The following is a 144179-nucleotide window of genomic DNA, read 5'->3' as shown; positions in this document are numbered from 1 at the left end:
GTGTATCAGGGTTCAGTGTATCAGGGGCCGGTGTATCAGGGGTCAGTGTATCAGGGGGAGTGTATCAGGGGTCAGTGTATTAGTGTTCGGTGTATCAGGGGTCGGTGTATCAGGGGTAGTATATCAGGGGTCGGTGTATCAGGGGTAGTGTATCAGCGGTCAGTGTATCAGGGGTCGGTGTATCAGGGGTCGCTGTAACAGGGGTCAGTGTATCAGGTTTAGTGTATCAGCGGTCATTGTATCAGCGGTCAGTGCATCAGGGGTCGGTGTATCAGGGGTCGGTGTATCAGGGGTCGGTGTATCAGGTGTCGGTGTATCAGGGGTCAGTGTATCAGGGGTCAGTGTATCAGGGTTGCTGTATCAGGGTTCAGTGTATCAGGGGTCGGTGTATCACGGGTCAGTGTATCAAGGGTCAGTGTATCAGGGGTCAGTGTATCAGGGCTAGTGTATCAGCGGTCAGTGTGTCAGCGGTCAGTGTATCAGGGGTAGTGTATCAGGGGTCGGTGTATCAGGGGTAGTGTATCAGCGGTCAGTGTATCAGGGGTCGGTGTATCAGGGGTCGGTGTATCAGGGGTAGTGTATCAGCGGTCAGTGTATCAGGGGTCAGTGTATCAGGGATAGTGTATCAGCGGTCAGTGTATCAGGGGTCAGTGTATCAGGAGTAGTGTATCAGCGGTCAGTGTATCAGCGGTCAGTGTATCAGGGGTAGTGTATCAGGGGTCGGTGTATCAGGGGTAGTGTATCAGCGGTCGGTGTATCAGGGGTCGGTGTATCAGGGGTCGGTGTATCGGGGGTAGTGTATCAGCGGTCAGTGTATCAGGTGTAGTGTATCAGGGGTCAGTGTATCAGGGGTCGGTGTATCAACGGTCGGTGTATCAGGGGTCGGTGAGTTAAGGGTCGGTCTAACAGGGGTCAATGTATCAGGGGTCAGTGTATCAAGGGTCAGTGTATCAGGGGTGGTGTATCAGGGTTCAGTGTATTAGCGTTCGGTGTATCAGGGGTCGGTGTATTAGTTGTCCGTGTATCAGGGGTCGGTGTATCAGGGGTCGGTGTATCAGCGGTCAGTGTATCAGCGATCAGTATATCAGGGGTCAGTGTATCGGGGTCAGCATATCAGGGGTTAATGTATCAGGGGTCAGTGTATCAGGGGTCAGTGTATCAGGGGTCAGTGTATCAGGGGTAGTGTATCAGCGGTCAGTGTATCAGGGGTCAGTGTATCAGGGGTAGTGTATCAGCGGTCAGTGTATCAGCGGTCAGTGTATCAGGGGTAGTGTATCAGGGGTAGTGTATCAGGGGTCGCTGTATCAGGGGTCGTGTATCAGCGGTCAGTGTATCAGGGGTCGGTGTATCAGGGGTCGGTGAATTAAGGGTCAGTCTAACAGGCTCAATGTATCTGGGGTCAGTGTATCAAGGGTCAGTGTATCAGGGTTCAGTGTATCAGGGGCCGGTGTATCAGGGTTCGGTGTATCAGGGGTCGGTGTATCAGGGGTAGTGTATCAGCGGTCAGTGTAACAGGGGTAGTGTATCAGGGGTCAGTGTATCAGGGGTCGGTGTATCAGGGGTCAGTGTATCAGGGGTCAGTGTATCAGGGGTCGGTGTATCAGGGGTCAGTGTATCAGGGGTCAGTGTATCAGGGGTGCTGTATCAGGGTTCAGTGCATCAGGGGTCGGTGTATCAGGGGTCAGTGTGTCAGGGGTCAGTGTATCAGGGGTCAGTGTATCAGGGGAAGTGTATTAGGGGTCAGTGTATCAGGGGTCAGTGTATCAGGGGTAGTGTATCAGGGGTCGGTGTATCAGGGGTAGTGTATCAGGGGGAGTGTATCAGGCGGAGTGTATCAGGGGCAGTGTATCAGGGGCAGTGTATCAGCGGTCAATGTATCAGCGGTCAGTGTATCAGGGGTAGTGTATCAGCGGTCAGTGTATCGGGGTCAGTGTATCAGGGGTCAGTGTATCAGGGGTAGTGTATCAGCGGTCAGTGTGTCAGCGGTCAGTGTATCAGGGGTAGTGTATCAGGGGTCGGTGTATCGGGGTAGTGTATCAGCGGTCAGTGTATTAGGGGTCGGTGTATCAGGGGTCGGTGTATCAGGGGTCGGTGTATCAGGGGTAGTGTATCAGGGGTAGTGTATCAGCGGTCAGTGTATCAGGGGTCGGTGTATCAGGGGTCGCTGTAACAGGGGTCAGTGTATCAGGGTTAGTGTATCAGCGTTCATTGTATCAGCGGTCAGTGCATCAGGGGTCGGTGTATCAGGGGTCGGTGTATCAGGGGTCGGTGTATCAGGTGTCGGTGTATCAGGGGTCAGTGTATCAGGGGTCAGTGTATCAGGGGTGCTGTATCAGGGTTCAGTGTATCAGGGGTCAGTGTATCAGGGGTCAGTGTATCAGGGGTCAGTGTATCAGGGGTAGTGTATCAGCGGTCAGTGTGTCAGCGGTCAGTGTATCAGGGGTAGTGTATCAGGGGTCGGTGTATCAGGGGTAGTGTATCAGCCGTCAGTGTATCAGGGGTCGGTGTATCAGGGGTCGGTGTATCAGGGGTCGGTGTATCAGGGGTAGTGTATCAGCGGTCAGTGTATCAGGGGTCAGTGTATCAGGGATAGTGTATCAGCGGTCAGTGTATCAGGGGTCAGTGTATCAGGGGTAGTGTATCAGCGGTCAATGTATCAGGGGTCGGTGTATCAGGGGTCGGTGTATCAGGGGTCGGTGTATCAGGGGTAGTGTATCAGGGGTAGTGTATCAGCGGTCAGTGTATCAGGGGTCGGTGTATCAGGGGTCGCTGTAACAGGGGTCAGTGTATCAGGGTTAGTGTATCAGCGTTCATTGTATCAGCGGTCAGTGCATCAGGGGTCGGTGTATCAGGGGTCGGTGTATCAGGGGTCGGTGTATCAGGTGTCGGTGTATCAGGGGTCAGTGTATCAGGGGTCAGTGTATCAGGGGTGCTGTATCAGGGTTCAGTGTATCAGGGGTCAGTGTATCAGGGGTCAGTGTATCAGGGGTCAGTGTATCAGGGGTAGTGTATCAGCGGTCAGTGTGTCAGCGGTCAGTGTATCAGGGGTAGTGTATCAGGGGTCGGTGTATCAGGGGTAGTGTATCAGCCGTCAGTTTATCAGGGGTCGGTGTATCAGGGGTCGGTGTATCAGGGGTCGGTGTATCAGGGGTAGTGTATCAGCGGTCAGTGTATCAGGGGTCAGTGTATCAGGGATAGTGTATCAGCGGTCAGTGTATCAGGGGTCAGTGTATCAGGGGTAGTGTATCAGCGGTCAGTGTATCAGCGGTCAGTGTATCAGGGGTAGTGTATCAGGGGTCGGTGTATCAGGGGTAGTGTATCAGCGGTTGGTGTATCAGGGGTCGGTGTATCAGGGGTCGGTGTATCAGGGGTAGTGTATCAGCGGTCAGTGTATCAGGTGTAGTGTATCAGGGGTCAGTGTATCAGGGGTCAGTGTATCAGGGGTCGGTGTATCAACGGTCGGTGTATCAGGGGTCGGTGAGTTAAGGGTCGGTCTAACAGGGGTCAATGTATCAGGGGTCAGTGTATCAAGGGTCAGTGTATCAGGGGTGGTGTATCAGGGTTCAGTGTATTAGCGTTCGGTGTATCAGGGGTCGGTGTATTAGTTGTCCGTGTATCAGGGGTCGGTGTATCAGGGGTCGGTGTATCAGCGGTCAGTGTATCAGCGATCAGTATATCAGGGGTCAGTGTATCGGGGCAGCATATCAGGGGTCAATGTATCAGGGGTCAGTGTATCAGGGGTCAGTGTAACAGGGGTCAGTGTATCAGGGGTAGTGTATCAGGGGTAGTGTATCAGGGGGAGTGTATCAGGGGGAGTGTATCAGCAGTCAGTATATCAGGGGTCAGTGTATCAGGGGTAGTGTATCAGCGGTCAGTGTATCAGCGGTCAGTGTATCAGGGGTAGTGTATCAGGGGTAGTGTATCAGGGGTCGCTGTATCAGGGGTCGTGTATCAGCGGTCAGTGTATCAGGGGTCGGTGTATCAGGGGTCGGTGTATCAGAGGTCGGTGAATTAAGGGTCAGTCTAACAGGCTCAATGTATCAGGGGTCAGTGTATCAGGGGATGTGTATTAGCGGTCAGTGTATGAGGGGTCAGTGTATCAGGGGTCAGTGTATCAGGGGTAGTGTATCAGGAGGAGTGTATCAGGGTGAGTGTATCAGGGGCAGTGTATCAGGGGCAGTGTATCGGCGGTCAATGTATCAGCGGTCAGTGTATCAGGGGTAGTGTATCAGCGGTCAGTGTATCAGGGGTCGGTGTATCAGGGGTTGGTGTATCAGGGGTCGGTGTATCAGGTGTCGGTGTATCAGGGGTAGTGTATCAGCGGTCAGTGTAACAGGGGTAGTGTATCAGGGGTCAGTGTATCAGGGGTCGGTGTATCAGGGGTCAGTGTATCAGGGGTCAGTGTATCAGGGGTCAGTGTATCAGGGGTCGGTGTATCAGGGGTCAGTGTATCAGGGGTCAGTGTATCAGGGGTCAGTGTATCAGGGGTGCTGTATCAGGGTTCAGTGTATCAGGGGTCGGTATATCAGGGGTAGTGTATCAGGGGTCAGTGTATCAGGTGTCGGTGTATCAGGGGTAGTGTATCAGGGGTAGTGTATCAGCGGTCAGTGTATCAGAGGTCGGTGTATCAGGGGTCGGTGCATCAGGGGTAGTGTATTAGGGGTAGTGTATCAGGGGTAGTGTATAAGGGGTCAGTGTGTCAGGGGTAGTGTATCAGGGGTAGTGTATCAGCGGTCAGTGTATCAGAGGTCGGTGTATCAGGGGTAGTGTATCAGGGGTAGTGTATCAGGGGTCAGTGGATCAGGGGTCGGTATATCAGGGGTAGTGTATCAGGGGTCAGTGTATCAGTGGTAGTGTATCAGCGGTCAGTGTATCAGCGGTCAGCGTATCAGGGGTCAGTGTATCAGGGGTAGTGTATCAGCGGTCGGTGTATCAGGGGTCGGTGTATCAGGGGTCGGTGTATCAGGGGTAGTGTATCAGGGGTAGTGTATCAGGGGTCAGTGTATCAGGGGTAGTGTATCAGTGGTCAGTGTATCAGGGTCAGTGTATCAGGGGTAGTGTATCAGCGGTCAGTTTATCAGGGGTCACTGTATCAGGGGTAGTGCATCAGCGGTCAGTGTATCAGGGGTCAGTGCATCAGGGGTAATATATCAGGGGTCGGTGTTTCACGGGTAGTGTGTCAGCGGTCAGTGTATCAGGGGTCGGTTTATCAGGAGTCAGTGTATCAGGGGTCAGTGTATCAGGGGTCGGTGTATCAGCGGTCGGTGTATCAGGGGTCGGTGAATTAAGGGTTGGTCAAACTGGGGTCAATGTATCAGGGGTCAGTGTATCAAGGGTCAGTGTATCAGGGGTGGTGTATCAGGGTTCAGTGTATTAGTGTTCGGTGTATCAGAGGTCGGTGTATTAGTTGTCCGTGTATCAGGGGTCGGTGTATCAGGGTCGCTGTATGAGGGGTCAGTGTATCAGGGGTCAGTGTATCGGGGTCAGTGTATCAGGGGTAGTGTATCAGGGGTAGTGTATCAAGGGAATGTATCAGGGGTAGTGTATCAGCGGTCAGTGTATCAGGGGTCAGTGTATCAGGGGTAGTGTATCAGCGGTCAGTGTATCAGCGGTCAGTGTATCAGGGGTAGTGTATCAGGGGTCGGTGTATCAGGGGTAGTGTATCAGCGGTCAGTGTATCAGGGGTCGGTGTATCAGGGGTCGGTGTATCAGGGGTCGGTGTATCAGGGGTAGTGTATCAGCGGTAATTGTATCAGGGGTCGGTGTATCAGGGGTTGGTGTATCAGGGGTCGATGTATCAGGGGTCGGAGTATCAGGGGTCGGTGTATCAGGGGTCGGTGTATCAGGGGTCAGTGTATCAGGGGTAGTGTATCAGGGGTCACTGTATCAGGGTTCGGTGTATCAGGGTTCGGTGTATCAGGGGTCGGTGTATCAGGGGTAGTGTATCAGCGGTCAGTGTATCAGGGGTAGTGTATCAGGGGTCAGTGTATCAGGGGTCAGTGTATCAGCGGTCAGTGTATCAGGGGTCGGTGAATTAAGGGTCGGTCTAACAGGGGTCAATGTATCAGGGGTCAATGTATCAAGGGTCAGTGTATCAGGGGTGGTGTATCAGGGTTCAGTGTATCAGGGGTCGGTGTATCAGGGGTCGGTGTATCAGGAGTCAGTGTATCAGTGGTAGTGTATCAGCGGTCAGTGTATCAGCGGTCAGTGTATCAGGGGTCAGTGCATCAGGGGTAGTGTATCAGCGGTCAGTGTATCAGGGGTCGGTGTATCAGGGGTCGGTGTATCAGGGGTCGGTGTATCAGCAGTAGTGTATCAGGGGTAGTGTATCAGGGGTCAGTGTATCAGGTGTCGGTGTATCAGGTGTCGGTGTATCAGGGGTCGGTGTATCAGGGGTCGGTGTATCAAGGGTCGGTGTATCAGGGGTAGTGTATCAGCGGTCAGTGTATCAGGGGTAGTGTATCAGGGGTCAGTGTATCAGGGGTCAGTGTATCAGGGGTCGGTGTATCAGCGGTCGGTTTATCAGGGGTCGGTGAATTAAGGGTCAGTCTAACAGGGGTCAATGTATCTGGGGTCAGTGTATCAGGGTTCAGTGTATCAGGGGCCGGTGTATCAGGGGTCAGTGTATCAGGGGGAGTGTATCAGGGGTCAGTGTATTAGTGTTCGGTGTATCAGGGGTCGGTGTATTAGTTGTTCGTGTATCAGGGGTCGGTGTATCAGGGGTCGGTGTATCAGGGGTAGTGTATCAGCGGTCAGTGTATCAGGGGTCGGTGTATCAGGGGTCGGTCGTATCAGGGGTCGGTGTATCAGGGGTCAGTGTATCAGGGTTCAGTTTATCAGGGGCCGGTGTATCAGGGGTAGTGTATCAGGGGTCGGTGTATCAGGGGTAGTGTATCAGCGGTCAGTGTATCAGGGGTCGGTGTATCAGGGGTCGGTCGTATCAGGGGTCGGTGTATCAGGGGTCAGTGTATCAGCGGTAGTGTATCAGCAGTCAGTGTATCAGGGGTCAGTGCATCAGGGGTCGGTGTATCAGGGGTCGGTGTATCAGGGGTCGGTGTATCAGGTGTCGGTGTATCAGGGGTAGTGTATCAGCGGTCAGTGTAACAGGGGTAGTGTATCAGGGGTCAGTGTATCAGGGGTCGGTGTATCAGGGGTCAGTGTATCAGGGGTCAGTGTATCAGGGGTCAGTGTATCAGGGGTCGGTGTATCAGGGGTCAGTGTATCAGGGGTCAGTGTATCAGGGGTCAGTGTATCAGGGGTGGTGTATCAGGGTTCAGTGTATTAGCGTTCGGTGTATCAGGGGTCGGTGTATTAGTTGTCCGTGTATCAGGGGTCGGTGTATCAGGGGTCGGTGTATCAGCAGTCAGTGTATCAGCGATCAGTATATCAGGGGTCAGTGTATCGGGGCAGCATATCAGGGGTCAATGTATCAGGGGTCAGTGTATCAGGGGTCAGTGTAACAGGGGTCAGTGTATCAGGGGTAGTGTATCAGGGGTAGTGTATCAGGGGGAGTGTATCAGGGGGAGTGTATCAGCAGTCAGTATATCAGGGGTCAGTGTATCAGGGGTAGTGTATCAGCGGTCAGTGTATCAGGGGTCAGTGTATCAGGGGTAGTGTATCAGCGGTCAGTGTATCAGCGGTCAGTGTATCAGGGGTAGTGTATCAGGGGTAGTGTATCAGGGGTCGCTGTATCAGGGGTCGTGTATCAGCGGTCAGTGTATCAGGGGTCGGTGTATCAGGGGTCGGTGTATCAGAGGTCGGTGAATTAAGGGTCAGTCTAACAGGCTCAATGTAACTGGGGTCAGTGTATCAAGGGTCAGTGTATCAGGGTTCAGTGTATCAGGGGTCGGTGTATCAGGGGTAGTGTATCAGCGGTCAGTGTAACAGGGGTAGTGTATCAGGGGTCAGTGTATCAGGGGTCGGTGTATCAGGGGTCAGTGTATCAGGGGTCAGTGTATCAGGGGTCGGTGTATCAGGGGTCAGTGTATCAGGGGTCAGTGTATCAGGGGTGCTGTATCAGCGTTCAGTGCATCAGGGGTCGGTGTATCAGGGGTAGTGTATCAGGGGTAGTGTATCAGGGGTCAGTGGATCAGGGGTCGGTATATCAGGGGTAGTGTATCAGGGGTCAGTGTATCAGTGGTAGTGTATCAGCGGTCAGTGTATCAGCGGTCAGCGTATCAGGGGTCAGTGTATCAGGGGTAGTGTATCAGCGGTCGGTGTATCAGGGGTCGGTGTATCAGGGGTCGGTGTATCAGGGGTAGTGTATCAGGGGTAGTGTATCAGGGGTCAGTGTATCAGGGGTAGTGTATCAGTGGTCAGTGTATCAGGGTCAGTGTATCAGGGGTAGTGTATCAGCGGTCAGTTTATCAGGGGTCACTGTATCAGGGGTAGTGCATCAGCGGTCAGTGTATCAGGGGTCAGTGCATCAGGGGTAATATATCAGGGGTCGGTGTTTCACGGGTAGTGTGTCAGCGGTCAGTGTATCAGGGGTCGGTTTATCAGGAGTCAGTGTATCAGGGGTCAGTGTATCAGGGGTCGGTGTATCAGCGGTCGGTGTATCAGGGGTCGGTGAATTAAGGGTTGGTCAAACTGGGGTCAATGTATCAGGGGTCAGTGTATCAAGGGTCAGTGTATCAGGGGTGGTGTATCAGGGTTCAGTGTATTAGTGTTCGGTGTATCAGAGGTCGGTGTATTAGTTGTCCGTGTATCAGGGGTCGGTGTATCAGGGTCGCTGTATGAGGGGTCAGTGTATCAGGGGTCAGTGTATCGGGGTCAGTGTATCAGGGGTAGTGTATCAGGGGTAGTGTATCAAGGGAATGTATCAGGGGTAGTGTATCAGCGGTCAGTGTATCAGGGGTCAGTGTATCAGGGGTAGTGTATCAGCGGTCAGTGTATCAGCGGTCAGTGTATCAGGGGTAGTGTATCAGGGGTCGGTGTATCAGGGGTAGTGTATCAGCGGTCAGTGTATCAGGGGTCGGTGTATCAGGGGTCGGTGTATCAGGGGTCGGTGTATCAGGGGTAGTGTATCAGCGGTCATTGTATCAGGGGTCGGTGTATCAGGGGTTGGTGTATCAGGGGTCGATGTATCAGGGGTCGGAGTATCAGGGGTCGGTGTATCAGGGGTCGGTGTATCAGGGGTCAGTGTATCAGGGGTAGTGTATCAGGGGTCACTGTATCAGGGTTCGGTGTATCAGGGTTCGGTGTATCAGGGGTCGGTGTATCAGGGGTAGTGTATCAGCGGTCAGTGTATCAGGGGTAGTGTATCAGGGGTCAGTGTATCAGGGGTCAGTGTATCAGCGGTCAGTGTATCAGGGGTCGGTGAATTAAGGGTCGGTCTAACAGGGGTCAATGTATCAGGGGTCAATGTATCAAGGGTCAGTGTATCAGGGGTGGTGTATCAGGGTTCAGTGTATCAGGGGTCGGTGTATCAGGGGTCGGTGTATCAGGAGTCAGTGTATCAGTGGTAGTGTATCAGCGGTCAGTGTATCAGCGGTCAGTGTATCAGGGGTCAGTGCATCAGGGGTAGTGTATCAGCGGTCAGTGTATCAGGGGTCGGTGTATCAGGGGTCGGTGTATCAGGGGTCGGTGTATCAGCAGTAGTGTATCAGGGGTAGTGTATCAGGGGTCAGTGTATCAGGTGTCGGTGTATCAGGTGTCGGTGTATCAGGGGTCGGTGTATCAGGGGTCGGTGTATCAAGGGTCGGTGTATCAGGGGTAGTGTATCAGCGGTCAGTGTATCAGGGGTAGTGTATCAGGGGTCAGTGTATCAGGGGTCAGTGTATCAGGGGTCGGTGTATCAGCGGTCGGTTTATCAGGGGTCGGTGAATTAAGGGTCAGTCTAACAGGGGTCAATGTATCTGGGGTCAGTGTATCAGGGTTCAGTGTATCAGGGGCCGGTGTATCAGGGGTCAGTGTATCAGGGGGAGTGTATCAGGGGTCAGTGTATTAGTGTTCGGTGTATCAGGGGTCGGTGTATTAGTTGTTCGTGTATCAGGGGTCGGTGTATCAGGGGTCGGTGTATCAGGGGTAGTGTATCAGCGGTCAGTGTATCAGGGGTCGGTGTATCAGGGGTCGGTCGTATCAGGGGTCGGTGTATCAGGGGTCAGTGTATCAGGGTTCAGTTTATCAGGGGCCGGTGTATCAGGGGTAGTGTATCAGGGGTCGGTGTATCAGGGGTAGTGTATCAGCGGTCAGTGTATCAGGGGTCGGTGTATCAGGGGTCGGTCGTATCAGGGGTCGGTGTATCAGGGGTCAGTGTATCAGCGGTAGTGTATCAGCAGTCAGTGTATCAGGGGTCAGTGCATCAGGGGTCGGTGTATCAGGGGTCGGTGTATCAGGGGTCGGTGTATCAGGTGTCGGTGTATCAGGGGTAGTGTATCAGCGGTCAGTGTAACAGGGGTAGTGTATCAGGGGTCAGTGTATCAGGGGTCGGTGTATCAGGGGTCAGTGTATCAGGGGGCAGTGTATCAGGGGTCAGTGTATCAGGGGTCGGTGTATCAGGGGTCAGTGTATCAGGGGTCAGTGTATCAGGGGTCAGTGTATCAGGGGTCAGTGTATCAGGGGTGGTGTATCAGGGTTCAGTGTATTAGCGTTCGGTGTATCAGGGGTCGGTGTATTAGTTGTCCGTGTATCAGGGGTCGGTGTATCAGGGGTCGGTGTATCAGCAGTCAGTGTATCAGCGATCAGTATATCAGGGGTCAGTGTATCGGGGCAGCATATCAGGGGTCAATGTATCAGGGGTCAGTGTATCAGGGGTCAGTGTAACAGGGGTCAGTGTATCAGGGGTAGTGTATCAGGGGTAGTGTATCAGGGGGAGTGTATCAGGGGGAGTGTATCAGCAGTCAGTATATCAGGGGTCAGTGTATCAGGGGTAGTGTATCAGCGGTCAGTGTATCAGGGGTCAGTGTATCAGGGGTAGTGTATCAGCGGTCAGTGTATCAGCGGTCAGTGTATCAGGGGTAGTGTATCAGGGGTAGTGTATCAGGGGTCGCTGTATCAGGGGTCGTGTATCAGCGGTCAGTGTATCAGGGGTCGGTGTATCAGGGGTCGGTGTATCAGAGGTCGGTGAATTAAGGGTCAGTCTAACAGGCTCAATGTAACTGGGGTCAGTGTATCAAGGGTCAGTGTATCAGGGTTCAGTGTATCAGGGGTCGGTGTATCAGGGGTAGTGTATCAGCGGTCAGTGTAACAGGGGTAGTGTATCAGGGGTCAGTGTATCAGGGGTCGGTGTATCAGGGGTCAGTGTATCAGGGGTCAGTGTATCAGGGGTCGGTGTATCAGGGGTCAGTGTATCAGGGGTCAGTGTATCAGGGGTGCTGTATCAGCGTTCAGTGCATCAGGGGTCGGTGTATCAGGGGTCAGTGTATCAGGGGTCAGTGTATCAGGGGTCAGTGTATCAGGGGAAGTGTATTAGGGGTCAGTGTATCAGGGGTCAGTGTATCAGGGGTAGTGTATCAGGGGTCGGTGTATCAGGGGTAGTGTATCAGGGGGAGTGTATCAGGCGGAGTGTATCAGGGGCAGTGTATCAGGGGCAGTGTATCAGCGGTCAATGTATCAGCGGTCAGTGTATCAGCGGTCAGTGTATCAGGGGTCAGTATATCAGGGGTCAGTGTATCAGGGGTAGTGTATCAGCGGTCAGTGTGTCAGCGGTCAGTGTATCAGGGGTAGTGTATCAGGGGTCGGTGTATCGGGGTAGTGTATCAGCGGTCAGTGTATCAGGGGTCGGTGTATCAGGGGTCGGTGTATCAGAGGTCGGTGTATCAGGGGTAGTGTATCAGGGGTAGTGTATCAGCGGTCAGTGTATCAGGGGTCGGTGTATCAGGGGTCGGTGTATCAGGGGTAGTGTATCAGGGGTAGTGTATCAGCGGTCAGTGTATCAGGGGTCAGTGTATCAGGGGTAGTGTATCAGCGGTCAATGTATCAGGGGTCAGTGTATCAGGGGTAGTGTATCAGCGGTCAGTGTATCAGCGGTCAGTGTATCAGGGGTAGTGTATCAGGGGTCGGTGTATCAGGGGTAGTGTATCAGCGGTCGGTGTATCAGGGGTCGGTGTATCAGGGGTCGGTGTATCAGGGGTCGGTGTATCAGGCGTCGGTGTATCACGGGTAGTGTATCAGCTGTCAGTGTATCAAGGGTCGGTGTATCAGGTGTCGGTGTATCAGGGGTCGGTGTATCAGGGGTAGTGTATCAGCGGTCAGTGTATCAGGTGTAGTGTATCAGGGGTCGGTGTATCAGCGGTCGGTGTATCAGGAGTCGGTGAGTTAAGGGTCGGTCTAACAGGGGTCAATGTATCAGGGGTCAGTGTATCAAGGGTCAGTGTATCAGGGGTGGTGTATCAGGTTTCAGTGTATTAGTGTTCGGTGTATCAGGGGTCCGGTGTATTAGTTGTCAGTGTATCTGTGGTCGGTGTATCAGGGGTCGGTGTATCAGCGGTCAGTGTATCAGCGATCAGTATATCAGGGGTCAGTGTATCAGGGGTCAGTATATCAGGGGTCAATGTATCAGGGGTCAGTGTATCAGGGGTCAGTGTAACAGGGGTCAGTGTATCAGGGGTAGTGTATCAGGGGTAGTGTATCAGGGGGAGTGTATCAGGGGTAGTGTATCAGCAGTCAGTATATCAGGGGTCAGTGTATCAGGGGTAGTGTATCAGCGGTCAGTGCATCAGGGGTCAGTGTATCAGGGGTAGTGTATCAGCGGTCAGTGTATCAGCGGTCAGTGTACCGGGGGTAGTGTATCAGGGGTCGGTGTATCAGGGGTCGTGTATCAGCGGTCAGTGTATCAGGGGTCGTTGTATCAGGGGTCGGTGTATCAGAGGTCGGTGTATCAGGGGTCGGTGTATCTGGAGTCAGTGTATCAGGGGTCAGTGTATCAGGGGTTATGTATCAGGGGTCAGTGTATCAGGGGTACTGTATCAGGGGTAGTGTATCAGGGGTCAGCGTATCAGGGGTCAGTGTATCAGGGGTCGGTGTATCAGGGGTCGGTGTATCGGGATCGGTGTATCAGGGGTCGGTGTATCGGGATCGGTGTATCAGGGGTCGGTGTATCAGGGGTAGTGTATCAGCGGTCAGTGTATCAGGGGTAGTGTATCAGGGGTCAGTGTATCAGTGGTCAGTGTATCAGGGGTCGGTGTATCAGCGGTCGGTGTATCAGGGGTCGGTGAATTAAGGGTCGGTCTAACAGGGGTCAATGTATCAGGGGTCAATGTATCAAGGGTCAGTGTATCAGGGGTGGTGTATCAGGGTTCAGTGTATCAGGGGTCGGTGTATCAGGGGTCGGTGTATCAGCGGTCAGTGTATCAAGGGTAGTGTATCAGCGGTCAGTGTATCAGCGGTCAGTGTATCAGGGGTCAGTGTATCAGGGGTAGTGTATCAGCGGTCAGTGTATCAGCGGTCAGTGTGTCAGGGGTCAGTGTATCAGGGGTCAGTGTATCAGGGGTCAGTAAATCAGGGGTAGTGTATCAGGGGTAGTGTATCAGGGGTCAGTGTATCAGGGGTAGTGTATCAGGGCTAGTGTATCAGGGGTCAGTGCATCAGGGGTCGGTGTATCAGCGGTCGGTGTATCAGGGGTCGGTGAATTAAGGGTTGGTCAAACTAGGGTCAATGTATCAGGGGTCAGTGTATCAAGGGTCAGTGTATCAGGGGTGGTGTATCAGGGTTCAGTGTATTAGTGTTCGGTGTATCAGAGGTCGGTGTATTAGTTGTCCGTGTATCAGGGGTCGGTGTATCAGGGTCGCTGTATGAGGGGTCAGTGTATCAGGGGTCAGTGTATCAGGGGTCAGTGTATCATGGGTAGTGTATCAGGGGTAGTGTATCAAGGGGAGTGTATCAGGGGTAGTGTATCAGCGGTCAGTGTATCAGGGGTCAGTGTATCAGGGGTAGTGTATCAGCGGTCAGTGTATCAGCGGTCAGTGTATCAGGGGTAGTGTATCAGGGGTCGGTGTATCAGGGGTAGTGTATCAGCGGTCAGTGTATCAGGGGTCGGTGTATCAGGGGTCGGTGTATCAGGGGTCGGTGTATCAGGGGACGGTGTATCAGGGGTCGGTGTATCAGGGGTCAGTGTATCAGGGGTTATGTATCAGGGGTAGTGTATCAGGGGTCAGTGTATCAAGGGTCAGTGTACCAGGGGTCAGTGTATCAGGTGTCGGTGTATCAGGGGTCGGTGAATTAAGGGTCGGTCTAACAGGGGTCAATGTATCAGGGGTCAATGTATCAGGGGTCAGTGTATCAGGGGTCAGTGTAACAGGGGTCAGTGTATCAGGGGTAGTGTATCAGGGGTAGTGTATCAGGGGGAGTGTATCAGGGGGAGTGTATCAGCAGTCAGTATATCAGGGGTCAGTGTATCAGGGGTAGTGTATCAGCGGTCAGTGTATCAGGAGTAGTGTATCAGGGCTAGTGTATCAGCGGTAAGTGTGTTAGATATCAGTGTATCAGCGGTCAGTGTGTCAGCGGTAGTGTATCAGGGGTCGGTGTATCAGGGGTCGGTGTATCAGGGGTAGTGTATCAGCGGTCATTGTATCAGGGGTTGGTGTATCAGGGGTTGGTGTATCAGGGGTCGATGTATCAGGGGTCGGAGTATCAGGGGTCGGTGTATCAGGGGTAGTGTATCAGGGGTCACTGTATCAGGGTTCGGTGTATCAGGGTTCGGTGTATCAGGGGTCGGTGTATCAGGGGTAGTGTATCAGCGGTCAGTGGATCAGGGGTAGTGGATCAGGGGTCAGTGTATCAGAGGTCAGTGTATCAGCGGTCGGTGTATCAGGGGTCGGTGAATTAAGGGTCGGTCTAACAGGGGTCAATGTATCAGGGGTCAATGTATCAAGGGTCAGTGTATCAGGGGTGGTGTATCAGGGTTCAGTGTATCAGGGGTCGGTGTATCAGGGGTCGGTGTATCAGGAGTCAGTGTATCAGTGGTAGTGTATCAGCGGTCAGTGTATCAGCGGTCAGTCTATCAGGGGTCAGTGTATCAGGTGTCGGTGTATCAGGTGTCTGTGTATCAGGGGTCGGTGTATCAAGGGTCGGTGTATCAGGGGTCAATGTATCTGGGGTCAGTGTATCAAGGGTCAGTGTATCAGGGTTCAGTTTATCAGGGGCCGGTGTATCAGGGGTAGTGTATCAGGGGTCGGTGTATCAGGGGTCGGTCGTATCAGGGGTCGGTGTATCAGGGGTCAGTGTATCAGCGGTAGTGTACCAGCAGTCAGTGTATCAGCGTTCAGTGCATCAGGGGTCGGTGTATCAGGGGTTGGTGTATCAGGGGTCGGTGTATCAGGTGTCGGTGTATCAGGGGTAGTGTATCAGCGGTCAGTGTAACAGGGGTAGTGTATCAGGGGTCAGTGTATCAGGGGTCGGTGTATCAGGGGTCAGTGTATCAGGGGTCAGTGTATCAGGGGTCAGTGTATCAGGGGTCGGTGTATCAGGGGTCAGTGTATCAGGGGTCAGTGTATCAGGGGTCAGTGTATCAGGGGTCAGTGTATCAGGGGTCGGTGTATCAGGGGTCAGTGTATCAGGGGTCAGTGTATCAGGGGTCAGTGTATCAGGGGTGCTGTATCAGGGTTCAGTGTATCAGGGGTCGGTATATCAGGGGTCAGTGTATCAGGGGTCAGTGTATCAGGGGTCAGTGTATCAGGGGATGTGTATTAGCGGTCAGTGTATGAGGGGTCAGTGTATCAGGGGTCAGTGTATCAGGGGTAGTGTATCAGGAGGAGTGTATCAGGGTGAGTGTATCAGGGGCAGTGTATCAGGGGCAGTGTATCGGCGGTCAATGTATCAGCGGTCAGTGTATCAGGGGTAGTGTATCAGCGGTCAGTGTATCAGGGGTAGTGTATCAGGGGTAGTGTATCAGGGGTCAGTGTATCAGGTGTCGGTGTATCAGGGGTAGTGTATCAGGGGTAGTGTATCAGCGGTCAGTGTATCAGAGGTCGGTGTATCAGGGGTCGGTGCATCAGGGGTAGTGTATTAGGGGTAGTGTATCAGGGGTAGTGTATAAGGGGTCAGTGTGTCAGGGGTAGTGTATCAGGGGTAGTGTATCAGCGGTCAGTGTATCAGAGGTCGGTGTATCAGGGGTAGTGTATCAGGGGTAGTGTATCAGGGGTCAGTGGATCAGGGGTCGGTATATCAGGGGTAGTGTATCAGGGGTCAGTGTATCAGTGGTAGTGTATCAGCGGTCAGTGTATCAGCGGTCAGTGTATCAGGGGTCAGTGTATCAGGGGTAGTGTATCAGCGGTCGGTGTATCAGGGGTCGGTGTATCAGGGGTCGGTGTATCAGGGGTAGTGTATCAGGGGTAGTGTATCAGGGGTCAGTGTATCAGGGGTAGTGTATCAGTGGTCAGTGTATCAGGGTCAGTGTATCAGGGGTAGTGTATCAGCGGTCAGTTTATCAGGGGTCACTGTATCAGGGGTAGTGCATCAGCGGTCAGTGTATCAGGGGTCAGTGCATCAGGGGTAATATATCAGGGGTCGGTGTTTCACGGGTAGTGTGTCAGCGGTCAGTGTATCAGGGGTCGGTTTATCAGGAGTCAGTGTATCAGGGGTCAGTGTATCAGGGGTCGGTGTATCAGCGGTCGGTGTATCAGGGGTCGGTGAATTAAGGGTTGGTCAAACTGGGGTCAATGTATCAGGGGTCAGTGTATCAAGGGTCAGTGTATCAGGGGTGGTGTATCAGGGTTCAGTGTATTAGTGTTCGGTGTATCAGAGGTCGGTGTATTAGTTGTCCGTGTATCAGGGGTCGGTGTATCAGGGTCGCTGTATGAGGGGTCAGTGTATCAGGGGTCAGTGTATCAGGGGTCAGTGTATCAGGGGTAGTGTATCAGGGGTAGTGTATCAAGGGAATGTATCAGGGGTAGTGTATCAGCGGTCAGTGTATCAGGGGTCAGTGTATCAGGGGTAGTGTATCAGCGGTCAGTGTATCAGCGGTCAGTGTATCAGGGGTAGTGTATCAGGGGTCGGTGTATCAGGGGTAGTGTATCAGCGGTCAGTGTATCAGGGGTCGGTGTATCAGGGGTCGGTGTATCAGGGGTCGGTGTATCAGGGGTAGTGTATCAGCGGTCATTGTATCAGGGGTCGGTGTATCAGGGGTTGGTGTATCAGGGGTCGATGTATCAGGGGTCGGAGTATCAGGGGTCGGTGTATCAGGGGTCGGTGTATCAGGGGTCAGTGTATCAGGGGTAGTGTATCAGGGGTCACTGTATCAGGGTTCGGTGTATCAGGGTTCGGTGTATCAGGGGTCGGTGTATCAGGGGTAGTGTATCAGCGGTCAGTGTATCAGGGGTAGTGTATCAGGGGTCAGTGTATCAGGGGTCAGTGTATCAGCGGTCAGTGTATCAGGGGTCGGTGAATTAAGGGTCGGTCTAACAGGGGTCAATGTATCAGGGGTCAATGTATCAAGGGTCAGTGTATCAGGGGTGGTGTATCAGGGTTCAGTGTATCAGGGGTCGGTGTATCAGGGGTCGGTGTATCAGGAGTCAGTGTATCAGTGGTAGTGTATCAGCGGTCAGTGTATCAGCGGTCAGTGTATCAGGGGTCAGTGCATCAGGGGTAGTGTATCAGCGGTCAGTGTATCAGGGGTCGGTGTATCAGGGGTCGGTGTATCAGGGGTCGGTGTATCAGCAGTAGTGTATCAGGGGTAGTGTATCAGGGGTCAGTGTATCAGGTGTCGGTGTATCAGGTGTCGGTGTATCAGGGGTCGGTGTATCAGGGGTCGGTGTATCAAGGGTCGGTGTATCAGGGGTAGTGTATCAGCGGTCAGTGTATCAGGGGTAGTGTATCAGGGGTCAGTGTATCAGGGGTCAGTGTATCAGGGGTCGGTGTATCAGCGGTCGGTTTATCAGGGGTCGGTGAATTAAGGGTCAGTCTAACAGGGGTCAATGTATCTGGGGTCAGTGTATCAGGGTTCAGTGTATCAGGGGCCGGTGTATCAGGGGTCAGTGTATCAGGGGGAGTGTATCAGGGGTCAGTGTATTAGTGTTCGGTGTATCAGGGGTCGGTGTATTAGTTGTTCGTGTATCAGGGGTCGGTGTATCAGGGGTCGGTGTATCAGGGGTAGTGTATCAGGGGTCAGTGTATCAGGGGTCAGTGTATCAGCGGTCAGTGTATCAGGGGTCGGTGAATTAAGGGTCGGTCTAACAGGGGTCAATGTATCAGGGGTCAATGTATCAAGGGTCAGTGTATCAGGGGTGGTGTATCAGGGTTCAGTGTATCAGGGGTCGGTGTATCAGGGGTCGGTGTATCAGGAGTCAGTGTATCAGTGGTAGTGTATCAGCGGTCAGTGTATCAGCGGTCAGTGTATCAGGGGTCAGTGCATCAGGGGTAGTGTATCAGCGGTCAGTGTATCAGGGGTCGGTGTATCAGGGGTCGGTGTATCAGGGGTCGGTGTATCAGCAGTAGTATATCAGGGGTAGTGTATCAGGGGTCAGTGTATCAGGTGTCGGTGTATCAGGTGTCGGTGTATCAGGGGTCGGTGTATCAGGGGTCGGTGTATCAAGGGTCGGTGTATCAGGGGTAGTGTATCAGCGGTCAGTGTATCAGGGGTAGTGTATCAGGGGTCAGTGTATCAGGGGTCAGTGTATCAGGGGTCGGTGTATCAGCGGTCGGTTTATCAGGGGTCGGTGAATTAAGGGTCAGTCTAACAGGGGTCAATGTATCTGGGGTCAGTGTATCAGGGTTCAGTGTATCAGGGGCCGGTGTATCAGGGGTCAGTGTATCAGGGGGAGTGTATCAGGGGTCAGTGTATTAGTGTTCGGTGTATCAGGGGTCGGTGTATTAGTTGTTCGTGTATCAGGGGTCGGTGTATCAGGGGTCGGTGTATCAGGGGTAGTGTATCAGCGGTCAGTGTATCAGGGGTCGGTGTATCAGGGGTCGGTCGTATCAGGGGTCGGTGTATCAGGGGTCAGTGTATCAGGGTTCAGTTTATCAGGGGCCGGTGTATCAGGGGTAGTGTATCAGGGGTCGGTGTATCAGGGGTAGTGTATCAGCGGTCAGTGTATCAGGGGTCGGTGTATCAGGGGTCGGTCGTATCAGGGGTCGGTGTATCAGGGGTCAGTGTATCAGCGGTAGTTTATCAGCAGTCAGTGTATCAGGGGTCAGTGCATCAGGGGTCGGTGTATCAGGGGTCGGTGTATCAGGGGTCGGTGTATCAGGTGTCGGTGTATCAGGGGTAGTGTATCAGCGGTCAGTGTAACAGGGGTAGTGTATCAGGGGTCAGTGTATCAGGGGTCGGTGTATCAGGGGTCAGTGTATCAGGGGTCAGTGTATCAGGGGTCAGTGTATCAGGCGTCGGTGTATCAGGGGTCAGTGTATCAGGGGTCAGTGTATCAGGGGTCAGTGTATCAGGGGTGCTGTATCAGGGTTCAGTGTATCAGGGGTCGGTATATCAGGGGTCAGTGTATCAGGGGTCAGTGTATCAGGGGTCAGTGTATCAGGGGATGTGTATTAGCGGTCAGTGTATGAGGGGTCAGTGTATCAGGGGTCAGTGTATCAGGGGTAGTGTATCAGGGGGAGTGTATCAGGGTGAGTGTATCAGGGGCAGTGTATCAGGGGCAGTGTATCAGCGGTCAATGTATCAGCGGTCAGTGTATCAGGGGTAGTGTATCAGGGGTCAGTGTATCAGGTGTCGGTGTATCAGGTGTCGGTGTATCAGGGGTCGGTGTATCAGGGGTCGGTGTATCAAGGGTCGGTGTATCAGGGGTAGTGTATCAGCGGTCAGTGTATCAGGGGTAGTGTATCAGGGGTCAGTGTATCAGGGGTCAGTGTATCAGGGGTCGGTGTATCAGCGGTCGGTTTATCAGGGGTCGGTGAATTAAGGGTCAGTCTAACAGGGGTCAATGTATCTGGGGTCAGTGTATCAGGGTTCAGTGTATCAGGGGCCGGTGTATCAGGGGTCAGTGTATCAGGGGGAGTGTATCAGGGGTCAGTGTATTAGTGTTCGGTGTATCAGGGGTCGGTGTATTAGTTGTTCGTGTATCAGGGGTCGGTGTATCAGGGGTCGGTGTATCAGGGGTAGTGTATCAGCGGTCAGTGTATCAGGGGTCAGTGTATCAGGGGTCGGTCGTATCAGGGGTCGGTGTATCAGGGGTCAGTGTATCAGGGTTCAGTTTATCAGGGGCCGGTGTATCAGGGGTAGTGTATCAGGGGTCGGTGTATCAGGGGTAGTGTATCAGCGGTCAGTGTATCAGGGGTCGGTGTATCAGGGGTCGGTCGTATCAGGGGTCGGTGTATCAGGGGTCAGTGTATCAGCGGTAGTGTATCAGCAGTCAGTGTATCAGGGGTCAGTGCATCAGGAATCGGTGTATCAGGGGTCGGTGTATCAGGGGTCGGTGTATCAGGTGTCGGTGTATCAGGGGTAGTGTATCAGCGGTCAGTGTAACAGGGGTAGTGTATCAGGGGTCAGTGTATCAGGGGTCGGTGTATCAGGGGTCAGTGTATCAGGGGTCAGTGTATCAGGGGTCGGTGTATCAGGGGTCAGTGTATCAGGGGTCAGTGTATCAGGGGTCAGTGTATCAGGGGTGCTGTATCAGGGTTCAGTGTATCAGGGGTCGGTATATCAGGGGTCAGTGTATCAGGGGTCAGTGTATCAGGGGTCAGTGTATCAGGGGATGTGTATTAGCGGTCAGTGTATGAGGGGTCAGTGTATCAGGGGTCAGTGTATCAGGGGTAGTGTATCAGGGGGAGTGTATCAGGGTGAGTGTATCAGGGGCAGTGTATCAGGGGCAGTGTATCAGCGGTCAATGTATCAGCGGTCAGTGTATCAGGGGTAGTGTATCAGGGGTCAGTGTATCAGGTGTCGGTGTATCAGGTGTCGGTGTATCAGGGGTCGGTGTATCAGGGGTCGGTGTATCAAGGGTCGGTGTATCAGGGGTAGTGTATCAGCGGTCAGTGTATCAGGGGTAGTGTATCAGGGGTCAGTGTATCAGGGGTCAGTGTATCAGGGGTCGGTGTATCAGCGGTCGGTTTATCAGGGGTCGGTGAATTAAGGGTCAGTCTAACAGGGGTCAATGTATCTGGGGTCAGTGTATCAAGGGTCAGTGTATCAGGGTTCAGTTTATCAGGGGCCGGTGTATCAGGGGTAGTGTATCAGGGGTCGGTGTATCAGGGGTAGTGTATCAGCGGTCAGTGTATCAGGGGTCGGTGTATCAGGGGTCGGTCGTATCAGGGGTCGGTGTATCAGGGGTCAGTGTATCAGCAGTCAGTGTATCAGCGGTCAGTGCATCAGGGGTCGGTGTATCAGGGGTCGGTGTATCAGGGGTAGTGTATCAGGGGTCAGTGTATCAGGGGTCAGTGTATCAGGGGTAGTGTATCAGGGGTAGTGTATCAGGGGTCAGTGTATCAGTGGTAGTGTATCAGGGGTAGTGTATCAGGGGTAGTGTATCAGCGGTCAGTGTATCTGAGGTCGGTGTATCAGGGGTCGGTGCATCAGGGGTAGTGTATCAGGGGTAGTGTATCAGGGGTAGTGTATAAGGGGTCAGTGTGTCAGGGGTAGTGTATCAGGGGTAGTGTATCAGGGGTCAGTGGATCAGGGGTCGGTATATCAGGGGTAGTGTATCAGGGGTCAGTGTATCAGTGGTAGTGTATCAGCGGTCAGTGTATCAGCGGTCAGTGTATCAGGGGTCAGTGTATCAGGGGTAGTGTATCAGCGGTCGGTGTATCAGGGGTCGGTGTATCAGGGGTCGGTGTATCAGGGGTCGGTGTATCAGGGGTCAGTGTATCAAGGGTAGTGTATCAGGGGTAGTGTATCAGGGGTCAGTGTATCAGGTGTCGGTGTATCAGGTGTCGGTGTATCAGGGGTCGGTGTATCAGGGGTCGGTGTATCAGGGTTAGTGTATCAGCGGTCAGTGTATCAGGGGTAGTGTATCAGGGATCAGTGTATCAGGGGTCAGTGTATCAGGGGCGGTGTATCAGCGGTCGGTGTATCAGGGGTCGATGAATTAAGGGTCAGTCTAACAGGGGTCAATGTATCTGGGGTCGGTGTATCAAGGGTCAGTGTATCAGGGTTCAGTGTATCAGGGGCCGGTGTATCAGGGGTCGGTGTATCAGGGGTCAGTGTATTAGTGTTCGGTGTATCAGGGGTCGGTGTATCAGCGGTCAGTGTATCAGGGGTAGTGTATCAGTGGTCGGTGTATCAGGGGTAGTGTATCAGCGGTCAGTGTATCAGGGGTCGGTGTATCAGGGGTCGGTGTATCAGGGGTCGGTGTATCAGGGATCAGTGTGTCAGGGGTTGTGTATCAGCGGTCAGTGTCTCAGCGGTCAGTGTATCAGGGGTCAGTGTATCAGGGGTCGGTGTTTCAGGGGTCGGTGTATCAGGTGTCGGTGTATCAGGGGTAGTGTATCAGCGGTCAGAGTAACAGGGGTAGTGTATCAGGGGTCAATGTATCAGGGGTCGGTGTATCAGGGGTCAGTGTATCAGGGGTCAGTGTATCAGGGGTCGGTGTATCAGCGGTCAGTGTATCAGGGGTGCTGTATCAGGGTTCATTGTATCAGGGGTCAGTGTATCAGGGGTCATTGTATCAGGGGTCAGTGTATCAGGGAAAGTGTATTAGGGGTCAGTGTATCAGGGGTCAGTGTATCAGGGGTAGTGTATCAGGGGTAGTGTATCAAGGGGAGTGTAACAGGGGCAGTGTATCAGGGGCAGTGTATCAGCGGTCAATGTATCAGCGGTCAGTGTATCAGGGGTCGGTGTATCTGGGGTCAGTGTATCAGGGGTCAGTGTATCAGCGGTCGGTGTATCAGGGGTCAGTTTATCAGTGGTCGGTGTATCAGGTGTCAGTGTATCAGGGGTCAGTGTATCAGAGGTCGGTTTATCAGGAGTCGGTGAATCAGTGGAAGGTGTAAGGGGTCAGTGTATCAGGGGTCGGTGTATCAGGGGTCAGTGTATCAGCTGTCAGTATATCAGGGGACGGTGTATCAGGGGTCAGTGCATCAAGGGGTCAGTGTATCAGCGGTTGGTGTATCAGCGGTCGGTGTATCAGAAGTCGGTGTATCAGAGGTCGGTGTATCAGCGGTCAGTGTATCAGGGGTCAGTGTATTAGCGGTCAGTGTATCAGGGGCCACTGTATCAGGGGTCGGTGTATCAGGGGTCGGTGTATCAGGGGTTGGTGTATCAGGGGTCAGTGTATCAGCGGTCAGTGTATCAGCGGTCAGTGTATCAGTTGTCAGCGTATCAGAGGTCGGTATATCAGGGGTCAGTGTATCAGGGGTCGGTGTATCAGGGGTCAGTGTATCAGGTGTCAGTGTATCAGCGGTCAGTGTATCAGGGGTCAGTGTATTAGCGGTCGGTGTATCAGGGGTCGGTGTATCAGGGGTCGGTGTATCAGGGGTCGGTGTATCAGGGGTCAGTGTATCAGTTGTCAGCGTATCAGATGTCGGTATATCAGGGGTCAGTGTATCAGGGGTCAGTGTTTCAGGGGTCAGTGTATCAGCGGTCGATGTATCAGAGGTCGATGTATCAGGGGTCAGTGTATCAGGGATCGGTGTCTCAGGGGTCAGTGTATCAGCTGTCAGCGTATCAGAGGTCGGTGTATCAGGGGTCAGTGCATCAGGGGTCAGTGTATCAACGGTCAGTGTATCAGGAGTCTGTGTATGAGGGGTCAGTTTATCAGGGGTCAGTGTATCAGGGGTCACTGTATCAGGTGTCAGTGTATCAGGGGTCGGTGTATTAGTGGTCGGTGTATCAGGGGTCGGTGTATCAGGGGTCAGTGTATCAGCGGTCGGTGTATCAGGGGTCGGTTTATCAGCGGGTCAGTGTTTCAGGGGTCAGTTTATCAGAGGTCAATGTATCAGCTGTCAGTGTGTCAGGGGTCGGTGTATAATGGGTGGGTGTATCAGTGGTCGGTGTATCAGGGGTTGGTGTATCAGGGGTCAGTGAACCAGCGGTCGGTGTATCAGGTGTCAGTGTATCAGGGGTCGGTGTATCAGGGGTCGGTGTATCGGGGTCGATGTCTCAAGGGTCGGTTTATCAGTGGGTCAGTGACTCAGGGGTCAGTGTATCAGGGATCAGTGTATCAGCAGTCGGTTTATCAGGGTTCGGTTTATCAGCGGGTCAGTGTTTCAGGGGTCAGCTTATCAGGGATCAGTGTATCAGCGGTCGGTGTATCAGGGCTCGGTGTATCAGGGGTCAGTGTATCAGGGGTCAGTGTATCAGGGGTCGGTGTATCAGGGATCGGTGTATCAGGGGTGGTGTATCAGGGGTCGGTGTATCAGGTGTCAGTGTATCAGGGGTCAGTGTATCAGGGGTCAGTGTATCAGGGGTAGTGTATCAGGGGTAGTGTATCAGGGGTCAGTGTATCAGGGGTAGTGTATCAGGGGTAGTGTATCAGGGGTAGTGTATCAGCGGTCAGTGTATCAGAGGTCGGTGTATCAGGGGTCGGTGCATCAGGGGTAGTGTATCAGGGGTAGTGTATCAGGGGTAGTGTATAAGGGGTCAGTGTGTCAGGGGTAGTGTATCAGGGGTAGTGTATCAGGGGTCAGTGGATCAGGGGTCGGTATATCAGGGGTAGTGTATCAGGGGTCAGTGTATCAGTGGTAGTGTATCAGCGGTCAGTGTATCAGCGGTCAGTGTATCAGGGGTCAGTGTATCAGGGGTAGTGTATCAGCGGTCGGTGTATCAGGGGTCGGTATATCAGGGGTCGGTGTATCAGGGGTCGGTGTATCAGGGGTCAGTGTATCAGGGGTAGTGTATCAGGGGTAGTGTATCAGGGGTCAGTGTATCAGGTGTCGGTGTATCAGGTGTCGGTGTATCAGGGGTCGGTGTATCAGGGGTCAGTGTATTAGTGTTCGGTGTATCAGGGGTCGGTGTATCAGCGGTCAGTGTATCAGGGGTAGTGTATCAGGGGTCGGTGTATCAGGGGTAGTGTATCAGCGGTCAGTGTATCAGGGGTCGGTGTATCAGGGGTCAGTGTATCAGGGGTCGGTGTATCAGGGATCAGTGTGTCAGGGGTTGTGTATCAGCGGTCAGTGTCTCAGCGGTCAGTGTATCAGGGGTCAGTGTATCAGGGGTCGGTGTTTCAGGGGTCGGTGTATCAGGTGTCGGTGTATCAGGGGTAGTGTATCAGCGGTCAGAGTAACAGGGGTAGTGTATCAGGGGTCAATGTATCAGGGGTCGGTGTATCAGGGGTCAGTGTATCAGGGGTCAGTGTATCAGGGGTCGGTGTATCAGCGGTCAGTGTATCAGGGGTGCTGTATCAGGGTTCATTGTATCAGGGGTCAGTGTATCAGGGGTCATTGTATCTGGGGTCAGTGTATCAGGGAAAGTGTATTAGGGGTCAGTGTATCAGGGGTCAGTGTATCAGGGGTAGTGTATCAGGGGTAGTGTATCAAGGGGAGTGTAACAGGGGCAGTGTATCAGGGGCAGTGTATCAGCGGTCAATGTATCAGCGGTCAGTGTATCAGGGGTCGGTGTATCTGGGGTCAGTGTATCAGGGGTCAGTGTATCAGCGGTCGGTGTATCAGGGGTCAGTATATCAGGGGTCAGTGTATCAGAGGTCGGTGTATCAGGAGTCGGTGAATCAGTGGAAGGTGTAAGGGGTCAGTGTATCAGGGGTCGGTGTATCAGGGGTCAGTGTATCAGCTGTCAGTGTATCAGGGGTCGGTGTATCAGGGGTCAGTGCATCAGGGGTCAGTGTATCAGCGGTTGGTGTATCAGCGGTCGGTGTATCAGAAGTCGGTGTATCAGAGGTCGGTGTATCAGCGGTCAGTGTATCAGGGGTCAGTGTATTAGCGGTCAGTGTATCAGGGGCCAGTGTATCAGGGGTCGGTGTATCAGGGGTCGGTGTATCAGGGGTTGGTGTATCAGGGGTCAGTGTATCAGCGGTCAGTGTATCAGCGGTCAGTGTATCAGTTGTCAGCGTATCAGAGGTCGGTATATCAGGGGTCAGTGTATCAGGGGTCGGTGTATCAGGGGTCAGTGTATCAGGTGTCAGTGTATCAGCGGTCAGTGTATCAGGGGTCAGTGTATTAGCGGTCGGTGTATCAGGGGTTGGTGTATCAGGGTTCGGTGTATCAGGGGTCGGTGTATCAGGGGTCAGTGTATCAGTTGTCAGCGTATCAGATGTCGGTATATCAGGGGTCAGTGTATCAGGGGTCAGTGTATCAGGGGTCAGTGTATCAGCGGTCGATGTATCAGAGGTCGATGTATCAGGGGTCAGTGTATCAGGGGTCGGTGTCTCAGGGGTCAGTGTATCAGCTGTCAGCGTATCAGAGGTCGGTGTATCAGGGGTCAGTGCATCAGGGGTCAGTGTATCAACGGTCAGTGTATCAGGAGTCTGTGTATGAGGGGTCAGTTTATCAGGGGTCAGTGTATCAGGGGTCACTGTATCAGGTGTCAGTGTATCATGGGTCGGTGTATTAGTGGTCGGTGTATCAGGGGTCGGTGTATCAGGGGTCAGTGTATCAGCGGTCGGTGTATCAGGGGTCGGTTTATCAGCGGGTCAGTGTTTCAGGGGTCAGTTTATCAGGTGTCAGTGTATCAGCGGTCAGTGTATCAGGGGTCAGTGTATCAGTGGTCGGTGTATCAGGGGTTGGTGTATCAGGGGTCAGTGAACCAGCGGTCGGTGTATCAGGTGTCAGTGTATCAGGGGTCGGTGTATCAGGGGTCGGTGTATCGGGGTCGATGTCTCAAGGGTCGGTTTATCAGTGGGTCAGTGACTCAGGGGTCAGTGTATCAGGGATCAGTGTATCAGCAGTCGGTGTATCAGGGCTCGGTGTATCAGGGGTCAGTGTTTCAGGGGTCAGCTTATCAGGGATCAGTGTATCAGCGGTCGGTGTATCAGGGCTCGGTGTATCAGGGGTCAGTGTATCAGGGGTCAGTGTATCAGGGGTCAGTGTATCAGGGGTCAGTGTATCAGGGGTCAGTGTATCAGGGCTCGGTGTATCAGGGGTCAGTGTATCAGCGGTCAGTGAATCAGCGGTCGGTGTATCAGGGGTCAGTGTATCAGGGGTCAGTGTATCAGGGGTCAGTGTATCAGGGGTCAGTGTATCAGGGGTAGTGTATCAGGGGTAGTGTATCAGGGGTCAGTGTATCAGGGGTAGTGTATCAGGGGTAGTGTATCAGGGGTAGTGTATCAGCGGTCAGTGTATCAGAGGTCGGTGTATCAGGGGTCGGTGCATCAGGGGTAGTGTATCAGGGGTAGTGTATCAGGGGTAGTGTATAAGGGGTCAGTGTGTCAGGGGTAGTGTATCAGGGGTAGTGTATCAGGGGTCAGTGGATCAGGGGTCGGTATATCAGGGGTAGTGTATCAGGGGTCAGTGTATCAGTGGTAGTGTATCAGCGGTCAGTGTATCAGCGGTCAGTGTATCAGGGGTCAGTGTATCAGGGGTAGTGTATCAGCGGTCGGTGTATCAGGGGTCGGTGTATCAGGGGTCGGTGTATCAGGGGTCGGTGTATCAGGGGTCAGTGTATCAGGGGTAGTGTATCAGGGGTAGTGTATCAGGGGTCAGTGTATCAGGTGTCGGTGTATCAGGTGTCGGTGTATCAGGGGTCGGTGTATCAGGGGTCAGTGTATTAGTGTTCGGTGTATCAGGGGTCGGTGTATCAGCGGTCAGTGTATCAGGGGTAGTGTATCAGGGGTCGGTGTATCAGGGGTAGTGTATCAGCGGTCAGTGTATCAGGGGTCGGTGTATCAGGGGTCAGTGTATCAGGGGTCGGTGTATCAGTGATCAGTGTGTCAGGGGTTGTGTATCAGCGGTCAGTGTCTCAGCGGTCAGTGTATCAGGGGTCAGTGTATCAGGGGTCGGTGTTTCAGGGGTCGGTGTATCAGGTGTCGGTGTATCAGGGGTAGTGTATCAGCGGTCAGAGTAACAGGGGTAGTGTATCAGGGGTCAATGTATCAGGGGTCGGTGTATCAGGGGTCAGTGTATCAGGGGTCAGTGTATCAGGGGTCGGTGTATCAGCGGTCAGTGTATCAGGGGTGCTGTATCAGGGTTCATTGTATCAGGGGTCAGTGTATCAGGGGTCATTGTATCTGGGGTCAGTGTATCAGGGAAAGTGTATTAGGGGTCAGTGTATCAGGGGTCAGTGTATCAGGGGTAGTGTATCAGGGGTAGTGTATCAAGGGGAGTGTAACAGGGGCAGTGTATCAGGGGCAGTGTATCAGCGGTCAATGTATCAGCGGTCAGTGTATCAGGGGTCGGTGTATCTGGGGTCAGTGTATCAGGGGTCAGTGTATCAGCGGTCGGTGTATCAGGGGTCAGTATATCAGGGGTCAGTGTATCAGAGGTCGGTGTATCAGGAGTCGGTGAATCAGTGGAAGGTGTAAGGGGTCAGTGTATCAGGGGTCGGTGTATCAGGGGTCAGTGTATCAGCTGTCAGTGTATCAGGGGTCGGTGTATCAGGGGTCAGTGCATCAGGGGTCAGTGTATCAGCGGTTGGTGTATCAGCGGTCGGTGTATCAGAAGTCGGTGTATCAGAGGTCGGTGTATCAGCGGTCAGTGTATCAGGGGTCAGTGTATTAGCGGTCAGTGTATCAGGGGCCAGTGTATCAGGGGTCGGTGTATCAGGGGTCGGTGTATCAGGGGTTGGTGTATCAGGGGTCAGTGTATCAGCGGTCAGTGTATCAGCGGTCAGTGTATCAGTTGTCAGCGTATCAGAGGTCGGTATATCAGGGGTCAGTGTATCAGGGGTCGGTGTATCAGGGGTCAGTGTATCAGGTGTCAGTGTATCAGCGGTCAGTGTATCAGGGGTCAGTGTATTAGCGGTCGGTGTATCAGGGGTTGGTGTATCAGGGTTCGGTGTATCAGGGGTCGGTGTATCAGGGGTCAGTGTATCAGTTGTCAGCGTATCAGATGTCGGTATATCAGGGGTCAGTGTATCAGGGGTCAGTGTATCAGGGGTCAGTGTATCAGCGGTCGATGTATCAGAGGTCGATGTATCAGGGGTCAGTGTATCAGGGGTCGGTGTCTCAGGGGTCAGTGTATCAGCTGTCAGCGTATCAGAGGTCGGTGTATCAGGGGTCAGTGCATCAGGGGTCAGTGTATCAACGGTCAGTGTATCAGGAGTCTGTGTATGAGGGGTCAGTTTATCAGGGGTCAGTGTATCAGGGGTCACTGTATCAGGTGTCAGTGTATCATGGGTCGGTGTATTAGTGGTCGGTGTATCAGGGGTCGGTGTATCAGGGGTCAGTGTATCAGCGGTCGGTGTATCAGGGGTCGGTTTATCAGCGGGTCAGTGTTTCAGGGGTCAGTTTATCAGGTGTCAGTGTATCAGCGGTCAGTGTATCAGGGGTCAGTGTATCAGTGGTCGGTGTATCAGGGGTTGGTGTATCAGGGGTCAGTGAACCAGCGGTCGGTGTATCAGGTGTCAGTGTATCAGGGGTCGGTGTATCAGGGGTCGGTGTATCGGGGTCGATGTCTCAAGGGTCGGTTTATCAGTGGGTCAGTGACTCAGGGGTCAGTGTATCAGGGATCAGTGTATCAGCAGTCGGTGTATCAGGGCTCGGTGTATCAGGGGTCAGTGTTTCAGGGGTCAGCTTATCAGGGATCAGTGTATCAGCGGTCGGTGTATCAGGGCTCGGTGTATCAGGGGTCAGTGTATCAGGGGTCAGTGTATCAGGGGTCAGTGTATCAGGGGTCAGTGTATCAGGGGTCAGTGTATCAGGGCTCGGTGTATCAGGGGTCAGTGTATCAGCGGTCAGTGAATCAGCGGTCGGTGTATCAGGGGTCAGTGTATCAGGGGTCAGTGTATCAGGGGTCAGTGTATCAGGGGTCAGTGTATCAGAGGTCGGTGTATCAGGGGTCAGTGAACCAGCGGTCGGTGTATCAGGTGTCAGTGTATCAGGGGTCAGTGTATTAGCGGTCGGTGTATCGGGGTCGGTGTATCAGGGGTCAGTGTATCAGGGGTCGGTGTATCAGCGGTCAGTGTATCAGGGGTCGGTCTATCAGGGGTCGTTGTATCAGGGGTCAGTGTATCAGGGGTCAGTGTATCAGGGGTCAGTGTATCAGGGGTCAGTGTATCAGCTGTCAGCGTATCAGAGGTCGGTGTATCAGGCGTCAGTGAACCAGCGGTCGCTGTATCAGGTGTCAGTGTATCAGGGGTCGCTGTATCAGGGGTCAGTGTATCAGCGGTCGGTGTATCAGGGGTCGGTTTATCAGCGGGTCAGTGTTTCAGGGGTCAGTTTATCATGGGTCAATGTATCAGCAGTCAGTGTGTCAGGGGTCGGTCTATCAGGGGTCGTTGTATCAGGGGTCAGTGTATCAGGGGTCAGTGTATCAGGGGTCAGTGTATCAGGGGTCAGTGTATCAGCTGTCAGCGTATCAGAGGTCGGTGTATCAGGCGTCAGTGAACCAGCGGTCGCTGTATCAGGTGTCAGTGTATCAGGGGTCGCTGTATCAGGGGTCAGTGTATCAGCGGTCGGTGTATCAGGGGTCGGTTTATCAGCGGGTCAGTGTTTCAGGGGTCAGTTTATCATGGGTCAATGTATCAGCAGTCAGTGTGTCAGGGGTCGGTGTATAATGGGTCGGTGTATCAGGGGTCAGTGTATCAAGGGTCGGTGTATCAGGGGCCAGTGAACCAGCGGTCGGTGTATCAGGTGTCAGTGTATCAGCCGTCGGTGTATCAGGGGTCAGTTTATCAGGGGTCAGTGTATCAGGGGTCAGCGTAGCAGTGGTCAGTGTATCAGGGGTCAGTGGATCAGGGGTCGGTGTATCAGGGGTCAGTCTCTCAGGGGTCAGTGTATCAGCTGTCAGCGTATCAGAGGTCGGTGTATCAGAGGTCAGTGTATCAGGGGTCAGTGGATCAGGGGTCGGTGTATCAGGGGTCAGTCTATCAGGGGTCAGTGCATAGCTGTCAGCGTATCAGAGGTCGGTGTAACAGGGGTCAGTGTATCAGTGGTCAGTGTATCAGGGTTCAGTGTATCAGCGGTCAGTGTATCAGGGGTCGGTGCATCAGGGGTCAGTTTATCAGCGGTCAGTGTATCAGGGGTCAGCGTATCAGTGGTCAGTGTATCAGGGGTCAGTGGATCAGGGGTCGGTGTATCAGGGGTCAGTCTATCAGGGGTCAGTGTATCAGCTGTCAGCGTATCAGAGGTCGGTGTATCAGGGGTCAGTGTATCAGTGGTCTGTGTATCAGGGTTCAGTGTATCAGCAGTCAGTTTATCAGGGGTCAGTGTATCAGGGGTCAGCGTATCAGTGGTCAGTGTATCAGGGGTCAGTGAACCAGCGGTCGTTGTATCAGGTGTCAGTGTATCAAGGATCAGTGTATTCGCGGTCGGTGTATCAGGGGTCGGTGTATCAGGGGTCGGTGTATCAGGGGTCAGTGTATCCGCGGTCGGTGTATCTGGGGTCGGTTTATCAGCGGGTCAATGTTTCAGGGGTCAGTTTATCAGGGGTCAATGTATCAACGGTCAGTGTGTCAGCGGTCGGTGTATCAGTGGTCGGTGTATCAGGGGTCAGTGAACCAGCGGTCGGTGTATCAGGTGTCAGTGTATCAGGGGTCAGTGTATCAGGGGTCGGTGTATCGGGGTCGGTGTCTCAGGGGTCGGTTTATCAGCCGGTCAGTGAATCAGGATCAGTGTATCAGGGATCAGTGTATCAGCGGTTAGTGTATCAGGGGTCGGTGTATCAGTGGTCAGTGTATCAGGGGTCAGTATATCAGGGGTCGGTGTATCAGGAGTCGGTGTATCAGGGGTCAGTGTATCAGAGGTCGGTGTATCAGGGGTCAGTGTATCAGGGGTCAGTGGATCAGGGGTCGGTGTATCAGGGGTCGGTCTATCAGGGGCCAGTGTATCAGCTGTCAGCGTATCAGAGGTCGGTGTATCAGGGTTCAGTGTATCAGCGGTCAGTGTATCAGGGGTCGGTTTATCAGGGGTCAGTTTATCAGCGGTCAGTGTATCAGGGGTCAGCGTATCAGTGGTCAGTGTATCAGGGGCCAGTGGATCAGGGGTCGGAGTATCAGGGGCAGTCTATCAGGGGTCAGTGTATCAGCTGTCAGCGTATCAGAGGTCGGTGTATCAGGGGTCAGTGTATCAGTGGTCAGTGTATCAGGGTTCAGTGTATCAACGGTCGGTTTATCAGGGGTCGGTGTATCAGGGGTCAGTTTATCAGGGGTCAGTGTATCAGGGGTCAGCGTATCAGTGGTCAGTGTATCAGGGTTCAGTGTATCAGGGGTCGGTGTATCAGGGGTCGGTGTATCAGGGGTCGGTGTATCAGGGGTCAGTGTATCAGCGGTCGGTATATCAGGGGTCGGTTTATCAGCGGGTCAGTGTTTCAGGGGTCAGTTTATCAGGGGTCAATGTATCAACGGTCAGTGTGTCAGCGTTCGGTGTATCAGAGGTCGGTGTATCAGGGGTCAGTGAACCAGCGGTCGGTGTATCAGGTGTCAGTGTATCAGGGGTCAGTGTATCAGGGGTCGGTGTATCGGGGTCGGTGTCTCAGCGGTCAGTGTATCAGGGGTCAGTATATCAGGGGTCGGTGTATCAGGAGTCGGTGTATCAGGGATGAGTGTATCAGGGGTCAGTGTATCAGGGGTCAGTGTATCAGCGGTCTGTGTATCAGGGGTCGGTGTATCAGGCATGAGTGTATCAGCGTCGGTATATCAGTGGTCGGTGTATCAGGGGTCGGTGTATCAGGGGTCAGTGTATCAGAGGTCTGTGTATCAGGGGCTGTGTATCAGGGGTCGGTGTATCAGGGGCAGTGTATCAGGGGTCTGTGTATCAGCGGTCGGTGTATCAGGGGTCAGTATATCAGGGGTCGGTGTATCAGGGGCCGGTGTATCAGGGGTCAGTCTATCAGGGGTCAGTGTATCAGCGGTCGATGTATCAGGGGTCAGTGTATCAGGGGTCGGTGTATCAGGGGTCGGTGTATCAGGGGTCAGTCTATCAGGGGTCAGTGGATCAGGGGTCAGTGGATCAGGGGTCGGTGTATCAGGGGTCAGTCTATCAGGGGTCAGTGTATCAGGGGTCAGTGGATCAGAGGTCGGTGTATCAGGGGTCAGTGTATCAGTGGTCAGTGTATCAGGGGTCAGTGTATCAGCGGTCGGTGTATCAGGGGTCGGTGTATCAGGGGTCAGTTTATCAGGGGTCAGTGTATCAGGGGTCAGCGTATCAGTGGTCAGTGTATCGGGGTCAGTGAACCAGCGGTCGCTGTATCAGGTGTCAGTGTATCAGGGGTCAGTGTATTAGCGGTTGGTGTATCAGGGGTCGGTGTATCAGGGGTCGGTGTATCAGGGGTCGGTGTATCAGGGGTCAGTGTATCAGCGGTCGGTGTATCAGGGGTCGGTTTATCAGCAGGTTAGTGTATCAGGATTCAGTGTATCAGGGCTCAGTTTGGCAGGGGTCGGTGTATCAGGGGTCGGTGTATCAGGGGTCAGTGTATCAGGGGTCAGTGTATCAGCTGTCAGCATATCAGAGGTCGGTGTATCAGGGGTCAGTGTATCAGGGGTCAGTGTATCAGCGGTCAGTGTATCAGGAGTCGGTGTATGAGGGGTCAGTTTATCAGGGGTCAGTGTATCAGGTGTCAGTGTATCAAGGGTCAGTGTATTCGCGGTTGGTGTATCAGGGGTCGGTGTATCAGGGGTCGGTGTATCAGGGGTCAGTGAACCAGCGGTCGCTGTATCAGGTGTCAGTGTATCAGGGGTCAGTGTATCAGGGGTCGGTGTATCAGGGGTCGGTGTATCAGGGGTCGGTGTATCAGGGGTCAGTGTATCAGCGGTCGGTGTATCAGGAGTCGGTTTATCAGCGGGTCAGTGTATCAGGGTTCAATGTATCAGGGCTCAGTGTAGCAGGGGTCGGTGTATCAGGGGTCGGTGTATCAGGGGTCAGTGTATCAGGGGTCGGTGTATCAGGGGTCAGTATATCAGCTGTCAGCGTATCAGAGGTCGGTGTATCAGGGGTCAGTGTATCAGTGGTCAGTGTATCAGGGTTCAGTGTATCAGCGGTCGGTGTATCAGGGGTCGGTGTATCAGGGGTCAGTTTATCAGGGGTCAGTGTATCAGGGGTCAGCGTATCAGTGGTCAGTGTATCAGGGGTCAGTGGATTAGGGGTCGGTGTATCAGGGGTCAGTCTATCAGGGGTCTGTGTATCAGCTGTCAGCGTATCAGAGGTCGGTGTATCAGAGGTCAGTGTATCAGGGGTCAGTGGATCAGGGGTCGGTGTATCAGGGGTCAGTCTATCAGGGGTCAGTGTATCAGCTGTCAGCGTATCAGAGGTCGGTGTAACAGGGGTCAGTGTATCAGTGGTCAGTGGATCAGGGTTCAGTGTATCAGCGGTCAGTGTATCAGGGGTCGGTGGATCAGGGGTCGGTGTATCAGGGGTCAGTGTATCAGCGGTCGGTATATCAGGGGTTGGTTTATCAGCGGGTCAGTGTTTCAGGGGTCAGTTTATCAGGGGTCAATGTATCAACGGTGAGTGTGTCAGCGGTCGGTGTATCAGAGGTCGGTGTATCAGGGGTCAGTGAACCAGCGGTCGGTGTAACAGGTGTCAGTGTATCAGCGGTCAGTGTATCAGGGATCGGTGTATCGGGGTCGTTGTCTCAGGGGTCGGTTTATCAGCCGGTCAGTGAATCAGGATCAGTGTATCAGGGATCAGTGTATCAGCGGTCAGTGTATCAGGGGTCGGTGTATCAGTGGTCAGTGTATCAGGGGTCAATGTATCAGCGGTCAGTGTTTCAGTGGACGGTGTATAATGGGTCGGTGTATCAGTGGTCAGTGTATCAGGGGTCAGTGTATCAAGGGTCAGTGTATTCGCGGTTGGTGTATCAGGGGTCGGTGTATCAGGGGTCGGTGTATCAGGGGTCAGTGAACCAGCGGTCGCTGTATCAGGTGTCAGTGTATCAGGGGTCAGTGTATCAGCGTCGGCATATCAGTGGTCGGTGTATCAGGGGTCGGTGTATCAGGGGTCAGTGTATCAGGGGTCTGTGTATCAGGGGCAGTGTATCAGGGGTCGGTGTATCAGGGCCAGTGTATCAGGGGTCTGTGTATCAGCGGTCGGTGTATCAGGGGTCAGTGTATCAGGGGTCGGTGTATCAGGGGTCGGTGTATCAGGGGTCAGTCTATCAGGGGTCAGTGTATCAGCGGTCGATGTATCAGGGGTCAGTGTATCATGGGTCGATGTATCAGGGGTCGGTGTATCAGGGGTCAGTCTATCAGGGGTCAGTGTATCAGGGTCAGTGGATCAGGGGTCGGTGTATCAGCGGTCAGTGTATCAGGAGTCGGTGTATGAGGGGTCAGTTTATCAGGGTTCAGTGTATCAGGGGTCAACGTATCAGTGGTCAGTGTATCAGGAATCAGTGAACCAGCGGTCGCTGTATCAGGTGTCAGTGTATCAAGGGTCAGTGTATTCGCGGTTGGTGTATCAGGGGTCGGTGTATCAGGGGTCGGTGTATCAGGGGTCAGTGAACCAGCGGTTGCTGTATCAGGTGTCAGTGTATCAGGGGTCAGTGTATCAGGGGTCGGTGTATCAGGGGTCGGTGTATCAGGGGTCGGTGTATCAGGGGTCGGTGTATCAGAGGTCAGTGTATCAGCGGTCGGTGTATCAGGAGTCGGTTTATCAGCGGGTCAGTGTATCAGGGTTCAGTGTATCAGGGCTCAGTGTAGCAGGGGTTGGTGTATCAGGGGTCGGTGTATCAGCTGTCAGCGTATCAGAGGTCGGTGTATCAGGGGTCAGTGTATCAGTGGTCAGTGTATCAGGGTTCAGTGTATCAGCGGTCGGTGTATCAGGGGTCGGTGTATCAGGGGTCAGTTTATCAGGGGTCAGTGTATCAGGGGTCAGCGTATCAGTGGTCATTGTATCAGGGGTCAGTGGATCAGGGGTTGGTGTATCAGGGGTCAGTCTATCAGGGGTCAATGTATCAGCTGTCAGCGTATCAGAGGTCGGTGTATCAGAGGTCAGTGTATCAGGGGTCAGTGGATCAGGGGTCGGTGTATCAGGGGTCAGTCTATCAGGGGTCGGTGTATCAGCTGTCAGCGTATCAGAGGTCGGTGTATCAGGGGTCAGTGTATCAGTGGTCAGTGTATCAGGGTTCAGTGTATCAGCGGTCGGTGTATCAGGGGTCGGTGTATCAGGGGTCAGTTTATCAGGGGTCAGTGTATCAGGGGTCAGCGTATCAGTGGTCATTGTATCAGGGGTCAGAGGATCAGGGGTTGGTGTATCAGGGGTCAGTCTAACAGGGGTCAATGTATCAGCTGTCAGCGTATCAGAGGTCGGTGTATCAGAGGTCAGTGTATCAGGGGTCAGTGGATCAGGGGTCGGTGTATCAGGGGTCAGTCTATCAGGGGTCAGTGTATCAGCTGTCAGCGTATCAGAGGTCGGTGTAACAGGGGTCAGTGTATCAGTGGTCAGTGTATCAGGGTTCAATGTATCAGCGGTCAGTGTATCAGAGGTCGGCGTATCAGGGGTCAGTTTATCAGCGGTTAGTGTATCAGGGGTCAGCGTATCAGTGGTCAGTGTATCAGGGGTCAGTGGATCAGGGCTCGGTGTATCAGGGGTCAGTCTATCAGGGGTCAGTGTATCAGCTGTCAGCATATCAGAGGTCGGTGTATCAGGGGTCAGTGTATCAGTGGTCTGTGTATCAGGGTTCAGTGTATCAGGGGTCGGTGTATCGGGGTCGGTGTCTCAGGGGTCGGTTTATCAGCCGGTCAGTGAATCAGGATCAGTGTATCAGGGATCAGTGTATCAGCGGTCAGTGTATAAGGGGTCGGTGTATCAGTGGTCAGTTTATCAGGGGTCAGTGTATCAGGGGTCGGTGTATCAGGGGTCAGTTTATCAGGGGTCAGTGTATCAGGGGTCGGTGTATCAGGGGTCAGTGTATCCGTGGTCGGTGTATCAGGGGTCGGTTTATCAGCGGGTCAATGTTTCAGGGGTCAGTTTATCAGGGGTCAATGTATCAACGGTCAGTGTGTCAGCGGTCGGTGTATCAGTGGTCGGTGTATCAGGGGTCAGTGAACCAGCGGTCGGTGTATCAGGTGTCAGTGTATCAGGGGTCAGTGTATCAGGGGTCGGTGTATCGGGGTCGGTGTCTCAGGGGTCGGTTTATCAGCCGGTCAGTGAATCAGGATCAGTGTATCAGGGATCAGTGTATCAGCGGTCAGTGTATAAGGGCTCGGTGTATCAGTGGTCAGTGTTTCAGTGGACGGTGTATAATGGGTCGGTGTATCAGCGGTCAGTGTATCAGGGGTCAGTATATCAGGGGTCGGTGTATCAGGAGTCGGTGTATCAGGAGTCGGTGTATCAGGGGTCAGTGTATCAGAGGTCGGTGTATCAGGGGTCAGTGTATCAGGGGTCAGTGGATCAGGGGTCGGTGTATCAGGGGTCGGTCTATCAGGGGCCAGTGTATCAGCTGTCAGCGTATCAGAGGTCGGTGTATCAGGGTTCAGTGTATCAGCGGTCAGTGTATCAGGGGTCGGTTTATCAGGGGTCAGTTTATCAGCGGTCAGTGTATCAGGGGTCAGCGTATCAGTGGTCAGTGTATCAGGGGCCAGTGGATCAGGGGTCAGAGTATCAGGGGCAGTCTATCAGGGGTCAGTGTATCAGCTGTCAGCGTATCAGAGGTCGGTGTATCAGGGGTCAGTGTATCAGTGGTCAGTGTATCAGGGTTCAGTGTATCAGCGGTCGGTTTATCAGGGGTCGGTGTATCAGGGGTCAGTTTATCAGGGGTCAGTGTATCAGGAGTCAGCGTATCAGTGGTCAGTGTATCAGGGATCAGTGAACCAGCGGTCGCTGTATCAGGTGTCAGTGTATCAGGGGTCAGTGTATCAGCGTCGGCATATCAGTGGTCGGTGTATCAGGGGTCGGTGTATCAGGGGCAGTGTATCAGGGGTCGGTGGATCAGGGGTCGGTGTATCAGGGGTCAGTGTATCAGCGGTCGGTATATCAGGGGTTGGTTTATCAGCGGGTCAGTGTTTCAGGGGTCAGTTTATCAGGGGTCAATGTATCAACGGTGAGTGTGTCAGCGGTCGGTGTATCAGAGGTCGGTGTATCAGGGGTCAGTGAACCAGCGGTCGGTGTATCAGGTGTCAGTGTATCAGCGGTCAGTGTATCAGGGATCGGTGTATCGGGGTCGTTGTCTCAGGGGTCGGTTTATCAGCCGGTCAGTGAATCAGGATCAGTGTATCAGGGATCAGTGTATCAGCGGTCAGTGTATCAGGGGTCGGTGTATCAGTGGTCAGTGTATCAGGGGTTAATGTATCAGCGGTCAGTGTTTCAGTGGACGGTGTATAATGGGTCGGTGTATCAGTGGTCAGTGTATCAGGGGTCAGTGTATCAAGGGTCAGTGTATTCGCGGTTGGTGTATCAGGGGTCGGTGTATCAGGGGTCGGTGTATCAGGGGTCAGTGAACCAGCGGTCGCTGTATCAGGTGTCAGTGTATCAGGGGTCAGTGTATCAGCGTCGGCATATCAGTGGTCGGTGTATCAGGGGTCGGTGTATCAGGGGTCAGTGTATCAGGGGTCTGTGTATCAGGGGCAGTGTATCAGGGGTCGGTGTATCAGGGGCAGTGTATCAGGGGTCTGTGTATCAGCGGTCGGTGTATCAGGGGTCAGTGTATCAGGGGTCGGTGTATCAGGGGTCGGTGTATCAGGGGTCAGTCTATCAGGGGTCAGTGTATCAGCGGTCGATGTATCAGGGGTCAGTGTATCATGGGTCGATGTATCAGGGGTCGGTGTATCAGGGGTCAGTGTATCAGGGGTCAGCGTATCAGTGGTCAGTGTATCAGGGTTCAGTGTATCAGGGGTCGGTGTATCAGGGGTCGGTGTATCAGGGGTCGGTGTATCAGGGGTCAGTGTATCAGCGGTCGGTATATCAGGGGTCGGTTTATCAGCGGGTCAGTGTTTCAGGGGTCAGTTTATCAGGGGTCAATGTATCAACGGTCAGTGTGTCAGCGTTCGGTGTATCAGAGGTCGGTGTATCAGGGGTCAGTGAACCAGCGGTCGGTGTATCAGGTGTCAGTGTATCAGGGGTCAGTGTATCAGGGGTCGGTGTATCGGGGTCGGTGTCTCAGCGGTCAGTGTATCAGGGGTCAGTATATCAGGGGTCGGTGTATCAGGAGTCGGTGTATCAGGGATGAGTGTATCAGGGGTCAGTGTATCAGGGGTCAGTGTATCAGCGGTCTGTGTATCAGGGGTCGGTGTATCAGGCATGAGTGTATCAGCGTCGGTATATCAGTGGTCGGTGTATCAGGGGTCGGTGTATCAGGGGTCAGTGTATCAGAGGTCTGTGTATCAGGGGCTGTGTATCAGGGGTCGGTGTATCAGGGGCAGTGTATCAGGGGTCTGTGTATCAGCGGTCGGTGTATCAGGGGTCAGTATATCAGGGGTCGGTGTATCAGGGGCCGGTGTATCAGGGGTCAGTCTATCAGGGGTCAGTGTATCAGCGGTCGATGTATCAGGGGTCAGTGTATCAGGGGTCGGTGTATCAGGGGTCGGTGTATCAGGGGTCAGTCTATCAGGGGTCAGTGGATCAGGGGTCAGTGGATCAGGGGTCGGTGTATCAGGGGTCAGTCTATCAGGGGTCAGTGTATCAGGGGTCAGTGGATCAGAGGTCGGTGTATCAGGGGTCAGTGTATCAGTGGTCAGTGTATCAGGGGTCAGTGTATCAGCGGTCGGTGTATCAGGGGTCGGTGTATCAGGGGTCAGTTTATCAGGGGTCAGTGTATCAGGGGTCAGCGTATCAGTGGTCAGTGTATCGGGGTCAGTGAACCAGCGGTCGCTGTATCAGGTGTCAGTGTATCAGGGGTCAGTGTATTAGCGGTTGGTGTATCAGGGGTCGGTGTATCAGGGGTCGGTGTATCAGGGGTCGGTGTATCAGGGGTCAGTGTATCAGCGGTCGGTGTATCAGGGGTCGGTTTATCAGCAGGTTAGTGTATCAGGATTCAGTGTATCAGGGCTCAGTTTGGCAGGGGTCGGTGTATCAGGGGTCGGTGTATCAGGGGTCAGTGTATCAGGGGTCAGTGTATCAGCTGTCAGCATATCAGAGGTCGGTGTATCAGGGGTCAGTGTATCAGGGGTCAGTGTATCAGCGGTCAGTGTATCAGGAGTCGGTGTATGAGGGGTCAGTTTATCAGGGGTCAGTGTATCAGGTGTCAGTGTATCAAGGGTCAGTGTATTCGCGGTTGGTGTATCAGGGGTCGGTGTATCAGGGGTCGGTGTATCAGGGGTCAGTGAACCAGCGGTCGCTGTATCAGGTGTCAGTGTATCAGGGGTCAGTGTATCAGGGGTCGGTGTATCAGGGGTCGGTGTATCAGGGGTCGGTGTATCAGGGGTCAGTGTATCAGCGGTCGGTGTATCAGGAGTCGGTTTATCAGCGGGTCAGTGTATCAGGGTTCAATGTATCAGGGCTCAGTGTAGCAGGGGTCGGTGTATCAGGGGTCGGTGTATCAGGGGTCAGTGTATCAGGGGTCGGTGTATCAGGGGTCAGTATATCAGCTGTCAGCGTATCAGAGGTCGGTGTATCAGGGGTCAGTGTATCAGTGGTCAGTGTATCAGGGTTCAGTGTATCAGCGGTCGGTGTATCAGGGGTCGGTGTATCAGGGGTCAGTTTATCAGGGGTCAGTGTATCAGGGGTCAGCGTATCAGTGGTCAGTGTATCAGGGGTCAGTGGATTAGGGGTCGGTGTATCAGGGGTCAGTCTATCAGGGGTCTGTGTATCAGCTGTCAGCGTATCAGAGGTCGGTGTATCAGAGGTCAGTGTATCAGGGGTCAGTGGATCAGGGGTCGGTGTATCAGGGGTCAGTCTATCAGGGGTCAGTGTATCAGCTGTCAGCGTATCAGAGGTCGGTGTAACAGGGGTCAGTGTATCAGTGGTCAGTGGATCAGGGTTCAGTGTATCAGCGGTCAGTGTATCAGGGGTCGGTGGATCAGGGGTCGGTGTATCAGGGGTCAGTGTATCAGCGGTCGGTATATCAGGGGTTGGTTTATCAGCGGGTCAGTGTTTCAGGGGTCAGTTTATCAGGGGTCAATGTATCAACGGTGAGTGTGTCAGCGGTCGGTGTATCAGAGGTCGGTGTATCAGGGGTCAGTGAACCAGCGGTCGGTGTATCAGGTGTCAGTGTATCAGCGGTCAGTGTATCAGGGATCGGTGTATCGGGGTCGTTGTCTCAGGGGTCGGTTTATCAGCCGGTCAGTGAATCAGGATCAGTGTATCAGGGATCAGTGTATCAGCGGTCAGTGTATCAGGGGTCGGTGTATCAGTGGTCAGTGTATCAGGGGTCAATGTATCAGCGGTCAGTGTTTCAGTGGACGGTGTATAATGGGTCGGTATATCAGTGGTCAGTGTATCAGGGGTCAGTGTATCAAGGGTCAGTGTATTCGCGGTTGGTGTATCAGGGGTCGGTGTATCAGGGGTCGGTGTATCAGGGGTCAGTGAACCAGCGGTCGCTGTATCAGGTGTCAGTGTATCAGGGGTCAGTGTATCAGCGTCGGCATATCAGTGGTCGGTGTATCAGGGGTCGGTGTATCAGGGGTCAGTGTATCAGGGGTCTGTGTATCAGGGGCAGTGTATCAGGGGTCGGTGTATCAGGGCCAGTGTATCAGGGGTCTGTGTATCAGCGGTCGGTGTATCAGGGGTCAGTGTATCAGGGGTCGGTGTATCAGGGGTCGGTGTATCAGGGGTCAGTCTATCAGGGGTCAGTGTATCAGCGGTCGATGTATCAGGGGTCAGTGTATCATGGGTCGATGTATCAGGGGTCGGTGTATCAGGGGTCAGTCTATCAGGGGTCAGTGTATCAGGGTCAGTGGATCAGGGGTCGGTGTATCAGCGGTCAGTGTATCAGGAGTCGGTGTATGAGGGGTCAGTTTATCAGGGTTCAGTGTATCAGGGGTCAACGTATCAGTGGTCAGTGTATCAGGAATCAGTGAACCAGCGGTCGCTGTATCAGGTGTCAGTGTATCAAGGGTCAGTGTATTCGCGGTTGGTGTATCAGGGGTCGGTGTATCAGGGGTCGGTGTATCAGGGGTCAGTGAACCAGCGGTTGCTGTATCAGGTGTCAGTGTATCAGGGGTCAGTGTATCAGGGGTCGGTGTATCAGGGGTCGGTGTATCAGGGGTCGGTGTATCAGGGGTCGGTGTATCAGAGGTCAGTGTATCAGCGGTCGGTGTATCAGGAGTCGGTTTATCAGCGGGTCAGTGTATCAGGGTTCAGTGTATCAGGGCTCAGTGTAGCAGGGGTTGGTGTATCAGGGGTCGGTGTATCAGCTGTCAGCGTATCAGAGGTCGGTGTATCAGGGGTCAGTGTATCAGTGGTCAGTGTATCAGGGTTCAGTGTATCAGCGGTCGGTGTATCAGGGGTCGGTGTATCAGGGGTCAGTTTATCAGGGGTCAGTGTATCAGGGGTCAGCGTATCAGTGGTCATTGTATCAGGGGTCAGTGGATCAGGGGTTGGTGTATCAGGGGTCAGTCTATCAGGGGTCAATGTATCAGCTGTCAGCGTATCAGAGGTCGGTGTATCAGAGGTCAGTGTATCAGGGGTCAGTGGATCAGGGGTCGGTGTATCAGGGGTCAGTCTATCAGGGGTCGGTGTATCAGCTGTCAGCGTATCAGAGGTCGGTGTATCAGGGGTCAGTGTATCAGTGGTCAGTGTATCAGGGTTCAGTGTATCAGCGGTCGGTGTATCAGGGGTCGGTGTATCAGGGGTCAGTTTATCAGGGGTCAGTGTATCAGGGGTCAGCGTATCAGTGGTCATTGTATCAGGGGTCAGTGGATCAGGGGTTGGTGTATCAGGGGTCAGTCTAACAGGGGTCAATGTATCAGCTGTCAGCGTATCAGAGGTCGGTGTATCAGAGGTCAGTGTATCAGGGGTCAGTGGATCAGGGGTCGGTGTATCAGGGGTCAGTCTATCAGGGGTCAGTGTATCAGCTGTCAGCGTATCAGAGGTCGGTGTAACAGGGGTCAGTGTATCAGTGGTCAGTGTATCAGGGTTCAATGTATCAGCGGTCAGTGTATCAGAGGTCGGCGTATCAGGGGTCAGTTTATCAGCGGTTAGTGTATCAGGGGTCAGCGTATCAGTGGTCAGTGTATCAGGGGTCAGTGGATCAGGGCTCGGTGTATCAGGGGTCAGTCTATCAGGGGTCAGTGTATCAGCTGTCAGCATATCAGAGGTCGGTGTATCAGGGGTCAGTGTATCAGTGGTCTGTGTATCAGGGTTCAGTGTATCAGGGGTCGGTGTATCGGGGTCGGTGTCTCAGGGGTCGGTTTATCAGCCGGTCAGTGAATCAGGATCAGTGTATCAGGGATCAGTGTATCAGCGGTCAGTGTATAAGGGGTCGGTGTATCAGTGGTCAGTTTATCAGGGGTCAGTGTATCAGGGGTCGGTGTATCAGGGGTCAGTTTATCAGGGGTCAGTGTATCAGGGGTCGGTGTATCAGGGGTCAGTGTATCCGCGGTCGGTGTATCAGGGGTCGGTTTATCAGCGGGTCAATGTTTCAGGGGTCAGTTTATCAGGGGTCAATGTATCAACGGTCAGTGTGTCAGCGGTCGGTGTATCAGTGGTCGGTGTATCAGGGGTCAGTGAACCAGCGGTCGGTGTATCAGGTGTCAGTGTATCAGGGGTCAGTGTATCAGGGGTCGGTGTATCGGGGTCGGTGTCTCAGGGGTCGGTTTATCAGCCGGTCAGTGAATCAGGATCAGTGTATCAGGGATCAGTGTATCAGCGGTCAGTGTATAAGGGCTCGGTGTATCAGTGGTCAGTGTATCAGGGGTCAATGTATCAGCGGTCAGTGTTTCAGTGGACGGTGTATAATGGGTCGGTGTATCAGCGGTCAGTGTATCAGGGGTCAGTATATCAGGGGTCGGTGTATCAGGAGTCGGTGTATCAGGAGTCGGTGTATCAGGGGTCAGTGTATCAGAGGTCGGTGTATCAGGGGTCAGTGTATCAGGGGTCAGTGGATCAGGGGTCGGTGTATCAGGGGTCGGTCTATCAGGGGCCAGTGTATCAGCTGTCAGCGTATCAGAGGTCGGTGTATCAGGGTTCAGTGTATCAGCGGTCAGTGTATCAGGGGTCGGTTTATCAGGGGTCAGTTTATCAGCGGTCAGTGTATCAGGGGTCAGCGTATCAGTGGTCAGTGTATCAGGGGCCAGTGGATCAGCGGTCGGTTTATCAGGGGTCGGTGTATCAGGGGTCAGTTTATCAGGGGTCAGTGTATCAGGAGTCAGCGTATCAGTGGTCAGTGTATCAGGGATCAGTGAACCAGCGGTCGCTGTATCAGCTGTCAGTGTATCAGGGGTCAGTGTATCAGCGTCGGCATATCAGTGGTCGGTGTATCAGGGGTCGGTGTATCAGGGGTCAGTGTATCAGGGGTCTGTGTATCAGGGGCAGTGTATCAGGGGTCGGTGGATCAGGGGTCGGTGTATCAGGGGTCAGTGTATCAGCGGTCGGTATATCAGGGGTTGGTTTATCAGCGGGTCAGTGTTTCAGGGGTCAGTTTATCAGGGGTCAATGTATCAACGGTGAGTGTGTCAGCGGTCGGTGTATCAGAGGTCGGTGTATCAGGGGTCAGTGAACCAGCGGTCGGTGTATCAGGTGTCAGTGTATCAGCGGTCAGTGTATCAGGGATCGGTGTATCGGGGTCGTTGTCTCAGGGGTCGGTTTATCAGCCGGTCAGTGAATCAGGATCAGTGTATCAGGGATCAGTGTATCAGCGGTCAGTGTATCAGGGGTCGGTGTATCAGTGGTCAGTGTATCAGGGGTTAATGTATCAGCGGTCAGTGTTTCAGTGGACGGTGTATAATGGGTCGGTGTATCAGTGGTCAGTGTATCAGGGGTCAGTGTATCAAGGGTCAGTGTATTCGCGGTTGGTGTATCAGGGGTCGGTGTATCAGGGGTCGGTGTATCAGGGGTCAGTGAACCAGCGGTCGCTGTATCAGGTGTCAGTGTATCAGGGGTCAGTGTATCAGCGTCGGCATATCAGTGGTCGGTGTATCAGGGGTCGGTGTATCAGGGGTCAGTGTATCAGGGGTCTGTGTATCAGGGGCAGTGTATCAGGGGTCGGTGTATCAGGGGCAGTGTATCAGGGGTCTGTGTATCAGCGGTCGGTGTATCAGGGGTCAGTGTATCAGGGGTCGGTGTATCAGGGGTCGGTGTATCAGGGGTCAGTCTATCAGGGGTCAGTGTATCAGCGGTCGATGTATCAGGGGTCAGTGTATCATGGGTCGATGTATCAGGGGTCGGTGTATCAGGGGTCAGTCTATCAGGGGTCAGTGTATCAGGGTCAGTGGATCAGGGGTCGGTGTATCAGGGGTCAGTCTATCAGGGGTCAGTGTATCAGGGGTCAGTGGATTAGAGGTCGGTGTATCAGGGGTCAGTGTATCAGTGGTCAGTGTATCAGGGGTCAGTGTATCAGCGGTCGGTGTATCAGGGGTCGGTGTATCAGGGGTCAGTTTATCAGGGGTCAGTGTATCAGGGGTCAGTGTATCAGTGGTCAGTGTATCAGGGGTCAGTGAACCAGCGGTCGCTGTATCAGGTGTCAGTGTATCAGGGGTCAGTGTATTAGCGGTTGGTGTATCAGGGGTCGGTGTATCAGCAGGTCAGTGTATCAGGGTTCAGTGTATCAGGGCTCAGTTTGGCAGGGGTCGGTGTATCAGGGGTCGGTGTATCAGGGGTCGGTGTATCAGGGGTCAGTGTATCAGGGGTCAGTGTATCAGCTGTCAGCGAATCAGAGGTCGGTGTATCAGGGGTCAGTGTATCAGGGGTCAGTGTATCAGCGGTCAGTGTATCAGGAGTCGGTGTATGAGGGGTCAGTTTATCAGGGTTCAGTGTATCAGGGGTCAACGTATCAGTGGTCAGTGTATCAGGAATCAGTGAACCAGCGGTCGCTGTATCAGGTGTCAGTGTATCAAGGGTCAGTGTATTCGCGGTTGGTGTATCAGGGGTCGGTGTATCAGGGGTCGGTGTATCAGGGGTCAGTGAACCAGCGGTCGCTGTATCAGGTGTCAGTGTATCAGGGGTCAGTGTATCAGGGGTCGGTGTATCAGGGGTCGGTGTATCAGGGGTCGGTGTATCAGGGGTCGGTGTATCAGAGGTCAGTGTATCAGCGGTCGGTGTATCAGGAGTCGGTTTATCAGCGGGTCAGTGTATCAGGGTTCAGTGTATCAGGGCTCAGTGTAGCAGGGGTTGGTGTATCAGGGGTCGGTGTATCAGCTGTCAGCGTATCAGAGGTCGGTGTATCAGGGGTCAGTGTATCAGTGGTCAGTGTATCAGGGTTCAGTGTATCAGCGGTCGGTGTATCAGGGGTCGGTGTATCAGGGGTCAGTTTATCAGGGGTCAGTGTATCAGGGGTCAGCGTATCAGTGGTCATTGTATCAGGGGTCAGTGGATCAGGGGTTGGTGTATCAGGGGTCAGTCTATCAGGGGTCAATGTATCAGCTGTCAGCGTATCAGAGGTCGGTGTATCAGAGGTCAGTGTATCAGGGGTCAGTGGATCAGGGGTCGGTGTATCAGGGGTCAGTCTATCAGGGGTCAGTGTATCAGCTGTCAGCGTATCAGAGGTCGGTGTATCAGGGGTCAGTGTATCAGTGGTCAGTGTATCAGGGTTCAATGTATCAGCGGTCAGTGTATCAGAGGTCGGCGTATCAGGCGTCAGTTTATCAGCGGTTAGTGTATCAGGGGTCAGCGTATCAGTGGTCAGTGTATCAGGGGTCAGTGGATCAGGGCTCGGTGTATCAGGGGTCAGTCTATCAGGGGTCAGTGTATCAGCTGTCAGCATATCAGAGGTCGGTGTATCAGGGGTCAGTGTATCAGTGGTCTGTGTATCAGGGTTCAGTGTATCAGGGGTCGGTGTATCGGGGTCGGTGTCTCAGGGGTCGGTTTATCAGCCGGTCAGTGAATCAGGATCAGTGTATCAGGGATCAGTGTATCAGCGGTCAGTGTATAAGGGGTCGGTGTATCAGTGGTCAGTTTATCAGGGGTCAGTGTATCAGGGGTCGGTGTATCAGGGGTCAGTTTATCAGGGGTCAGTGTATCAGGGGTCGGTGTATCAGGGGTCAGTGTATCCGCGGTCGGTGTATCAGGGGTCGGTTTATCAGCGGGTCAATGTTTCAGGGGTCAGTTTATCAGGGGTCGGTGTATCAACGGTCAGTGTGTCAGCGGTCGATGTATCAGTGGTCGGTGTATCAGGGGTCAGTGAACCAGCGGTCGGTGTATCAGGTGTCAGTGTATCAGGGGTCAGTGTATCAGGGGTCGGTGTATCGGGGTCGGTGTCTCAGGGGTCGGTTTATCAGCCGGTCAGTGAATCAGGATCAGTGTATCAGGGATCAGTGTATCAGCGGTCAGTGTATAAGGGCTCGGTGTATCAGTGGTCAGTGTATCAGGGGTCAATGTATCAGCGGTCAGTGTTTCAGTGGACGGTGTATAATGGGTCGGTGTATCAGCGGTCAGTGTATCAGGGGTCAGTATATCAGGGGTCGGTGTATCAGGAGTCGGTGTATCAGGAGTCGGTGTATCAGGGGTCAGTGTATCAGAGGTCGGTGTATCAGGGGTCAGTGTATCAGGGGTCAGTGGATCAGGGGTCGGTGTATCAGGGGTCGGTTTATCAGGGGCCAGTGTATCAGCTGTCAGCGTATCAGAGGTCGGTGTATCAGGGTTCAGTGTATCAGCGGTCAGTGTATCAGGGGTCGGTTTATCAGGGGTCAGTTTATCAGCGGTCAGTGTATCAGGGGTCAGCGTATCAGTGGTCAGTGTATCAGGGGCCAGTGGATCAGGGGTCGGAGTATCAGGGGCAGTCTATCAGGGGTCAGTGTATCAGCTGTCAGCGTATCAGAGGTCGGTGTATCAGGGGTCAGTGTATCAGTGGTCAGTGTATCAGGGTTCAGTGTACCAGCGGTTGGTTTATCAGGGGTCGGTGTATCAGGGGTCAGTTTATCAGGGGTCAGTGTATCAGGGGTCAGCGTATCAGTGGTCAGTGTATCAGGGGTCAGTGAACCAGCGGTCGCTGTATCAGGTGTCAGTGTATCAAGGGTCAGTGTATTCATGGTTGGTGTATCAGGGGTCGGTGTATCAGGGGTCGGTGTATCAGGGGTCGGTGTATCAGGGGTCAGTGTATCAGCGGTCGGTATATCAGAGGTCGGTTTATCAGCGGGTCAGTGTTTCAGGGGTCAGTTTATCAGGGGTCAATGTATCAACGGTCAGTGTGTCAGCGTTCGGTGTATCAGAGGTCGGTGTATCAGGGGTCAGTGAACCAGCGGTCGGTGTATCAGGTGTCAGTGTATCAGGGGTCAGTGTATCAGGGGTCGGTGTATCGGGGTCGGTGTCTCAGGGGTCGGTTTATCAGCCGGTCAGTGAATCAGGATCAGTGTATCAGGGATCAGTGTATCAGCGGTCAGTGTATAAGGGGTCGGTGCATCAGCGGTCAGTGTATCAGGGGTCAGTATATCAGGGGTCGGTGTATCAGGAGTCGGTGTATCAGGGATGAGTGTATCAGGGGTCAGTGTATCAGGGGTCAGTGTATCAGCGGTCTGTGTATCAGGGGTCGGTGTATCAGGCATGAGTGTATCAGCGTCGGTATATCAGTGGTCGGTGTATCAGGGGTCGGTGTATCAGGGGTCAGTGTATCAGAGGTCTGTGTATCAGGGGCTGTGTATCAGGGGTCGGTGTATCAGGGGCAGTGTATCAGGGGTCTGTGTATCAGCGGTCGGTGTATCAGGGGTCAGTGTATCAGGGGTCGGTGTATCAGGGGCCGGTGTATCAGGGGTCAGTCTATCAGGGGTCAGTGTATCAGCGGTCGATGTATCAGGGGTCAGTGTATCAGGGGTCGGTGTATCAGGGGTCGGTGTATCAGGGGTCAGTCTATCAGGGGTCAGTGGATCAGGGGTCAGTGGATCAGGGGTCGGTGTATCAGGGGTCAGTGTATCAGTGGTCAGTGTATCAGGGTTCAATGTATCAGCGGTCAGTGTATCAGAGGTCGGCGTATCAGGGGTCAGTTTATCAGCGGTTAGTGTATCAGGGGTCAGCGTATCAGTGGTCAGTGTATCAGGGGTCAGTGGATCAGGGCTCGGTGTATCAGGGGTCAGTCTATCAGGGGTCAGTGTATCAGCTGTCAGCATATCAGAGGTCGGTGTATCAGGGGTCAGTGTATCAGTGGTCTGTGTATCAGGGTTCAGTGTATCAGGGGTCGGTATATCGGGGTCGGTGTCTCAGGGGTCGGTTTATCAGCCGGTCAGTGAATCAGGATCAGTGTATTAGGGATCAGTGTATCAGCGGTCAGTGTATAAGGGGTCGGTGTATCAGTGTTCAGTTTATCAGGGGTCAGTGTATCAGGGGTCGGTGTATCAGGGGTCAGTTTATCAGGGGTCAGTGTATCAGGGGTCGGTGTATCAGGGGTCAGTGTATCCGCGGTCGGTGTATCAGGGGTCGGTTTATCAGCGGGTCAATGTTTCAGGGGTCAGTTTATCAGGGGTCAATGTATCAACGGTCAGTGTGTCAGCGGTCGGTGTATCAGGGTTCAGTGTATCAGCGGTCAGTGTATCAGGGGTCGGTTTATCAGGGGTCAGTTTATCAGCGGTCAGTGTATCAGGGGTCAGCGTATCAGTGGTCAGTGTATCAGGGGCCAGTGGATCAGGGGTCGGAGTATCAGGGGCAGTCTATCAGGGGTCAGTGTATCAGCTGTCAGCGTATCAGAGGTCGGTGTATCAGGGGTCAGTGTATCAGTGGTCAGTGTATCAGGGTTCAGTGTATCAGCGGTCGGTTTATCAGGGGTCGGTGTATCAGGGGTCAGTTTATCAGGGGTCAGTCTATCAGGGGTCAGCGTATCAGTGGTCAGTGTATCAGGGGTCAGTGAACCAGCGGTCGCTGTATCAGGTGTCAGTGTATCAAGGGTCAGTGTATTCATGGTTGGTGTATCAGGGGTCGGTGTATCAGGGGTCGGTGTATCAGGGGTCGGTGTATCAGGGGTCAGTGTATCAGCGGTCGGTATATCAGGGGTCGGTTTATCAGCGGGTCAGTGTTTCAGGGGTCAGTTTATCAGGGGTCAATGTATCAACGGTCAGTGTGTCAGCGTTCGGTGTATCAGAGGTCGGTGTATCTTGGGTCAGTGAACCAGCGGTCGGTGTATCAGGTGTCAGTGTATCAGGGGTCAGTGTATCAGGGGTCGGTGTATCGGGGTCGGTGTCTCAGGGGTCGGTTTATCAGCCGGTCAGTGAATCAGGATCAGTGTATCAGGGATCAGTGTATCAGCGGTCAGTGTATAAGGGGTAGGTGCATCAGCGGTCAGTGTATCAGGGGTCAGTATATCAGGGGTCGGTGTATCAGGAGTCGGTGTATCAGGGATGAGTGTATCAGGGGTCAGTGTATCAGGGGTCAGTGTATCAGCGGTCTGTGTATCAGGGGTCGGTGTATCAGGCATGAGTGTATCAGCGTCGGTATATCAGTGGTCGGTGTATCAGGGGTCGGTGTATCAGGGGTCAGTGTATCAGAGGTCTGTGTATCAGGGGCTGTGTATCAGGGGTCGGTGTATCAGGGGCAGTGTATCAGGGGTCTGTGTATCAGCGGTCGGTGTATCAGGGGTCAGTGTATCAGGGGTCGGTGTATCAGGGGCCGGTGTATCAGGGGTCAGTCTATCAGGGGTCAGTGTATCAGCGGTCGATGTATCAGGGGTCAGTGTATCAGGGGTCGGTGTATCAGGGGTCGGTGTATCAGGGGTCAGTTTATCAGGGGTCAGTGTATCAGGGGTCGGTGTATCAGGGGTCAGTGTATCCGCGGTCGGTGTATCAGGGGTCGGTTTATCAGCGGGTCAATGTTTCAGGGGTCAGTTTATCAGGGGTCAATGTATCAACGGTCAGTGTGTCAGCGGTCGGTGTATCAGTGGTCGGTGTATCAGGGGTCAGTGAACCAGCGGTCGGTGTATCAGGTGTCAGTGTATCAGGGGTCAGTGTATCAGGGGTCGGTGTATCGGGGTCGGTGTCTCAGGGGTCGGTTTATCAGCCGGTCAGTGAATCAGGATCAGTGTATCAGGGATCAGTGTATCAGCGGTCAGTGTATAAGGGCTCGGTGTATCAGTGGTCAGTGTATCAGGGGTCAATGTATCAGCGGTCAGTGTTTCAGTGGACGGTGTATAATGGGTCGGTGTATCAGCGGTCAGTGTATCAGGGGTCAGTATATCAGGGGTCGGTGTATCAGGAGTCGGTGTATCAGGAGTCGGTGTATCAGGGGTCAGTGTATCAGAGGTCGGTGTATCAGGGGTCAGTGTATCAGGGGTCAGTGGATCAGGGGTCGGTGTATCAGGGGTCGGTCTATCAGGGGCCAGTGTATCAGCTGTCAGCGTATCAGAGGTCGGTGTATCAGGGTTCAGTGTATCAGCGGTCAGTGTATCAGGGGTCGGTTTATCAGGGGTCAGTTTATCAGCGGTCAGTGTATCAGGGGTCAGCGTATCAGTGGTCAGTGTATCAGGGGCCAGTGGATCAGGGGTCGGAGTATCAGGGGCAGTCTATCAGGGGTCAGTGTATCAGCTGTCAGCGTATCAGAGGTCGGTGTATCAGGGGTCAGTGTATCAGTGGTCAGTGTATCAGGGTTCAGTGTATCAGCGGTCGGTTTATCAGGGGTCGGTGTATCAGGGGTCAGTTTATCAGAGGTCAGTGTATCAGGGGTCAGCGTATCAGTGGTCAGTGTATCAGGGGTCAGTGAACCAGCGGTCGCTGTATCAGGTGTCAGTGTATCAAGGGTCAGTGTATTCATGGTTGGTGTATCAGGGGTCGGTGTATCAGGGGTCGGTGTATCAGGGGTCGGTGTATCAGGGGTCAGTGTATCAGCGGTCGGTATATCAGGGGTCGGTTTATCAGCGGGTCAGTGTTTCAGGGGTCAGTTTATCAGGGGTCAATGTATCAACGGTCAGTGTGTCAGCGTTCGGTGTATCAGAGGTCGGTGTATCAGGGGTCAGTGAACCAGCGGTCGGTGTATCAGGTGTCAGTGTATCAGGGGTCAGTGTATCAGGGGTCGGTGTATCGGGGTCGGTGTCTCAGGGGTCGGTTTATCAGCCGGTCAGTGAATCAGTATCAGTGTATCAGGGATCAGTGTATCAGCGGTCAGTGTATAAGGGGTCGGTGCATCAGCGGTCAGTGTATCAGGGGTCAGTATATCAGGGGTCGGTGTATCAGGAGTCGGTGTATCAGGGATGAGTGTATCAGGGGTCAGTGTATCAGGGGTCAGTGTATCAGCGGTCTGTGTATCAGGGGTCGGTGTATCAGGCATGAGTGTATCAGCGTCGGTATATCAGTGGTCGGTGTATCAGGGGTCGGTGTATCAGGGGTCAGTGTATCAGAGGTCTGTGTATCAGGGGCTGTGTATCAGGGGTCGGTGTATCAGGGGCAGTGTATCAGGGGTCTGTGTATCAGCGGTCGGTGTATCAGGGGTCAGTGTATCAGGGGTCGGTGTATCAGGGGCCGGTGTATCAGGGGTCAGTCTATCAGGGGTCAGTGTATCAGCGGTCGATGTATCAGGGGTCAGTGTATCAGGGGTCGGTGTATCAGGGGTCGGTGTATCAGGGGTCAGTCTATCAGGGGTCAGTGGATCAGGGGTCAGTGGATCAGGGGTCGGTGTATCAGGGGTCAGTCTATCAGGGGTCAGTGTATCAGGGGTCAGTGGATCAGAGGTCGGTGTATCAGGGGTCAGTGTATCAGTGGTCAGTGTATCAGGGGTCAGTGTATCAGCGGTCGGTGTATCAGGGGTCGGTGTATCAGGGGTCAGTTTATCAGGGGTCAGTGTATCAGGGGTCAGCGTATCAGTGGTCAGTGTATCGGGGTCAGTGAACCAGCGGTCGCTGTATCAGGTGTCAGTGTATCAGGGGTCAGTGTATTAGCGGTTGGTGTATCAGGGGTCGGTGTATCAGGGGTCGGTGTATCAGGGGTCGGTGTATCAGGGGTCAGTGTATCAGCGGTCGGTGTATCAGGGGTCGGTTTATCAGCAGGTTAGTGCATCAGGATTCAGTGTATCAGGGCTCAGTTTGGCAGGGGTCGGTGTATCAGGGGTCGGTGTATCAGGGGTCAGTGTATCAGGGGTCAGTGTATCAGCTGTCAGCATATCAGAGGTCGGTGTATCAGGGGTCAGTGTATCAGGGGTCAGTGTATCAGCGGTCAGTGTATCAGGAGTCGGTGTATGAGGGCTCAGTTTATCAGGGGTCAGTGTATCAGGTGTCAGTGTATCAAGGGTCAGTGTATTCGCGGTTGGTGTATCAGGGGTCGGTGTATCAGGGGTCGGTGTATCAGGGGTCAGTGAACCAGCGGTCGCTGTATCAGGTGTCAGTGTATCAGGGGTCAGTGTATCAGGGGTCGGTGTATCAGGGGTCGGTGTATCAGGGGTCGGTGTATCAGGGGTCAGTGTATCAGCGGTCGGTGTATCAGGAGTCGGTTTATCAGCGGGTCAGTGTATCAGGGTTCAATGTATCAGGGCTCAGTGTAGCAGGGGTCAGTGTATCAGGGGTCGGTGTATCAGGGGTCAGTATATCAGCTGTCAGCGTATCAGAGGTCGGTGTATCAGGGGTCAGTGTATCAGGGTTCAGTGTATCAGGGGTCGGTGTATCAGGGGTCGGTGTATCAGGGGTCAGTTTATCAGGGGTCAGTGTATCAGGGGTCAGCGTATCAGTGGTCAGTGTATCAGTGGTCAGTGTATCAGGGTTCAGTGTATCAGAGGTCAGTGGATCAGGGGTCGGTGTATCAGGGGTCAGTCTATCAGGGGTCAGTGTATCAGCTGTCAGCGTATCAGAGGTCGGTGTAACAGGGGTCAGTGTATCAGTGGTCAGTGGATCAGGGTTCAGTGTATCAGTGGTCAGTGTATCAGGGGTCGGTGTATCAGGGGTCGGTGTATCAGGGGTCAGTGTATCAGCGGTCGGTATATCAGGGGTTGGTTTATCAGCGGGTCAGTGTTTCAGGGGTCAGTTTATCAGGGGTCAATGTATCAACGGTGAGTGTGTCAGCGGTCGGTGTATCAGAGGTCGGTGTATCAGGGGTCAGTGAACCAGCGGTCGGTGTATCAGGTGTCAGTGTATCAGGGGTCAGTGTATCAGGGATCGGTGTATCGGGGTCGTTGTCTCAGGGGTCGGTTTATCAGCCGGTCAGTGAATCAGGATCAGTGTATCAGGGATCAGTGTATCAGCGGTCAGTGTATCAGGGGTCGGTGTATCAGTGGTCAGTGTATCAGGGGTCAATGTATCAGCGGTCAGTGTTTCAGTGGACGGTGTATAATGGGTCGGTGTATCAGCGGTCAGTGTATCAGGGGTCAGTGTATCAGGGGTCAGTGTATCAGCGGTCTGTGTATCAGGGGTCGGTGTATCAGGCATGAGTGTATCAGCGTCGGTATATCAGTGGTCGGTGTATCAGGGGTCGGTGTATCAGGGGTCAGTGTATCAGGGGTCTGTGTATCAGGGGCAGTGTATCAGGGGTCGGTGTATCAGGGGCAGTGTATCAGGGGTCTGTGTATCAGCGGTCGGTGTATCAGGGGTCAGTGTATCAGGGGTCGGTGTATCAGGGGCCGGTGTATCAGGGGTCAGTCTATCAGGGGTCAGTGTATCAGCGGTCGATGTATCAGGGGTCAGTGTATCATGGGTCGGTGTATCAGGGGTCGGTGTATCAGGGGTCAGTCTATCAGGGGTCAGTGTATCAGGGTCAGTGGATCAGGGGTCGGTGTATCAGGGGTCAGTCTATCAGGGGTCAGTGTATCAGGGGTCAGTGGATTAGAGGTCGGTGTATCAGGGGTCAGTGTATCAGTGGTCAGTGTATCAGGGGTCAGTGTATCAGCAGTCGGTGTATCAGGGGTCGGTGTATCAGGGGTCAGTTTATCAGGGGTCAGTGTATCAGGGGTCAGCGTATCAGTGGTCAGTGTATCGGGGTCAGTGAACCAGCGGTCGCTGTATCAGGTGTCAGTGTATCAGGGGTCAGTGTATTAGCGGTTGGTGTATCAGGGGTCGGTGTATCAGCAGGTCAGTGTATCAGGGTTCAGTGTATCAGGGCTCAGTTTGGCAGGGGTCGGTGTATCAGGGGTCGGTGTATCAGGGGTCGGTGTATCAGGGGTCAGTGTATCAGGGGTCAGTGTATCAGGGGTCAGTGTATCAGCTGTCAGCGAATCAGAGGTCGGTGTATCAGGGGTCAGTGTATCAGGGGTCGGTGTATCAGCGGTCAGTGTATCAGGAGTCGGTGTATGAGGGGTCAGTTTATCAGGGTTCAGTGTATCAGGGGTCAACGTATCAGTGGTCAGTGTATCAGGAATCAGTGAACCAGCGGTCGCTGTATCAGGTGTCAGTGTATCAAGGGTCAGTGTATTCGCGGTTGGTGTATCAGGGGTCGGTGTATCAGGGGTCGGTGTATCAGGGGTCAGTGAACCAGCGGTCGCTGTATCAGGTGTCAGTGTATCAGGGGTCAGTGTATCAGGGGTCGGTGTATCAGGGATCGGTGTATCAGAGGTCAGTGTATCAGCGGTCGGTGTATCAGGAGTCGGTTTATCAGCGGGTCAGTGTATCAGGGTTCAGTGTATCAGGGCTCAGTGTAGCAGGGGTTGGTGTATCAGGGGTCGGTGTATCAGGGGTCGGTGTATCAGGGGTCAGTGTATCAGCTGTCAGCGTATCAGAGGTCGGTGTATCAGGGGTCAGTGTATCAGTGGTCAGTGTATCAGGGTTCAGTGTATCAGCGGTCGGTGTATCAGGGGTCGGTGTATCAGGGGTCAGTTTATCAGGGGTCAGTGTATCAGGGGTCAGCGTATCAGTGGTCATTGTATCAGGGGTCAGTGGATCAGGGGTCGGTGTATCAGGGGTCAGTCTATCAGGGGTCAGTGTATCAGCTGTCAGCGTATCAGAGGTCGGTGTATCAGAGGTCAGTGTATCAGGGGTTAGTGGATCAGGGGTCGGTGTATCAGGGGTCAGTCTATCAGGGGTCAGTGTATCAGCTGTCAGCGTATCAGAGGTCGGTGTAACAGGGGTCAGTGTATCAGTGGTCAGTGTATCAGGGTTCAATGTATCAGCGGTCAATGTATCAGAGGTCGGCGTATCAGGGGTCAGTTTATCAGCGGTTAGTGTATCAGGGGTCAGCGTATCAGTGGTCAGTGTATCAGGGGTCAGTGGATCAGGGCTCGGTGTATCAGGGGTCAGTCTATCAGGGGTCAGTGTATCAGCTGTCAGCATATCAGAGGTCGGTGTATCAGGGGTCAGTGTATCAGTGGTCTGTGTATCAGGGTTCAGTGTATCAGGGGTCGGTGTATCGGGGTCGGTGTCTCAGGGGTCGGTTTATCAGCCGGTCAGTGAATCAGGATCAGTGTATCAGGGATCAGTGTATCAGCGGTCAGTGTATAAGGGGTCGGTGTATCAGTGGTCAGTTTATCAGGGGTCAGTGTATCAGGGGTCGGTGTATCAGGGGTCAGTTTATCAGGGGTCAGTGTATCAGGGGTCGGTGTATCAGGGGTCAGTGTATCCGCGGTCGGTGTATCAGGGGTCGGTTTATCAGCGGGTCAATGTTTCAGGGGTCAGTTTATCAGGGGTCAATGTATCAACGGTCAGTGTGTCAGCGGTCGGTGTATCAGTGGTCGGTGTATCAGGGGTCAGTGAACCAGCGGTCGGTGTATCAGGTGTCAGTGTATCAGGGGTCAGTGTATCAGGGGTCGGTGTATCGGGGTCGGTGTCTCAGGGGTCGGTTTATCAGCCGGTCAGTGAATCAGGATCAGTGTATCAGGGATCAGTGTATCAGCGGTCAGTGTATAAGGGCTCGGTGTATCAGTGGTCAGTGTATCAGGGGTCAATGTATCAGCGGTCAGTGTTTCAGTGGACGGTGTATAATGGGTCGGTGTATCAGCGGTCAGTGTATCAGGGGTCAGTATATCAGGGGTCGGTGTATCAGGAGTCGGTGTATCAGGGATCAGTGTATCAGGGGTCAGTGGATCAGGGGTCGGTGTATCAGGGGTCAGTCTATCAGGGGTCAGTGTATCAGGGGTCAGTGGATCAGAGGTCGGTGTATCAGGGGTCAGTGTATCAGGGGTCAGTGGATCAGGGGTCGGTGTATCAGGGGTCGGTCTATCAGGGGTCAGTGTATCAGCTGTCAGTGTATCAGAGGTCGGTGTATCAGGGGTCAGTGTATCAGTGGTCAGTGTATCAGGGTTCAGTGTATCATCGGTCAGTGTATCAGGGGTCGGTGTATCAGGGGTCAGTGTATCAGGGGTCAGCGTATCAGTGGTCAGTGTATCAGGGGTCAGTGGATCAGGGGTCGGTGTATCAGGGGCAGTCTATCAGGGGTCAGTGTATCAGCTGTCAGCGTATCAGAGGTCGGTGTATCAGGGGTCAGTGTATCAGTGGTCAGTGTATCAGGGTTCAGTGTATCAGCGGTCAGTGTATCAGGGGTCGGTGTATCAGGGGTCAGTTAATCAGCGGTCAGTGTATCAGGGGTCAGTGTATCAGTGGTCAGTGTATCAGGGGTCAGTGGATCAGGGGTCGGTGTATCAGGGGCAGTCTATCAGGGGTCAGTGTATCAGCTGTCAGCGTATCAGAGGTCGGTGTATCAGGGGTCAGTGTATCAGTGGTCAGTGTATCAGGGTTCAGTGTATCAACGGTCGCTGTATCAGGTGTCAGTGTATCAAGGGTCAGTGTATTCGCGGTTGGTGTATCAGGGGTCGGTGTATCAGGGGTCGGTGTATCAGGGGTTGGTGTATCAGGGGTCGGTGTATCAGGGGTCGGTGTATCAGGGGTCAGTGTATCAGCGGTCGGTATATCAGGGGTCGGTTTATCAGCGGGTCAGTGTTTCAGGGGTCAGTTTATCAGGGGTCAATGTATCAACGGTCAGTGTGTCAGCGGTCGGTGTATCAGAGGTCGGTGTATCAGGGGTCAGTGAACCAGCGGTCGGTGTATCAGGTGTCAGTGTATCAGGGGTCAGTGTATCAGGGGTCGGTGTATCGGGGTCGGTGTCTCAGGGGTCGGTGTCTCAGGGGTCGGTTTATCAGCCGGTCAGTGAATCAGGATCAGTGTATCAGGGATCAGTGTATCAGCGGTAAGTGTATCAGGGGTCAGTGTATCAGTGGTCAGTGTATCAGGGGTCAATGTATCAGCGGTCAGTGTTTCAGTGGACGGTGTATAATGGGTCGGTGCATCAGCGGTCAGTGTATCAGGGGTCAGTATATCAGGGGTCGGTGTATCAAGAGTCGGTGTATCAGGGATCAGTGTATCAGGGGTCAGTGTATCAGCGGGCAGTTTATCAGGGGTCAGTGTATCAGGGGTCAGTGTATCAGCGGTCTGTGTATCAGGGTTCGGTGTATCAGGCATGAGTGTATCAGCGTCGGTATATCAGTGGTCGGTGTATCAGGGGTCGGTGTAACAGGGGTCAGTGAATCAGGGGTCTGTGTATCAGGGGCAGTGTATCAGGGGTCGGTGTATCAGGGGCAGTGTATCAGGGGTCTGTGTATCAGCGGTCGGTGTATCAGGGGTCAGTGTATGAGGGGTCAGTGTATGAGGGGTCACTGGATCAGGGGTCGGTGTATCAGGGGTCAGTCTATCAGGGGTCAGTTTGGCAGGGGTCGGTGTATCAGGGGTCGGTGTATCAGGGGTCGGTGTATCATGGATCAGTGTATCAGGGGTCAGTGTATCAGGGGTCAGTGTATCAGCTGTCAGCGTATCAGAGGTCGGTGTATCAGGGGTCAGTGTATCAGGGGTCAGTGTATCAGCGGTCAGTGTATCAGGAGTCAGTGTATGAGGGGTCAGTTTATCAGGGGTCAGTGTATCAGGGGTCAGCGTATCAGTGGTCAGTGTATCAGGGGTCAGTGAACCAGCGGTCGCTGTATCAGGTGTCATTGTATCAGGGGTCAGTGTATTAGCGGTTGGTGTATCAGGGGTCGGTGTATCAGGGGTCGGTGTATCAGGGGTCGGTGTATCAGGGGTCAGTGTATCAGCGGTCGGTGTATCAGGGGTCAGTTTATCAGCAGGTCAGTGTATCAGGGTTCAGTGTATCAGGGCTCAGTTTGGCAGGGGTCGGTGTATCAGGGGTCGGTGTATCAGGGGTCGGTGTATCAGGGGTTGGTGTATCAGGGGTCAGTCTATCAGGGGTCAGTGTATCAGCGGTCGGTATATCAGAGGTCGATGTATCAGGGGTCAGTGTATTAGCGGTCGGTGTATCAGGGGTCGGTGTATCAGCGGTCAGTGTATCAGGAGTCGGTGTATGAGGGGTCAGTTTATCAGGGGTCAGTGTATCAGGGGTCAGCGTATCAGTTGTCAGTGTATCACGTTTCAGTGAACCAGCGGTCACTGTATCAGGGGTCGGTGTATCAGGGGTCGGTGTATCAGGGGTCAGTGTATCAGCGGTCGGTATATCAGGGGTCGGTTTATCAGCGGGTCAGTGTTTCAGGGGTCAGTTTATCAGGGGTCAATTAATCAGCGGTCAGTGTGTCAGGGGTCAGTGTAACAGGGGTCGGTGTATCGGGGTCGGTGTCTCAAGGGTCGGTTTATCAGCGGGTCAGTGAATCAGGGGTCAGTGTATCAGGGATCAGTGTATCAGCGGTCGGTGTATCAGGGGTCGGTTTATAAGCGGGTCAGTGTTTCAGGGGTCAGCTTATCAGGGATCAGTGTATCAGCGGTCGGTGTATCAGGGCTCGGTGTATCAGGGGTCAGTGTATCAGGGGTCAGTGTATCAGGAGTCGTTGTATCAGGGATCGGTGTATCAGGGGTGGTGTATCAGGGGTCGGTGTATCAGCGGTCAGTGTATCAGGGGTCGGTCTATCAGGGGTCGTTGTATCAGGGGTAGGTGAATCAGCGGTCGGTGTATCAGGTGTCAGTGTATCAGGGGTCAGTGTATTAGCGGTCGGTGTATCGGGGTCGGTGTATCAGGGGTCAGTGTATCAGGGGTCAGTGTATCAGGGGTCAGTATATCAGGGGTCAGTGTATCAGCTGTCAGCGTATTAGAGGTCGGTGTATCAGGGGTCAGTGAACCAGCGGTCGCTGAATCAGGTGTCAGTGTATCAGGGGTCGGTGTATCAGGGGTCGGTGTATCAGGGGTCGGTGTATCAGGGGTCAGTGTATCAGCGGTCGGTGTATCAGGGGTCGGTTTATCAGCGGGTCAGTGTTTCAGGGGTTAGTTTATCATGGGTCAATGTATCAGCGGTCAGTGTGTCAGGGGTCGGTGTATAATGGTTCGGTGTATCAGGGGTCAGTGTATCAGCAGTCGGTGTATCAGGGGTCGGTGTATCAGGGGTCGGTGTATCAGGGGCAGTGTATCAGGGGTCAGTATATCAGGGGTCGGTGTATCAGCGGTCGGTGTATCAGTGGTCAGTCTATCAGAGGTCGGCGTATCAGGGATCAGTATCTCAGGGATCAGTATATCAGGGGTCAGTGAATCAGGGATCAGTGTATCAGGGGTCACTGTATTAGAGCTCGGTGTATCAGGGGTCGATGTATCAGGGGTCGGTGTATCAGGCGTCGGTGTATCAGGGGTCAGTGTATCAGGACTCAGTGTATCAGAGGTCGGTGTATCAGGGGTCGGTGTATCAGGGCTCAGTTTATCAGGGCTCAGTGTATCAGAGGTCAGTGTATCAGCTGTCAGCGTATCAGAGGTCAGTGTATCAGGGTTCAGTGTATTAGCGGTCGGTGTATCAGGGGTCGGTGTATCAGAGGTCGGTGTATCAGGGGTCGGTGTATCAGGGGTCGGTGTATCAGGGGGTCAGTGTATCAGGGGTCAGTGCAGCAGCGGTCAGAGTATCAGGCATCAGTGTTTCAGGGGTCAGTTTATCAGGGATCAGTCTATCAGCGGTCGATGTATCAGGGGTCGATGTATCAGGGTCAGTGTATCAGGGGTCAGTGTATCAGGAGTCAGTGTATCAGCAGTCAGAGTATCAGGGGTCAGTGTATCAGGGGTCAGTGTATCAGGGTTGGTATATCAGGGGTCAGTGTATCAGGGGTCAGTTTATCAGGGATCAGTCCAACAGTGGTCGGTGTATCAGTGGTCGGTGTATCAGAGGTCAGTGTATCAGGGGTCAGTTTATCAAGGGTCAGTCTATCAGTGGTCGGTGTATCACGGGACGGTGTATCAGGGTCAGTGTATCAGGGGTCGATGTATCAGGGGTCGGTGTATCAGGGGTCTGTGTATCAGGGGTCGGTGTATCAGGCATCAGTGTTTCAGGGGTCAGTTTATCAGGGATCAGTCTATCAGTGGTCGGTGTATCAGCGGTCGATGTATCAGGAGTCGGTGTATCAGGGGTCAGTGTATCAGGGGTCAGTATATCAGAGGTTGGTGTATCAGGGGTCACTGTATCAGGGGTCAGTGTATCAGCGTTCAGTGTATCAGAGTTCAGTGTATCAGGGGTCAGTGAATCAGTGGTCAGTGTATCAGCGGTCATTGTATCAGGGGTCAGTGTATCAGTGGTCGGTGTATCAGAGGACGGTGTATCAGGGGTCAGTGTATCAGCGGTCAGTGTATCAGGCATCAGTGTATCAGGGGTCAGTGTATCAGGGTTGGTATATCAGGGGTCAGTGTATCAGGGGTCAGTTTATCAGGGATCAATCTATCAGTGGTCGGTCTATCAGTGGTCGGTGTATCAGGGATCAGTCTATCAGGGTTCATTGAACCAGCGGTCGGTGTATCAGGTGTCAGTGTATCAGGGGTCGGTGTATCAGGGGTCGGTGTATCAGGGGTCGGTGTATCAGGGGTCGGTGTATCAGGGTTCGGTGTATCAGGGGTCGGTGTATCAGGGGTTGGTGTATCAGGGGTCAGTGTATAAGGGGTCTGTGTACCAGCGATCTGTGTATCAGGGGTCGATGTATCAGGCATCAGTGTTTCAGGGGTCAGTTTATCAGGGATCAGTCTATCAGCGGTCGGTGTATCAGCATTCGGTGTATCAGCGGTCGATGTATCAAGAGTCGGTGTATCAGGGGTCAGAGTATCAGGGGTCAGAGTATCAGGGGTCAGAGTATCAGGGGTCAGTGTATCAGGATTTAGTGTATCAGGGGTGTTGTATCGGGGGTCAGTGTATCAGGGGTCAGTGTATCAGGTGACAGTGTATCGGGGTCGGTGTATCAGGGGTCGGTGTATCAGGGGTCAGTATACCAGGGGTCAGTGTATCAGGGGTCGGTGTATCAGCGGTCAGTGTATCAGGGGTCGGTCTATCAGGGGTCGTTGTATCAGGGGTAGGTGAACCAGCGGTCGGTGTATCAGGTGTCAGTGTATCAGGGGTCAGTGTATTAGCGGTCGGTGTATCGGGGTCGGTGTATCAGGGGTCAGTGTATCAGGGGTCAGTGTATCAGGGGTCAGTGTATCAGGGGTCAGTATATCAGGGGTCAGTGTATCAGCTGTCAGCGTATCAGAGGTCGGTGTATCAGGGGTCAGTGTATCAGCGGTCGGTGTATCAGGGGTCGATTTATCAGCGGGTCAGTGTTTCAGGGGTCAGTTTATCATGGGTCAATGTATCAGCGGTCAGTGTGTCAGGGGTCGGTGTATAATGGTTCGGTGTATCAGGGGTCAGTGTATCAGCAGTTGGTGTATCAGGGGTCGGTTTATCAGCGGGTCAGTGTTTCAGGGGTCAGCTTATCAGGGATCAGTGTATCAGGGGTCTGTGTTTCAGGGGTCGGTGTATCAGGGGTCGGTGTATCAGGGGCAGTGTATCGGGGTCGGTGTATCAGGGGTCGGTGTATCAGAGGTCGGTGTATCAGCGGTCGGTGTATCAGTGGTCAGTCTATCAGAGGCCGGTGTATCAGGGATCAGTATCTCAGGGATCAGTATATCAGGGGTCAGTGAATCAGGGATCAGTGTATCAGGGGTCACGGTATTAGAGCTCGGTGTATCAGGGGTCGATGTATCAGGGGTCAGTGTATCAGGGCTCAGTGTATCAGGACTCAGTGTATCAGAGGTCGGTGTATCAGGGGTCGGTGTATCAGGGCTCAGTTTATCAGGGCTCAGTGTATCAGAGATCAGTGTATCAGCTGTCAGCGTATCAGAGGTCAGTGTATCAGGGTTCAGTGTATTAGCGGTCGGTGTATCAGGGGTCGGTGTATCAGAGGTCGGTGTATCAGGGGTCGGTGTATCAGGGGTCGGTGTATCATGGGTCGATATATCAGGGGGTCAGTGTATCAGGGATGAGTGCATCAGCGGTCAGAGTATCAGGCATCAGTGTTTCAGGGGTCAGTTTATCAGGGATCAGTCTATCAGCGGTCGGTGTATCAGGGGTCGGTGTATCAGGGTCAGTGTATCAGGGGTCAGTGTATCAGGAGTCAGTGTATCAGCGGTCAGTGTGTCAGTGGTCAGTGTATCAGCGGTCAGTGTATCAGGGGTCATTGTATCAGGGGTCATTGTATCAAGGGTCAGTGTATAAGCAGTCGGTGTGTCAGGGGTCAGTGTATCAGCGGTCAGAGTATCAGGGGTCAGTGTATCAGGGGTCAGTGTATCAGGGTTGGTATATCAGGGGTCAGTGTATCAGGGCTCAGTTTATCAGGGATCAGTGTATTAGCGGTCGGTGTATCAGGGGTCGGTGTATCAGAGGTCGGTGTATCAGGGGTCGGTGTATCAGGGGTCGGTGTATCATGGATCGGTATATCAGGGGGTCAGTGTATCAGGGATCAGTGCATCAGCGGTCAGAGTATCAGGCATCAGTGTTTCAGGGGTCAGTTTATCAGGGATCAGTCTATCAGCGGTCGGTGTATCAGGGGTCGGTGTATCAGGGTCAGTGTATCAGGGGTCAGTGTATCAGGAGTCAGTGTATCAGCGGTCAGTGTGTCAGTGGTCAGTGTATCAGCGGTCAGTGTATCAGGGGTCATTGTATCAGGGGTCATTGTATCAGGGGTCAGTGTATAAGCAGTCGGTGTGTCAGGGGTCAGTGTATCAGCGGTCAGAGTATCAGGGGTCAGTGTATCAGGGGTCAGTGTATCAGGGTTGGTATATCAGGGGTCAGTGTATCAGGGCTCAGTTTATCAGGGATCAGTCCAACAGTGGTCGGTATATCAGTGGTCGGTGTATCAGAGGTCAGTGTATCAGGGGTCAGTTTATCAAGGGTCAGTCTATCAGTGGTCGGTGTATCAGGGGTCGGTATATCAGGGGCCGGTGTATCAGCGGTCGATGTTTCAGGGGTCGGCGTATCAGGGGTCGGTGTATCACGGGACGGTGTATCAGGGTCGGTGTATCAGGGGTCGATGTATCAGGGGTCGGTGTATCAGGGGTCTGTGTATCAGGGGTCGGTGTATCAGGCATCAGTGTTTCAGGGGTCAGTTTATCAGGGATCAGTCTATCAGCGGTCGGTGTATCAGCGGTCGATGTATCAGGAGTCGGTGTATCGGGGGTCAGTGTATCAGGGGTCAGTATATCAGAGGTTGGTGTATCAGGGGTCACTGTATCAGGGGTCAGTGTATCAGCGTTCAGTGTATCAGAGTTCAGTGTATCAGGGGTCAGTGAATCAGTGGTCAGTGTATCAGCGATCATTGTATCAGGGGTCAGTGTATCAGTGGTCGGTGTATCAGAGGACGGTATATTAGGGGTCAGTGTATCAGCGGTCAGTGTATCAGGCATCAGTGTATCAGGGGTCAGTGTATCAGGGTTGGTATATCAGGGGTCAGTGTATCAGGGGTCAGTTTATCAGGGATTAATCTATCAGTGGTCGGTATATCAGTGGTCGGTGTATCAGAGGTCAGTGTATCAGGCGTCAGTGTATCAGGGTTGGTATATCAGGGGTCAGTGTATCAGGGGTCAGTTTATCAGGGATTAATCTATCAGTGGTCGGTCTATCAGTGGTCGGTGTATCAGGGATCAGTCTATCAGGGTTCATTGAACCAGCGGTCGGTGTATCAGGTGTCAGTGTATCAGGGGTCGGTGTATCAGGGGTCGGTGTATCAGGGGTCGGTGTATCAGGCGTCGGTGTATCAGGGGTCGGTGTATCAGGGGTCAGTGTATCAGGGGTCAGTGTATAAGGGGTCTGTGTACCAGCGATCTGTGTATCAGGGGTCGGTGTATCAGGCAGCAGTGTCTCAGGGGTCAGTTTATCAGGGATCAGTCTATCAGCGGTCGGTGTATCAGCAGTCGGTGTATCAGCGGTCGATGTATCAGGAGTCGGTGTATCAGGGGTCGGTATATCAGTGGTCAGTGTATCAGGGGTCAGTGTATCAGCGGTGAGTGTGTCAGGGGTCAGTGTATCAGCGGTCAGTGTATCAGGGGTCAGTGTATAAGCAGTCGGTGTATCAGGTGTCAGCGTATCAGAGGTCGGTGTATCAGGGGTCAGTGTATCAGCGGTCGATGTATCTGGGGTCGGTGTATCAGGGGTCGGTGTATCAGTGGTCGGTGTATCAGGGGTCATTGTATCAGGGGTCATTGTATCAGGGGTCAGTGTATAAGCAGTCGGTGTATCAGGTGTCAGCGTATCAGGGGTCGGTGTATCAAGGGTCAGTGTATCAGCGGTCGATGTATCTGGGGTCGGTGTATCAGGGGTCAGTATATCAGGGGTCAGTGTATCAGGGGTCAGTGTATCAGGGGTCAGTGTATCAGGGGTCAGTGAACCAGCGGTCGGTGTATCAGGTGTCAGTGTATCAGGGGTCAATGTCTCAGGGTTCGGTGCATCAGGGGTCGGTGTATCAGGGGTCAGTGTATCAGGGGTCAGTATATCAGGGGTTGGTGTATCAGGGGTCACTGTATCAGAGGTCACTGTATCAGGGGTCACTGTATCAGGGGTCAGTGTATCAGCGGTCAGTGTATCAACGGTCAGTGTATCAGTGGTCTGAGTATCAGCGGTCACTGTATCAGCGGTGGAAGGATTGTTTGAGATTGGGAGGAGAATCATTCACAAGACCGATACAGCATGGGTTAGATACAGAGTACAGATTCTCCCAATAATAGTGCAATGTTGACTAATCCCTACTCGAATTTGAACCCGAGACATTATGTTCCCATGTCTAGCACTCGACTTCCCCAGACTCAGTGTCTCGACACAAGGCTCAGTGTCTAACACACTGCCCTTTCCTTTGTAAGAGAGAATATACTGGTCAATGCCAGTGTCAGCCTCACTGGCCTTTGTATTTTTACAGGTACTTTGAACGTTTATGTAGAGGAAGAAACACAGGAGAAAAAGAAAGTGTGGTGCATGAGCCAAGGCCAGGGGCTGACATGGAGCCTCGCTCGAGTCAACATTAAAACAACACACAACTGGAAGGTAAAGCCCTCTGCTCTCTACCCTCTGCCCTCGCTACTGATTGACTGAAAATAGTTCCTCACTGTTCTTTGCAGGTCCCCGGCCAATGGTCCGCTCGAAACATAACCCAATGGTTTCAGCAGTGCGGTAACATTGACAAGGTGTAATCTCTGGGACCATCCGTTCTATACCACAGCATAGTCACTGGGCCATTCCCCTCTATAATCCAGTGTAATCACTGGTATATCTCCCCTATAATCCAGTGTAATCACTGGGACCATCTCACCTATAATCCAGTGTAATCAGTGGGACCATCTCCCGTATAATCCAGTGTAATCACTGGGACCATCTCCTCTATAATCCAGTGTACTCATTGGGACCATCCCCCCACGTATATTCCAGTGTAGTCATGGTCCCATCTCCCCTATAATCCAGTGTAATCACTGGGCCATCCCCTCTATAATCCAGTGTAATCACTGGGACATCTCCCCTATAATCCATTGTAATCATTGTTCCATCACCCCTATAATCCAGTGTAATCACTGGGCCATCCCCTCTATAATCCAGTGTAATCACTGGGCCATCCCCTCTATAATAAAGTGTAATCATTGTGGCCATCTCCCCTATATTCCAGTGTAGTCACTGGTGTATCTCCTCTATAATCCAGTGCAATCACTGGGGCCATCTCCCCTATATTCCAGTGTAATCACTGGTATATCTTCCCTATAATCCAGTGTAATCACGGGGACCATCTCACCTATAATCCAGTGTAATCAGTGGGACCATCTCCCCTATAAGACAGTGTAATCACGGGGACAACTCCCCTATAATCCAGTGTAATCACTGTTCCATCACCCCTATAATCCAGTGTAGTCACTGGGATCAACCTCCTATAATCCAGTGTAACCACTGGGATCACCCCCTATAATCCAGTGTAATCACTGGTACCATCCCCCTATAATCCAGAGTAATCACTGTCCTGTCACACATATAATCCACTGAAATTACTGGGACCATCCCCCCTATAATCCAGTGTAATCACTGGGACCATCTCCCCTATATTCAAGGGTAAGCAATGGGGCCATACCCCCTATAACCCAGTGTAATCACTGTTCCATCACCCCCATAATCCAGTGTAATCACTGGGACCATCCTCGCTATAATCCAGTGTAATCACTGGGACCCTCCTCTAATTCAGTGTAATCACTGTTCTGTCACCCCTATAATCCAGTGTAATCACTGGGACATCTCCCCTATAATCATGTGCAGTCACTGTTCCATTGTCCCTATAATCCAGTGTAATCACTGGGACCTCCCCCTATAATCCAGTGTGACCACTGGGGCGCCCAAATCCAGTGTAATCGATGTTCCATTACACCTACAATCCAGTGCACTCACTGTTCCGTCATCCCTATAATCCAGTGTAATCACTGTGACCACGACCCCCAAAATCTAGTGTAATCTATGTTCCATCACCCCTATAAGCCAGTGTAGTCACTGGGACATCTCCCCTATACTCCAGTGTAGTCACTGGGACATCTCCCCTATAATCCAGTGTAGTCACTGGGACATCTCTCCTTTAATCCAGTGTAACCACTGTTCCGTCACCCTTATAATCCAGTGTAATCACTGGGACAACCCCCTATAATCCAGTGTATTCACGGGGACCACCCCCTGTAATCCAGTGTAATCATCGGGACATCTCCACTATAATCCAGTGTAATCACGGGGACCACCCCCTATAATCCAGTGTAATCACAGTTCTATCACCCCTATAATCCAGTGTAATCACTGTTCCATCAACCTTATAACCTAGTGTGATCACTGGGACCATGCCTCCTATATTCCAGTGTAATCACTGGGACATCTCCTCTATAATCCAGTGTAATCACTGGGACCATCCCCCTATAATCCACTGTAATCACTGGGATCGATCCCCTATAATCCAGTGCAGTCACTGGGACATCTCCCCTATAATCCAGTGTAGTCACTGGAGTGTCTCCCCTATAATCCAGTGTGGTCACTGGGACATGTTTCCTATAATCCAGTATAAGCACTGTTCCGTCACTCTTATAATCCAGTGTAATCACTGGGAAACCATCCTATAATCCAGTGTAATCACTGGAACCACCCGCCCCCTATAGTCCAGTGTAATCACTGGTTCCATCACACCTATAATCGAGTGTAATAACGGGGGCATCTCCCCTATAATCGAGTGTAGTCACTGGGACATCTCCCCTATAATCCAGTGTAACCACCTGGACCATCCCCCTATATTCCAGTGTAATCACGGTTCCAACACCCCTATAATCCAGTGTTGACACTGGGATATCTCCCCTATCATCCAGTGCAATCACTGTTCCATTACCCCTATAATCCAGTGTAATCACTGTGACCACCACCCCCAAAATCTAGTGTAATCTCTGTTCCATCACCCTATAGTTGAGTGTGATCACTGGGGCCATCTCCCCTATAATCCAGTGTAATCACTGGGGCCATCCCCTCTGTAGCCCAGTGTTGCCACTGGGCCATCTCCCCGATAATCCAGTGCAATCATCGGTCCCATCACCCCTAGAATCCAGTGCAATCACTGTTCCATCTCCCCTATAATCCATTGTAATCACTGGGACATCTCCCCTATACGTCAGTGTAATCACTGGGGCATCTCCCCTATAATCCCGTGTACTCACTGGGACCCCCCCTATAATCTAGTGCAGTGTAATCACTGGGACAACCCCCTCTAATTCAGCGTAATCACTGGCTCTATCGCCCCTATAATCCAGTGTAATCACTGTTCCGTCGCCCCTATAATCCAGTGTAATCACTGGGACTGTCCACCTATAATCCAGTGTAATCACTGGGACGCCCAAATCCAGTGTAATCACGGTTCCATCACCCCCTATAATCCAGTGTAATCACTGTTCCATCAACCTTATAATCCAGTGTAATCACTGGGATCATATCTCCTATATTCCAGTGTAATCACTGGGAGATCTCCTCTTTTATCCAGTGTAGTCACTGGGGTGCCTTCCCTATCATCCAGTGTGGTCACTGGGACATCTCTCCTATAATCCAGTATAATCACGGTTCCGTCGCCCTTATAATCCAGTGTAATCACTGGGACAACATCCTATAATCCAGTGTAATGACTGGGACCACCCACACCATATAGTCCAGTGTAATCACTTGTTCCATCACACCTATAATCTAGTGCAATAACGTGGGCATCGCCCCTATAATCCAGTGTAGTCACTGGGACATCGCCCCTATAATCCAGTGTAACCACTGGGACCATCCCCTATAATCCAGTGCAATCACGGTTCCACCACCCCTATAATCTTGTGTGATCGCTGGGACATCTCCCCTATAATCCAGTGCAATTACTGTTCCATCACCCCTATAATCCAGTGTAATCACTGGGACCATCCCCTCTGTAGCCCAGTGTAGTCACTGGGACATCTCCCAGATAATCCAGTGCAACCATCGGTCCCATCACCCCTATAATCCAGTGCAGTCGCGGTTTCATCACCCCTATAATCCAGTGTAATCACTGGGACCATCTCCCTTATACTCCAGTGTAAACACTGGGACCACTCTCCCAATAATCCAGTGTAATCACTGGGACCAATCTCCCTATAATCCAGTGTAATCACTGGGACCATCTCCCCTATAATCCAGTGTACTCACTGGGACATCTCCCCTATACTTCAGTGTAATCACTGGGGCATCTCCCCTATAATCCCGTGTACTCACTGGGACCATCTCCCTTATACTCCAGTGTAAACACTGGGGCCACTCTCCCTATAATCCAGTGTAATCACTGGGACCAATCTCCCTATAATCCAGTATAATCACTGAGACCATCTCTGCTTTAATATTGTGTAATCACTGGGACCATCTCCCCTAGATTCCAGTGTAATCACTGGGGCCATCCCCTATGTAGCCCAGTGTAGTCACTGGGACATCTCTCAGATAATCCAGTACAATCATCGGTCCCATCACCCCTATAATCCAGTGCAATCGCGGTTCCATCACCACTATAATCCAGTGTAATCACTGGGACCATCTCCCTTATACTCCAGTGTAAACACTGGGACCACTCTCCCTATAATCCAGTGTAATCACTGGGACCAATCTCCCTATAATTCCGTGTAATCACTGGGACCATCTCCCCTATAATCCAGTGTACTCACTGGGACAGCTCCCCTATACTTCAGTGTAATCACTGGGGCATCTCCCCTATAATCCCATGTACTCACTGGGACCATCCCCCTATAATCCAGTTTAAGCACTGGAACCACCCCCTATAATCCAGTGTAATTACTGAGACCAATCTCCCTATAATCCAGTGTAATCACTGGGACCATCTCCCCTTTAATCCAGTGTAACCACTGTTACATCACCCCTATACTCCAGTGTAATCACTGGGGCATCTCCCCTATAATCCCATTTACTCATTGGGACCATCCCCCTATAATCCAGTGCAGTGTAATCACTGGGACCAATCTCCCTATAATCCAGTGTAATCACTGGGACCATCTCCCCTATAATCCAGTGTACTCACTGGGACATCTCCCCTATACTTCAGTGTAATCACTGGGCCATCTCCCCTATAATCCCGTGTACTCACTGGGACCATCTCCCTTATACTCCAGTGTAAAGACTGGGACCATCTCCCCTATATTCCAGTGTAATCACGGGGGCCATCCCCTCTGTAGCCCAGTGTAGTCACTGGGACATCTCCCAGATAATCCAATGCAATCATCGGTCCCATCACCCCTATAATCCAGGGCAACCGCGGTTCCATCACCCCTATAATCCAGTGTAATCACTGGGACCATCTCCCTTATACTCCAGTGTAAACACTGGGACCACTCTCCCTATAATCCAGTGTAATCACTGGGACCAATCTCCCTATAATCCAGTGTAATCACTGGGACCATCCCCCCTATAATCCAGTGTACTCACTGGGACATCTCCCCTATACTTCAGTGTAATCACTGGGGCATCTCCCCTATAATCCCGTGTAATCACTGGGACCAATCTCCCTATAATCCAGTGTAATCACTGGGACCATCTCCTCTTTAATCCAGTGTAATCACTGTTCGATCACCCCTATACTCCAGTGTAATCACTGTGGCATTTCCCCTATAATCCCATTTACTCACTGGGACCATCCCCCCTATAATCCAGTGCAGTGTAATCACTGGGAGCATCTCCCATATAATCTCCCCTATATTTCAGTGTAATCACCGGGACATCTCAACTATAATCCAGCGTAATCACTGGTCCCATCAACCCTATAATCCAGTGTAATCACTGGTCCATCCCCCTATAATCCAGTGTGAACACTGGGACCACCACCCCTATACTTCAGTGTAATCACTGGGGCAACTCCCCTATAATCCCGTGTAATCACTGGGACCAATCTCCCTTATACTCCAGTGTAAACACTGGGACCACTCTCCCTATAATCCAGTGTAATCACTGGGACCAATCTCCCTATAATCCAGTGTAATCACTGGGACCATCCCCCCTATAATCCAGTGTACTCACTGGGACATCTCCCCTATACTTCAGTGTAATCACTGGGGCATCTCCCCTATAATCCCGTGTAATCACTGGGACCAATCTCCCTATAATCCAGTGTAATCACTGGGACCATCTCCTCTTTAATCCAGTGTAATCACTGTTCGATCACCCCTATACTCCAGTGTAATCACTGTGGCATTTCCCCTATAATCCCATTTACTCACTGGGACCATCCCCCCTATAATCCAGTGCAGTGTAATCACTGGGAGCATCTCCCATATAATCTCCCCTATATTTCAGTGTAATCACCGGGACATCTCAACTATAATCCAGCGTAATCACTGGTCCCATCAACCCTATAATCCAGTGTAATCACTGGTCCATCCCCCTATAATCCAGTGTGAACACTGGGACCACCACCCCTATAATCCAGTGCAATCAATGGGACCATCACTCCTATAATCCAGTGCAATCAATGGGACCACCCCCTATAATCCAGTGCAATTAATGTTCAATCACCCCTATAGTCCAGTGTAATCACTGGGATCCCCTATAATCCAGTGTAACCACTGGGTTCATCCTCCTATACTTCAGTGTAGTCACTGGGATATACCCCCTATAATCCAGTGTATTCACTGGGCCATCCCCTTATAATCCAGTGTAGTCAACGGGACATCGCTCATATAATCCAGTGTAATCACTGTTCCGTCACCCCTATAATCCAGTGTAATCACTGGGACATCTCCGCTATAATCCAGTGTAGTCAATGGGACATCGCTCATATAATCCAGAGTAATCACTGTTCCGTCACCCCTATAATCCAGTGTAATCACTGGGACATCTCCGCTATAATCCAGTGTAATCACTGTTCCATCGCCCCGATAATCCAGTGTCATCACTGGGACCGTACCCCTCAAAATCCAGTGTAATCACTATTCCATCACCCCTCTAATCCAGTGTGATCACTGCGGCCATCTCCCCTATAATCCAGTGCAATCACTGTTCCAACACCCCTATAATCCAGTGTGGTGACTGTTACCCGCGCCGCACTCGAAATCCAGTGTAATCTCTCTTACATCACGCCTATAATCCAGTGTAATCACTGGGGATATCTCCCCAATAATCCAGTGTAATCACCGTTCCATCCCCTCTATAATCCACTGTAATCACTGGCTCCATCGCCCCTATAATCCAGTGTAATCACTGGGATAATCCAGCCTATATTCCAGTGTAACCAGGGGGACATCTCCCATATAATCCAGTGTAATCACTGTTCCATCACCCCTAAAATCCAGCGTAATCGCTGTTCCGTCCCCTCTATAATCCAGTTTAATCACTGGGGTCATCCCACCCATAATCCAACGTAATCACTGGGACCATCCCCCTATAATCCAGTGTAATCACTGGGACATCTCGCCTATAATCCAGTGTAATCACTGGGCCCCCTTTAATCCGGTGTGGTCACTGGGACATATCCCCTATACTCCAGTGTAGTCACTGGGACATCTCTCCTATAATCCAGTGTAATCATTGGTCCCATCACACCTATAATCCACTGTAATCACTGGGATCGATCCCCTATAATCCAGTGTAGTCACTGGGACATCTCCCCTATAATCCAGTGCTGTCACTGGGACATCTCTCCTATAACCCAGTGTAGTCACGGGGACATCTCTCCTATAATCCAGTGTAATCACTGTTCCATCACCCTTATAATCCAGTGTAATCACTGGTCCCATCCCTCTATAATCCAGTGTGAACACTGGGACCACCACCCCTATAATCCAGTGCAATCAATGGGACCATCACTCCTATAGTCCAGTGCAATCAATGGGAGCACACCCTATAATCCAGTGCAATTACTGTTCAATCACCCCTATAGTCCAGTGTAATCACTGGGATCCCCTATAATCCAGTGTAACCACTGGGTTCATCCTCCTGTACTTCAGTGTAGTCAATGGGACATATCCCCTATAATCCCGTGTATTCACTGGGCCACCCCCTTATAATCCAGTGTAGTCAATGGGACATCGATCGTATAATCCAGTGTAATCGTTGTTCTGTCACCCCTATAATCCAGTGTAATCACTGTTCCGTCACCCCTATAACCCAGTTTAATCACTGGGGCCATCCCACCTATAATCCAGTGTAATCACTGGGACCATCCCCCTATAATCCAGTGTAATCACAGCGACATTTCCCCTATAATCCAGTGTAATCACTGGAACCGTCCCCCTATAATCCCGTGTAATCACTGGGACCCCCTATAATCCGGTGTAATCACTGGGACTACCACCCCCTTTAATCCAGTGTAGTCACTGGGACATCTCCCCTCTAATCCAGTGTAGTCACTGGGACATATCCCCTATAATCCAGTGTAGTCATGGGACATCTCTCCTATAATCCAGTGTAATCACTGGTCCCATCACAGCTATAATCTACTGTAATCACGGGAGGATCTCCCCTATAATCTAGTGTAGTCACTTGGTCATCTCCCCTATAATCCAGTGTAATCACTGTTCCATCACCCCTATAATCCAGTGTAATCACGGGGACATCTCCTCTATAATCCAGTGTAATCACTGGGACATCTCCCCTATAATCCAATGTAGTTACAGGGACATCTCCCCTATAATCCAGTTTAGTCACTGTGACATCTCCCCTATAATCTAGTGTAGTCACTTGGTCATCTCCCCTATAATCCACTGTAATCACTGTTCCATCACCCCTATAATCCAGTGTAATCACGGGGATGTCTCCTCTATAATCCAGTGTAATCACTGGGACATCTCCACTATAATCCAATGTTGTTACTGGGACATCTCCCCTATAATCCAGTTTAGTCACTGTGACATCTCCCCTATAATCCAGTGTAGTCACTGGGACATCTCCCCCATAACCCAGTGTAGTCACTGGGACATCTCTCCTATAATCCAGTGCAATCACTGGTCCCATCACACCTATAATCTACTGTAATCACGGGAGGATCTCTCCTATAATCTAGTGTAGTCACTTGGTCATCTCCCCTATACTCCAGTGTAATCACTGTTCCATCACCCCTATAATCCAGTGTAATCACGGGGACATCTCCTCTATACTCCAGTGTAATCACTGGGACATCTCCCCTATAATCCAGTGTAGTTACTGGGACATCTCCCCTATAATCCAGTTTAGTCACTGGGACATCTCCCCTATAATCCAGTGTAGTCACTGGGACATCTCCCCTATAACCCAGTGTAGTCACTGGGACATCGCTCCTATAATCCAGTGTAATCACGGTTCCATCACCCTTATAATCCAGTGTAATCACTGGGAAAACCCCATATAATAAAGTGCAATCACGGGGACCGCCCCTATAATCCAGTGTAATCACTGGGATCCCTATAATCCAGTGTAATCACTGGGTTCATCCCCTATAATCCAGTGTAGTCACTGCGACATCTCACCTATAATCCTGTGTATTCACTGGGACATCCCCCCTTATAATCCAGTGTAGTCAATGGGACATCGCTCCTATAATTCAGTGTAATCACTGTTACATCACTCCTATAATCCAGTGTAATCACTGGGACAACCCCATATAATCCAGTGTAATCACGGGGACCACCTCTATAATCCAGTGTACTCGCTTTCCAGTCGCGCCTATAACCTAGTGTAATCACAGGGGAATCTCCCCTATAATCCAGTGTAATCACTGGGACCATTCCCATATAATCCAGTGTAGTCGCTGTTCCATCCCCTATAATCCAGTGTAATCACTGGGACCATTCCCATATAATCCAGTAGTCGCTGTTCCATCCCCCCTATACTCCAGTGTAATCACTGGGACATCTCCGCTATAATTCAGCGCAATCGCGGTTCAATCGCCCCATATTCCAGTGTAATCGCTGGGACCGCCCCAGTATAATCCAGTGTAGCCACTGGAACCATACCCTCTATATCCAGTGTAATCACTATTCCATCACCCCTCTAATCCAGTGTAATCACTGCGGCCATCTCCCATATAATCCAGTGCAATCACCGTTACATCACCCCTATAATCCAGTGTGATGACTGTGACCCGCACCTCACCCAAAGGCCAGTGTAATCTCCGTTCCATCACGCCTATAATCCAGTTTAATCACTGGGTCTATCTCCCCTCTAATCCAGTGCAATCACTGGGACCGTCACCACTATATTCCAGTGTAATCACTGGGGATGTCCCCTCTATAGCCCAGTGTAGTCACTGGGACATCTCCCCGATAATCCAGTGCAATCACTGGCCCCATCACCCCTATAATCCAGTGTAATCACTGGGGGTCCCTATAATCCAGTGCAATCACTGGGGGTCCCTATAATCCAGTGCAATCACTGGTACTACCACCCCATTTAATCCAGTGTAGTCACCGGGACATATCCCCTATAATCCCGTGTAATCACGGTTCCAACACCCCTATAATCCAGTGTGATCACTGGGACATCTCCGCTATAATCCAGTGTAATCACTGTTCCGTCACCCTTATAATCCAGTGTAATCACTGGGACAACATCCTATAACCTAGTGTAGTCACTGGGACCATCCCCTATAATCCAGTGTAATCACGGTTCCAACACCCATATAATCCAGTGTGATCACTATAATCCAGTGTGATCACTGGGACATCTCCCCTATAATCCAGTGCAATCACTGTTCCATCACCCATATAATCCAGTGTAATCACTGTGACCACCACCCCCAAAATCTAGTGTAATCTCTGTTCCGTCACCCCTATAGTCCAGTGGGATCACTGGGACCATCTCCTCTATAATCCAGTGTAATCACTGGGACCATCTCCCCTGTATTCCAGTGTTTTCATTGGGACCATCCTGTCTGTAGCCCAGTGTAGTCACTGGGACATCTCCCAGATAATCCAGTGCAATAATCGGTCCCATCACCCGTATAATGCAGTGCAATCACTGTTCCATCGCCCATATAATCCAGTGTAATCACTGGGACCATCTCCCCTATACTCCAGTGTAAACACTGGGGCCTCCCCTATAATCCAGTGTACTTACTGGGACCACTCTCCCTATAATCCAGTGTGATCACTGGGACCATCTCCCCTATAATCCAGTGTACTCACTGGGACATCTCCCCTATACGTCAGTGTAATCACTGGGGCATCTCCCCTATAATCCCGTGTACTCTCTGGGACCACCCCTATAATCCAGTGTAATCACTGGGACCACCCCCTATAATACAGTGTAATTACTGAGACCATCTCCCCTATAATCCAGTGTAATCACTGTTCCATCGCCCCTATAATTCAGTGTAAACACTGCGACCATCTCCCCTATAATCCAGTGCGATCACCGTTCCATCACCCCTATAATCCAGTGTGATGACGGTGACCCGCACCTCACCCAAAATCCAGTGTAATCTACGTTCCATCACGCCTATAATCCACTGTAATCACTGTGTCTATCTCCCCTCTAATCCAGTGCAATCACTGGGACCGTCTCCCCTATATTCCAGTGTAATCACTGGGGATGTGCCCTCTATAGCCCAGTGTAGTCACTGGGACACCTCCCCGATAATCCAGTGCAATCACTGGCCCCATCACCCCTATAATCCAGTGTAATCACTGGGGCCCCTATAATCCAGTGCAATCACTGGTACTACTACCCCATTTAATCCAGTGTAGTCACCGGGACATATCCCCTATAATCCCGTGTAATCACGGTTCCAACAACCCCTATAATCCAGTGTGATCACTGGGACATCTCCGCTATAATCCAGTGTAATCACTGTTCCGTCACCCTTATAATCCAGTGTAATCACTGGGACAACATCCTATAATCTAGTGTAGTCACTGGGACCACCCGCCCCCTATAGTCCAGTATAATCACTGGTTCCATCACACCTATAATCTAGTGTAATAACGGGGTATCTCCCCTATAATCGAGTGTGGTCACTGGGACATCTCCCCTATAATCCAGTGTAACCACTGGGACATCTCCCCTATAATTCAGTGCAATCACTGTTCCATCACCCCTATAATCCAGTGTAATCACTGTGACCACCACCCCCAAAATCTAGTGTAATCTCGGTTCCATCACCCCTATAGTCCAGTGGGATCACTGGGGCCATCTCCTCTATAATCCAGTGTAATCACTGGGACCATCTCCCCTATAATCCAGTGTAATCACTGGGACCATCTCCCCTATACTCCAGTGTAAACACTGGGGCCTCCCCTATAATCCAGTGTACTTACTGGGACCACTCTCCCTATAATCCAGTGTAATCACCGGGACCATCTCCCCTATAATCCAGTGTACTCACTGGGACATCTCCCCTATACGTCAGTGTAATCACTGGGGCATCTCCCCTATAATCCCGTGTACTCACTGGGACCACCCCTATAATCCACTGTAATCACTGGGACCACCCCATATAATACAGTGTAATTACCGAGACCATCTCCCCTATAATCCAGTGTAATCACTGTTCCATCGCCCATATAATCCAGTGTAAACACTGCGGCCATCTCCCCTATAATCCAGTGCAATCACTGTTCCATCGTCCCTATAATCCAGTGTGATGGTTGTGACCAGCACCTCGCCCAAAATCCAGTGTAATCACGTTTCCAGTCACGCCTATAATCTAGTGTAATCACGGGGGCATCTCCCCTATAATCCAGTGTAATCACTGTTCCATCCCCCCTATACTTCAGTGTATTCACTGGGACATCTCCGCTATAATCCAGTGTAATCACTGTTCCGTCACCCCCCATAATCCAGTGTAATCACGGGGACCATCCCCCTATAATCCAGTGTAACCACTGGGACCATACCCATCAAAATCCAGTGTAATCACGATTCCATCATCCCTCTAATCCAGTGTAATCACTGCGGTCATCTCCCCTGTAATCCAGTGCAATCACTGTTCCGTCACTCCTATAATCCAGTGTGGTGACTGTTACCCGCACCGCACCCAAAATCCAGTGTAATCTCTCTTACATCACGCATATAATCCAGTGTAATCACTGGGGATATCTCCCCTATAATCCAGTGTAATCACTGTTCCATCCCCTCTATAATCCACTGTAACCACTGGCTCCATCACCACTATAATCCAGTGTAATCACTTGGATAATCCAGCCTATATTCCAGTGTAACCAGGGGGACATCTCCCATATAATCCAGTGTAATCACTGTTCCATCACCCCTAAAATCCAGCGTAGTCGCTGTTCCGCCCCCTCTATAATCCAGTTTAATAACTGGGACCATCCCACCCATAATCCAGCGTAATCACTGGGACCATCCCCCTATAATCCAGTGTAATCACTGGGACATCTCCCCAATAATCCAGTGTAATCACTGGGCCCCCTTTAATCCGGTGTGGTCGCTGGGACATATCCCATATGCTCCAGTGTAGTCACTGGGACATCTCTCCTATAATCCAGTGTAATCATTGGTCCCATCACACCTATAATCCACTGTAATCACTGGGATCGATCCCCTATAATCCAGTGTAGTCACTGGGACATCTCCCCTATAATCCAATGTTGTCACTGGGACATCTCCCCTATAACCCAGTGTAGTCACGGGGACATCTCTCCTATAATCCAGTGTAATCACTGTTCCATCACCCTTATAATCCAGTGTAATCACTTTTCCCATCCCCCTATAATCCAGTGTGAACACTGGGACCGCCACCCCTATAATCCAGTGCAATCAATGGGACCATCACTCATATAATCCAGTGCAATCAATGGGACCACCCCCTATAATCCAGTGCAATTACTGTTCAATCACCCCTATAGTCCAGTGTAATCACTGGGATCCCCTATAATCCAATGTAACCACTGGGTTCATCCTCCTATACTTCAGTGTAGTCACTGGGACATATCCCCTATAATCCAGTGTATTCACTGGGCCACCCCCTTATAATCCAGTGTAGTCAATGGGACATCGATCATATAATCCAGTGTAATCATTGTTCCGTCACCCCTATAATCCAGTGTAATCACTGTTCCGTCACCCCTATAATCCAGTGTAATCACTGGGACATCTCCGCTATAATCCAGTGTAATCACTGTTCCATCGCCCCCATAATCCAGTGTCATCACTGGGACGATCCCCCTATAATCCAGTGTAACCACTGGGACCGTACCCCTCAAAATCCAGTGTAATCACTATTCCATCACCCCTCTAATCCAGTGTAATAACTGCGACAATCTCCCCTATAATACAGTGCAATCACTGTTCCGACACCCCTATAATCCAGTGTGGTGACTGTTACCCGCGCCGCACCCCAAATCCAGTGTAATCTCTCTTACATCACGCCTATAATCAAGTATAATCACTGGGACCATCCCCCTATAATCCAGTGTAATCAATGGGACATCTCCCCTATAATCCAGTGTAATCACTGGGCCCCCTTTAATCCGGTGTAGTCACTGGGACATATCCCCTATAATCCAGTGTAGTCACGGGAGCATCTCTTCTATAATCCAGTGTAATCATCGGTCCCATCACACCTATAATCCACTGTAATCACTGGGATCGATCCCCTATAATCCAGTGTAGTCACTGGGACATCTCCCCTATAATCCAGTGTTGTCACTGGAACATCTCCCCTATAACCCAGTGTAGTCACGGGGACATCTCTCCTATAATCCAGTGTAATCACTTCCATCACCCTTATAATCCAGTGCAATCACTGGGACAACCCCGCATAATAAAGTGTGATCACGGGACCGCCCCCTACAATCCAGTGTAATCACTGGGCACCTGCCTTATAATCCAGTGTAATCACTGGGATCCCCTATAATCCAGTGTAATCAGGGCGTTCATCCCCCTATAATCCAGTGTAGCCACTGGGACATCGCCCCTATAATCCACGGGGACCACCCCCTATAATCAAGTGTACTCGCTTTTCCAGTCACGCCTATAATCTAGTGTAATCACAGGGGCATCTCCCCTATAATCTAGTGTAATCACTGGGACCATTCCCATATAATCCAGTGTAATCACTGTTCCACCCCCCCTATACTCCAGTGTAATCACTGGGACATCTCCTCTATAATCCTGTGTAATCGCGGTTCCATCGCCCACATAAACCCGTGTAATCACTGGAACCATCCCAGTATGATCCGATGTAACCACTGGGACCATACCCCTCAATATCCAGTGTAATCACTGGGGCTATCCCGCCTATATTCCAGTGTAATCATGGGGACATCTCCCCTATAATCCAGTGTAATCACTGTTCCATCACCCCTATAATCCAGCGTAATCACTGTTCCGTCCCCTCTATAATCCAATTTAATCACTGGGGCCATCCCACTTATAATCCAGTGTAATCACTGGGACCATCCCCCTATAATCCAGTGTAATCACAGGGACATTTCCCCTATAATCCAGTGTAATCACTGGAACCGTCCCCCTATAATCCCGTGTAATCACTGGGACCCCCTATAATCAGGTGTAATCACTGGGACTACCACCCCCTTTAATCCAGTGTAGTCACTGAGACATCTCCCCTCTAATCCAGTGTAGTCACTGGGACATATCTCCTATAATCCAGTGTGATCACTGGTCCCATCACAGCTATAATCTACTGTAATCACGGGAGGATCTCCCCTATAATCTAGTGTAGTCACTTGGTCATCTCCCCTATAATCCAGTGTAATCACTGTTCCATCACCCCTATAACCCAGTGTAATCACGGGGACATCTCCTCTTAAATCAAGTATAATCACTGGGACATCTCCCCTATAATCCAGTGTAGTCACTGGGACATCTCCCCTGTAATCCAATGTAGTCACTGTGACATCTCCCCTATAATCCAGTGTAGTCACTGGGACATCTCCCATATAACCCAGTGTAGTCACTGGGACATCTCTCCTATAATCCAGTGTAATCACTGGTCCCATCAGACCTGTAATCTACTGTAATCACGGGAGGATCTCCCCTATAATCTAGTGTAGTCACTTGGTCATCTCCCCTATAATCCAGTGTAATCACTGTTCCATCACCCCTATAATCCAGTGTAATCACGGGGACATCACCTCTATAATCCAGTGTAATCACTGGGACATCTCCCCTATAATCCAGTGTAACCACTGGGACCGTACCCCTCAAAATCCAGTGTAATCACTATTCCATCACCCCTCTAATCCAGTGTAATAACTGCGACCATCTCCCCTATAATACAGTGCAATCACTGTTCCGACACCCCTATAATCCAGTGTGGTGACTGTTACCCGCGCCGCACCCCAAATCCAGTGTAATCTCTCTTACATCACGCCTATAATCAAGTATAATCACTGGGACCATCCCCCTATAATCCAGTGTAATCAATGGGACATCTTCCCTATAATCCAGTGTAATCACTGGGCCCCCTTTAATCCGGTGTAGTCACTGGGACATATCCCCTATAATCCAGTGTAGTCACGGGAGCATCTCTTCTATAATCCAGTGTAATCATCGGTCCCATCACACCTATAATCCACTGTAATCACTGGCATCGATCCCCTATAATCCAGTGTAGTCACTGGGACATCTCCCCTATAATCCAGTGTTGTCACTGGAACATCTCCCCTATAACCCAGTGTAGTCACGGGGACATCTCTCCTATAATCCAGTGTAATCACTGTTCCATCACCCTTATAATCCAGTGCAATCACTGGGACAACCCCGCATAATAAAGTGTAATCACGGGACCGCCCCCTACAATCCAGTGTAATCACTGGGCATCTGCCTTATAATCCAGTGTAATCACTGGGATCCCCTATAATCCAGTGTAATCAGGGGGTTCATCCCCCTATAATCCAGTGTAGCCACTGGGACATCGCCCCTATAATCCACGGGGACCACCCCCTATAATCAAGTGTACTCTCTTTTTCAGTCACCCCGCCTATAATCTAGTGTAATCACAGGGGCATCTCCCCTATAATCCAGTGTAATCACTGGGACCATTCCCATATAATCCAGTGTAATCACTGTTCCACCCCCCTATACTCCAGTGTAATCACTGGGACATCTCCTCTATAATCCTGTGTAATCGCGGTTCCATCGCCCACATAAACCCGTGTAATCACTGGAACCATCCCAGTATGATCCGATGTAACCACTGGGACCATACCCCTCAATATCCAGTGTAATCACTGGGACTATCCCGCCTATATTCCAGTGTAATCATGGGGACATCTCCCCTATAATCCAGTGTAATCACTGTTCCATCACCCCTATAATCCAGCGTAATCACTTTTCCGTCCCCTCTATAATCCAGTTTAATCACTGGGGCCATCCCACTTATAATCCAGTGTAATCACTGGGACCATCCCCCTATAATCCAGTGTAATCACAGGGACATTTCCCCTATAATCCAGTGTAATCACTGGAACCGTCCCCCTATAATCCCGTGTAATCACTGGGACCCCCTATAATCAGGTGTAATCACTGGGACTACCACCCCCTTTAATCCAGTGTAGTCACTGAGACATCTCCCCTCTAATCCAGTGTAGTCACTGGGACATATCCCCTATAATCCAGTGTAGTCACTGGGACATCTCTCCTATAATCCAGTGTGATCACTGGTCCCATCACAGATATAATCTACTGTAATCACGGGAGGATCTCCCCTATAATCTAGTGTAGTCACTTGGTCATCTCCCCTATAATCCAGTGTAATCACTGTTCCATCACCCCTATAACCCAGTGTAATCACGGGGACATCTCCTCTTAAATCCAGTGTAATCACTGGGACATCTCCCCTATAATCCAGTGTAGTCACTGGGGCATCTCCCCTGTAATCCAGTGTAGTCACTGTGACATCTCCCCTATAATCCAGTGTAGTCACTGGGACATCTCCCATATAACCCAGTGCAGTCACTGGGACATCTCTCCTATAATCCAGTGTAATCACTGGTCCCATCAGACCTGTAATCTACTGTAATCACGGGAGGATCTCCCCTATAATCTAGTGTAGTCACTTGGTCATCTCCCCTATAATCCAGTGTAATCACTGTTCCATCACCCCTATAATCCAGTGTAATCACGGGGACATCACCTCTATAATCCAGTGTAATCACTGGGACATCTCCCCTATAATCCCGTGTAGTTACTGGGACATCTCCCCTATAATCCAGTTTAGTCACTGGGACATCTCCCCTATAATCCAGTGTAGTCACTGGGACATCTCCCCTATAACCCAGTGTAGTCACTGGGACATCGCTCATATAATCCAGTGTAATCACTGTTCCATCACCCTTATAATCCAGTGTAATCACTGGGAAAACCCCATATAATAAAGTGTAATCACGGGGACCGCCCCTATAATCCAGTGTAATCACTGGGATCCCTATAATCCAGTGTAATCACTGGGTTCATCCCCTATAATCCAGTGTAGTCAATGGGACATCTCACCTATAATCCAGTGTATTCACTGGGACATCCCCCTTATAATCCAGTGTAGTCAATGGGACATCGCTCCTATAATCCAGTGTAATCGCTGTTCCATCACGCCTATAATCCAGTGTAATCACTGGGACAACCCCCTATAATCCAGTGTAATCACGGGGACCACCCCTATAATCCAGTGTACTCGCTTTCCAGTCGCGCCTATAACCTAGTGTAATCACAGGGGAATCTCCCCTATAATCAGTGTAATCACTGGGACCATTCCCATATAATCCAGTGTAATCGCTGTTCCATCCCCCTATAATCCAGTGTAATCACTGGGACCATTCCTATATAATCCAGTGTAGTCGCTGTTCCATCCCCCCTATACTCCAGTGTAATCACTGGGACATCTCCGCTATAATTCAGCGCGATCGCGGTTCCATCGCCCCATAATCTAGTGTAATCACTGGGACCACCCCAGTACAATTCAGTGTAACCACTTGAACCATACCCTCTATATCCAGTGTAATCACTATTACATCACCCCTCTAATCCAGTGTAATCACTGCGGCCATCTCCCCTATAATCCAGTGCAATCACCGTTCCATCACCCCTATAATCCAGTGTGATGACTGTGACCCGCACCTCACCCAAAAGCCAGTGTAATCTCCGTTCCATCACGCCTCTAATCCAGTGTAATCACTGGGTCTATCTCCCCTCTAATCCAGTGCAATCACTGGGACCGTCTCCCCTATATTCCAGTGTAATCACTGGGGATGTCCCCTCTATGGTCCAGTGTAGTCACTGGGACATCTCCCCGATAATCCAGTGCAATCACTGGCCCCGTAATCCCTATAATCCAGTGTAATCACTGGGGTCCCTATAATCCAGTGCAATCACTGGTACTACCACCCCATTTAATCCAGTGTAGTCACCGGGACATGTCCCCTATAATCCCATGTAATCACGGTTCCAACACCCCTATAATCGAGTGTGATCACTGGGACATCTCCGCTATAATCCAGTGTAATCACTGTTCCGTCACCCTTATAATCCAGTGTAATCACTGGGACAACATCCTATAATCTAGTGTAGTCACTGGGACCACCCGCCCCCTATAGTCCAGTATAATCACTGGTTCCATCACACCTATAATCTAGTGTAATAACGGGGTAGCTCCCCTATAATCGAGTGTTGTCACTGGGACATCTCCCCTATAATCCAGTGTAACCACTGGGACCTTCCCCTATAATCCAGTGTAATCACGGTTCCAACACCCCTATATTCCAGTGTGATCACTGGGACATCTCCCCTATAATCCAGTGCAATCACTGTTCCATCACCCCTATAATCCAGTGTAATCACTGTGACCACCACCCCCAAAATCTAGTGTAATCTCTGTTCCATCACCCCTATAGTCCAGTGGGATCACTGGGGCCATCTCCTCTATAATCCAGTGTAATCACTGGGACCATCTCCCCTATACTCCAGTGTAAACACTGGGGCCTCCCCTATAATCCAGTGCACTTACTGGGACCACTCTCCCTATAATCCAGTGTAATCACTGGGACCATCTCCCCTATAATCCAGTGTACTCACTGGGACATCTCCCCTATACGTCAGTGTAATCACTGGGACATCTCTCCTATAATCCCGTGTACTCACTGGGACCACCCCTATAATCCAGTGTAATCACTGGGACCACCCCCTATAATACAGTGTAATTACTGAGACCATCTCCCCTGTAATCCAGTGTAATCACTGTTCCGTCGCCCCTATAATCCAGTGTAAACTTTGCGGCCATCTCCCCTATAATCCAGTGCAATCACCGTTCCATCGCCCCTATAATCCAGTGTGATGACTGTGACCCGCACCTCACCCAAAAGCCAGTGTAATCTACGTTCCATCACGCCTATAATCCACTGTAATCACTGTGTCTATCTCCCCTCTAATCCAGAGCAATCACTGGGACCGTCTCCCCTATATTCCAGTGTAATCACTGGGGATGTGCCCTCTATAGCCCAGTGTAGTCACTGGGACATCTCCCCGATAATCCAGTGCAATCACTGGCCCCATCACCCCTATAATCCAGTGTAATCACTGGTGCCCCTATAATCCAGTGCAATCACTGGTACTACCACCCCATTTAATCCAGTGTAGTCGCCGGGACATATCCCCTATAATCCCGTGTAATCACGGTTCCAACACGCCTATAATCCAGTGTGATCACTGGGACATCTCCGCTATAATCCAGTGTAATCACTGTTCCGTCACCCTTATAATCCAGTGTAATCACTGGGACAACATCCTATAATCTAGTGTAGTCACTGGGACCACCCGCCCCCTATAGTCCAGTATAATCACTGGTTCCATCACACCTATAATCTAGTGTAATAACGGGGTACCTCCCCTATAATCGAGTGTGGTCATTGGGACATCTCCCCTATAATCCAGTGTAACCACTGGGACCATCCCCTATAATCCAGTGTAAGCACGGATCCAACACCCCTATAATCCAGTGTGATCACTGGGACATCTCCCCTATAATCCAGTGCAATCACTGTTCCATCACCCCTATAATCCAGTGTAATCACTGTGACCACCCCCTCCCCCCCAATCTAGCGTAATCTATGTTCCATCACCCCTATAGTCCAGTGGGATCACTGGGGCCATCTCCTCTATAATCCAGTGTAATCACTGGGACCATCTCCCCTATATTCCAGTGTAATCACTGGGACCATCCCGTCTGTAGCCCAGTGTAGTCACTGGGACATCTCCCAGATAATCCAGTGCAATAATCGGTCCCATCACCCGTATAATGCAGTGCAATCACTGTTCCATCGCCCCTATAATCCAGTGTAATCACTGGGACCATCTCCTCTATACTCCAGTGTAAACACTGGGGCCTCCCCTATAATCCAGTGTACTTACTGGGACCACTCTCCCTATAATCCAGTGTAATCACTGGGACCGTCTCCCCTATAATCCAGTGTACTCACTGGGACATCTCCCCTATAACCCAGTGCAGTCAAGGGGACATCTCTCCTATAATCCAGTGTAATCACTGTTCCAACACCCCTATAATCCAGTGTGGTGACTGTTACCCACGCCGCACCCAAAATCCAGTGTAATCTCTCTTACATCACGCCTATAATCCAGTGTAATCACTGGGGATATCTCCCCTATAATCCAGTGTAATCACCGTTCCATCCCCTCTGTAATCCACTATAATCACTGGCTACATCACCCCTATAATCCAGTGTAATCACTGGGATAATCCAGCCTATATTCCAGTGTAACCAGGTGGACATCTCCCATATAATCCAGTGTAATCACTGTTCCATCACCCCTAAAATCCAGCGTAATCGCTGTTCCGTCCCCTCTATAATCCAGTTTAATCACTGGGGCCATCCCACCCATAATCCAGCGTAATCACTGGGACCATCCCCCTATAATCCAGTGTAATCACTGGGACATCTCCCCTATAATCCAGTGTACTAACTGGGTCCCCTTTAATCCGGTGTGGTCACTGGGACATATCTTCTATACTCCAGTGTAGTCACTGGGACATCTCTCCTATAATCCAGTGTAATCATTGGTCCCATCACACCTATAATCCACTGTAATCACTGGGATCGATCCCCTATAATCCAGTGTAGTCACTGGGACATCTCCCCTATAACCCAGTGTTGTCACTGGGACATCTCCCCTATAACCCAGTGTAGTCACGGGGACATCTCTCCTATAATCCAGTGTAATCACTGTTCCATCACCCTTATAATCCAGTGTAATCACTGGTCCCATCCCCCTATAATCCAGTGCGAACACTGGGACCACCACCCCTATAATCCAGTGCAATCAATGGGACCATCACTCATATAATCCAGTGCAATCAATGGGACCACCCCTATAATCCAGTGCAATTACTGTTCAATCACCCCTATAGTCCAGTGTAATCACTGGGATCCCCTATAATCCAGTGTAACCACTGGGCCACCCCCTTATAATCCAGTGTAGTCAATGGGACATCGATCATATAATCCAGTGTAAGCATTGTTCCGTCACCCCTATAATCCAGTGTAATCACTGTTCCGTCACCCCTATAATCCAGTGTAATCACTGGGACATCTCCGCTATAATCCAGTGTAATCACTGTTCCATCGCCCCCATAATCCAGTGTCATCACTGGGACGATCCCCTATAATCCAGTGTAACCACTGGGACCGTATCCCTCAAAATCCAGTGTAATCACTATTCCATCACCCCTCTAATCCAGTGTAATAACTGCGGCCATCTCCTCTATAAATCCAGTGCAATCACTGCGGCCATCTCCCCTATAATCCAGTGCAATCACTGTTCCAACACCCCTATAATCCAGTGTGGTGTCTGTTACCCGCGTCGCACCCAAAATCCAGTGTAATCTCTCTTACATCACGCCTATAATCCAGTGTAATCACTGGGGATATCTCCCCTATAATCCAGTTGTATCACCGTTCCATTCCCTCTATAATCCACTGTAATCACTGGCTTCATCACCCCTATAATCCAGTGTAATCACCGGGCTAATCCAGCCTATATTCCAGTGTAACCGGGGGGACATCTCCCATATAATCCAGTGTAGTCACTGTTCCATCACCCCTAAAATCCAGCGTAATCGATGTTCCGTCCCCTCTATAATCCAGTGTAATCACTGGGACATCTCCCCTATAATCCAGTGTAATCACTGGGCCCCCTTTAATCCGGTGTGGTCACTGGGACATATCCCCTATACTCCAGTGTAGTCACTGGGACATCTCTCCTATAATCCAGTGTAATCATTGGTCCCATCACACCTATAATCCACTGTAATCACTGGGATCGATCCCCTATAATCCAGTGTAGTCACTGGGACATCTCCCCTATAATCCAGTGTTGTCACTGGGACATCACCCCTATAACCCAGTGTAGTCACGGGGACATCTCTCCTATAATCCAGTGTAATCACTGTTCCATCAACCTTATAATCCAGTGTAATCACTGCCCCCCCATAATCCAGTGTGAACACTGGGGCCACCACCGCTATAATCCAGTGCAATCAATGGGACCATCACTCATATAATCCAGTGCAATCAATGGGACCACCCCCTATAATCCAGTGCAATTACTGTTCAATCACCCATATAATCCAGTGTAACCACTGGGTTCATCCTCCTATACTTCAGTGTAGTCACTGGGATATATCCCCTATAATCCAGTGTATTCACTGGGCCACTCCCTTATAATCCAGTGTAGTCACTGGGACATCGATCATATAATCCAGTGTAATCGTTGTTCCGCCACCCCTATATGATCCAGTGTAATCACTGTTCCGTCACCCCTATAATCCAGTGTAATCACTGGGACATATCCGCTATAATCCAGTGTAATCACTGTTCCATCGCCCCATAATCCAGTGTCATCACTGGGACGACCCCCTATAATCCAGTGTAACCACTGGGACCGTACCCCTCAACATCCAGTGTAATCACTATTCCATCACCCCTCTAATCCAGTGTAATAACTGCGGCCATCTCCCCTATAATCCAGTGCAATCACTGTTCCGACACCCCTATAATCCAGTGTGGTGATTGTTACCCGCGCCGCACCCCAAATCCAGTGTAATCTCTCTTACATCACGCCTATAATCCAGTGTAATCACTGGGGATATCTCCCCTATAATCCAGTGTAATCACCGTTCCATCCCCTCTATAATCCACTATAATCAGTGGCTCCATCACCCCTATAATCCAGTGTAATCACTGGGCCCCCTTTAATCCGGTGTAGTCACTGGGACATATCCCCTATAATCCAGTGTAGTCACGGGAACATCTCTTCTATAATCCAGTGTAATCATCGGTCCCATCACACCTATAATCCACTGTAATCACTGGGATCGATCCCCTATAATCCAGTGTAGTCACTCGGACATCTCCCCTATAATCAAGTGTTGTCACTGGAACATCTCCCCTATAACCCAGTGTAGTCACGGGGACATCTCTCCTATAATCCAGTGTAATCACTGTTCCATCACCCTTATAATCCAGTGCAATCACTGGGACAACCCCACATAATAAAGTGTAATCACGGGGACCGCCCCCTACAATCCAGTGTAATCACTGGGCACCTGCCTTATAATCCAGTGTAATCACTGGGATCCCCTATAATCCAGTGTAATCAGTGTGTTCATCCCCCTATAATCCAGTGTAGTCACTGGGACATCACCTCTATAATCCACGGGGACCACCCCCTATAATCCAGTGTACTCGCTTTTCCAGTCACGCCTATAATCTAGTGTAATCACAGGGGCATCTCCCCTATAATCCAGTGTAATCACTGGGACCATTCCCATATAATCCAGTGTAATCACTGTTCCACCCCCCCCCCCATACTCCAGTGTAATCACTGGGACATCTCCTCTCTAATCCTGTGTAATCGCGGTTCCATCGCCCACATAAACCCGTGTAATCACTGGAACCATCCCAGTATAATCCGATGTAGCCACTGGGACCATACCCCTCAATATCCAGTGTAATCTCTGGGACCATCCCGCCTATATTCCAGTGTAATCATGGGGACATCTCCCCTATAATCCAGTGTAATCACTGCTCCATCATCCCTATAATCCAGCGTAATCACTGTTCCGTCCCCTCTATAATCCAGTTTAATCACTGGGGCCATCCCACCTATAATCCAGTGTAATCACTGGGACCATCCCCCTATAATCCAGTGTAATCACAGGGACATTTCCCCTATAATCCAGTGTAATCACTGGAACCGTCCCCCTATAATCCCGTGTAATCACTGGGACCCCCTATAATCCGGTGTAATCACTGGGACTACCACCCCCTTTAATCCAGTGTAGTCACTGGGACATCTCCCCTCTAATCCAGTGTAGTCACTGGGACATATCCCCTATAATCCAGTGTAGTCACTGGGACATCTCTCCTATAATCCAGTGTGATCACTGGTCCCATCACAGCTATAATCTACTGTAATCACGGGAGGATCTCCCCTATAATCTAGTGTAGTCACTTGGTCATCTCCCCTATAATCCAGTGTAATCACTGTTCCATCACCCCTATAACCCAGTGTAATCACGGGGACAACTCCTCTATAATCCAGTGTAATCACTGGGACATCTCCCCTATAATCCAGTGTAGTTACTGGGACATCTCCCCTATAATCCAGTGTAGTCACTGTGACATCTCCCCTATAATCCAGTGTAGTCACTGGGACATCTCCCATATAAGCCAGTGTACTCACTGGGACATCCCTCCTATAATCCAGTGTAATCACTGGTCCCATCAGACCTGTAATCTACTGTAATCACGGGAGTATCTCCCCTATAATCTAGTGTAGTCACTTGGTCATCTCCCCTATAATCCAGTGTAATCACTGTTCCATCACCCCTATAATCCAGTGTAATCACGGGGACATCTCCTCTATAATCCAGTGTAATCACTGGGACATCTCCCCTATAATCCAGTGTAGTTACTGGGACATCTCCCCTACAATCCAGTTTAGTCACTGGGACATCCCCCCTATAATCCAGTGTAGTCACTGGGACATCTCCCCTATAACCCAGTGTAGCCACTGGGACATCGCTCCTATAATCCAGTGTAATCACTGTTCCATCACCCTTATAATCCAGTGTAATCACTGGGAAAACCCCATATAATAACGTGTAATCACGGGGACCGCCCCTATAATCCAGTGTAATCACTGGGATCCCTATAATCCAGTGTAATCACTGGGTTCGTCCCCTATAATCCAGTGTAGTCACTGGGACATCTCACCTATAATCCAGTGTATTCACTGGGACATCCCCCTTATAATCCAGTGTAGTCAATGGGACATCGCTCCTATAATCCAGTGTAATCACTGTTCCATCACGCCTATAATCCAGTTAATCACTGGGACAATCCCCTATAATCCAGTGTAATCCCGGGGACCGCCCCTATAATCCAGTGTACTCGCTTTCCAGTCGCGCCTATAACCTAGTGTAATCACAGGGGAATCTCCCCTATAATCCAGTGTAATCACTGGGACCATTCCCATATAATCCAGTGTAGTCGCTGTTCCATCCCCTATAATCCAGTGTAATCACTGGGACCATTCCCATATAATCCAGTGTAGTCACTGTTCCATCCCCCCTATACTCCAGTGTAATCACTGGGACATCTCCGCTATAATTCAGCGCAATCGCGGTTCCATCGCCCCCATAATCCAGTGTAATCACTGGGACCACCCCAGTATAATCCAGTGTAACCACTGGAACCATACCCTCTATATCCAGTGTAATCAATATTCCATCACCCCTCTAATCCAGTGTAATCACTGCGGCCATCTCCCCTATAATCCAGTGCAATCACCGTTCCATCACCCCTATAATCCAGTGTGATGACTGTGACCCGCACCTCACCCAAAAGCCAGTGTAATCTCCATTCCATCACGCCTATAATCCAGTGTAATCACTGGGTCGGTCTCCCCTCTAATCCAGTGTAATCACTGGGACCATCTCCCCTATAATCCAGTGTACTCACTGGGACATCTCCCCTATACGTCAGTGTAATCACTGTGGCATCTCTCCTATAATCCCGTGTACTCACTGGGACCACCCCTATAATCCAGTGTAATCACTGGGACCACCCCATATAATACCGTGTAATTACTGAGACCATCTCCCCTATAATCCAGTGTACTCACTGTTCCATCGCCACTATAATCCAGTGTAAACACTGCAGCCATCTCCCCTATAATCCAGTGCAATCACTGTTCCATCGTCCCTATAATCCAGTGTGATGGTTGTGACCAGCACCTCGCCCAAAATCCAGTGTAATCACGTTTCCAGTCACGCCTATAATCTAGTGTAATCACGGGGGCATCTCCCTTATAATCCAGTGTAATCACTGTTCCATCCCCCTATACTTCAGTGTATTCACTTGGACATCTCCGCTATAATCCAGTGTAATCACTGTTCCGTCGCCCCCCATAATCCAGTGTAATCACGGGGACCATCCCCCTATAATCCAGTGTAATCACTGCGGTCATCTCCCCTGTAATCCAGTGCAATCACTGTTCCATCGCCCCTATAATCCAGTGCGATGAATGTGAACAGCGCCACACCCAAAATCCAGTGTAATCACTGGGGATGTTCCCTCTATAGCCCAGTGTAGTCACTGGGGCATCTCCCCGATAATCCAGTGCAATCACTGGCCCCATCACCCCTATAATCCAGTGTAATCACTGGGGTCCCTATAATCCAGTGCAATCACTGGTACTACCACCCCATTTAATCCAGTGTAGTCACCGGGACATATCCCCTATAATCCCGTGTAATCACGGTTCCAACACCCCTATAATCCAGTGTGATCACTGGGACATCTCCGCTATAATCCAGTGTAATCACTGTTCCGTCACCCTTATAATCCAGTGTAATCACTGGGACAACATCCTATAATCTAGTGTAGTCACTGGGACCACCCGCCCCCTATAGTCCAGTATAATCACTGGTTCCATCACACCTATAATCTAGTGTAATAACGGGGTATCTCCCCTATAATCGAGTGTAGTCACTGGGACATCTCCCCTATAATCCAGTGTAACCACTGGGACCATCCCCTATAATCCAGTGAAATCACGGTTCCAACACACCTATAATCCAGTGTGATCACTGGGACATCTCCCCTATAATCCAGTGCAATCACTGTTCCATCACCCCTATAATCCAGTGTAATCACTGTGACCACCACCCCCAAAATCTAGTGTAATCTCTGTTCCATCGCCCCTATAGTCCAGTGGGATCACTGGGGCCATCACCCCTAAAATCCAGCGTAATCGCTGTTCCGTCCCCTAATAATCCAGTTTAATCACTGGGGCCATCCCACCCATAATCCAGCGTAATCACTGGGACCATCCCCCTATAATCCAGTGCAATCACTGGCCCCATCACCCCTATAATCCAGTGTAATCATTGGGGTCCCTATAATCCAGTGCAATCACTGGTACTACCACCCCATTTAATCCAGTGTAGTCACCGGGACATATCCCCTATAATCCCGTGTAATCACTGTTTCAACACCCCTATAATCCAGTGTGATCACTGGGACTTCTCCGCTATAATCCAGTGTAATCACTGTTCCGTCACCCTTATAATCCAGTGTAATCACTGGGACAACATCCTATAATCTAGTGTAGTCACTGGGACCACCCGCCCCCTATAGTCCAGTATAATCACTGGTTCCATCACACCTATAATCTAGTGTAATAACGGGGTATCTCCCCTTAAATCGAGTGTAGTCACTGGGACATCTCCCCTATAATCCAGTGTAACCACTGGGACCATCCCCTATAATCCAGTGAAATCACGATTCCAACACACCTATAATCCAGTGTGATCACTGGGACATCTCCCCTATAATCCAGTGCAATCACTGTTCCATCACCCCTATAATCCAGTGTAATCACTGTGACCACCACCCCCAAAATCTAGCGTAATCTCTGTTCCATCGCCCCTATAATCCAGTGGGATCACTGGGGCCATCACCCCTAAAATCCAGCGTAATCGCTGTTCCGTCCCCTCTATAATCCAGTTTAATCACTGGGGCCATCCCACCCATAATCCAGCGTAATCACTGGGACCATCCCCTATAATCCAGTGTAATCACTGGGACATCTCCCCTATAATCCAGTGTAATCACTGGGCCCCCTTTAATCCGGTGTGGTTACTGGGACATATCCCCTATACTCCAGTGTAGTCACTGGGACATCTCTCCTATAATCCAGTGTAATCATTGGTCCCATCACACCTATAATCCACTGTAATCACTGGGATCGATCCCCTATAACCCAGTGTAGTCACGGGGACATCTCTCCTATAATCCAGTGTAATCACTGTTCCATCACCCTTATAATCCAGTGTAATCACTGGTCCCATCCCCCTATAATCCAGTGTGAACACTGGGACCGCCACCCCTATAATCCAGTGCATTCAATGGGACCATCACTCATATAATCCAGTGCAATCAATGGGATCACCCCTATAATCCAGTGCAATTACTGTTCAATCACCCCTATAGTCCAGTGTAATCACTGGGATCCCCTATAATCCAGTGTAACCACTGGGTTCATCCTCCTATACTTCGGTGTAGTCACTGGGACATATCCCCTATAATCCAGTGTAACCACTGGGACCGTACCCCTCAAAATCCAGTGTAATCACTATTCCATCACCCCTCTAATCCAGTGTAATAACTGCGGCCATCTCCCCTATAATCCAGTGCAATCACTGTTCCGACACCCCTATAATCCAGTGTGGTGACTGTTACCCGCGCCGCACCCCAAATCCAGTGTAATCTCTCTTACATCACGCCTATAATCCAGTGTAATCACTGGGGATATCTCCCCTATAATCCAGTGCAGTCACCGTTCCATCCCCTCTATAATCCACTATAATCACTGGCTCCATCACCCCTATAATCCAGTGTAATCACTGGGCCCCCTTTAATCCGGTGTAGTCACTGGGACATATCCCCTATAATCCAGTGTATTCACGGGAACATCTCTTCTATAATCCAGTGTAATCATCGGTCCCATCACACCTATAATCCACTGTAATCACTGGGATCGATCCCCTATAATCCAGTTTAGTCACTGGGACATCTCCCCTATAATCCAGTGTTGTCACTGGAACATCTCCCCTATAATCCAGTGTAGTCATGGGGACATCTATCCTATAATCCAGTGTAACCACTGTTCCATCACCCTTATAATCCAGTGCAATCACTGGGACAACCCCACATAATAAAGTGTAATCACGGGGACCGCCCCCTATAATCCAGTGTAATCACTGGGCACCTGCCTTATAATCCAGTGTAATCACTGGGATCCCCTATAATCCAGTGTAATCAGTGTGTTCATCCCCCTATAATCCAGTGTAGTCACTGGGACATCACCCCTATAATCCACGGGGACCACCCCCTATAATCCAGTGTACTCGCTTTTCCAGTCACGCCTATAATCTAGTGTAATCACATGGGCATCTCCCCTATAATCCAGTGTAATCACTGGGGCCATTCCCATATAATCCAGTGTAATCACTGTTCCCCCTCCCTATACTCCAGTGTAATCACTGGGACATCTCCTCTATAATCCTGTGTAATCGCGGTTCCATCGCCCACATAAACCCGTGTAATCACTGGAACCATCCCAGTATAATCCGATGTAACCACTGGGACCATACCCCTCAATATCCAGTGTAATCACTGGGACCATCCCGCCTATATTCCAGTGTAATCATGGGGACATCTCCCATATAATCCAGTGTAATCACTGCTCCATCACCCCTATAATCCAGCGTAATCACTGTTCCTTCCCCTCTATAATCCAGTCTAATCACTGGGGCCATCCCACCTATAATCCAGTGTAATCACTGGGACCATCCCCCTATAATCCAGTGTAATCACAGGGACATTTCCCCTATAATCCAGTGTAATCACTGGAACCGTCCCCCTATAATCCCGTGTAATCACTGGGACCCCCTATAATCCGGTGTAATCACTGGGACTACCGCCCCCTTTAATCCAGTGTAGTCACCGGGACATCTCCCCTCTAATCCAGTGTAGTCACTGGGACATATCCCCTATAATCCAGTGTAGTCACTGGGACATCTCTCCTATGATCCAGTGTGATCACTGGTCCCATCACAGCTATAATCTACTGTAATCACGGGAGGATCTCCCCTATAATCTAGTGTAGTCACTTGGTCATCTCCCCTATAATCCAGTGTAATCACTGTTCCATCACCCCTATAATCCAGTGTAATCACGGGGACATCTCCTCCATAATCCAGTGTAATCACTGGGACATCTCCCCTATAATCCAGTGTAGTCACTGGGACATCTCCTCTATAATCCAGTTTAGTCACTGTGACATCTCCCCTATAATCCAGTGTAGTCACTGGGACATCTCCCATATAACCCAGTGTAGTCACTGGGACATCTCTCCTATAATCCAGTGTAATCACTGGTCCCATCAGACCTGTAATCTACTGTAATCACGGGAGGATCTCCCCTATAATCCAGTGTAGTCACTTGGTCATCTCCCCTATAATCCAGTGTAATCACTGTTCCATCACCCCTATAATCCAGTGTAATCACGGGGACATCACCTCTATAATCCAGTGTAATCACTGGGACATCTCCCCTATAATCCAGTGTAGTTACTGGGACATCTCCCCTATAATCCAGTTTAGTCACTGTGACATCTCCCCTATAATCCAGTGTAGTCACTGGGACATCTCCCCTATAACCCAGTGTAGTCACTGGGACATCGCTCCTATAATCCAGTGTAATCACTGTTCCATCACCCTTATAATCCAGTGTAATCACTGGGAAAACCCCATATAATAAAGTGTAATCCAGGGGACCGCCCCTATAATCCAGTGTAATCACTGGGATCCCTATAATCCAGTGTAATCACTGGGTTCATCCCATATAATCCAGTGTAGTCAATGGGACATCTCACCTATAATCCAGTGTATTCACTGGGACATCCCCCTTATAATCCAGTGTAGTCAATGGGACATCGCTCCTATAATCCAGTGTAATCACTGTTCCATCACGCCTATAATCCAGTGTAATCACTGGGACAACCCCCTATAATCCAGTGTAATCACGGGGACCACCCCTATAATCCAGTGTACTCGCTTTCCAGTCGCGCCTATAACCTAGTGTAATCACAGGGGAATCTCCCATATAATCCAGTGTAATCACTGGGACCATTCCCATATAATCCAGTGTAGTCGCTGTTCCATCCCCCTATAATCCAGTGTAATCACTGGGACCATTCCCATATAATCCAGTGTAGTCGCTGTTCCATTCCCCCCCTATACTCCAGTGTAATCACTGGGACATCTCCGCTATAATTCAGCGCAATCGCGGTTCCATCGCCCCCATAATCCAGTGTAATCACTGGGACCACCCCAGTATAATCCAGTGTAACCACTGGAACCATACCCTCTATATCCAGCGTAATCACTATTCCATCACCCCTCTAATCCAGTGTAATCACTGCGGCCATCTCCCCTATAATCCAGTGCAATCACCGTTCCATCACCCCTATAATCCAGTGTGATGACTGTGACCCGCACCTCACCCAAAAGCCAGTGCAATCTCCATTCCATCACGCCTATAATCCAGTGTAATCACTGGGTCTATCTCCCCTCTAATCCAGTGTAATCACTGGGACCATCTCCCCTATAATCCAGTGTACTCACTGGGACATCTCCCCTATACGTCAGTGTAATCACTGGGGCATCTCCCCTATAATACCGTGTACTCACTGGGACCACCCCTATAATCCAGTGTAATCACTGGGACCACCCCCTATAATACAGTGTAATTACTGAGACCATCTCCCCTATAATCCAGTGTAATCACTGTTCCATCGCCCCTATAATCCAGTATAAACACTGCAGCCATCTCCCCTATAATCCAGTGTGATCACTGGTCCCATCACAGCTATAATCTACTGTAATCACGGGAGGATCTCCCCTATAATCTAGTGTAGTCACTTGATCATCTTCCCTATAATCCGGTGTAATCACTGTTCCATCACCCCTATAATCCAGTGTAATCACGGGGACATCTCCTCTATAATCCAGTGTAATCACTGGGACATCTCCCCTATAATCCAGTGTAGTTACTGGGACATCTCCCCTATAATCCAGTTTAGTCACTGTGACATCTCCCCTATAATGCAGTGTAGTCACTGGGACATCTCCCATATAACCCAGTGTAGTCACTGGGACATCTCTCCTATAATCCAGTGCAATCACTGGTCCCATCACACCTGTAATCTACTGTAATCACGGGAGGATCTCCCCTATAATCTAGTGTAGTCACTTGGTCATCTCCCCTATAATCCAGTGTAATCACTGTTCCATCACCCCTATAATCCAGTGTAATCACGGTGACATCTCCTCTATAATCCAGTGTAATCACTGGGGCATCTCCCCTATAATCCAGTGTAGTTACTGGGACATCTCCCCTATAATCCAGTTTAGTCACTGGGACATCTCCCCTATAATCCAGTGTAGTCACTGGGACATCTCCCCTATAACCCAGTGTAGTCACTGGGATATCGCTCCTATAATCCAGTGTAATCACGGTTCCATCACCCTTATAATCCAATGTAATCACTGGGAAAACCCCATATACTAAAGTGTAATCACGGGGACCGCCCCTATAATCCAGTGTAATCACTGGGATCCCTATAATCCAGTGTAATCACTGGGTTCGTCCCCTATAATCCAGTGTAGTCACTGGGACATCTCACCTATAATCCAGTGTATTCACTGGGACATCCCCCTTATAATCCAGTGTAGCCATTGGGACATCGCTCCTATAATCCAGTGTAATCACTGTTCCGTCACGCCTATAATCCAGTGTAATCACTGGGACAGCCCCCTATAATCCAGTGTAATCACGGGGACCACCCCTATAATCCAGTGTACTCGCTTTCCAGTCGCGCCTATAACCTAGTGTAATCACAGGGGAATCTCCCCTATAATCCAGTGTAATCACTGGGACCATTCCCATATAATCCAGTGTAGTCGCTGCTCCATCCCCTATAATCCAGTGTAATCACTGGGACCATTCCCATATAATCCAGTGTAGTCGCTGTTCCATTCCCCCCTATACTCCAGTGTAATCACTGGGACATCTCCGCTATAATTCAGCGCAATCGCGGTTCCATCGCCCCCATAATCCAGTGTAATCACTGGGGCCACCCCAGTATAATCCAGTGTAACCACTGGAACCATACCCTCTATATCCAGCGTAATCACTATTCCATCACCCCTCTAATCCAGTGTAATCACTGCGGCCATCTCCCCTATAATCCAGTGCAATCACCGTTCCATCACCCCTATAATCCAGTGTGATGACTGTGACCCGCACCTCACCCAAAAACCAGTGTAATCTCCATTCCAACACGCCTATAATCCAGTGTAATCACTGGGTCTATCTCCCCTCTAATCCAGTGTAATCACTGGGACCATCTCCCCTATAATCCAGTGTACTCACTGGGACATCTCCCCTATACGTCAGTGTAATCACTGGGGCATCTCCCCTATAATACCGTGTACTCACTGGGACCACCCCTATAATCCAGTGTAATCACTGGGACCACCCCCTATAATACAGTGTAATTACTGAGACCATCTCCCCTATAATCCAGTGTAATCACTGTTCCATCGCCCCTATAATCCAGTATAAACACTGCAGCCATCTCCCCTATAATCCAGTGTGATCACTGGTCCCATCACAGCTATAATCTACTGTAATCACGGGAGGATCTCCCCTATAATCTAGTGTAGTCACTTGGTCATCTCCCCTATAATCCAGTGTAATCACTGTTCCATCACCCCTATAATCCAGTGTAATCACGGGGACATCTCCTCTATAATCCAGTGTAATCACTGGGACATCTCCCCTATAATCCAGTGTAGTTACTGGGACATCTCCCCTATAATCCAGTTTAGTCACTGTGACATCTCCCCTATAATCCAGTGTAGTCACTGGGACATCTCCCATATAACCCAGTGTAGTCACTGGGACATCTCTCCTATAATCCAGTGCAATCAGTGGTCCCATCACACCTGTAATCTACTGTAATCACGGGAGGATCTCCCCTATAATCTAGTGTAGTCACTTGGTCATCTCCCCTATAATCCAGTGTAATCACTGGGGCATCTCCCCTATAATACCGTGTACTCACTGGGACCACCCCTATAATCCAGTGTAATCACTGGGACCACCCCCTATAATACAGTGTAATTACTGACACCATCTCCCCTATAATCCAGTGTAATCACTGTTCCATCGCCCCTATAATCCAGTATAAACACTGCAGCCATCTCCCCTATAATCCAGTGTGATCACTGGGGCATCTCCCCTATAATACCGTGTACTCACTGGGACCACCCCTATAATCCAGTGTAATCACTGGGACCACCCCCTATAATACAGTGTAATTACTGACACCATCTCCCCTATAATCCAGTGTAATCACTGTTCCATCGCCCCTATAATCCAGTATAAACACTGCAGCCATCTCCCCTATAATCCAGTGTGATCACTGGTCCCATCACAGCTATAATCTACTGTAATCACGGGAGGATCTCCCCTATAATCTAGTGTAGTCACTTGGTCATCTCCCCTATAATCCAGTGTAATCACTGTTCCATCACCCCTATAATCCAGTGTAATCACGGGGACATCTCCTCTATAATCCAGTGTAATCACTGGGACATCTCCCCTATAATCCAGTGTAGTTACTGGGACATCTCCCCTATAATCCAGTTTAGTCACTGTGACATCTCCCCTATAATCCAGTGTAGTCACTGGGACATCTCCCATATAACCCAGTGTAGTCACTGGGACATCTCTCCTATAATCCAGTGCAATCACTGGTCCCATCACACCTGTAATCTACTGTAATCACGGGAGGATCTCCCCTATAATCTAGCGTAGTCACTTGGTCATCTCTTCTATAATCCAGTGTAATCACTGTTCCATCACCCCTATAATCCAGTGTAATCACGGGGACATCTCCTCTATAATCCAGTGTAATCACTGGGGCATCTCCCCTATAATCCAGTGTAGTTACTGGGACATCTCCCCTATAATCCAGTTTAGTCACTGGGACATCTCCCCTATAATCCAGTGTAGTCACTGGGACATCTCCCCTATAACCCAGTGTAGTCACTGGGACATCGCTCCTATAATCCAGTGTAATCACGGTTCCATCACCCTTATAATACAATGTAATCACTGGGAAAACCCCATATACTAAAGTGTAATCACGGGGACCGCCCCTATAATCCAGTGTAATCACTGGGATCCCTATAATCCAGTGTAATCACTGGGTTCGTCCCCTATAATCCAGTGTAGTCACTGGGACATCCCCCTTATAATCCAGTGTAGTCATTGGGACATCGCTCCTATAATCCAGTGTAATCACTGTTCCATCACGCCTATAATCCAGTGTAATCACTGGGACAGCCCCCTATAATCCAGTGTAATCACGGGGACCACCCCTATAATCCAGTGTACTCGCTTTCCAGTCGCGCCTATAACCTAGTGTAATCACAGGGGAATCTCCCCTATAATCCAGTGTAATCACTGGGACCATTCCCATATAATCCAGTGTAGTCGCTGTTCCATCCCCCTATAATCCAGTGTAATCACTGGGACCATTCCCATATAATCCAGTGTAGTCGCTGTTCCATTCCCCCCTATACTCCAGTGTAATCACTGGGACATCTCCGCTATAATTCAGCGCAATCGCGGTTCCATCGCCCCCATAATCCAGTGTAATCACTGGGACCACCCCAGTATAATCCAGTGTAACCACTGGAACCATACCCTCTATATCCAGCGTAATCACTATTCCATCACCCCTCTAATCCAGTGTAATCACTGCGGCCATCTCCCCTATAATCCAGTGCAATCACCGTTCCATCACCCCTATAATCCAGTGTGATGACTGTGACCCGCACCTCACCCAAAAGCCAGTGTAATCTCCATTCCATCACGCCTATAATCCAGTGTAATCACTGGGTCTATCTCCCCTCTAATCCAGTGTAATCACTGGGACCATCTCCCCTATAATCCAGTGTACTCACTGGGACATCTCCCCTATACGTCAGTGTAATCACTGGGGCATCTCCCCTATAATACCGTGTACTCACTGGGACCACCCCTATAATCCAGTGTAATCACTGGGACCACCCCCTATAATACAGTGTAATTACTGAGACCATCTCCCCTATAATCCAGTGTAATCACTGTTCCATCGCCCCTATAATCCAGTATAAACACTGCAGCCATCTCCCCTATAATCCAGTGTGATCACTGGTCCCATCACAGCTATAATCTACTGTAATCACGGGAGGATCTCCCCTATAATCTAGTGTAGTCACTTGGTCATCTCCCCTATAATCCAGTGTAATCACTGTTCCATCACCCCTATAATCCAGTGTAATCACGGGGACATCTCCTCTATAATCCAGTGTAATCACTGGGACATCTCCCCTATAATCCAGTGTAGTTACTGGGACATCTCCCCTATAATCCAGTTTAGTCACTGTGACATCTCCCCTATAATCCAGTGTAGTCACTGGGACATCTCCCATATAACCCAGTGTAGTCACTGGGACATCTCTCCTATAATCCAGTGCAATCACTGGTCCCATCACACCTGTAATCTACTGTAATCACGGGAGGATCTCCCCTATAATCTAGTGTAGTCACTTGGTCATCTCCCCTATAATCCAGTGTAATCACTGTTCCATCACCCCTATAATCCAGTGTAATCACGGGGACATCTCCTCTATAATCCAGTGTAATCACTGGGGCATCTCCCCTATAATCCAGTGTAGTTACTGGGACATCTCCCCTATAATCCAGTTTAGTCACTGGGACATCTCCCCTATAATCCAGTGTAGTCACTGGGACATCTCCCCTATAACCCAGTGTAGTCACTGGGACATCGCTCCTATAATCCAGTGTAATCACGGTTCCATCACCCTTATAATCCAATGTAATCACTGGGAAAACCCCATATACTAAAGTGTAATCACGGGGACCGCCCCTATAATCCAGTGTAATCACTGGGATCCCTATAATCCAGTGTAATCACTGGGTTCGTCCCCTATAATCCAGTGTAGTCACTGGGACATCTCACCTATAATCCAGTGTATTCACTGGGACATCCCCCTTATAATCCAGTGTAGTCAATGGGACATCGCTCCTATAATCCAGTGTAATCACTGTTCCATCACGCCTATAACCCAGTGTAATCACTGGGACAACCCCCTATAATCCAGTGTAATCACGGGGACCACCCCTATAATCCAGTGTACTCGCTTTCCAGTCGCGCCTATAACCTAGTGTAATCACAGGGGAATCTCCCCTATAATCCAGTGTAATCACTGGGACCATTCCCATATAATCCAGTGTAGTCGCTGTTCCATCCCCCTATAATCCAGTGTAATCACTGGGACCATTCCCATATAATCCAGTGTAGTCGCTGTTCCATCCCCCCTATACTCCAGTGTAATCACTGGGACATCTCCGCTATAATTCAGCGCAATCGCGGTTCCATTGCCCCCATAATCCAGTGTAATCACTGGGACCACCCCAGTATAATCCAGTGTAACCACTGGAACCATACCCTCTATATCCAGCGTAATCACTATTCCATCACCCCTCTAATCCAGTGTAATCACTGCGGACATCTCCCCTATAATCCAGTGCAATCACCGTTCCATCACCCATATAATCCAGTGTGATGCATGTGACCCGCACCTCACCCAAAAGCCAGTGTAATCTCCATTCCATCACGCCTATAATCCAGTGTAATCACTGGGTCTATCTCCCCTCTAATCCAGTGTAATCACTGGGACCATCTCCCCTATAATCCAGTGTACTCACTGGGACATCTCCCCTATACGTCAGTGTAATCACTGGGGCATCTCCCCTATAATCCCGTGTACTCACTGGGACCACCCCTATAATCCAGTGTAATCACTGATACCACCCCCTATAATACAGTGTAATTACGTAGACCATCTCCCCTATAATCCAGTGTAATCACTGTTCCATCGCCCCTATAATCCGGTGTAAACACTGCAGCCATCTCCCCTATAATCCAGTGCAATCACTGTTCCATCGTCCCTATAATCCAGTGTGATGGTTGTGACCAGCACCTCGCCCAAAATCCAGTGTAATCACGTTTCCAGTCACGCCTATAATCTAGTGTAATCACGGGGGCATCTCCCTTATAATCCAGTGTAATCATTGTTCCATCCCCCCTATACTTCAGTGTATTCACTGGGACATCTCCGCTATAATCCAGTGTAATCACTGTTCCGTAGCCCCCCATAATCCAGTGTAATCACGGGGACCATCCCCCTATAATCCAGTGTAACCACTGGGACCATACCCATCAAAATCCAGTGTAATCACTATTCCACCACCCCTCTAATCCAGTGTAATCACTGCGGTCATCTCCCCTGTAATCCAGTGCAATCACTGTTCCATCACCCCTATAATCCAGTGTGATGAATGTGAACAGCACCACACCCAAAATCCAGTGTAATCACTGGGGATGTCCCCGCTATAGCCCAGTGTAGTCACTGGGACATCTCCCCGATAATCCGGTGCAATCACTGGCCCCATCACCCCTATAATCCAGTGTAATCACTGGGGTCCCTATAATCCAGTGCAATCACTGGTACTACCACCCCATTTAATCCAGTGTAGTCACCGGGACATATCCCCTATAATCCCGTGTACTAACGGTTCCAACACCCCTATAATCCAGTGTGATCACTGGGACATCTCCGCTATAATCCAGTGTAATCACTGTTCCGTCACCCCTATAATCCAGTGTAATAACTGGGACAACATCCTATAATCTAGTGTAGTCACTGGGACCACCCGCCCCCTATAGTCCAGTATAATCACTGGTTCCATCACACCTATAATCTAGTGTAATAACGGGGTATCTCCCCTATAATCGAGTGTAGTCACTGGGACCGTCCCACCTATAATCCAGTGTAATCACTGGGACCATCTCCCATATAATCCAGTGCAATCCCTGGGACCGGCTCCCCTATATTCCAGTGTAATCACTGGGGCCGTACCCTCTATAGCCCAGTGTAGTCACTGGGACATCTCCCCTATAATCCAGTGCAATCACTGTCCCCATCACCCCTATAATCCAGTGTAATCACTGGGACCCCCTATAATCCCGTGTAATCACTGTTTCACCAACCCTATAATCCAGTGTAATCACCATTCCATTCCCTCTATAATTCAGTTTAATCATCGGGTCCATCAGCCCTATAATCCAGTGTAATCACTGGGACCATCCCTCCTATAATCTAGTGTAATCACGAGGACATCTCCCCTATAATCCAGTGTAATCAATGTTCCATCACCCCTATGATCCAGCGTAATCACTGTTGCCTCCCCTCTATAATCCAGTTCAATCACTAGGACCGTCCCACCTATAATCCAGTGTAATCACTGGGACCATCCCCCATATAATCCAGTGTAATCACTGGAACCATCCCCCCTATAATCCAGTGTAATCACTGGTCCCGTCACAACTATAATCTAGTGCAATCACGGGGGCATCTCCCCTATAATCCAGTGTAGTCACTGGGTCATCTCCCCTATAATCCAGTGTAATCACTGGGACCCCCTATAATCCCGTGTAATCACTGTTCCAACACCCCTATAATCCAGTGTAATCGCGGGGACATCTACCCTATAATCCAGTGCAATCACTGTTCCATCGCCCCTATAATCCAGTGTAATCACTGGGAGCATCCCCTCTATAATCCAGTGCAATCACTGTTCCATCGCCCGTATAATCCAGTGTAATCACTGGGACATCTTCCCTATACTTCAGTGTAATCACTGGGGCATCTCCCCTATAATCCAGTGTAATCACTGGAAGCATCCCCTATAATCCAGTGCAGTGTAATCACTGGGAGCATCTCCCATATAATCTCCCCCATAATCCAGTGTAGTCACTGGGACATCTATCATATAATCCAGTGTACTCACTGTTCCACCACCCCTTTAATCCAGTGTAATAATTGTTCCATCGCCCATATAATCCAGTGTAGTCACTGGGACAACCCCTTATAATACAGTGTACTCCCTTGGACCACCTCCCTATAATCCAGTGTAATCACTGGACCCATCAAACCTATAATCTAGTGTAATCACGGGGGCATCTTCCCTATAATCTAGTCTAGTCACTGGTTCATCTCCTCTATTGTCCAGTGTAATCACTGGTTCCACCACACCTATAATCTAGTGTAATAACGGGGGCGTCTCCCCTATAATCCAGTGTAACCACTGGGATCACCCCCTACAATCCAGTGTAATCATGTTCCCAACGCCCCTATAATCCAGTGTGATCACTGGTCTCATCACCCCTGTAATCCAGTGCATTCACTGTTCGCTCACCCTATAATCCAGTGGAATCACTGGGGCTGTCTCCCCTATAATCCAGCGCAATAACTGTTCCATCACCCCTATAATCCAGTGTAATCACTGGGACCACTCTCCCTTTAATCCAGTGTAATCACTGGGACTATCTCCTCTGTGATCCAGTGTAATCACTGGGGCATCTCCTCTATAATCCCGTGTACTCACTGGGACCATTCCCCTATAATCCAGTGTAATCACTGGGACCACCCCTATAATACAGTGTAATTACTGAGACCATCTCCCCTTTAATCCAGTGTAATCACTGGTCCATCGCCCCTATAATCCAGTGTAATCACTGGGGCATCTCTCCTATAATCCCGTGTACTCACTGGAAGCATCCCCCTATAATCCAGTGCAGTGTAATCACTGGGAGCATCTCCCATATCATCTCCCCTATAATTCAGTGTAATCACTGGGACATCTCACCTATAATCCAGCATAATCACTGGCCCCATCAACCCTATAATCCAGTGTAATCACTGGCCCCATCCCCCTATAATCCAGTGTGGTCACTGGGACCACCACCCCTATAATCCAGTGTAATCAACGGGACCATCACCCCTATAATCCAGTGCAAGCAATGGGACCACCCCATATAATCCAGTGTAATTACTGTTCAATCACCCCTATAGTCCAGTGTAATCACTGGGACCCCCTATAATCCGGTGTAATCACTGGGTTCATCCCCCTATAATCCAGTGTAGCCGCTGGGACATTTCCCTGTAATCCAGCGTAGTCACTGGGACATCCCCTTATAATCCACGGGACATCGCTCCTATAATCCAGTGTAATCGCTGTTCCATCGCCCCTATAATCCAGTGTAATCACTGGGACAACCCCCTATAATCCAGTGTAATCACAGGGAATGGCCCCTATAATCCAGTGTGACCACTTTTCCAGTCACACCTATAATCTAGTGTAATCACGGGGCATCTCCCCTATAATCCAGTGTAATCACTGGGACATCTCCCCTATGCTTCAGTGTAATCACTGGGACCCCCTATAATCCAGTGTAATCAATGGTCCATCGCCCCTATAATCCAGTGTAACCACTGGGACAATCCCCCTATAATCCAGTGTGATCACGGTTCCATCACCCCTATAATCCAGTGTAATCACTGTTCCATCGACCTTATAATCCAGTGTAATCACTGGTACATCTCCTCTTTAATCCAGTGTACTCACTGGGTCCATCCCCTATAATCCACTGTAATCACTGGGACCAATCCCCTATAATCCAGTGTAGTCACTGGGCTATCTCCCCTATAATCCAGTGTGGTCACTGGGACAGCTCTCCTATAGTTCAGTATAGTCACTGTTCCGTCACCCTTATACTCCAGTGTAATCACTGGGGCAACACCCTATAGTCCAGTGTAATCACTGGTTCCACCACACCTATAATCTAGTGTAATAACGGGGCGTCCCTCCTATAATCCAGTGTAAGCACTGGGACCATCCCCCTACAATCCAGTGTAATCACTATTCCATCACCCCTATAGTCCAGTGTAATCACTGGGACATCTCCCTTATATTCCTGTGCAATTACTGGGATCATCCCCTCTGTGGCCCAGTGTAGTCACTGGGACATCTCTCCGATAATCCAGTGCAATCACTGGTCCCATCACCCCTATAATCCAGTGCATTCACGGTTCGCTCACCCTATAATCCAGTGGAATCACTGGGGCTGTCTCCCATATAATCCAGTGCAATGACTGTTCCATCACCCCTATAATCCAGTGTAACCGCTGGGACCATCTCCCCTATGATCCAGTGTAATCACCGGGACATCTTCCCTATACTACAGTGTAATCACTGGGGCATCTCCCCTATAATCCCGTGTACTCACTGGGACCATCCACCTATAATCCAGTGTAATCACTGGGACCACCCCTATAATCCAGTGTAATTGCTGAGACCATCTCCCCTTTAATCCAGCGTAATCACTGTTCCATCGCCCCTATAATCCAGTGTAATCACTGGGACATCTCCCCAATAATCCCGTGTACTCACTGGAAGCGTCCCCCTATAATCCAGTGCAGTGTAATCACTGGGAGCATCTCCCATATAATCTCCCCTACAATTCAGTGTAATCACTGGGGCATCTCACCTATAATCCAGCGTAATCACTGACCCCATCAACCCTATAAGCCAGTGTAATCACTGGCCCCGTCCCCATATAATCCAGTGTGATCACTGGGACCACCACCCCTATACTCCAGTGTAATCAATGGGACCATCACTCCTATAATCCAGTGCAATCAACCCGACCACCCCATATAATCCAGTGTAATTACTGTTCAATCACCCCTATAGTCCAGTGTAATCACTGGGACCCCTATAATCCAGTGTAATCACTGGGTTCATCCCCCTATATATCCAGTGTAGCCGCTGGGACATTTCCCTATAATCCAGCGTAGTCACTGGGACATCCCCCTTATAATCCACGGGACATCGCTCCTATAATCCAGTGTAATCGATGTTCCATCGCCCCTATAATCCAGTGTAATCACTGGGACAACCCACTATAATCCAGTGTAATCACAGGGAATGGTCCCTATAATCCAGTGTGACCACTTTTCCAGTCACACCTATAATCTAGTGTAATCACGGGGCATCTCCCCTATAATCCAGTGTAATCACTGGGACATCTCCCCTATACTTCAGTATAATCACTGGGGCATCTCCCCTATAATCCCGTGTACTCACTGGGACCATCCCCCTATAATCCAGTGTAAGCACTGGGACCACCCCCTATAATCCAGTGTAATTACTAAGACCATCTCCCCTTTAATCCAGTGTAATCACTGTCCCATCACCCCTATAATCCAGTGTAATCACTGGGACATCTCCCCTATAATCCCGTGTACTCGCTGGGACCACCCCCTATAATCCAGTGCAGTGTAATCACTTGGAGCATCTCCCATATAATCCCCCCTATAATTCAGTGTAATCACTGGAACATTTCACCTATAATCCAGCGTAATCACTGGCCCCATCAACCCTATAATCCAGTGTGATCACTGGCAACATCCCCTATAATCCAGTGTGATCACTGGGACCACCACCCCTATAATCTAGTGTAATCAATGGGACCATCACCCTTATAATCCAGAGAAATCAATGGGACCACCCCTTATAATCCAGTGTAATTGCTGTTCAATCATCCCTATATTCCAGTGTAATCACTGGGACCCCCTATAATCCAGTGTAATCACTGGGTTCGTCTCCCTATAATCCAGTGTAGCTGCTGGGATATTTCCCTATAATCCAGCGCAGTCACTGGGACATCCCCCTTATAATCCACGGGACATCGCTCCTATAATCCAGTGCAATCGCTGTTCCATCGCCCCTATAATCCAGTGTAATCACTTGGACAACCCCCTATAATCCAGTGTAATCGCAGGGAATGGCCCCTATAATCCAGTGTGACCACTTTTCCAGTCACACCTATAATCTAGTGTAATCACGGGGCATCTCCCCTATAATCCAGTGTAATCACTGGGACATCTCCCCTATACTTCAGTGTAATCACTGCCCCCCCTATAATCCAGTGTAATCAATGTTCCATCGCCCCTATAATCCAGTGTAACCACTGGGACCATCGCCCCTATAATCCAGTGTGATCACGGTTCCATCACCCCTATAATCCAGTGTAATCACTGTTCCATCGACCTTATAATCCAGTGTAATCACTGGTACATCTCCTCTTTAATCCAGTGTAATCACTGGGACCATCCCCTATAATCCACTGTAATCACTGGGACCAATCCCCTATAATCCAGTGTAGTCACTGTGACATCTCCTCTATAATCCAGTGTAGGCACTGGGCTATCTCCCCTGTAATCCAGTGTGGTCACTGGGACAGCTCTCCTATAGTTCAGTATAGTCACGGTTCCGTCACCCTTATACTCCAATGTAATCACTGGGGCAACATCCTATAGTCTAGTGTAATCACCGGTTCCACCACACCTATAATCTAGTGTAATAACGGGGGCGTCTCCCCAATAATCCAGTGTAACCACTGGGACCATCCCCCTACAATCCAGTGTAATCATGGTTCCCAACGCCCCTATAATCCAGTGTGATCACTGGGACATCTCCCCTATAATCCAATGTAATCACTGTTCCATCGCTTCTATAATCCGATGTAATCACTGGGACTGCACTCCTATACTCTAGTGTAATCACTGGGACCCCCAAATCCAGTGTAATCACGATTCCATCACCCCTATAGTCCAGTGTGATCACTGGGGACATCTCCCCTATAATACAGTGTAATCACTGGGACATCTCCCTTATATTCCAGTGTTATTACTGAGACCATCCCCTCTGTGGCCCAGTGTAGTCACTGGGATATCTCCCCGATAATCCAGTGCAATCACTGGTCCCATGACCCCTATAATCCAGTGCATTAGCGGCTCGCTCACCCTACAATCCAGTGGAATCACTGGGACTGTCTCCCATATAATCCAGTGCAATAACTGTTCCATCACCGCTATAATCCAGTGTAATCACTGGGACCATCTCCCCTATGATCCAGTGTAATCACTGGGACATCTTCCCTAATACTTCAGTGTAATCACTGGGCATCTCCCCTATAATCCCGTGTACTCACTGGGACCATCCCCCTATAATCCAGATTAATCACTGGGACCACCCCTATAATCCAGTGTAATTACTGAGACCATCTCCCCTTTAATCCAGCGTAATCACTGTTCCATCACCCCAATATTCCAGTGTAATCACTGGGGCATCTCCCCAATAATCCCGTGTACTCACTGGAAGCATCCCCCTATAATCCAGTGCAGTGTAATCACTGGGAACATCTCCCATGTAATCTCCCCTATAATTCAGTGTAATCACTGGGATATCTCACCTATAATCCAGCGTAATCACGGGCACCATCAACCCTATAATCCAGTGTAATCACTGGCCCCATCCCCCTATAATCCAGTGTAATCACTGGGACCACCGCCCCTATAATCCAGTGCAATCACTGGTCCCATCACCCCTATAATCCAGTGCATTCGCTGGTCCATCACCCCATAATCCAGTGGAGTCACTGGGGCCATCTCCGCTATAATCCAGTGCAATCACTGTTCCATCACCCCTACAATCCAGTGTAATCACTGAGACGACTCTCCCTTTAATCCGGTGTAATCACTGGGACCATCTCCCCTATGATCCAATGTAATCACTGGGAGCATCTCCCATATAACCTCCCTTATAATTCAGTGTAATCACCGGGACATCTCACCTATAATCCAGCGTGATCACCGGCCCCGTCAACCCTATAATCCAGTGTAATCACTGGGACCATCACCCTGTAATCCAATGTGATCACTGGGACCACCACCCCTATAATCCAGTGTAATCAATGGGAGCATCGCCCCTATAATCCAGTGCAATCAGTGGGACCCCTATAATCCAGTGTAATCACTGGGTTCGTCCCCCTATAATCCAGTGTAGTCACTGGGACATTTGCCCATAATCCAGCGTGGTCACTGTGACATTCCCCTTATAATCCACTGTAGTCAATGGGACATCGCCCCTATAATCCAGTGTAATCACAGGGAATGGCCCCTATAATACAGTGTGACCATTTTTCCAGGCACGCCTATAATCTAGTGTAATCACGGGGCATCTCCCCTATAATCCAGTGTAATCACTGGGACCATCCCCTATAATCCAGTGTGATAGCCGTGACCAGCACCTCACCCAAAATCCAGTGTAATCTCTGTTCCATCACGCCTATAATCCAGTGTGATCACTGGGGCTATCTCTCCTATAATCCAGTGTAATCACTGGGACTGTCTCCCCTATATTCCCGTGTAATCACTGGGGCCATCCCCTCTATACCGAGTGTAGTCACTGGGATATCGCCCCGATAATCCAGTGCAATCACTGGCCCCATCAAACCTATAATCCAGTGTAATCACTGTTACATCACCCCTATAATCCAGTGTAATCACCGTTCCATCCCCTCTAAAATCCAGTTTAATCACTGGGTACATCACCCATATAATCCAGTGCAATCACTGGAATCGTCCCGCCTATAATCCAGTGTAATCATGGGGCATCTCCCCTATAATCCAGTGTAATCACTGTTCCACCATCCCTATAATCCAGTGTAATCACTGGTCTACCCCTCTATAATCCAGTTTAATCACTGGGTACATCACCCATATAATCCAGTGTAAACACTGGGATCATCCCGCCGATCATCCAGTGTAATCATGGGGACATCTCCCCTATAATCCAGTGTAATCACTGTTCCATCACCCCTATAATCTAGCATAATCACTGTTCTGTCCCCTCGATAATCCAGTTTCATCACTGGGGCCTTCCCCCCTATAATCCAGTGTAATCACTGGGACCATCCCCCTATAATACAGTGTGATCACTGGGACATCTCCCCTATAATCCAATGTAATCACTGTTCCATCACCACTGTAATCCAGTGTAATCACTGTGGCCACCACCCCCAAAATCTAGTGTAATCTCTGTTCCATCACCCCTATAGTCCAGTGTGATCACTGGGGTCATCTCTCCTATAATCCAGTGTCATCACTGGGACATCTCCCCTATATTGCAGTGTAATTACTGGGGACATCCCCTCTGTGGCCCAGTGTAGTCACTGGGACATCTCCCCGATAATCCAGTGCATTAACTGTTCCATCACCCTATAATCCAGTGGAATCACTGGGGCCATCTCCCCTATAATCCCGTGTACTCACTGGGACCATCCCCCTATAATCCAGTGTAAGCACTGGGACCACCCCCTATAATCCAGTGTAATTACTGAGACCATCTCCCCTTTAATCCAGTGTAATCACTGTTCCATCACCCCTATAATCCAGTGTAATCACTGGGGCATCTCCCCTATAAACCCGTGTACTCGCTGGGACCACCCCCCCCCCTATAATCCAGTGAAGTGTAATCACTTGGAGCATCTCCCATATAATCTCCCCTATAAATCTGTGTATTCACCGGGACACCTCACCTATAATCCAGCGTAATCACTGGCCCCATCAACCCTATAATCCAGTGTAATCGCTGGCCCCATCCCCCTATAATCCAGTGTGATCACTGGGACCACCATCCCTATAATCCAGTGTAATCAATGGGACCATCACCCATATAATCCAATGAAATCAATGGGACCACCCCTATAATCCAGTTCAATTACTGTTCAATCATCCCTATATTCCAGTGTAATCACTGGGACCCCCTATACTCCAGTGTAGTCACTGGGACATTTCCCCTATAATATAATCCAGTGTAGTCAATGGGACATCACTCCTATAATCCAGTGTAATCACTGTTCCATCACCCCTATAATCCAGTGTAATCACTGGGACAAACTCCTATACTCCAGTGTGACGACGGGGACTGCCCCTATAATCCAGTGTAAGCACTTTTCCAGTCACGCTTATAATCTAGTGTAATCACGGGGGCATCTCCCCTATAATCCAGTGTAATCACTGGGACCATCCCCATATAATCCAGTGCAATCACAGTTCCATCCCCCTATGCTCCAGTGTAATCACTGGGACATCTCCGCTAGAATCCAGTGTAATCGCGGTTCCATCGCCCCACAATCCAGTGTAATCACTGGGACCATCCCCCCTATAATCCAGTGTAACCACTGGGATCGTACCCCTCAAAATCCAGTGTAATCACTGCGGCCCGCTCCCCTATAATCCAGTGCAATCACTTTTCCATCGCCCCTATAATCCAGTGTGATGCCTGTGACCGGCACCTCACCCAAAATCCAGTGCGATCTCTATTCCATCACGCATATAATCCAGTGGAATCACTGGTGCTGTCTCCCATATAATCCAGTGTGATCACTGTTCCACCACCCCTATAATCCAGTGTAATCACCATTCCATCCCCTCTATAATACAGTTTAATCATTGGGTCCATCACCCCTATAATCCAGTGCAATCACTGGGACAATCCCGCCTATAATCTAGTGTAATCACTGGAACATCTCCCCTATAATCCAGTGTAATCACTGTTCCCTCCCCTCTATAATCCAGTGTAATCACTGGGACCGTCCCACCTATAATCCAGTGTAATCACTGGGACCATCCCCATATAATCCAGTGTAACCACTGGAACCGTCCCCCTATAATCCAGTGCAATCACTTTTCCATCGCCCCTATAATCCAGTGTGATGCATGTGACCAGCACCTCACCCAAAATCCAGTGCGAACTCTATTCCATCACGCATACAATCCAGTGGAATCACTGGTGCTGTCTCCCATATAATCCAGTGTGATCACTGTTCCACCACCCCTATAATCCAGTGTAATCGCTGTTCCACCACCCCTATAATCCAGTGTAATCGCCATTCCATCCCCTCTATAATCCAGTTTAATCATTGGGTCCATCACCCCTATAATCCAGTGCAATCACTGGGACCATCCCGCCTATAATCTAGTGTAATCACTGGAACATCTCCCCTATAATCCAGTGTAATCACTGTTCCATCACCCCTATGATCCAGCGTAATCACTGTTCCCTCCCCTCTATAACCCGGTGTAATCACTGGGACCGTCCCACCTATAATCCAGTGTAATCACTGGAACCGCCCCCCCTATAATCCAGTGTTATCACTGGGGCCATCTCCCATATAATCCAGTGCAATCCCTGGGACCGGCTCCCCTATATTCCAGTGTAATCACTGGGGCCGTACCCTCTATAGCCCAGTGTAGTCACTGGGACATCTCCACTATAATCCAGTGCAATCACTGTCCCCATCACCCCCATAATCCAGTGTAATCACTGGGACCCCCTATAATCCCATGTAATCACTGTTTCACCACCCCTATAATCCAGTGTAATCACCATTCCATTCCCTCTATAATTCAGTTTAATCATCGGGTCCATCAGCCCTATAATCCAGTGTAATCACTGGGACCATCCCTCCTATAATCTAGTGTAATCACGAGGACATCTCCCCTATAATCCAGTGTAATCAATGTTCCATCACCCCTATGATCCAGCGTAATCACTGTTGCCTCCCCTCTATAATCCAGTTTAATCACTAGGACCGTCCCACCTATAATCCAGTGTAATCACTGGGACCATCCCCCATATAATCCAGTGTAATCACTGGAACCATCCCCCTATAATCCAGTGTAATCACTGGTCCCATCACACCTATAATCTAGTGCAATCACGGGGGCATCTCCCCTATAATCCAGTGTAGTCACTGTGTCATCTCCCCTATAATCCAGTGTAATCACTGGGACCCCCTATAAACCCGTGTAATCACTGTTCCAACACCCCTATAATCCAGTGTAATCGCGGGGACATCTCCCCTGTAATCCAGTGTAATCACTGTTCCATCGCGCATATAATCCAGTGTAATCACTGGGAGCATCCCCTCTATAATCCAGTGCAATCACTGTTCCATCGCCCGTATAATCCAGTATAATCACTGGGACAACTCTCCCTTTAATCCAGTGCAATCACTGGGACCATCTCCCCTATGATCCCGTGTAATCACTGGGACATCTTCCCTATACTTCAGTGTAATCACTGGGGCATCTCCCCTATAATCCAGTGTAATCACTGGAAGCATCCCCTATAATCCAGTGCAGTGTAATCACTGGGAGCATCTCCCATATAATCTCCCCCATAATCCAGTGTAGTCACTGGGACATCTCTCCTATAATCCAGTGTACTCACTGTTCCACAACCCCTTTAATCCAGTGTAATAATTGTTCCAGCACCCATATAATCCAGTGTAGTCACTGGGACGACCCCTTATAATCCAGTGTACTCACTTGGACCACCTCCCTATAATCCAGTGTAATCACTGGACCCATCAAACCTATAATCTAGTGTAATCACGGGGGCATCTTCCCTATAATCTAGTCTAGTCACTGGTTCATCTCCCTTATTGTCCAGTGTAATCACTGGTTCCACCACACCTATAATCTAGTGTAATAACGGGGGCGTCTCCCCTATAATCCAGTGTAACCACTGGGACCACCCCCTACAATCCAGTGTAATCATGTTCCCAACACCCCTATAATCCAGTGTGATCACTGGGACATCTCCCCGGTAATCCAGTGCAATCACTGGTCCCATCACCCCTATAATCCAGTGCATTCACTGTTCTCTCGCCCTATAATCCAGTGGAATCACTGGGGCTGTCTCCCCTATAATCCAGCGCAATTACTGTTCCATCACCCCTATAATCCAGTGTAATCACTGGGACCACTCTCCCTTTAATCCAGTGTAATCACTGGTACCATCTCCTCTGTGATCCAGTGTAATCACTGGGGCATCTCCCCTATAATCCCGTGTACTCACTGGGACCATTCCCCTATAATCCAGTGTAATCACTGGGACCACCCCTATAATATAGTGTAATTACTGAGACCATCTCCCCTTTAATCCAGTGTAATCACTGGCCCATCACCCCTATAATCCAGTGTAATCACTGGGGCATCTCCCCTATAATCCCGTGTACTCACTGGAAGCATCCCCCTATAATCCAGTGCAGTGTAATCACTGGGAGCATCTCCCATATGATCTCCCCTATAATCCAGTGTAGTCACTGGGACATCTCTCCTATAATCCAGTGTACTCACTGTTCCACCACCCCTTTAATCCAGTGTAATAATTGTTCCATCGCCCATATAATCCAGTGTAGTCACTGGGACAACCCCTTATAATCCAGTGTACTCACTTGGACCACCTCCCTATAATCCAGTGTACTCACTTGGACCACCTCCCTATAATCCAGTGTAATCACTGGACCCATCAAACCTATAATCTAGCGTAATCACGGGGGCATCTTCCCTATAATCTAGTCTAGTCACTGGTTCATCTCCCCTATTGTCCAGTGTAATCACTGGTTCCACCACAGCTATAATCTAGTGTAATAACGGGGGCGTCTCCCCTATAATCCAGTGTAACCACTGGGACCACCCCCTACAATCCAGTGTAATCATGTTCCCAACGCCCCTATAATCCAGTGTGATCACTGGGACATCTCCCCGGTAATCCAGTGCAATCACTGGTCCCATCACCCGTATAATCCAGTGTAATCACTGGCCCATCAGCCCTATAATCCAGTGTAATCACTGGGGCATCTCCCCTATAATCCCGTGTACTCATTGGAAGCATCCCCCTATAATCCAGTGCAGTGTAATCACTGGGAGCATCTCCCATATCATCTCCCCTATAATTCAGTGTAATCACTGGGACATCTCACCTATAATCCAGCATAATCACTGGCCCCATCAACCCTATAATCCAGTGCAATCACTTTTCCATCGCCCCTATAATCCAGTGTGATGCCTGTGACCAGCACCTCACCCAAAATCCAGTGCGATCTCTATTCCATCACGCATATAATCCAGTGGAATCACTGGTGCTGTCTCCCATATAATCCAGTGTGATCACTGGAACCGTCCCCCCTATAATCCAGTGTTATCACTGGGGCCATCTCCCATATAATCCAGTGTAATCACCATTCCATCCCCTCTATAATCCAGTTTAATCATTGGGTCCATCACCCCTATAATCCAGTGCAATCACTGGGACCATCCCGCCTATGATCTCGTGTAATCACTGGAACATCTCCCCTATAATCCAGTGTAATCACTGTTCCCTCCCCTCTATAATCCAGTGTAATCACTGGGACCGTCCCACCTATAATCCAGTGCAATCACTGGGACCATTCCCATATAATCCAGTGTAACCACTGGAACCGTCCCCCCTATAATCCAGTGTTATCACTGGGGCCATCTCCCATATAATCCAGTGCAATCCCTGGGACCGGCTCCCCTATATTCCAGTGTAATCACTGGGGCCGTACCCTCTATAGCCCAGTGTAGTCACTGGGACATCTCCCCTATAATCCAGTGCAATCACTGTCCCCATCACCCCTATAATCCAGTGTAATCACTGGGACCCCCTATAATCCCGTGTAATCACTGTTTCACCGCCCCTATAATCCAGTGTAATCACCATTCCATTCCCTCTATAATTCAGTTTAATCATCGGGTCCATCAGCCCTATAATCCAGTGTAATCACTGGGACCATCCCTCCTATAATCTAGTGTAATCACGGGGACATCTCCCCTATAATCCAGTGTAATCAATGTTCCATCACCCCTATGATCCAGCGTAATCACTGTTGCCTCCCCTCTATAATCCAGTTTAATCACTAGGGCCGCCCCACCTATAATCCAGTGTAATCACTGGGACCATCCCCCATATAATCCAGTGTAATCACTGGAACCATCCCCCCTATAATCCAGTGTAATCACTGGTCCCATCACACCTATAATCTAGTGCAATCACGGGGGCATCTCCCCTATAATCCAGTGTAGTCACTGGGTCATCTCCCCTATAATCCAGTGTAATCACTGGGACCCCCTATAATCCCGTGTAATCACTGTTCCAACACCCCTATAATCCAGTGTAATCGTGGGGGCATCTCCCCTATAATCCAGTGTAATCACTGTTCCATCGCCCCTATAATCCAGTGTAATCACTGGGAGCATCCCCTCTATAATCCAGTACAATCACTGTTCCATCGCCCGTATAATCCAGTGTAATCACTGGGACCACTCTCCCTTTAATCCAGTGTAATCACTGGGACCATCTCCCCTATGATCCAGTGTAATCACTAGGATATCTTCCCTATACTTCAGTGTAATCACTGGGGCATCTCCCCTATAATCCAGTGTAATCACTGGAAGCATCCCCTATAATCCAGTGCAGTGTAATCACTGGGAGCATCTCCCATATAATCTCCCCTATAATCCAGTGTAGTCACTGGGACATCTCTCCTATAATCCAGTGTACTCACTGTTCCACCACCACTTTAATCCAGTGTAATAATTGTTCCATCGCCCATATAATCCAGTGTAGTCACTGGGACAACCCCTTATAATCCAGTGTACTCACTTGGACCACCTCCCTATAATCCAGTGTAATCACTGGACCCATCAAACCTATAATCTAGTGTAATCACGGGGGCATCTTCCCTATAATCTAGTCTAGTCACTGGTTCATCTCCCCTATTGTCCAGTGTAATCACTGGTTCCACCACACCTATAATCTAGTGTAATAACGGGGGCGTCTCCCCTATAATCCAGTGTAACCACTGGGACCACCCCCTACAATCCAGTGTAATCATGTTCCCAACGCCCCTATAATCCAGTGTGATCACTGGGACATCTCCCCGGTAATCCAGTGCAATCACTGGTCCCATCACCCCTATAATCCAGTGCATTCACTGTTCGCTCACCCTATAATCCAGTGGAATCACTGGGGCTGTCTCCCCTATAATCCAGCGCAATAACTGTTCCATCACCCCTATAATCCAGTGTAATCACTGGGACCACTCTCCCTTTAATCCAGTGTAATCACTGGGACCATCTCCTCTGTGATCCAGTGTGATCACTGGGGCATCTCCCCTATAATCCCGTGTACTCACTGGGACCATTCCCCTATAATCCAGTGTAATCACTGGGACCACCCCTATAATACAGTGTAATTACTGAGACCATCTCCCCTTTAATCCAGTGTAATCACTGGTCCATCACCCCTATAATCCAGTGTAATCACGGGGGCATCTCCCCTATAATCCAGTGTAATCACTGGGACCATCCCCATATAATCCAGTGCAATCACGGTTCCATCCCCCCTATGCTCCAGTGTAATCACTGGGACATCTCCGCTATAATCCAGTGTGATCGCGGTTCCATCGCCCCATAATCCAGTGTAATCACTGGGACCACCCCCCTATAATCCAGTGTAACCACTGGGATCGTACCCCTCAAAATCCAGTGTAATCACTGCGGCCAGCTCCCCTATAATCCAGTGCAATCACTTTTCCATCGCCCCTATAATCCAGTGTGATGCATGTGACCAGCGCCTCACCCAAAATCCAGTGCGAACTCTATTCCATCACGCATATAATCCAGTGGAATCACTGGTGCTGTCTCCCATATAATCCAGTGTGATCACTGTTCCACCACCCCTATAATCCAGTGTAATCGCTGTTCCACCACCCCTATAATCCAGTGTAATCGCCATTCCATCCCCTCTATAATCCAGTTTAATCATTGGGTCCATCACCCCTATAATCCAGTGCAATCACTGGGACCATCCCGCCTATAATCTAGTGTAATCACTGGAACATCTCCCCTATAATCCAGTGTAATCACTGTTCCATCACCCCTATGATCCAGCGTAATCACTGTTCCCTCCCCTCTATAACCCGGTGTAATCACTGGGACCGTCCCACCTATAATCCAGTGTAATCACTGGGACCATCCCCATATAATCCAGTGTAATCACTGGAACCGCCCCCCCTATAATCCAGTGTTATCACTGGGGCCATCTCCCATATAATCCAGTGCAATCCCTGGGACCGGCTCCCCTATATTCCAGTGTAATCACTGGGGCCGTACCCTCTATAGCCCAGTGTAGTCACTGGGACATCTCCACTATAATCCAGTGCAATCACTGTCCCCATCACCCCTATAATCCAGTGTAATCACTGGGACCCCCTATAATCCCATGTAATCACTGTTTCACCACCCCTATAATCCAGTGTAATCACCATTCCATTCCCTCTATAATTCAGTTTAATCATCGGGTCCATCAGCCCTATAATCCAGTGTAATCACTGGGACCATCCCTCCTATAATCTAGTGTAATCACGAGGACATCTCCCCTATAATCCAGTGTAATCAATGTTCCATCACCCCTATGATCCAGCGTAATCACTGTTGCCTCCCCTCTATAATCCAGTTTAATCACTAGGACCGTCCCACCTATAATCCAGTGTAATCACTGGGACCATCCCCCATATAATCCAGTGTAATCACTGGAACCATCCCCCTATAATCCAGTGTAATCACTGGTCCCATCACACCTATAATCTAGTGCAATCACGGGGGCATCTCCCCTATAATCCAGTGTAGTCACTGTGTCATCTCCCCTATAATCCAGTGTAATCACTGGGACCCCCTATAATCCCGTGTAATCACTGTTCCAACACCCCTATAATCCAGTGTAATCGTGGGGACATCTCCCCTATAATCCAGTGTAATCACTGTTCCATCGCGCATATAATCCAGTGTAATCACTGGGAGCATCCCCTCTATAATCCAGTGCAATCACTGTTCCATCGCCCGTATAATCCAGTGTAATCACTGGGACAACTCTCCCTTTAATCCAGTGCAATCACTGGGACCATCTCCCCTATGATCCCGTGTAATCACTGGGACATCTTCCCTATACTTCAGTGTAATCACTGGGGCATCTCCCCTATAATCCAGTGTAATCACTGGAAGCATCCCCTATAATCCAGTGCAGTGTAATCACTGGGAGCATCTCCCATATAATCTCCCCCATAATCCAGTGTAGTCACTGGGACATCTCTCCTATAATCCAGTGTACTCACTGTTCCACAACCCCTTTAATCCAGTGTAATAATTGTTCCAGCACCCATATAATCCAGTGTAGTCACTGGGACGACCCCTTATAATCCAGTGTACTCACTTGGACCACCTCCCTATAATCCAGTGTAATCACTGGACCCATCAAACCTATAATCTAGTGTAATCACGGGGGCATCTTCCCTATAATCTAGTCTAGTCATTGGTTCATCTCCCTTATTGTCCAGTGTAATCACTGGTTCCACCACACCTATAATCTAGTGTAATAACGGGGGCGTCTCCCCTATAATCCAGTGTAACCACTGGGACCACCCCCTACAATCCAGTGTAATCATGTTCCCAACACCCCTATAATCCAGTGTGATCACTGGGACATCTCCCCGGTAATCCAGTGCAATCACTGGTCCCATCACCCCTATAATCCAGTGCATTCACTGTTCTCTCGCCCTATAATCCAGTGGAATCACTGGGGCTGTCTCCCCTATAATCCAGCGCAATTACTGTTCCATCACCCCTATAATCCAGTGTAATCACTGGGACCACTCTCCCTTTAATCCAGTGTAATCACTGGTACCATCTCCTCTGTGAACCAGTGTAATCACTGGGGCATCTCCCCTATAATCCCGTGTACTCACTGGGACCATTCCCCTATAATCCAGTGTAATCACTGGGACCACCCCTATAATATAGTGTAATTACTGAGACCATCTCCCCTTTAATCCAGTGTAATCACTGGCCCATCACCCCTATAATCCAGTGTAATCACTGGGGCATCTCCCCTATAATCCCGTGTACTCACTGGAAGCATCCCCCTATAATCCAGTGCAGTGTAATCACTGGGAGCATCTCCCATATGATCTCCCCTATAATCCAGTGTAGTCACTGGGACATCTCTCCTATAATCCAGTGTACTCACTGTTCCACCACCCCTTTAATCCAGTGTAATAATTGTTCCATCGCCCATATAATCCAGTGTAGTCACTGGGACAACCCCTTATAATCCAGTGTACTCACTTGGACCACCTCCCTATAATCCAGTGTACTCACTTGGACCACCTCCCTATAATCCAGTGTAATCACTGGACCCATCAAACCTATAATCTAGCGTAATCACGGGGGCATCTTCCCTATAATCTAGTCTAGTCACTGGTTCATCTCCCCTATTGTCCAGTGTAATCACTGGTTCCACCACAGCTATAATCTAGTGTAATAACGGGGGCGTCTCCCCTATAATCCAGTGTAACCACTGGGACCACCCCCTACAATCCAGTGTAATCATGTTCCCAACGCCCCTATAATCCAGTGTGATCACTGGGACATCTCCCCGGTAATCCAGTGCAATCACTGGTCCCATCACCCGTATAATCCAGTGTAATCACTGGCCCATCAGCCCTATAATCCAGTGTAATCACTGGGGCATCTCCCCTATAATCCCGTGTACTCACTGGAAGCATCCCCCTATAATCCAGTGCAGTGTAATCACTGGGAGCATCTCCCATATCATCTCCCCTATAATTCAGTGTAATCACTGGGACATCTCACCTATAATCCAGCATAATCACTGGCCCCATCAACCCTATAATCCAGTGCAATCACTTTTCCATCGCCCCTATAATCCAGTGTGATGCCTGTGACCAGCACCTCACCCAAAATCCAGTGCGATCTCTATTCCATCACGCATATAATCCAGTGGAATCACTGGTGCTGTCTCCCATATAATCCAGTGTGATCACTGGAACCGTCCCCCCCCTATAATCCAGTGTTATCATTGGGTCCATCACCCCTATAATCCAGTGCAATCACTGGGACCATCCCGCCTATAATCTCGTGTAATCACTGGAACATCTCCCCTATAATCCAGTGTAATCACTGTTCCCTCCCCTCTATAATCCAGTGTAATCACTGGGACCGTCCCACCTATAATCCAGTGTAATCACTGTTCCCTCCCCTCTATAATCCAGTGTAATCACTGGGACCGACCCACCTATAATCCAGTGTAATCACTGGGACCATTCCCATATAATCCAGTGTAACCACTGGAACCGTCCCCCCCTATAATCCAGTGTTATCACTGGGGCCATCTCCCATATAATCCAGTGCAATCCCTGGGACCGGCTCCCCTATATTCCAGTGTAATCACTGGGGCCGTACCCTCTATAGCCCAGTGTAGTCACTGGGACATCTCCCCTATAATCCAGTGCAATCACTGTCCCCATCACCCCTATAATCCAGTGTAATCACTGGGACCCCCTATAATTCCGTGTAATCACTGTTTCACCGCCCCTATAATCCAGTGTAATCACCATTCCATTCCCTCTATAATTCAGTTTAATCATCGGGTCCATCAGCCCTATAATCCAGTGTAATCACTGGGACCATCCCTCCTATAATCTAGTGTAATCACGGGGACATCTCCCCTATAATCCAGTGTAATCAATGTTCCATCACCCCTATGATCCAGCGTAATCACTGTTGCCTCCCCTCTATAATCCAGTTTAATCACTAGGGCCGCCCCACCTATAATCCAGTGTAATCACTGGGACCATCCCCCATATAATCCAGTGTAATCACTGGAACCATCCCCCCTATAATCCAGTGTAATCACTGGTCCCATCACACCTATAATCTAGTGCAATCACGGGGGCATCTCCCCTATAATCCAGTGTAGTCACTGGGTCATCTCCCCTATAATCCAGTGTAATCACTGGGACCCCCTATAATCCCGTGTAATCACTGTTCCAACACCCCTATAATCCAGTGTAATCGCGGGGGCATCTCCCCTATAATCCAGTGTAATCACTGTTCCATCGCCCCTATAATCCAGTGTAATCACTGGGAGCATCCCCTCTATAATCCAGTACAATCACTGTTCCATCGCCCGTATAATCCAGTGTAATCACTGGGACCACTCTCCCTTCAATCCAGTGTAATCACTGGGACCATCTCCCCTATGATCCAGTGTAATCACTGGGATATCTTCCCTATACTTCAGTGTAATCACTGGGGCATCTCCCCTATAATCCAGTGTAATCACTGGAAGCATCCCCTATAATCCAGTGCAGTGTAATCACTGGGAGCATCTCCCATATAATCTCCCCTATAATCCAGTGTAGTCACTGGGACATCTCTCCTATAATCCAGTGCAATCACGGTTCCATCGCCCGTATAATCCAGTGTAATCACTGGGACAACTCTCCCTTTAATCCAGTGCAATCACTGGTACCATCTCCCCTATAATCCAGTGTAATCACTGGAAGCATCCCCTATAATCCAGTGCAGTGTAATCACTGGGAGCATCTCCCATATAATCTCCCCCATAATCCAGTGTAGTCACTGGGACATCTCTCCTATAATCCAGTGTACTCACTGTTCCACAACCCCTTTAATTCAGTGTAATAATTGTTCCATCGCCCATATAATCCAGTGCAGTCACTGGGACGACCCCTTATAATCCAGTGTACTCACTTGGACCACCTCCCTATAATCCAGTGTAATCACTGGACCCATCAACCCTATAATCTAGTGTAATCACGGGGGCATCTTCCCTATAATCTAGTCTAGTCACTGGTTCATCTCCCTTATTGTCCAGTGTAATCACTGGTTCCACCACACCTATAATCTAGTGTAATAACGGGGGCGTCTCCCCTATAATCCAGTGTAACCACTGGGACCACCCCCTACAATCCAGTGTAATCATGTTCCCAACGCCCCTATAATCCAGTGTGATCACTGGGACATCTCCCCGGTAATCCAATGCAATCACTGGTCCCATCACCCCTATAATCCAGTGCATTCACTGTTCTCTCACCCTATAATCCAGTGGAATCACTGGGGCTGTCTCCCCTATAATCCAGCGCAATAACTGTTCCATCACTCCTATAATCCAGTGTAATCACTGGGACCACTCTCCCTTTAATCCAGTGTAATCACTTGTACCATCTCCTCTGTGATCCAGTGTAATCACTGGGGCATCTCCCCTATAATCCCGTGTACTCACTGGGACCATTCCCCTATAATCCAGTGTAATCACTGGGACCACCCCTATAATATAGTGTAATTACTGAGACCATCTCCCCTTTAATCCAGTGTAATCACTGGCCCATCACCCCTATAATCCAGTGTAATCACTGGGGCATCTCCCCTATAATCCCGTGTACTCACTGGAAGCATCCCCCTATAATCCAGTGCAGTGTAATCACTGGGAGCATCTCCCATATGATCTCCCCTATAATCCAGTGTAGTCACTGGGACATCTCTCCTATAATCCAGTGTACTCACTGTTCCACCACCCCTTTAATCCAGTGTAATAATTGTTCCATCACCCATATAATCCAGTGTAGTCACTGGGACAACCCCTTATAATCCAGTGTACTCACTTGGACCACCTCCCTATAATCCAGTGTAATCACTGGACCCATCAAACCTATAATCTAGTGTAATCACGGGGGCATCTTCCCTATAATCTAGTCTAGTCACTGGTTCATCTCCCCTATTGTCCAGTGTAATCACTGGTTCCACCACAGCTATAATCTAGTGTAATAACGGGGGCGTCTCCCCTATAATCCAGTGTAACCACTGGGACCACCCCCTACAATCCAGTGTAATCATGTTCCCAACGCCCCTATAATCCAGTGTGCTCACTGGGACATCTCCCCGGTAATCCAGTGCAATCACTGGTCCCATCACCCCTATAATCCAGTGCATTCGCTGTTCGCTCACTCTATAATCCAGTGGAATCACTGGGGCTGTCTCCCCTATAATCCAGCGCAATAACTGTTCCATCACGCCTATAACCCAGTGTAATCACTGGGACCACTCTCCCTTTAATCCAGTGTAATCACTGGTACCATCTCCTCTGTGATCCAGTGTAATCACTGGGGCATCTCCCCTATAATCCCGTGTACTCACTGGGACAATTCCCCTATAATCCAGTGTAATCACTGGGACCACCCCTATAATACAGTGTAATTACTGAGACCATCTCCCCTTTAATCCAGTGTAATCACTGGCCCATCACCCCTATAATCCAGTGTAATCACTGGGGCATCTCCCCTATAATCCCGTGTACTCACTGGAAGCATCCCCCTATAATCCAGTGCAGTGTAATCACTGGGAGCATCTCCCATATCATCTCCCCTATAATTCAGTGTAATCACTGGGACATCTCACCTATAATCCAGCATACTCACTGGCCCCATCAACCCTATAATCCAGTGTAATCACTGGCCCCATCCCCCTATAATCCAGTGTGGTCACTGGGACCACCACCCCTATAATCCAGTGTAATCAACGGGACCATCACACCTATAATCCAATGCAAGCAATGGGACCACCCCATATAATCCGGTGTAATCACTGGGTTCATCCCCCTATAATCCAGTGTAGCCGCTGGGACATTTCCCTGTAATCCAGCGTAGTCACTGGGACATCCCACTTATAATCCACGGGACATCGCTCCTATAATCCAGTGTAATCGCTGTTCCATCGCCCCTATAATCCAGTGTAATCACTGGGACAACCCCTTATAATCTAGTGTAATCACAGGGAATGGCCCCTATAATCCAGTGTGACCACTTTTCCAGTCACACCTATAATCTAGTGTAATCACGATGCATCTCCCCTATAATCCAGTGTAATCACTGGGACATCTCCCCTATACTTCAGTGTAATCACTGGGACCCCCTATAATCCAGTGTAATCAATGTTCCATCGCCCCTATAATCCAGTGTAACCACTGGGACAATCCCCCTATAATCCAGTGTGATCACGGTTCCATCACCCCTATAATCCAGTGTAATCACTGTTCCATCGACCTTATAATCCAGTGTAATCACTGGTACATCGCCTCTTTAATCCAGTGTACTCACTGGGTCCATCCCCTATAATCCACTGTAATCACTGGGACCAATCCCCTATAATCCAGTGTAGTCACTGGGATATCTCCTCTATAATCCAGTGTAGTCACTGGGCTATCTCCCCTATAATCCAGTGTGGTCACTGGGACAGCTCTCCTATAGTTCAGTATAGTCACTGTTCCGTCACCCTTATACTCCAGTGTAATCACTGGGGCAACACCCTATAGTCCAGTGTAATCACTGGTTCCACCACACATATAATCTAGTGTAATAACAGGGCGTCCCTCCTATATTCCAGTGTAAGCACTGGGACCATCCCCCCTATAATCCAGTGCATTCACGGTTCGCTCACCCTATAATCCAGTGGAATCACTGGGGCTGTCTCCCCTATAATCCAGTGCAATAACTGTTCCATCACCACTATAATCCAGTGTAACCGCTGGGACCATCTCCCCTATGATCCAGTGTAATCACCGGGACATCTTCCCTATACTTCAGTGTAATCACTGGGGCATCTCCCCTATAATCCTGTGTACTCACTGGGACCATCCACCTATAATCCAGTGTAATCACTGGGACCACCCCTATAATCCAGTGTAATTACTGAGACCATCTCCCCTTTAATCCAGCGTAATCACTGTTTCATCGCCCCTATAATCCAGTGTAATCACTGGGGCATCTCCCCAATAATCCCGTGTACTCACTGGAAGCGTCCCCCTATAATCCACTGCAGTGTAATCACTGGGAGCATCTCCCATATAATCTCCCCTACAATTCAGTGTAATCACTGGGGCATCTCACCTATAATCCAGCGTAATCACTGGCCCCATCAACCCTATAATCCAGTGTAATCACTGGCCCATCCCCATATAATCCAGTGTGATCACCGGGACCACCACCCCTATACTCCAGTGTAATCAATGGGACCATCACTCCTATAATCCAGTGCAATCAACTCGACCACCCCATATAATCCAGTGTAATTACTGTTCAATCACCCCTATAGTCCAGTGTAATCACTGGGACCCCTATAATCCAGTGTAATCACTGGGTTCATCCCCCTATAATCCAGTGTAGCCGCTGGGACATTTCCCTATAATCCAGCGTAGTCACTGGGACATCCCCCTTATAATCCACGGGACATCGCTCCTATAATCCAGTGTAATCGATGTTCCATCGCCCCTATAATCCAGTGTAATCACTGGGACAACCCACTATAATCCAGTGTAATCACAGGGAATGGTCCCTATAATCCAGTGTGACCACTTTTCCAGTCACACCTATAATCTAGTGTAATCACGGGGCATCTCCCCTATAATCCAGTTAAATCACTGGGACATCTCCCCTATACTTTAGTGTAATCACTGGAGCATCTCTCCTATAATCCCGTGTACTCACTGGGACCATCCCCCTATAATCCAGTGTAAGCACTGGGACCACCCCCTATAATCCAGTGTAATTACTGAGACCATCTCCCCTTTAATCCAGTGTAATCACTGTTCCATCACCCCTATAATCCAGTGTAATCACTGGGGCATCTCCCCTATAATCCCGTGTACTCGCTGGGACCATCCCCCCCTATAATCCAGTGCAGTGTAATCACTTGGAGCATCTCCCATATAATCTCCACTATAATTCAGTGTAATCACCGGGACATTTCACCTATAATCCAGCGTAATCACCGGCCCCATCAACCCTATAATCCAGTGTAATCGCTGGCCCCATCCCCCTATAATCCAGTGTGATCGCTGGGACCACCACCCCTATAATCCAGTGTAATCAATGGGACCATAACCCCTATAATCCAGAGAAATCAATGGGACCACCCCCTATAATCCAGTGTAATTACTGTTCAATCATCCCTATATTCCAGTGTAATCACTGGGACCACCTATAATCACGTGTAATCACTGGGTTCATCCCCCTATAATCCAGTGTAGTCACTGGGACATTTCCCCTATAATATAATCCATTGTAGTCACTGGGACATCACTCCTATAATCCAGTGTAATCACTGTTCCATCACCCCTATAATCCAGTGTAATCACTGGGACAACCCCCTATACTCCAGTGTAACGACGGGGACTGCCCCTATAATCCAGTGTAAGCACTTTTCCAGTCACGCTTATAATCTAGTGTAATCACGGGGGCATCTCCCCTATAATCCAGTGTAATCACTGGGACCATCCCCATATAATCCAGTGCAATCACTGGGACCACCACCCCTATACGCCAGTGTAATCAATGGGACCATCATCCCTATAATCCAGTGCAATCAACGGGACCACCCCATATAATCCAGTGTAATTACTGTTCAATCACCCCTATAGTCCAGTGTAATCACGGGGACCCTCTATAATCCAGTGTAATCACTGGGTTCGTCTCCCTATAATCCAGTGTAGCCGCTGGGACATTCCCCTATAATCCAGCGTAGTCACTGGGACATCCCCCTTATAATCCACGGGACATCGCTCCTATAATCCAGTGTAATCGCTGTTCCATCGCCCCTATTATCCAGTGTAATCACTGGGACAACCCCATATAATCCAGTGTAATCACAGGGAATGGCCCCTATAATCCAGTGTGACCACTTTTCCAGTCACACCTATAATCTAGTGTAATCACGGGGCATCTCCCCTATAACCCAGTGTAATCACTGGGACATCTCCCCTATACTTCAGTGTAATCACTGGGACATCTCCCCTATAATCCCGTGTACTCACTGGGACCATCCCCCTATAATCCAGTGTAAGCACTGGGACCAACCCCTATAATCCAGTGTAATTACTGAGACCATCTCCCCTTTAATCCAGTGTAATCACTGTTCCATCACCCCTATAATCCAGTGTAATCACTGGGGCATCTCCCCTATAATCCCGTGCACTCGCTGGGACCATCCCCCTATAATCCAGTGCAGTGTAATCACTTGGATCATCTCCCATATAATGTCCCCTATAATGCAGTGTAATCACCGGGACATCTCACCTATAATCCAGCGTAATCACTGGCCCCATCAACCCTATAATCCAGTGTAATCGCTGGCCCAATTCCCCCTATAATCCAGTGTGATCACTGGGACCACCACCCCTATATCCAGTGTAATCAATGGGACCATCACCCCTATAATCCAGTGTAATCGCTGGCCCCGTCCCCCTATAATCCAGTGTGATCACTGGGACCACCACCCCTATAATCCAGTGTAATCAATGGGACCATCACCCCTATAATCCAGTGTAATCACTGGGACCATCCCCATATAATCCAGTGCAATCACGGTTCCATCCCCCCCTATGCTCCAGTGTAATCGCTGGGACGTCTCCGCTATAATCCAGTGTAATCGCGGTTCCATCGCCCCCATAATCCAGTGTAATCACTGGGACAATCCCCTATAATCCAGTGTAACCACTGGGATCGTACCCCTCAAAATCCAGTGCAATCACTGCGACCATCTCCCATATAATCAAGTGCAATCACTGTTCCATCACCCCTACAATCCAGTGTGATGCCTGTGACCAGCACCTCACCCAAAATCCAGTGTAATCTCTATTCCATCACGCATATAATCCAGTGTAATCACTGGGGCTGTCTCCCATATAATCCAGTGCGATTCCTGGGACAGTCTCCCCTATATTCCAGTGTAATCACGGGGGCCGTACCCTATATAGCCCAGTGTAGTCACTGGGACATCTCCCAAGTAATCCAGTGCAATCACTGGCCCCATCACCCCTATAATCCAGTGTAATCACTGTTCCGCCACCCCTATAATCCAGTGTAATCACCATTCCATCCCCTCTATAATCCAGTTTAATCATTGGGTCCATCACCCCTATAATCCAGTGTAATCACTGGGACCATCCCGCCTATAATCTAGTGTAATCATGGGGACATCTCCCCTATAATCCAGTGTAATCAATGTTCCATCACCCCTATGATCCTGCGTAATCACTGTTCCCTCGCCTCTATAATCCAGTTTAATCACTGGGACCGTCCCACCTATAATCCAGTGTAATCACTGGGGCTGTCTCCCATATAATCCAGTGCGATTCCTGGGACAGTCTCCCCTATATTCCAGTGTAATCACGGGGGCCGTACCCTATATAGCCCAGTGTAGTCACTGGGACATCTCCCAAGTAATCCAGTGCAATCACTGGCCCCATCACCCCTATAATCCAGTGTAATCACTGTTCCGCCACCCCTATAATCCAGTGTAATCACCATTCCATCCCCTCTATAATCCAGTTTAATCATTGGGTCCATCACCCCTATAATCCAGTGTAATCACTGGGACCATCCCGCCTATAATCTAGTGTAATCATGGGGACATCTCCCCTATAATCCAGTGTAATCAATGTTCCATCACCCCTATGATCCTGCGTAATCACTGTTCCCTCGCCTCTATAATCCAGTTTAATCACTGGGACCGTCCCACCTATAATCCAGTGTAATCACTGGGACCACCACCCATATAATCCAGTGTAATCACTGGAACCGTCCCCTCTATAATCCAGTGTAATCACTGGGGCTGTCTCCCATATAATCCAGTGCGATTCCTGGGACTGTCTCCCCTATATTCCAGTGTAGTCACTGGGGCCGTACCCTATATAGCCCAGTGTAGTCACTGGGACATCTCCCAAGTAATCCAGTGCAATCACTGGCCCCATCACCCCTATAATCCAGTGTAATCACTGTTCCGCCACCCCTATAATCCAGTGTAATCACCATTCCATCCCCTCTATAATCCAGTTTAATCATTGGGTCCATCACCCCTATAATCCAGTGTAATCACTGGGACCATCCCGCCTATAATCTAGTGTAATCACGGGGACATCTCCCCTATAATCCAGTGTAATCAATGTTCCATCACCCCTATGATCCAGCGTAATCACTGTTCCCTCCCCTCTATAATCCAGTTTAATCACTGGGACCGTCCCACCCATAATCCAGTGTAATCACTGGGACCATTCCCCATATAATCCAGTGTAATCACTGGAACCATCCCCCCTATAATCCAGTGTAATCACTGGTCCCATCACACCTATAATCTAGTGTAATCACGGGGGCATCTACCCTATAATCCAGTGTAGTCACTGGGCCATCTCCCCTATAATCCAGTGTAATCACTGGGACCCCCTATAATCCCATGTAATCACTGTTCCAACACCCCTATAATCCAGTGTAATCGCGGGGACATCTCCCCTATAATCCAGTGTAATCACTGTTCCATCGCCCCTATAATCCAGTGTAATCACTGGGAGCATCCCCTCTATAATCCAGTGCACCCACTGTTCCATCGCCCATATAATCCAGTGTAATCACTGGGACCACTCTCCCTTTAATCCAGTGTAATCACTCGGACCATCTCCCCTATGATCCAGTGTAATCACTGGGACATCTTCCCTATACTTCAGTGTAATCACTGGGGCATCTCCCCTTTAATCCAGTGTAATCACTGGAAGCATCCCCTATAATCCAGTGCTGTGTAATCACTGGGAGCATCTCCCATATAATCTCCCCTATAATCCAGTGTAGTCACTGGGACATCTCTCCTATAATCCAGTGTGATCACTGTTCCGCCACCCCTTTTATCCAGTGTAATAACTGTTCCATCACCCATATAATCCAGTGTAGTCACTGGAACAGCCCCCTATAATCCAGTGTACTCACTTGGACCACCTCCCTGTGACCCAGTGTAATCACTGGACACATCAAACTTATAATCCAGTGTAATCACTGGGACCACCACCCCCCAATAATCCAGTGTAATCAATGTTCCATCACCACTATAATCCAGTGTAACCACTGGGACCATCCCCCTATCATCCAGTGTAATCACTGTTCCATCGACCTTATGATCCAGTGTAATCACTGGTACATCTCCTCTATAATCCAGTGTAATCGCTAGGATCATCCCCTATAATCCACTGTAATCACTGGGACCAACCCCCTATAATCCAGTGTAGTCACTGGGACATCTCCTCTATAATCCAGTATAGTCACTGTTCCGTCACCCTTATACTCCAATGTAACCACTGGGACCATCCCCCTACAATCCAGTGTAATCATGGTTCCCAACGCCCCTATAATCCAGTGTGATCACTGGGACACCTCCCATATAATACAATGTAATCACTGTTCCATCACCACTATAATCCGGTGTAATCACTGGGACTGCACCCCTATAATTCAGTGTAATCATTGGGACCCCCAAATCAAGTGTAATCACTATTCCATCGCCCCTATAATCCAGTGCAATCACTGGGGCCGTCTCCCCTATAATCCAGTGCAATCACTGTTCCATCGCCCCTATAATCCAATGTAATCACTGTTCCATCGGTACTATAATCCGATGTAATCACTGGGACTGCACCCCTATACTCCAGTGTAATCACTGGGATCCCCAAATCCAGTGCAATCACTATTCCATCACCCCTATAGTCCAGTGTGATCACTGGGGACTTCCCCCTATAATCCAGTGTAATCACTTGGAGGTCTACCTTATATTCCAGTGTAATTACTGGGGCCATCCCCTCTGTAGCCCAGTGTAGTCACTGGGACATCTCCCCGGTAATCCAGTGCAATCACTGGTCCCATTACCCCTATAATCCAGTGCATTCACTGTTCGCTCACCCTATAATCCAGTGGAATCACTGGGGCTGTCTCCCCTATAATCCAGTGCAATAACTGTTCCATCACCCCTATAATCAGTGTAATCACTGGGACCACTCTCCCTTTAATCCAGTGTAATCACTGGGACCATCTCCCCTATGATCCAGTGTAATCACTGGGACATCTTCCCTACAGTTCAGTGTAATCACTGGGGCATCTCCCCTATAATCCCGTGTACTCACTGGAAGCATCCCCTACAATCCAGTGCAGTGTAATCACTGGGAGCATCTCCCATATAATCTCCCCTATAATTCAGTGTAATCACTGGAACATTTCACCTATAATCCAGCGTAATCACTGGCCCCATCAACCCTATAATCCAGTGTAATCACTGGCAACATCCCCTATAATCCAGTGTGATCACTGGGACCACCACCCCTATAATCCAGTGTAATCAATGGGACCATCACCCCTATAATCCAGTGCAATCAATGGGACCACCGCATATAATCCATTGTAATTACTGTTCAATCACCCCTATAGTCCAGTGTAATCACTGGGACCCCCTATAATCCAGTGTAAGCACTGGGTTCATCCCCCTATAATCCAGTGTAGCCGCTGGGACATTTCCCTATAATCCAGCGCAGTCACTGGGACATCCCCCTTATAATCCACGGGACATCGCTCCTATAATCCAGTGTAATCGCTGTTCCATCGCCCCTATAATCCAGTGTAATCACTTGGACAACCCCCTATAATCCAGTGTAATCACAGGGAATGGCCCCTATAATCCAGTGTGACCACTTTTCCAGTCACACCTATAATCTAGTGTAATCACGGGGCATCTCCCCTATAATCCAGTGTAATCACTGGGACATCTCCCCTATACTTCAGTGTAATCACTGCCCCCTATAATCCAGTGTAATCAATGTTCCATCACCCCTATAATCCAGTGTAACCACTGGGACCATCGCCCCTATAATCCAGTGTGATCACGGTTCCATCACCCCTATAATCCAGTGTAATCACTGTTCCATCGACCTTATAATCCAGTGTAATCACTGGTACATCTCCTCTTTAATCCAGTGTAATCACTGGGACCATCCCCTATAATCCACTGTAATCACTGGGACCAGTCCCCTATAATCCAGTGTAGTCACTGGGACATCTCCTCTATAATCCAGTGTAGGCACTGGGCTATCTCCCCTGTAATCCAGTGTGGTCACTGGGACAGCTCTCCTATAGTTCCGTATAGTCACGGTTCCGTCACCCTTATACTCCAATGTAATCACTGGGGCAACATCCTATAGTCTAGTGTAATCACCGGTTCCAATCTCCCCTATAATCCAATGTAATCACTGTTCCATCGCTACTATAATCCGATGTAATCACTGGGACTGCACCCCTATACTCCAGTGTAATCACTGGGACCCCCAAATCCAGTGTAATCACGATTACATCACCCCTATAGTCCAGTGTGATCACTGGGGACATCTCCCCTATAATCCAGTGTAATCACTGGGACATCTCCATTATATTCCAGTGTTATTACTGGGACCATCCACTCTGTGGCCCAGTGTAGTCACTGGGATATCTCCCCGATAATCCAGTGCAATCACTGGTCCCATCACCCCTATAATCCAGTGCATTCGCGGTTCGCTCACCCTATAATCCAGTGGAATCACTGGGACTGTCTCCCATATAATCCAGTGCAATAACTGTTCCATCACCGCTATAATCCAGTGTAATCACTGGGACAATCTCCCCTATGATCCAGTGTAATCACTGGGACATCTTCCCTATACTTCAGTGTAATCACTGGGCATCTCCCCTATAATCCCGTGTACTCACTGGGACCATCCCCCTATAATCCAGTGTAATCACTGGGACCACCCCTATAATCCAGTGTAATTACTGAGACCATCTTCCCTTTAATCCAGCGTAATCACTGTTCCATCACCCCAATATTCCAGTGTAATCACTGGGGCATCTCCCCAATAATCCCGTGTACTCACTGGAAGCATCCCCCTATAATCCAGTGCAGTGTAATCACTGGGAACATCTCCCATATAATCTCACCTATAATCCAGCATAATCACGGGCCCCATCAACCCTATAATCCAGTGTAATCAATGGGACCATCACCCCTACAATCCAGTGCAATCAATGGGACAACTCCGTATAATCCAGTGTAATTACTGTTCAATCACCCCTATAGTCCAGTGTAATCACTGGGACCCCCTATAATCCAGTGTAATCACTGGGTTCATCCCCCTATAATCCAGTGTAGCCGCTGGGACATTTCCCTATAATCCAGCGTAGTCACTGGGACACCCCCTTATAATCAACGGGACATCGCTCCTATAATCCAGTGTAATCGCTGTTCCATCGTCTCTATAATCCAGTGTAATCACTGGGACAACCCCCTATAATCCAGTGTAATCACAGGGAATGGCCCCTATAATCCAGTGTGACCACTTTTCCAGTCACACCTATAATCTAGTGTAATCACGGGGCATCTCCCCTATAATCCAGTGTAATCACTGGGACATCTCCCCTATACTTCAGTGTAATCACTGGGGCATCTCCCCTATAATCCCGTGTACTCACTGGGACCATCCCCCTATAATCCAGTTTAAGCACTGGGACCACCCCCTATAATCCAGTGTAATTACTGAGACCATCTCCCCTTTAATCCAGTGTAATCACTGTTCCATCACCCCTATAATCCAGTGTAATCACTGGGGCATCTCCCCAATAATCCCGTGTACTCACTGGAAGCATCCCCCTATAATCCAGTGCAGTGTAATCACTGGGAACATCTCCCATGTAATCTCCCCTATAATTCAGTGTAATCACCGGGACATCTCACCTATAATCCAGCGTAATCACGGGCACCATCAACCCTATAATCCAGTGTAATCACTGGCCCCATCCCCCTATAATCCAGTGTAATCACTGGGACCACCGCCCCTATAATCCAGTGCAATCACTGGTCCCATCACCCCTATAATCCAGTGCATTCGCTGTTCCATCACCCCATAATCCAGTGGAGTCACTGGGGCCATCTCCGCTATAATCCAGTGCAATCACTGTTCCATCACCCCTACAATCCAGTGTAATCACTGAGACGACTCTCCCTTTAATCCGGTGTAATCACTGGGACCATCTCCCCTATGATCCAATGTAATCACTGGGAGCATCTCCCATATAACCTCCCTTATAATTCAGTGTAATCACCGGGACATCTCACCTATAATCCAGCGTGATCACTGGCCCCGTCAACCCTATAATCCAGTGTAATCACTGGGACCATCACCCTGTAATCCAATGTGATCACTGGGACCACCACCCCTATAATCCAGTGTAAGCAATGGGAGCATCGCCCCTATAATCCAGTGCAATCAATGGGACCCCTATAATCCAGTGTAATCACTGGGTTCGTCCCCCTATAATCCAGTGTAGTCACTGGGACATTTGCCCATAATCCAGCGTGGTCACTGTGACATTCCCCTTATAATCCACTGTAGTCAATGGGACATCGCCCCTATAATCCAGTGTAATCACAGGGAATGGCCCCTATAATACAGTGTGACCATTTTTCCAGGCACGCCTATAATCTAGTGTAATCACGGGGCATCTCCCCTATAATCCAGTGTAATCACTGGGACCATCCCCTATAATCCAGTGTGATAGCCGTGACCAGCACCTCACCCAAAATCCAGTTTAATCTCTGTTCCATCACGCCTATAATCCAGTGTGATCACTGGGGCTATCTCTCCTATAATCCAGTGTAATCACTGGGACTGTCTCCCCTATATTCCCGTATAATCACTGGGGCCATCCCCTCTATACCGAGTGTAGTCACTGGGATATCGCCCCGATAATCCAGTGCAATCACTGGCCCCATCAAACCTATAATCCAGTGTAATCACTGTTCCATCACCCCTATAATCCAGTGTAATCACCGTTCCATCCCCTCTATAATCCAGTTTAATCACTGGGGACATCACCCATATAATCCAGTGCAATCACTGGAATCATCCCGCCTATAATCCAGTGTAATCATGGGGCAACTCCCCTATAATCCAGTGTAATCACTGTTCCACCATCCCTATAATCCAGTGTAATCACTGGTCTACCCCCTCTATAATCCAGTTTAATCACTGGGACCATACCCCTCAATATCCAGTGTAATCTCTGGGACCATCCCGCCTATATTCCAGTGTAATCATGGGGACATCTCCCCTATAATCCAGTGTAATCACTGTTCCATCACCCCTATAATCTAGCATAATCACTGTTCTGTCCCCTCGATAATCCAGTTTCATCACTGGGGCCTTCCCACCTATAATCCAGTGGAATCACTGGGGCCATCTCCCCTATAATCCAGGGCAATCACTGTTCCATCGCCCCTATAATCCAGTGTAATTACTGAGACCATCTCCCCTTTAATCCAGTGTAATCACTGTTCCATCACCCCTATAATCCAGTGTAATCACTGGGGCATCTCACCTATAATCCCGTGTACTCGCTGGGACCATCCCCCACTATAATCCAGTGCAGTGTAATCACTTGGAGCATCTCCCATATAATCTCCCCTATAATTCAGTGTATTCACCGGGACATCTCACCTATAATCCAGCGTAATCACTGGCCCCATCAACCCTATAATCCAGTGTAATCGCTGGCCCCATCCCCCTATAATCCAGTGTGATCACTGGGACCACCACCCCTATAATCCAGTGTAATCAATGGGACCATCACCCATATAATCCAGAGAAATCAATGGGACCACCCCTATAATCCAGTTGAATTACTGTTCAATCATCCCTATATTCCAGTGTAATCACTGGGACCCCCTATACTCCAGTGTAGTCACTGGGACATTTCCCCTATAATATAATCCATTGTAGTCACTGGGACATCCCCTTATAATCCAGTGTAGTCAATGGGACATCACTCCTATAATCCAGTGTAATCACTGTTCCATCACCCCTATAATCCAGTGTAATCACTGGGACAAACCCCTATACTCCAGTGTGACGACGGGGACTGCCCCTATAATCCAGTGTAAGCACTTTTCCAGTCACGCTTATAATCTAGTGTAATCACGGTGGCATCTCCCCTATAATCCAGTGTAATCACTGGGACCATCCCCATATAATCCAGTGCAATCACGGTTCCATTCCCCCTATGATCCAGTATAATCACTGGGACATCTCCGCTATAATCCAGTGTAATCGAGGTTCCATCGCCCCATAATCCAGTGTAATCACTGGGACCATCCCCCTATAATCCAGTGTAACACTGGGATCGTACCCCTCAAAATCCAGTGTAATCACTGCGGCCAGCTCCCCTATAATCCAGTGCAATCACTTTTCCATCGCCCCTATAATCCAGTGTGATGCCTGTGACCAGCACCTCACCCAAAATCCAGTGCGATCTCAATTCCATCACGCATATAATCCAGTGGAATCACTGGTGCCGTCTCCCATATAATCCAGTGTGATCACTGTTCCACCACCCCTATAATCCAGTGTAATCACTGTTCCACCACCCCTATAATCCAGTGTAATCACCATTCCATCCCCTCTATAATCCAGTTTAATCATTGGGTCCATCACCCCTATAATCCAGTGCAATCACTGTCCCCATCACCCCTATAATCCAGTGTAATCACTGGGACCCCCTATAATCCCGTGCAATCACTGTTTCACCACCCCTATAATCCAGTGTAATCACCATTCCATTCCCTCTATAATTCAGTTTAATCATCGGGTCCATCAGCCCTATAATCCAGTGTAATCACTGGGACCATCCCTCCTATAATCTAGTGTAATCACGGGGACATCTCCCCTATAATCCAGTGTAATCAATGTTCCATCACCCCTATGATCCAGCGTAATCACTGTTGCCTCCCCTCTATAATCCAGTTTAATCACTAGGACCGTCCCACCTATAATCCAGTGTAATCACTGGGACCGTCCCCCATATAATCCAGTGTAATCACTGGAACCATCCCCCCTATAATCGTGTGTAATCACTGGTCCCATCACAACTATAATCTAGTGTAGTCACTGGGTCATCTCCCCTATAATCCAGTGTAATCACTGGGACCCCCTATAATCCCGTGTAATCACTGTTCCAACACCCCTATAATCCAGTGTAATCGCGGGGCATCTCCCCTATAATCCAGTGTAATCACTGTTCCATCGCCCCTATAATCCAGTGTAATCACTGGGAGCATCGCCTCTATAATCCAGTGCAATCACTGTTCCATCGCCCGTATAATCCAGTGTAATCACTGGGACCACTCTCCATTTAATCCAGTGTAATCACTGTTCCATCGCCCGTATAATCCAGTGTAATCACTGGGACCACTCTCCATTTAATCCAGTGTAATCACTGGGACCATCTCCCCTTTGATCCAGTGTAATCACTGGGACATCTTCCCTATACATCAGTGTAATCACTGGGGCATCTCCCCTATGATCCAGTGTAATCACTGGAAGCATCCCCTATAATCCAGTGCGGTGTAATCACTGGGAGCATCTCCCATATAATCTCCCCTATAATCCAGTGTAGTCACTGGGACATCTCTCCTATAATCCAGTTTTACTCACTGTTCCACCACCCCTTTAATCCAATGTAATAATTGTTCCATCACCCATATAATCCAGTGTAGTCACTGGGACAACCCCTTATAATCCAGTGTACTCACTTGGACCACCTCCCTATAATCCAGTGTAATCACTGTACCCATCAAACCTATAATCTAGTGTAATCACGGGGGCTTCTTCCCTATAATCTAGTCTAGTCACTGGTTCATCTCCCCTATTGTCCAGTGTAATCACTGGTTCCACCACACCTATAATCTAGTGTAATAACGGGGGCGTCTCCCCTATAATCCAGTGTAACCACTGGGACCACCCCCTACAATCCAGTGTAATCATGTTCCCAACGCCCCTATAATCCAGTGTGATCACTGGGACATCTCCCCGGTAATCCAGTGCAATCACTGGTCCCATCACCCCTATAATCCAGTGCATTCACTGTTCGCTCACCCTATAATCCAGTGGAATCACTGGGGCTGTCTCCCCTATAATCCAGCGCAATAACTGTTCCATCACCCCTATAATCCAGTGTAATCACTGGGACCACTCTCCCTTTAATCCAGTGTAATCACTGGGACTATCTCCTCTGTGATCCAGTGTAATCACTGGGGCATCTCCCCTATAATCCCGTGTACTCACTGGGACCATTCCCCTATAATCCAGTGTAATCACTGGGACCATTCCCATATAATCCAGTGCAATCACGGTTCCATCCCCACTATGCTCCAGTGTAATCACTGGGACATCTCCGCTATAATCCAGTGTAATCGCGGTCCCATCGCCCCATAATCCAGTGTAATCACTGGGACCACCCCCTATAATCCAGTGTAACCACTGGGATCGTACCCCTCAAAATCCAGTGTAATCACTGCGGCCAGCTCCCCTATAATCCAGTGCAATCACTTTTCCATCGCCCCTATAATCCAGTGCGATGCATGTGACCAGCACCTCACCCAAAATCCAGTGCGATCTCTATTCCATCACGCATATAATCCAGTGGAATCACTGGTGCTGTCTCCCATATAATCCAGTGTGATCACTGTTCCACCACCCCTATAATCCAGTGTAATCACTGTTCCACCACCCCTATAATCCAGTGTAATCGCCATTCCATCCCCTCTATAATCCAGTTTAATCATTGGGTCCATCACCCCTATAATCCAGTGCAATCACTGGGACCATCCCGCCTATAATCTAGTGTAATCACTGGAACATCTCCCCTATAATCCAGTGTAATCACTGTTCCATCACCCCTATGATCCAGCGTAATCACTGTTCCCTCCCCTCTATAATCCAGTGTAATCACTGGGACCGTCCCACCTATAATCCAGTGTAATCACTGGGACCATCCCCATATAATCCAGTGTAATCACTGGAACCGCCCCCCCCCTATAATCCAGTGTTATCACTGCGGCCATCTCCCATATAATCCAGTGCAATCCCTGGGACCGGCTCCCCTATATTCCAGTGTAATCACTGGGGCCGTACCCTCTATAGCCCAGTGTAGTCACTGGGGCATCTCCCCTATAATCCAGTGCAATCACTGTCCCCATCACCCCTATAATCCAGTGTAATCACTGGGACCCCCTATAATCCCGTGCAATCGCTGTTCCATCGCCCGTATAATCCAGTGTAATCACTGGGACCACTCTCCCTTTAATCCAGTGCAATCACTGGGACCATCTCCCCTATAATCCAGTGTAATCACTGGAAGCATCCCCTATAATCCAGTGCAGTGTAATCACTGGGAGCATCTCCCATATAATCTCCCCCATAATCCAGTGTAGTCACTGGGACATCTCTCCTATAATCCAGTGTACTCACTGTTCCACAACCCCTTTAATCCAGTGTAATAATTGTTCCAGCACCCATATAATCCAGTGTAGTCACTGGGACGACCCCTTATAATCCAGTGTACTCACTTGGACCACCTCCCTATAATCCAGTGTAATCACTGGACCCATCAACCCTATAATCTAGTGTAATCACGGGGGCATCTTCCCTATAATCTAGTCTAGTCACAGGTTCATCTCCCTTATTGTCCAGTAAAATCACTGGTTCCACCACACCTATAATCTAGTGTAATAACGGGGGTGTCTCCCCTATAATCCAGTGTAACCACTGGGACCACCCCCTACAATCCAGTGTAATCATGTTCCCAACGCCCCTATAATCCAGTGTGATCACTGGGACATCTCCCCGGTAATCCAGTGCAATCACTGGTCCCATCACCCCTATAATCCAGTGCATTCACTGTTCTCTCACCCTATAATCCAGTGAAATCACTGGGGCTGTCTCCCCTATAATCCAGCGCAATAACTGTTCCATCACCCCTATAATCCAGTGTAATCACTGGGACCACTCTCCCTTTAATCCAGTGTAATCACTGGTACCATCTCCTCTGTGATCCAGTGTAATCACTGGGGCATCTCCCCTATAATCCCGTGTACTCACTGGGACCATTCCCCTATAATCCAGTGTAATCACTGGGACCACCCCTATAATATAGTGTAATTACTGAGACCATCTCCCCTTTAATCCAGTGTAATCACTGGCCCATCACCCCTATAATCCAGTGTAATCACTGGGGCATCTCCCCTATAATCCCGTGTACTCACTGGAAGCATCCCCCTATAAATCAGTGCAGTGTAATCACTGGGAGCATCTCCCATATAATCTCCCCTATAATCCAGTGTAGTCACTGGGACATCTCTCCTATAATCCAGTGTAC

The sequence above is a fragment of the Pristiophorus japonicus genome, chromosome 20 (genome assembly GCF_044704955.1).
Source record: "Pristiophorus japonicus isolate sPriJap1 chromosome 20, sPriJap1.hap1, whole genome shotgun sequence".
Taxonomy (NCBI): Eukaryota; Metazoa; Chordata; class Chondrichthyes; family Pristiophoridae; genus Pristiophorus; species Pristiophorus japonicus.
Note: the sequence above shows the minus strand (reverse complement) of the source record.